Source organism: Tribolium castaneum, chromosome 4, assembly GCF_031307605.1.
Source record: "Tribolium castaneum strain GA2 chromosome 4, icTriCast1.1, whole genome shotgun sequence".
Lineage (NCBI taxonomy): Eukaryota > Metazoa > Arthropoda > Insecta > Coleoptera > Tenebrionidae > Tribolium > Tribolium castaneum.
In genome coordinates, this window is record NC_087397.1 from 20,577,429 (window position 1) to 20,711,467 (window position 134,039).

General features: G+C 33.4%; 4 protein-coding genes, 7 long non-coding RNA genes, 2 other non-coding genes and 1 pseudogene across 17 annotated transcripts in view; 6 read left to right on the top strand and 8 right to left on the bottom strand.

The window, feature by feature from the left end:
* The window catches only part of LOC107398203 (uncharacterized), a 6,751-nt gene extending 4,567 nt beyond the window's left edge, over positions 1–2,184 (top strand). Inside the window, exon 3 of the long non-coding RNA XR_001575126.2 lies at positions 1–2,184. This exon is cut by the window's left edge and continues 393 nt beyond it. This is a non-coding gene — a long non-coding RNA (uncharacterized LOC107398203).
* A 1,641-nt stretch (positions 2,185–3,825) lies between these two features.
* Positions 3,826–33,782, bottom strand: LOC659348 (DNA-dependent protein kinase catalytic subunit). Its single transcript, XM_008201721.3, has 16 exons — positions 33,312–33,782; positions 33,088–33,253; positions 32,686–33,030; positions 32,341–32,631; positions 26,938–27,146; positions 25,235–26,888; positions 20,361–20,563; positions 18,343–20,243; positions 14,179–17,502; positions 10,148–11,633; positions 9,900–10,099; positions 9,581–9,849; positions 7,138–7,391; positions 6,892–7,092; positions 6,597–6,838; positions 3,826–4,609 (listed from the first exon to the last, which is right to left on the bottom strand). Exons 2-16 carry the CDS (start codon positions 33,233–33,235, stop codon positions 3,892–3,894), a joined length of 11,445 nt encoding a protein of 3,814 aa, XP_008199943.2. The 5' UTR covers positions 33,236–33,253; positions 33,312–33,782; the 3' UTR covers positions 3,826–3,891.
* LOC107398211 (uncharacterized) lies at positions 33,756–99,013 on the top strand. 4 transcript variants are annotated; one of them, XR_010333880.1, is made up of 7 exons: positions 33,756–33,876; positions 33,935–34,800; positions 96,588–97,202; positions 97,251–97,318; positions 97,376–97,929; positions 97,982–98,779; positions 98,833–99,013. It is a non-coding gene; the product is annotated as an uncharacterized LOC107398211 (long non-coding RNA). The 4 variants fall into 4 exon arrangements; XR_010333881.1 differs by having other exon boundaries at positions 96,588–97,515; positions 97,579–97,929; XR_010333879.1 differs by having other exon boundaries at positions 97,251–97,929.
* Positions 63,129–65,790, bottom strand: LOC135265929 (myb/SANT-like DNA-binding domain-containing protein 3). 2 transcript variants are annotated; one of them, XM_064356323.1, is made up of 5 exons: positions 65,505–65,790; positions 65,072–65,258; positions 64,945–65,019; positions 64,757–64,892; positions 63,129–64,626 (listed from the first exon to the last, which is right to left on the bottom strand). In XM_064356323.1, the coding sequence occupies exons 1-5, from the start codon at positions 65,585–65,587 to the stop codon at positions 64,412–64,414; spliced, it is 696 nt and encodes a 231-aa protein (XP_064212393.1). In that variant the 5' UTR covers positions 65,588–65,790; the 3' UTR covers positions 63,129–64,411. The 2 variants fall into 2 exon arrangements, with proteins under 2 accessions (XP_064212393.1, XP_064212394.1); XM_064356324.1 differs by having other exon boundaries at positions 63,129–64,176; positions 65,505–65,781.
* On the top strand, positions 65,864–89,970 carry LOC135265878 (putative nuclease HARBI1; annotated as a pseudogene).
* Positions 74,951–78,156, bottom strand: LOC103314802 (uncharacterized). The gene is made up of 3 exons (XR_001575134.2): positions 75,853–78,156; positions 75,150–75,426; positions 74,951–75,095 (listed from the first exon to the last, which is right to left on the bottom strand). It is a non-coding gene; the product is annotated as an uncharacterized LOC103314802 (long non-coding RNA).
* Positions 99,014–99,077: 64 nt separating the features above from the next.
* LOC135265972 (uncharacterized) lies at positions 99,078–100,835 on the top strand. The gene is made up of 2 exons (XR_010333883.1): positions 99,078–99,228; positions 99,301–100,835. It is a non-coding gene; the product is annotated as an uncharacterized LOC135265972 (long non-coding RNA).
* A 431-nt stretch (positions 100,836–101,266) lies between these two features.
* On the bottom strand, positions 101,267–102,211 carry LOC107398985 (uncharacterized protein K02A2.6-like). Its single transcript, XM_015984593.1, has one exon. It carries the CDS (start codon positions 102,209–102,211, stop codon positions 101,267–101,269), a length of 945 nt encoding a protein of 314 aa, XP_015840079.1.
* A 5,017-nt stretch (positions 102,212–107,228) lies between these two features.
* On the bottom strand, positions 107,229–107,866 carry LOC135265971 (uncharacterized). Its single transcript, XR_010333882.1, has 2 exons — positions 107,562–107,866; positions 107,229–107,491 (listed from the first exon to the last, which is right to left on the bottom strand). It is a non-coding gene; the product is annotated as an uncharacterized LOC135265971 (long non-coding RNA).
* LOC107398986 (uncharacterized) lies at positions 107,866–108,415 on the bottom strand. The gene is made up of 3 exons (XR_001575689.2): positions 108,191–108,415; positions 107,941–108,086; positions 107,866–107,894 (listed from the first exon to the last, which is right to left on the bottom strand). It is a non-coding gene; the product is annotated as an uncharacterized LOC107398986 (long non-coding RNA).
* Positions 108,416–111,522: 3,107 nt separating this feature from the next.
* On the top strand, positions 111,523–111,609 carry Mir3881 (microRNA mir-3881). The gene has a single exon (NR_038737.1). It is a non-coding gene; the product is annotated as a microRNA mir-3881 (primary transcript).
* An 8,559-nt stretch (positions 111,610–120,168) lies between these two features.
* Positions 120,169–121,286, bottom strand: LOC103314337 (uncharacterized). Its single transcript, XR_010333907.1, has 4 exons — positions 120,967–121,286; positions 120,720–120,916; positions 120,569–120,663; positions 120,169–120,518 (listed from the first exon to the last, which is right to left on the bottom strand). It is a non-coding gene; the product is annotated as an uncharacterized LOC103314337 (transcript).
* A 4,690-nt stretch (positions 121,287–125,976) lies between these two features.
* Positions 125,977–127,836, bottom strand: LOC103314334 (uncharacterized). Its single transcript, XR_511657.3, has 3 exons — positions 127,292–127,836; positions 126,944–127,245; positions 125,977–126,504 (listed from the first exon to the last, which is right to left on the bottom strand). It is a non-coding gene; the product is annotated as an uncharacterized LOC103314334 (long non-coding RNA).
* A 732-nt stretch (positions 127,837–128,568) lies between these two features.
* LOC103314335 (coiled-coil domain-containing protein 113) lies at positions 128,569–129,363 on the top strand. The gene has a single exon (XM_008200115.3). It carries the CDS (start codon positions 128,569–128,571, stop codon positions 129,361–129,363), a length of 795 nt encoding a protein of 264 aa, XP_008198337.1.
* The last annotated feature ends 4,676 nt before the right edge of the window (positions 129,364–134,039 follow it).

A 134,039-nucleotide genomic window follows, 5' to 3' on the forward strand; every position in this document is an offset into this window, starting at 1 on the left:
ATTGATTGTCAAAATCTTGTTAAAGTAGACATAGCTTTATACAACCGGGGCTTTATAATTTTATTATGATGAAAAACAGTACAATAATAAAAAAATCTTATCCATCGCGACCAAAGGTGGGTGTTTTGCATTTGTTTTTATATAAACATATACAATAATTCTCAATAATAATTATTTATGTTCAGTACATAATGTATCATATTTCAAACTTTTTTAATGTAATGACAGTTTTTACCGTACTTGTGCAAGTTTAGCAATTTTCATTGCAATTGTTTTCACTTAAATGCTTGTTAAAAAAATAAACAACTTCGTAACTAGGATATGTATTATGTATCGTAAAATTTCATTTTTTTAATCAATAAGAAAATTAGCATGATATATTCAATCCGAAAACGACTGTATAAGATCCGTTATAGGCGTGTTGGTAAGATATTCGTGTTCAATCCAAGGAGTCTCGGGTACGAATTATTGCGAATCCAACTTTTTTTTATTTCGTAATATTGTTGCAATTTGATAGATTATTATAGCTGATTAAATAGCTCAGTTAGTAAAGAGTTAGATAGGTAATTACAAAGTGTTGAGTTCGATTCCTATCGCCGCCTTTTTTTTTATTGAGAATGCAGTTGTTCTTAAGTCTGAACTGGTGAGATATCGAGTGGCCATAGATATTGAGGACCCACGAAGATTGACGGGCAACTGAGTGCTGCCAAATATTCTCAAAACATTTCTCGGTTTTGGGACTCCTCCATCTATTCATGACTTACAGTAATATCGAACAACAATGACCTGTCCTGTTGATTCGCCATAGGCCCATGAGTCGAAGAAGAATTCAGGATTGATGTTCGTGCGATGCCGCCGATGATTCTCTTCGATAGACACATACTTATAAACGGTATAAGTTGTCGTGAAAGAGGAGATGCTGTAAGAATAGATCGGATTGTAGTCGGAATGAAAACGGGGAATGTTATGCACATATTTTTATTAATCCTGTAAATATTCTGAATCCAAAAATTATTATGAAGGCATAGTCGAATATTGGGGTGTTGAAAACAAATACTTCCATGCCATGACAATGTTTACGTTCACGTCTTTCTTAAAATTACTAACGCTTGATCAACGTTAAACGTTATCGTATACGTGTGATATTTTTTGATAATTAAGACACAAACCGAACATGTTTACTATAACATTCAAGTTTTAATAGCGATCTCTAAGTGAAAATCCATAATGGGGTGTTCAGATATTTTAGTAGACTTCGACCAATTAGGTGTATCTTTTTTATGTGCGTATAATAGTTGAATACAGTTGGGATATGCAAAATGTATTTGGTAATAATTTTTAAGACCTTTGCCATGCGCCAATTGACTTGGTCCAGAAATGAAAAGCTATTTTTGAGGTATCTAAAAACTAGGGAATTTATAAAGGTTTTTCCTGGTTTTTAAAGTAATTTTACTTGGAGTGTCGAGGATTTTAAGTCGCTTTAAGTTGTTTTTCATTGGAATTTTGATGCGCCAATAGGCTTGGTCCAAAAATGAAAAGCTGTTTTGAGGTGTGTGAAATTTAGAGATTTGACAATGGTTTTAAAGCAGTTTTGAAGTAATTTTAATTGATTTTTGCATGCGCCAATTGGCTTGGTCCAGAAATTAATTTTGGGGTGTCTAAAATCAAGGCATTTTGTAAGTTTTTTAGATCTTTTTCGGATGGTTACTTTTGGGAAAACACTAAATTTGTAGGATTATACCCTGTTTTTCGTATGCCCAACTTTTGGTGGCCTACACATATTTGGGAACTTTTGGGGTGGATAAAAATTAATGATTTTTGAGAGGTTTTAGGCCCTATTCGGTTGTTTGCTTTTGGGCAAAAAATGTTCTGGCCCAGAAATAACATTGGATATACTACTTAACATGAAATACTGACTTACTATAACTGTTGAATATTGTTTTAGACTATATTTATAGTTCCTGAAAGTTCAGAAAATGGAAATCGGTAAGTAAATTTATTTATTAGTAATATATACTTTTTTATCTTTACAACTTTTTTGTCCCGTCCGTTGATACAAACATAAAATATTGGTCTTATTTCGTACGTTGTTAAACAAAACCAAGAATTTTTACTATCCACTGTTTAATTTTGATATTGTTCTTTAATAATTAAAACCTGTCTGAATACATTTTTTAGAGCTATTTTCACACACAAGATTTTTTGTCCCATCCGTCATGTGTAAACAAATTGATTATTCTTACAAAAGTTTCAAGACTTCACCTTTTTCTTTAAAAAAGGTTGTTGGAATTTGTGTCCCGTGTACCGTCCGTCATCAGTTTGTATTTCTTTTTCCTGCTCGTATTTCAAATTTTAAAAATGTGACTCTAATTGTAGGTTGCAAACAATTTGACTGATCCTAAGTTCTTATAAAGAAAAATTCACTTTTTATGCTGTTCATAAAAACTGAAAAAATAAAATCTAAAAATGTGTACAGTGTGCCGTCCGTTAAAGTGGAATGGCTGCTCTATCATTATTGTAAAGAATCGATCTATGTTTACAGTAGTGAACAAAAAAATGTGACAAGTCTTGTAGCAGATTTTCGATAAAATTTAGTTGATTAAGCGGATTTTTTGATTTGATGTTTGTCAAAAAAAATCCGAAGTAATCAAAACAATCAGGGTCCATATTAGCAATTTGGTTAAAAATGGCAATACTTTCTAAAGCTGAGGAAAACAAAAACAATAAATAGAAATCATGGGTCTGAACGAAAAAAGCTTTCTAATGAAGCGCATGATAAACTTTTTAAAATATCAATTTCTAATTATGTGGATCGCGATCAGAATCACGCCCGCTTAGAGAACAGCGAAAAAAAAAATTTGTCCACAACTGTAGAGTGAATCTAAATTGCTCTAAGCTACATAAAAAAAATTGATATTTGTTTAACACTATGTTATTGCAACTTGTGTGACAAAAAAACTACCATTTATCAGTTATCAAAGCAAATAATTTTGGAATCAAAATATTTCACTTTCCTCTGTCCACATGAAATTGCAAAACACTTATTGACTATATCAGTATGTTACTGACCGTAGGATTTCATAACGTGATTCCCAACCATCAAAAGGTTATTAATCGGTAGATTACACTAGTGGTTGTGATGTGACTTGGATTAGGTAAAATCGTGGAAGTTAACATTTAAAATTGATTTGTATTAAAAGTACCTGTGTAATTGGTAAAAATCTAGATAACAACTAAGTTTGTGTCTCTATGTTTCAGGTGCTCCCTGAATAAGTCTTATGTTTTTATGATTCAATTATTGTTCGTTACAAAAGACAAATGATGATTTTTATGTAGTGTTTATGATTTTTGTTAAAAATGATAAGAAGCTTTTGAAATGGCTTCAGAATAACTATTATTTGATGTTATTGTCAAAAATGTGTCTTTTTGTATCTATATTCTATTACTTTGAGATTTTAGTTATTTAAAATAAGCCCTAAAAATTGATGTAAAATTATTGTATTTCGGATTTGTTCAGAGAGTTTAATCATTCTATGTAACTTTTCTTATATACTATGTTCAGCGTATCCATATTTGTAAGTTTTATTTTATTTTATTAAATTAAATTAGTTTAGAAATTCAAGGAGTTTTTAGGGCCTGCAAATTCTTTCTCTCCTGAAGTTGCTTGTTCTCACAGATCATGGCTGAGGATCTTACGAACAAATAAATTTAATCGCGCTGTTGACAGGGCAATCCTCGGTAAAGAAACCAAAAATTAGTATAGTTTTAAAAAAACAATGAAAAACTCAAAAACCCGCCACAGTGAATAAAATAAAATATAACCAATTCATTAATAAGTAAACTGTATTAGAAAACATAAAACATTACAGAGTACAAAAATATAACCTTAAGTTAGACCCACGCTGCCCAACCTTCAAACATCCTCCCAAGTAAATTATAATCAGTAGCATGGTCTATAAGACAAATCGCTTGATCTTCCTCTGACAAACCATTGCCTGCCAATCTAGCTCGAACATTAAAATCTGAATTTCCTTCAACCAACGCAATATAAGCCTTCATGTACGCTTGATTTTTCTGATGTCCCGCAAGCAAATCTTCAATCATAATATTGACAGAGTTAGCTCCAGCTAGTTTCTTTCTGGCTTGTTCGATTTTTTGTGCCGGATACCAGTCACAATTAGACGTATCCACACCGGTGCTAAACCTCGAAGCATGCTCTAGCCAATCAAGTGACGGTTCTTTAATGAAAACATTCATTGTGGACAACAAGGAAGCAGAATTCGATCTCAGAGATCTCAAGCAATGCACCATGATTTCCCTAAATAATCCCGTAGCTCCTAAAGGCTCCATTAAGTTGACAATGTGAGGTGTTAGACGGAACGGAACCAGTTCTGGTACGGGCAAAATTTGGGTTGCCGTACCAAAGGCGTGACCAAAATCGATACCCAAAACCTTGCCGCTGTTTAGACATACTAAGGAGTTTGATAAATGGCGATCGCCTACACCTACGATCCAATGGCTGGCACACATGATAGCGTAGCTTTTGATAAAGTTATTTCGCAGTGCAAAGAAACCTTCAGTGTTGCTGCTTAATTTCAAAAATGTAGATCTACAATAAATAGGTTCGTAGAAATAAAGCGCGATTCCAAAATTCATAGTAGACCAGTTAACCACAAATAAGACTCGTCAAATAATTTTTTTCATTCTTTCATTCTTTCTAAAAACGTGTGGCTTAATACTTATTTGAGGGATATAAAAACTTAATAACACAAGATCAGTAAGTCAATTGTTCACATAAAAAAGGTAAAAACGAAAAAATGTTAGACAAGAAAAACTTTATGTAGCTACAGCTAAACAAATTAATTAAAAAAATGGCTGACAAGTACATGATTAAACTCTATATTAAAACATAAAAAAGTGCCTGAACAATGTACTTGTTTCAAAAATAATAAGTAAGAAACGAATTTTTAAAGATTTTGTTAAAATGTTAACTTTTGTTGAGTCTAAAGTACAAATTACACTTCAATTTGACGTTTTAACTAAAACTTGAAACTATTTCAATAGTGCTAAAAAATTTTAAATTCTGTGAAATTCTGAAGAAAAAACAATAAAAACTTCTGATACATATGCAAAACCAAATACAATGAATTTAATTAAGAATTATCAAAGATTACTGACAAAAGCGCTTATCTTTCTGTTTTCCCTATTTTATTAAATATTACTACGGCCGGGTGATATGAAAATGTCATGCCAATAAACCCCAGCATTTGGAATCGGTAGGTATTCCAACCGTAATCATCTGTGGCAATAAACTATTCAGTCGTAAACATGAGGACACAAAATAATTTTAGTTTTCAACTTGAATACAATTGCTTAAAATAAGATTTCATTTGATGTTTTTAGTAAATTTCGAAGTCATTAATTTGACGAAATTCGTAATCGATGCAAATAATAATAAAGCTGATTCCAATTACATTTGTCATTTAATTTAATTAAATGACATTTAATTCGTGTTGAGAATTAAATTAATAAAAAATGAAAATTCATTGTTATTTGTTGATTCTAAGAGTTGACTGGAATACAAATGCTTAAAAGATTTGATGTTTCTAGTAAATTTAACCGTCGAAAGCCTTAGTCTATGAAACCAAGCTGCAGCATTTTTTAAATAAGTAAAATAGATTACGAATAAAAAAAGATATTTCACTTTAAAAGTTAATTTCAGCAACAATGCACACCGTTCACAAGCACTGTGGTTACTCTACCAAAGACCATTTGTTGGAAATTTGAAAATTCGCCATAGGTATTGAAATTTTAGTTATTTCACTGTAATAAATTACGAATAATAGCCTAAGAGTAACATTAAAGTTAATATAATATGAAAATTTAATTTTCGACTTCTGAAACAATAGTTAATAATTTTTTTAATGTTTAAAGTTAAATATCTTTTCAGTAATCAGCAAAAGACATTTATTTGTTAATGTTCTTAGAGAGGTAATTTAAAAGTCGTTTAGATGCAAAAATGAAAAATTGGCTGTTCCATTTAAAAATTTCAACTTACAACAAACCTCTTTTTTTATATTAAAAACAATTTATTTTCAAATTTAGAGCTTAGAGAGAATCTTTACAATTTTTTATTATGAGCTCCCGGATTTATAAGTTATGCGGAAGTAGAGCTTTAGAAAAAAAAAGAGGAAAAAAGACAGTATTAACATTGGATGGATAGAACAAATGGGTTAAAAATTAAAGAGCTTCTAATTAAAAAAAACCTACGTTCACTTCTAGTCCTAACAAAATAAAAAAAAATTGTTTTACATACCTCCAATTTGCGATTTATACTAACTTTTATTCATTTACTTTTCAAACAAAAAATTTTACAATGTTCTAACTAGGTTGGTGTATAGATTACGTTGTCTTTTAGTTATTTAGTGTTATTACCAAGAAACCATGCCATTGCAACAAATTATCCGCAAAAGTTCTGAACTTTTTAACACAAAATCGTCTAATGGACTTATTTCACTGGATAATCACAACAAATTATATAATTGGTTAACGGGTCAACTATCAATTTTCAAACATAAAAATAAATAAGGACATACCTGAAAACATCCCAGCTAATTTTGCTAACCAATGTTTTGAACTTGACTATGGTTTTATCTCGCGAATATTTCATGGCCGCTCTTCCATAAGCATCGAAAGGTGATTGATTCGCGGAAGTATAAATCCATTTTGTGAAGGTTTCAACAACTTTGTCAAAATTCTCATTATTTGAAAATTCATGAAGAGACTTTGTGTTGCCAATCCACTGTATTATACCTAAACTTGTTGTTAATGGTATAACCTAAAACCGGTTTAACTTCACAAAAATTCTAGAATTAAAAATGAATTATGTACCTGGTATGTAAGTATATGAAATTTACGTCCGTTCAAATTTCTATCATGTTGAAAAATATTATTCATCAAGGAAAAAAGCTGTTGAATTCGTTGATCCTGTCGAACGTCTTCGCCAAATTTTACAAGGAATGGATACTCCTTAGTATCATTACCCAAAATTGTTATTTTTATAGGTTTTCGCAAAGAACTCATTATGGAAACCTAAACAAAATGTGAGCTGTGAATCAATGTGTAATAGAGACTTACATTTGGACAAAATCCAGATATTTTAACATGGTGTTGGACAAGTGGTATCCTTTCACCATCGTACTGGCCAGGAATTTCAAGTTCTAAATTATTTTTACTTGCAGAAAAGTTGGCCAACCAAGGACAATATTCTTTAAGAAGACGTGAATTCCTCTGGTTTTCCCTTCGATCCTGCAGTGTATTTCCTAAATTTGTGTTGATTTTTTGAAGTTGTTTAAGGACATTTGGTGTCTCCGAAGGCTTGGTCAACAACCCTTATAAAAATATAAAATTGTTTTTTTAAGCCATAAGTAAACGCTAGTTGCATAATATGCTACCGCCAAAGATTTTTTTACAAGTTCTATAACAAACAAATGTTTAAATACGTAAGTAATCATCGAATTTTTTTTATATTTTTATATGTAATTTTGCGGTAAATTTTTACGTATTTTCTTTTTCACAAAACATTAGAAATTATAAAATTTTAATCCGGCAAATGAAAAAAAATCTAAGAATTATTTTAATCATATGTTGTATTAATTACCTTATTTTAAATTGCAAAATAAAACCTTCAGTTTTGGAGAAAAATAAAAGAGTTTGTCAACCAAAAATGTAAGGAGTGTAAATCTGACACTTTACAAATAAACCGACTTACATGAAAACGAATTGAATACAACATTTATTTTTCGAACTAGACTCAACAAAGCTTAAAAATGCTTTAAATCGGTTAAGAATTATCTGACGTTTCGTATTAAGAAATGATGACAAACAGTTGGCAAAACCTCCTTGCACTGGAGGAAAAGTGTAATTTTTAACAGTGACGAAGAATAGCATTTATTATACGTTAGATAAGTCAGACTATGATAATTCTTTTATAGCTTTTTGAATTGAAACCATAACCAGAGGAACATCAGAAAGTGATTTTATAGCTAAAGAAAACCACAAGTTGAGTGAAGTCGCCCAGAAAAATAGCCCTTTTTATTTGAATTAGATCGGTTCTTAAACTTTTGGCTTTAAGTTCGTTCGTGCCATTTCGCAGCTTTGTGTATCTCAAAAATTAGTACCTAATCACACAAAAATCAGCTTTTGCTATTAAATACATTAAAATTTTCTCTATGCATGTGAATTTTTCAAACATTACGAATTTTATCAGTACCAGGAACTTTCTAAGTATTATGTGACGAATGTATAAATTTAATTAAAATATCATTTGTAATTAAATTTTTGGTTAAAATTTTTATTTTGGTAAGATTAAATTATAATAATGACAAATTCAAATCTTTTTCTCTAACCAAATGTTTTTCTAAAATTGCGTTAGATCATCTTTATTAGGAAGGCCATTATTTGACATTTCTTCGCTAGTTAAAATTAGATAAAAGTATATATTAATTATTGTTAAAATGTAAAATGTTTTAATTGAGACATTTACGATAAAATGTTTTTCATCATTTATGCAATGAGAATGTATTTTCCGAAATCTATTTGGTTTGGAGTAGTTACAGAGAAAAGTTTTGTGTAAGTACATTATCTTTGAGTATATTCTATTCTTCCTAATAGTTTGTTCCATACGTTGGTTTAAGAAACAAGTATTAAGTTACCTGATCTAACATTTTTCTAATTGAATTTATTTTTTACTTATAATAGAAATCTAATGATTCTAATAGCAGCTATTACTGCACAATAAATTAATGTGTAAATAATCATAAAACAAATAAAGTTTGTTAAATATTTTGGAAGAACATGTAGTTAAAATGTTTATAATTTATGTTATAATTTTATACCAAGTAAATATTTGAATTTATAATTAGAGTAGTTTTTAAACTTTAGAAAGTTGCATATAAACATTGATTTTCATAATTTTAATCAAGCTGGAGAGTTAAATTATATAGCGTGTCTCATCTAACATATTCGAGTTTAAAATTTCAGTTATTTGTCAACGGATTGTTATGAAATGGAGCAAAAAAATTACCTCAAGTTAAAAAATGTAATTTTGAAACACATTTCTTTTATTTAAAATTAAGGGCAAAGGGGAACACGTTTTCGTGTAAAATAGTGCGATTAAATGTGAAATGTCACTTGCGTGACACTTTTGTGCGAGTAGATGTGACCAAAATTCAGTGGTAGTGTGCATCTGTTTCGTAGCCATCTATGCTTTTGCATCTGTATCCACGTTTAACAGTTTTTTTTATTTTTTCACGCCAAACAAACGTCATTGGTCTTTCAAGGATGAGTTTTTTGTTACAGTTTTTTTAATATAAGTCTTAAATGATTTAATAATTTAAAAAGACATGTAAAAATTACGTTTTAAAGATTTGAGTTGTTGCATTAATTGGATTTTAATCTTCACCTTCTAAAATATCTGCACTTTAAATTTAATAAAAATCCGATGACAAATATTTGAGATATCAAGCTCGAAAATCTTAGGTGAGACATCCTGAATAATTCTAAAGCAATTGACACTTACTTCCAATATTTTTTAGATCCTTTTCATATTTTGTAATTGACTTAAACATATTTCCTTGTAGTAAATCGCTATCACGTGAGTCAGCTTTTATGAACATTTCTTTCAACACAAAATCGTGGACAATTTTAGCTTGACCTAGTTCACTGGAAGCAATTAGTTTTACAATTTTTCGAACATAGTAGATTAAGATGGCAGCTGGTATTCCAATGAAAGATAAAGCTTTCAAAAATTTATTTGCTCCCTCGTCGGTTAATAAAAGCTCGTCCAGACTGAAATTTAACTTTTAAGAAAAAAATATATATACAAAATGAACATGTACGTCTCAATCAACTCCTTAGCTTCCCGCTGTTCACATTTATAGTTCTCTTTACTTAACCTGTAAGCGTACATTATAGCTTGTGGGTACGTTGTAGCAATTTTCAACACAAGCGGTTTAATAACAGTGACTTTAGACGAATCTATATTAACAAGTATTTGAGGAATCCATTTCAAAAACATCCACACTGGGATTTGTTCAGTCTAAAAAACATATAATTTTTTTAGTTACCAAACCAATAAAATATTTACTTCGGTAAGAAATAGTTGTTGTTCTTCAAGACTAAATTCTTGCTCCATCAAAACACATGGGAAAAGTTGTTTGCCCTCCTTTGAATTAAACTTCATTGCTCTTAAAACAAACAACATGAAGTCTTTGAAATACTTTTTTCCTTGATTCTTTGCAAAATAAGCCAACTGTACGTACGCATCAGCGTACTGTATGTACGCATCAGTACAAACATCGGAAGTGTTGTAATTGTGAAGAAACGATTTTAACTTATTAGCTGCAAAAAATGCAACATCTTTGGAAGAAACACTTTGAGTGACTTCAGTCAAAGTCATCAAATCTGACTGACGATTCTGAAGCAAATCTTCGTTTTGCGAAAGAAGTGAAGAGATATAATCGAGGTGTTTGAAAAAAGTAACGTGGGCTGAAAGTTGAAGAAAACTTTCAGTTTCTTCAAATATGGGGACAAGTGTCTTAATTCCCTGCAATATCACGTTCAATTTTTGTTCCGAGTTATTAAGCATGAGTGATTTAATATAAGCCAGTTTGCTTAAAATTAGCTGCGTTTTGAAGGCATTTCTATTATTCGAGAGATTTAAGTATTTTTTGGTCATGTAAAAATTGTTCTCTCCAATCGCTGCCTCCAAAATATCTTCGTCCAGTTTAAGGCTCATGTCATTTAATTGTGTTAAGGTGTTTGCAAAATCATCATTATCGAACGATTCGATTTTTCTTACCAAAGTACGGAGAAATTGTTTCCGGTATAAAACCCTGTCTTCCTTTAATAAAATCGAAGGTAAGTTCTCAAAGGCCGCTCTGTTCCAGTATTTAACTAAACCATCAATTTCTACCACATTTTCGATGCTAATGTTGTTTAACACGTCCAAAAACTTGTCGATATCAATCATATTTCGCAATTTTAATAATTTCATGTAGCGTAGATTTGCGTAAAATGAATCCAATTGTTGCCAGTCTTCTAAAAAGTTGTTAATGTAAATTTTTAGATAGTGTTCGGCTTCTTGTATGTCATTTTTAAAAATCCACAACATTGTGATTTCTTCGAGATAATGTGTTTCAAGATGCGCCAAGTGACTGGATTCGAGACTACTATTAAGACTTGAGAGAAAATGTTGCGTGGAACTATCGGTAAACAAAATATCTTTCAAGTGTCCACTTATATACCATGGCAAAAGTTTTTCTTGATTAAAACCCTGATCCCATAAATTATTCCAAGTTTCGGTGGGGTTTTGCGAAACGATGGAATCGACAGAGTTTATTAAATCATTCCATGCTCCTAAATGTGCAAAGCACTTGAAATAGGAATCATAATAAAAATCTTTTCGTTCAATAACGTCATCGGTTTCTATCAAACTTTGATAAAGATCTCGAGCATCTTTCCATTGTTTTTGCGATTCGGCAAGAAGAGCATTTTTTACTTCTTGAGGGCATTGTGTTTTTTCGAGGAAAATTGATTTGACAACGTCCCATTCTTCCATTTCTTTATACAGCCTAAATTAATATAAACTGATTAGACGATTAAAAAAATACCGAGTAAACTGGAATGATCGTTTCAGTTGGCACTTTCGTTTTCTGCCGAATGTAATATAACACTACATTTTTTTTAAATATAGCCACAAAAAACCTAACTATTTTGTTATCTGTTTTAAACCGGGTCAGCTCATGTGTTATTATTTTTCAGTCAAGACAAGTCGAAAATTTAACTCAAGTAAAAAAACTTCAAACAAGGTGCTATTGTTACATTTTGTAAGCTAAAATAAAATATCAGACCTTTTTTTAAGAAAACCGAAAAACAACCAAAATACTCTTAAGGCGAAAAATAATATTATTGTTGTAATTTTTTGAGCAAGTTACCAGACGTACAAATTTTGTTAAAATTATAAAACATAGTGACATTTACAACGAAAATGGCACTATTTTAGCCACACACTTTTTGCCAGATCTGGCCGAAAAATCATCAAATTTAATATTTGGTGACCTTTCATAAATGTTAAGCACGTTTTGAAGAAACATTTCCCTAAAACTGTTTGAAAATCTTCAAATTAGCTTGACATTCTAGTCTATTCTACTTCAGTTACCTTGTTTTTTAAACAGATTCACTGACAGTATTTTGGCTGTGTTACCACATTTACCTATTTGGGCCAATTTCGTCAAAAATAAATCAGCCAAAATATCAGAAAACTTTGGTCAAAATGAAGTCATTTTCACATTTTTCAATCCTTTCACCTGTTGTTTAAAGTTTCATCGTGATTTAATGAGATTTTGTTAAAACAAACCGAAAAACTACCCAATTTTCGAAAAGCAAAAAATAACAGAATAAGGTATTTTTTTAGAAATATAACAATAACTAGCAATTGCCCGCGGCTTTGCACGCAAGTTCACAATCATATAACAAAGATATTTGTTTTTGCAACAGAAATGTTAACTCGTTTTTGAGGAAACACAAAATTTTCTCAGCACTTTGTCAGTTAGAAAGCCAATTTTTTGGCGTTGAGATAATTCGCAATTGATGGTATTTTATTAGCAGTTTCATTCGATATTATTAATTTTTAAGCTGCATCAAAGATGAAACAAAAAAGTCGGAAAACATTGCACCAGATACGCTTTTCAAGCCTTTAAGTTGGTTTCTGTATTAAAATTTCATTTTAATTTGCAAGATTTTGATAAAACAAACCGAGGTCAAGAACAACATTATTTTTGTATTTTCAAACTTTTTCGCACATTTTTCAGCCAAAAAACTCAGTTATTTAGCAAATTTTTTCTGAAAAATATGCCAAAACATGAGAAAATTAGTTTATACTTTGACGAGATTTTCATTAAATCGGGCTGAAATTTTGGTCAAAAATACCAAAATTTTGACTCTGTTCGTGCGTTTTAGTAGCTTTGTACGCACTTGATGAAAATTATCGAAAAATTACACAGTTACGCTAAAAATTGAAGTGAATTTGCATTTTTCGATGGTTTAAGCACGTTTTTTCAAAAAATTTCAATGAAAAACCGGCTACAAAATCATCAAATTATATCGAAACACGTGTCATTTTAGACTGTTTCACATAACTGAGTTCATTTTTAAGAAGAAATTAAAATCAAGCTTTAAAAACACAAAAATAAATCGAAATTTTAGATTTTCAGTTGATTTGGGTCGCCCTTGAGCAAAGTGTTTTAAACAATCAACCAAAAACCAGAAAATTACGTCAAGATGAATATTATTTTTACATATTGCAAGCTGCTAAGATCATTTCTGAACTATTTTTTTACGAGATTTCCCTAAAACGAACCGAAAAACCACCAAAAATACCAGAAACACAGCTATTAAGTAAAAATTTCATCAAAAGATAAGCTGGAATATCAAAAATAGAGAAACTGGGATTTTCGAAATTGCATTAAACCGGGCTGAAAGTAGATCCAAAATGACACTATTTTTGTTTTTTTTGTATATTGTGAACTATTTTTGCAAAATTTCACTGAAAACAAACCAAGAATGGACAAAATTGAGCTAAAATATGTGTGTTTTTGGACTGCTAAAACAGAACGCAGTGAAAAATAACTAAATTATACGAAGTGCATAATATTTCAAATTATATAACATGATTTAGTGCATTTTGAACCAAAACATCTCAAAACACGCCTAGAAATTACCAAAAATTAAATAAAAATTTACGGTATGTTGGTGTTTCACTCGATTTAGTTCCCTTCTGAGGACCACGAATAAGCTTAAAAATCACCAAAATCACCAAGATTAGTAAAAACTTTTCTAGAACTCTAATATGTAGTGATTTATTATAAATCCGCTAAAACTCTTTGAGAACACATCAAATAATATCGAATCTGATTAGACTGTCGCATTCGACTTAGTTCACTTTTAACAAGAGTATTTGAACTTGATGGTATTTGGGATGTTTCATTCGATTTGATTAGTTACTGACGGTCAAAACCCAAAAAAAAATTAGTAAGTTAATTGGTGAGCTGTACCACTTAAAATCATCATTCAGTGTTACCAACTCAAACAGCTGTTTCTACATCACACGTTACTTACTCTGCCAATTTTATCCAAAGGTTCGTGTCTTGACTCAATTGGTTCCCACGTGACTTCTTCGCTTCGACTTCTGTCACATCGCAAGATATTAAATATTCCTCCAGAAGCAATGCTCCCAAACCTCTTAAACCACTTGACTGAGAAACGCTCACTATTAATTCTGGTGGAAATACAATGGAACTCTTGCTAAAGATTAGAGCATCAAATAGAGCTCGAAACAGATTTCTACTAAATTCGGAGGAATTGTTAAATATTGTTTGTATTCCAACTGATATTTCTTGAATAAAGTTGGCATCACTTTTCCTTTTTTCCAATATACTCTTCAAGAACTTTTCATACAAAATTTTTGAAATTTCACGATCACGTAAAGCCAGAATTTGTAACGGCTCTAGTACAGCTTGTAAAGTAATTTGAACATCGGGTAAATCCCCTTTTCTATAACTTCTATATATAGTGACTTTATTTTCGCGTTCTTTGGCAAATTCTTTTCTCTTTTCGATTTTCTCGCTTGACTTCTTCACTTGCTGTTGGGCGAAATAACTGTGAACTTTAGCTTTATCTTTAAGGAAGCGTCGCTTGGGGATGCGATATTTGTACGACAAATTGATTGAGTTTGGATCAACGAAACTTTTCTCCTCTTCGGGTTTAATAAATAAACTACTTTCACTCATCGTATATTGTGAAAATTGTTTAGACCTCACAACTTGTGTGGGTGCAAATTCAAGCGAAGTTTGTGTTTGTCTCAGTTTCGAGTCAAAAGTTTGCAGACTCATACTGAAACTTCTCACAGTTTCGGCAAACAAGGGTACAACAGATAAATAGCGGGCACGCCAATTTGTTTCCAAGTAATAGTCTTCAAAGTTACAGTCTTCCAAAGGATGTTCAAAAAGCAACTTGCTATAATCGTCCGCAAATTTCAAACGCTCCAATAAGAAGTAACAACAATTTCCAAGAAAATCATTTTCGGTGCTTTCCTCATAAAAGTTTTTCAGTAAATATAAAAATCGATCAGCGACTGGATGAGGTACTGACGAATTGTTCCGCCAGAAATTATATACTCTTTCTCGAATTTCTGTATCTTCGTCACAAAGTCCTTGAACTAGAACAGGTTTTACTTCGGGTAAAATTCCCGTCTCGCAAATTGCCATCACAACGTCAAACACTTTAGTTCTGCATAAAACGTTCGTGTTTGACACATTTTTACAAACTGATTGAACAATCTCTGGAAATGTTGGAGCAAAACGTAAGACATTCAGACTCTTATGGACAATTTCAAGCGCGAGAAGTTGCACTTCGAGATGGTCATTTTCAATATAAGTCTCCCACCTTTCTGTTTTGAAATCACTAAGTTTGTGCAAATCGTCGCAACGACTTAGTAAAATTCGTAAATAAATTATCTTTAACGGCTTAGGGACTCCATGAATTCGGCTTAAGAGACTGTTCAAGTAACCCTCGTTGACTATTGGCGGGTAATGTAAAACAAGCCCTTCTAAGATATGGGCGTACTTATCAGGCTCATTAATTTTTTTCAACAAAATGTGAACATTCCCACACAGTTTTGGTAAATCATGACTGGTTTCACGTAGGATAAGTCCAAGTGTTTCAGCACAAGGCCTATAAATAGTTTTGTACTTGGCTTTAAGAATTACGTTAAAGATACTTTTACAAAAGTCTTTGCTGTCGCCTTTCCATGGCAGAAGTTTGTTTGCCAAAAATATTGACGAGACATGTATTCCAATTTCCACAGCTTTGCAAGTTGGTTCAACTTTCAATTTCGCATAAATTAGATCGTAAGGGACTTCAATTGACGTTTTCCATGCCTCAACCAAGAGCCGAATTAACTGGAGGTGATACTTGAATATATCTTGTCGGTCGTTTTTAAGATTATTGATCAGAAATGCGACAAGTTTTGATGCAAGTTGGATCTCCGTTTGTGTTTCGAGAGTGACTTCGGTACACCATGTTGCCAAAACTGCGACCACATCGGCAACGAAATAATTCATAACCTCTCCAGCGCTTCGATCAACGATAAACTTGAGAAGTGGTTCCGTGAAATATTTGGAAAAGTGTTTGAAAATGTGAATGGTATTGTCGATAACTTTCACCCAAAATATTTTAACATTAACTGCGGTGTTCTCATCGAGTAGTAATGTTCTAATTGCTTGTAACCAAGCTGGCAATTCGTATTGTTCCTCTTCATCTGGAAATTCGCTAATGCCAGCTCTAAACATATGTTCAATCACACCGCAAACGTTGGCCATACATTCGTGAGTTGAAATATCGGTACAATCCAGTTCGATTTCACTCTGTACAAATAATTCGTTACTTTCCGCATCGTCATCTGACTGTGTTCGCAAAATACTGCTTGTGAAATCGAATTTTGTCACGTCTTCAGCCAACGAACTGTTGAAAACTCGCTGCGTCTCGATATATCTCACAGACTGAGTTTGCTTGTTTTCGTTTCTTTTACGAAGCCTCATCTCGTCTCGTATATTTAGCAAGATCTTTGTCTGTTTGGGAATATTATCAAAATCGGCCTGAAATACGTAAGTTTTCTTCGTATCAATTAAGCTACTCCACAATATGTCTTTATTGTCTTCCTGGCGTACAAATAACTTTGTGTAGAAATTGGCATCTTTCATTGAATTGCATACGATTGAAATCATCGCATTGTACGAATGACACTTATACAAGCGAAACAATTCCTCGTACTCTACCACACAATCAATTGTGTCTTTAATAGCATTCAATGTAAACTTCAACAGTTGAAGCAACAAAGTCTTATTGTTTGGTTTTTGAGGTAGAGCCGCTTGTGTTATTCGACTGATCTCACTATCATCACTTTGTAGCGGACATCTCAAAAATAATACACCCACCAATAAGAAATGTAGAATCTTGTTAGATAAATTTTCGGTGGTGACGGGTTCTTTTAGAACCGTTAGTACTGTTGAAATAGTTTCCGTAAAAAAATCTTCAAATGATGTAACGTTACAGTACTGAAAGACTGAACTCGTATCGATAATCAATTTATACTTTTGGAAATTATCAAGGTCTTCAAGTAGACATAAATCATATAATTTGACTAGTAATAATTTATGTTCTTGCTGATTATTCATGATATTTTCAGTCATATAATGCTTTACGTCCGAGATACTGTTTCCAGTGGACATTTTAGCATAAATCTCCAGAATGAAAACCAGAAGCTCAAAACACCTAATTTTTGGGATTAGAGAGAGGAGTTTATCCAAGATAAATGGCCTCTCTTCTGCAGGAATTGGTGACGTCTCGGAGATTAATTTGGCTTTAAAACAATCCAGAGAGCGTCTACAACAAACGAATAGGATATAAGTAACTATTTCCGTAATTAAAATGTTAGAAAAAGCTTATATTTGAAAAAAATACTTAAAAGTAAAAAGAATGTGCTTTTCTCTAAGTGAAGAAATTTTTGACTGTAGATTAGTTATGGTATTAAAATTTAAAGATTTGTAACCAAAGTAATTGTGCAATGCTATTTATAAACTTCAAAATTTTAACATGGGATCAAAACCGGTAAATAAAAGATTTTTCCATCAAGATTTAAAGTTTTATGCAGAGAGATATCAAGCACACTCTGACTTTTTGGATTTAGTAAAGATTATCAACAAACTGTTACTTTATAAAAAATATTTAAAAAACTTATTAACGTTCTAGTTTTTTTCAAGTTTAGCATCCATCTTAGGGTTAATTATTCTATCAATACACACAGGTTTTTATCTTTGGGTTAAAATCCTTGTAAACTAGAGTAATTGTTTATAAATTATTTATAAACAAAATATACTTGAAATATCACAATATCATGAGACTACAGGTGTTTGAAAAATTTCAGCTAGTTCAGGAACATAAACCCTCTCAAACCCTCTCAAATTTGATTCGCAAAATATAAAGCAGAAGGACATTAAAGAAACTTAAATGAAAACCAGATAAATTAAAACTATACTTTAAGTTTGTGTCAAGAAGAAATTTGGACCATTGCTAAAAATTTTAAACTGAAATTATTCATGTCTGAATTACTAACTGTATAAAAGCTTTTAAACTTGTCGAGAATCTAAGCAAAAGTCAAATGCAGAAATTATGGATTTTGAAAGAAGGAAGAAGTCATATGATCATAAGTAAAGTAACACTAACCTTAGATCTGTATTTTCATCAAGGTTGTCCAAAATGTCACTCAATAAATCAATGGTCTCAATCTTCAATTCAAATTCTTCTCTCCACATCACATTTGTTTCGTAGGTTAATACCCACAGTAACCATTTCTTCAAATTGTCGCATTGAAGCCTGCTCGATTTGATGGTTGGGTTAAAAAGTTTCAGTAACTTATACCCCAACTGAATGTTGGAAAGGCTTTCGTTAAAAAATTCTTCAAAAATATCCCAGTTTGTTAATACGATATTAACAATACCATGTTGAGTTTTAAAATGTTTATTAAGACCAATGCATCTTAAAATGTAGAAAATAAATTCCACAGTTTTGTCGATTTTGTCCTTATATTCCAGACAGTACGTGAAAAAAACATCAAAATTTGTAACAACTTTACGGATGATGGTATCTTCGAATATGGTAAATAGGTAAGTACCAAAACTAATCGGTTGCTTGCAGTTTGTAGTCTGAACTTTGTAATCCTTGTATAAATAATCAACGAAAACCTTAAACTCATTTTGATCTTCAAGGGAATAATTTAAAACGGTAATACAGTAAGAAAGAGTAGTGTCTTGGAGGTCGTCTAAGAAGATGATTTTATCTTCAGCAAATTGGAGAAATTTATTCAACAATGGTGCAACCCTTCCAACAGTAAACTGTTTCAAGGAAAGTGTTTGCAAAATGTAAATTCCTCTCACAATGTGTCTTTGTTTCAACTTAACGTGATCTTTCAAATCAAATTCATCATTAAAATTGTCCGTTACATACTTTGATAGAACATTTCCAACTTGAAGAACTTGGCTTTGAGGCAAACTATTTAAAAATCCTTTCAAAACACTTTCATTATCATCGTCTTGCGGTTGAAAACACTCAAAACCCAAACTTTGACGATTAAATACAAAGTTAACCAACAAATTCCAAAGGTGAGAAGTATAAAATGCAGTTATAGTCTCGCATATCGTAAAAAGTTGTAAAATTTTGATGACGGCTTGAGAACGTTGTTTATCAAAATGTAGTTTTTCGAATGTTGTAAACATCCACATTTTTGGCTCAATTATAGCAAAAGCCTCATCTAAAGTAATCGTTGATACGTTTTCGAGAAAGTAACGAATAGATGTAGTGCAAGTTTCGCTTAAAGTTGATGATAACTTATTTTTGATGATAAAAATAAAACCATCCAAAGCACATAACAATCCTTGCATCCACTTAATCGGAGTAAAATCCTCGTTCTTCATTGGACATTGTAAAGTTGGATGCTGAATTAAATAAGTTTCGTAGATATCTCGCATCCAACTGCCATCAAAATGTGAGTTTATGAAATTTTGCATATTTGTATAACCTTTACATTTGGATGAAATCGAACAAAAGATCTCCATACACTTTGTTCTACAATGATCATTTTTTACACCCGTCTGTTTCAACAACCACACGGCAACATCGGCTAACTTTCCGCCATTGAACTCATTTGGAATTCTTCGTTGCGTATCAAGATTATTAAACAAATCTGATTTTTCCACAAAACCTCTTTCAAGTCGACTCAAGGCATTATTAATTTGTGTGACCAAGTTCTCATCAATTCCGTCATTTTCCAAACTTGAGAAACTTTTCACAAAAATGTGAAGAATCTCTATCCAAAACATACTCAAAAGCGACAATTCTTCTCGAATATCTCTGTATATGCTATTAAAAATCAGAGCGGCACCTAATTTTTTGTTGGAATCAGGATGCATGCTGTAGAATCGCATTTTTTTGACTAAAATTTTTATGTTGATTGGATCTTTCGACAAATTTTTTTCATTTGATTGTTTAATCGTCCATTTGACGAATTCACTTATGCATTTACCGGCAAAATCACGTAATGCCGTGTCGGTTGGATGCGTCATACTTTCCTACAAAAAAATGTCAATTAAATTTTCCACAAAACCACAACATTTTTTCTTTTAATTTTTTTATCTTATTTCACTGTCCTTAAAATCGTTTTATAGCTAATATATAACAAAACTTACCAAAATAGCTTCGATGACTATGGCTTCGTGTCCACTACGTGATTGGAAAGGATGTGTATACCAATGAATTAATTGGAAACACAGTGGTCTAAAGAGTTGTTCAACAACTTGATCCATGTCACATCCTAATCGAAGCAAGGAAACTGAGACATGTTTCAACAATTCATCCAAATCGGATATTCCAGAACCCGACATTTGTTTAGCTAAAAAAGAGTAGATTGTTTCAATTTTAAACCCCAATTCAAGTTATAAGTTTCAAGAACAACTTGAATTCTTCTAGTTTTGAACCAATTTAAATCATTTCTAGTCTTTTATACTCTACAAGGTGTTTTACATAATTTTAGAATACAGGGTACATATAAAATAGCCATAAGCTCTCTGGTAAGTACAAGAAACCTCTAAAAAAAATTATAAAAAACCCATTGACATTTTTAACGAATTTATCAACACAAAACAGTTTGGTAAAATTGGCACCATTGTCAGTACTTGTTTGTTTCCGCCGGACCTTATGCCGTACCTCTATAATAAATTTAATTAACATTTTTTTTACTATATTGCCAGATCAATTTTTTAGTTTTCTGGATATAAAAATCACGATAGAGTGTTATACTCGAAACTAAGGATTTTTGTAAATTGCAGATTCTGAAAGTAGACACAAAATTATGTCTAGTAACATCAATTTTTTTTTAAATCGGACTTTTTTAGTAATAATACAAAATTTGCTCTGTGACGTAAGCAATGTCTCGACTAATGATTTGTCAGTTTTTTGCTGCATCTAATTAACGGTACGACCTACTTTTAGACTGGTAAACGACAAATACAAACGTCAAAACCATGCGTTGCCGATTGTGTGATAATATTTTGCAGGAGTTTGTGTTTTGGTAAAAGGACTGCTCCTGCAGCACATCTGAAGTCGTATGTAAAATAACAGAAGCAAAAATTAAGAAAAAACGTACGTCTTTCAAGCTATCTTTGTTGGCAAGTTTTCTATCACAAGTTCTGTGACTGGCTGATTCAAAAAGGAACATTGCTGACGTCAGGCCAAGAATTTTCACCTTCTCATTTATTTTTCTCAAAAACGGTAGAGCTCTGGTTAAAATAAAAACATATAGGTCGCCTATTTTGTTGTTGGCTATCCATATAAAAATTTTCATTTTTATTATAACACTCCATTGTTTATAAAAATTGGACTATACAGTCTGAATCGTAAGTACCGCACAAATTATCATGAAAACTCTTAATATGAAATCTAAACACAAAAAAATAAACAAAAAAAAATCACCCCTTATAAAATAAAACAAAAACACAAGACATATCTCCTTCTATAAAACTTTCAAAACTTATTCAACTTTTTTATTTTATTTTCTTTTATTTATTTTTTTTGCTTAATTTTTTTCGATTTTTTTATTCTTACTAGAAAGATAAACTTGTGTACTATCTAAAACACTAATCAAAATGTCAGATGTCATTTAAAACAATATTAAAAAATAAATGACATCATAAATGTCACTGAAAAGGTATGAATTTTGTGCGTTACATTTGATTCAGTCTGTACGGAAAATCGAAGCAAAAACATAAAAATTATGTAATAAAAATAAATAATTATAATAATTATTTCCTCCAATGGGTAAGGCATTTTATCGTTATGTGGAAAATTTCATTATCCAAAAATCTAGAAAACACCACTTCAAAATAAAATTCATTTCTAAATTCTTGTAAACGCACGTATAGTACTTCTAAAAATAAGTGAGAACAGAATTAATTGCTTTATGGATATATAGTATGCTCTGCGGTATTTGAACTGCAGTAAATAATAAGTCGAGCACTCGAATTAACCTTAACAATAGAGGCATTTGAGTTGTCGCAAAAATAGTTTTTATAAGTCCGAACCATTCTATCATGGCTACCAACTCCAATATACTTAATGTCAACAGTAATTGGGGTACTCGTATCAAAATTTATGACAGTTCAAATACTGTGGAGGATACAATAATTATCCATGGAAAACCCACAGACGGCTACCGGCGCTTTTACTCCCCAATAAAAGTATCTCCAAATTTAGCCAGCTGGGCTGGTTACCAGGGCCGTATTCACTTTATACAAAGCTTTATGTATGAAAACTAAGCTATTGAATAGCTAATTGTAAATGCTACGGTTGATGAGTTGGTGCAAACTAATTTTTCGCAATGATACACATTTTGTTGATTGTGATTCAGGTAGCAAAGACTTACGGGTTAGTGACCCTTTGCGGGTGGCTAATGCATAGACTGATCCAGAAAAACTGAGCTTGTTGGCAATAGATTTAATAGCATTTTGGCTCGTAATTTGCAACACTGCAACCGAATTCGATTGATTTATCTTGACAATTATTTGACGTTCAACACCACAAGAAAGTTAAATTGATGGTAACTGGGTAACTCCATGGTATTCTTTAAAATTTACATTCAGTGTTGCCGACTCAGTATTTTAATTATCAACTTGCACGCTGTAGAGAACCAATTTGCTTAATCATCCCTCTTTCCAGGTAACAATATTTGGGTTTGCAGATTAGTAATTATTACCTGCCTATTTACTTTCATTTGTTTTCTAAAAATTATAAAAATGGTCCCCACTTTTCTTCCTTAAATGAGACGACAGTTAACTTTGGTTCCTTATTTTGAGTTTGTGATTTCGTGATTTAATTTAACTTAATTTTAACTGTTTAGCTATGTGGAGGTCTTGTAATCTAATAATTTTTAACAAAGGCAACAAGAAAGCCATTTAACTTGATGATAACGAAGATATGATCGTTACTGAAGGTGACAAATATAAAACTATAATTGACAATAGCGCTTCTTCTTCACAAAAGAAGTTTCTTCCTTCAGAGGCTTAACAATTATTCTAAATGTTTACAACACACTGAAAGAGACGAAAGAAGTGACTGAAGAAAAATTAACTCAAACGACGTCTGAGTAGTACACAAAAATGCCATATTCATCTGTCTGGCGATTTATCAAATTTGATATAACAACAAGGAAGACAAGATTCGACAAAGGTTTAACTAGAAAGTTGAAGCCCCAAGAACATGCGGATAAGTAAAAAAAATTATCTATAAAAATAACAATTTGCCTACATTGGAGAAAGTCCGCCACTGCTTGCAGTTTATGGCTAGGAATTCGCGGGTGCGCGTGAAAAAGGTGATAAGTCAGTTTTTAGTAGTAAGCAAAAGGTTTTGAGATTTTTTTGAAAAAGATAACATACTGAAACGTGTACCCCCCCATGGGTACAAAAATAAAAAAGCCGAACTATTTTTGTTGTGATAGAAACGGACAATTTAAACAATTTAAAACAACAATGGAAATTGTTGCTATGAATACAGACTAATTATTAAACACTGACCGGCTCGTTTGCACAAAAGAAAGGAGGAAAGCAGTGAAAATTATAAATAGGAATTTTGCAAAATGTTATATAGAAAAGTTGTTGTATTTGAGGAGTTTTATTACGTGTTAAAACTAACACACGTATTTCTGATACACTCTGTATACATATAGTATTACAAGTAAGTCATATACAAGACCCACACAAAAAATTATTAAAAACCATAGTACCATTTTTAATGAAGAAATAAAATGGCTAAAAATTGAGGTTTTTTTCATTTTATTTTTAAATGACACTAACAATTTTTTTCAAATTTATGTATATTGTTGCTAAGGTCAACGAAAGTCACCATATTTTTTTAAGCAATTTGAACTTACAATTTTTTTAATAGAACAAATTATATCGACTTTTTAACCCGTTTAAACTCGAATACTTAAAATGAGATTACAAACTGACCTGTGAGGTAGTGACTGAATTTAGGAACAACATACAATTGTAAAGAAAACATTTTGTTTATTACTTCTCTTAAAAATCCAATTTCAAATTTTGTGTACACGCGCTTGCATGGACAGCTCCTCTTTGGACGTTCTGAGTATAGTTTAACCTTAAATACAAATATTTACGTTTTCGAATTTTTTTAAACGCTAAAGAGTGGAATCTAATGGTCGTATTAGTAATAGTGGGAAAAGATTACATTAAATAAACTACTTCTTGTTGGATTTTCTTGGAGTGGAAATGAAGTAAAACAAAGTTTAAAAACCCAACACACCAAACGTTTATTTGAAACACAACGCGTTTTAACCGCAAAGTGGTCATCCTCAGGTGAGAATATAACTTCACAAGAAAATATTTTTGCTTACAAGTTAGGAATTTATAAAAACTTTGGGAGCAGTCAACTGAAAAAAGTATTTCTGTAATACTTAGTGTTGCACTGTCACGGAGATTACGTGCATATGCAAAACTTCAGCTCGTTCAAACAACAGGAAATTTGACTCGAAAAATTTGAAACATACAAAGCAAGTTAAATAAAAGTTTAAAAAAAATTAAAGGCTAAAATCGAATAAAAAAACAATGAAATTTGAGGAAAGTCTGAATAAGGGAACAACTGAATGAATACTGAATGTAAGATACTTACTGCAAGAAATTGAAAAGTGAAAATAAAAACGAGAATACAAAACAGAAAAAAAATAGCAAAATTCAAATGCGAACATTGAAAGAGAAAGTAAAAGTTTTTATAAAAAAAATAGTGAGAAAGAAAAAATGAAGAAATGTGAAATAGAAAATAAAGCAAGAGAATATAAAGCACAAAAAACGACAAATATCAATGACTAATCGTTAACTAGTGTAATCTAATAAAGATGAACATCCTGGAAGTATAAAGGTAATAAAATTTAAAATTTTTGGATTTCCACATCAACCTATACTTTATCAAATTCTGCTACAGAAAAAAGACAAGATTTTCACCTATATCACAATAAGTTTTTAAATTGTGAAACCTTAAACAATAATATACTTACTTGTGCCAAGAAAAATCATAACAGTAGCTTGCAGTAATTCACACGCTGTTATTCTGGTCTTCCGATCGGAACTATTCAAGGCAACATTTACAATCCTTGGTAGTAATTTATCCAAATAAACTTGTAGCTTAACATCTTCGTAGGGTAAATCAATTTTTAGATGTTGTTCATTTGCCCAAACCGTCAAATCCGCATTATCTTCTGAAACTGCCAAAGCTTCGCACAACAAACTATTTTGTTGTCCAACAAACTTGATCATTTTTGTTTTAAGCCGGAGAAGTTCCGGTTCAGTATCAAGCAACACTTTGCGCTTCTTCAACGCCTGAGAGCTCTTCCTTCTGTTGTCGTTAATACCAGAACTCATGCTTTCCAAAGATTTACTTTGCAGGTAGGAGTCAAACAGCGGAAGAATCTGTTTTAAAAACGGTTCGAACTCATCAGGATCAATCTCGTTTTGCCAACACTCTAGAGTTTCTAATGTCAAATATGTTAATTTTGTGGAAGTACGACCAACGTGAAAAATGGTACGAAATGACGGAGTACAAGTCGATAACATATCTTTAATTATAACAATTGGGTATTGTAACAGAACTTGAAGACAAGCGATTAGCAAATCGCCGGTGAATTGTTGCGTTTTGTTCAACAAACTTGTGAGAAACTTTCTCAGTGTTAAATAACACATTGTAGCGTCCTCACACGAACTGTTGAAATAATTGATATCTTTACAGATTTTCAAGCAAAATGATAGTAGTTTGTAGAAACCACTGATTAATTGGTGCTTTTCGCATTTTGCTATTAGATAATGTATCAATTTGTAGACACATTTCTTTAATAAATTGGAGTCAATATATTCGAAAATCTTCTCGTAAAGGTCGACCAGATTGAGAAAAATTGCAAAATCGTTAACTGCATTCAGTTTATACGCAGACTGTATGTCTGTAACAGCTTCACTATTGTCATTCAGTGTTACGGACACGTTTAATTTATTGATTAATATCAACAAAGTTCTCATCAACTTATCAATTACCTTGACTAAAATGTATTTGCGTTCTTGCAAAAAAATCCTAAACTTGTCAAATCGACGAACTGGGACGATTTTAAGTAAAGACTTCCACATGTTCAAATAATCTTTTATCGTAACAACTTTTTGTGAGCTTGTTTCTAATAATTCAGCTTCCGTAATATGTTGATGAGAACACGTCCATACTACTCCTTGGAATATTACATTTTCGAGGAAAGTGTTGAATATGTGTTCGCTGTTCAGTGATAGATAATAAAACGTCAATACTAAAGCTTCTGTAACCAGCGGGTGACAATAGTATGGTAATTGTGGAAATATTTTCATAAGAAGAATAGTTCCTTTCTGAAGGCAAAAGAGTTCATTGTTGGTAACTGTTTTAAACTGGAGAAAATTTGCAACAGTTTGTAGATAAAACGGCAGAAATTCCAATACATCAGTCGAAGGATCGAGGTTGAGTATGTAAGTCTGTTCAAAATTTTGGATTATTTGCGCAAACAACTTTTTTATTTCCTCTTGCTCTAGCTGTAACTGATACACCCCAGAAAATGAAGAAAGACCTTGTAAACATAACCTTTTATCGTAATTAAACACTTTACTCTGGGTCATGTTTGCAATAAAATATTCCTTAAAGTACTGAAATTCTAAAATTACGACTTTTCTTAAAATTACAAGTTATACTAACCTCGGTAACATGTTTGTAGTGGCAAGATCCATCATTTAATAAGAAAGTTCCAAGACCTAAGTAGAAAGCTTCAAGGACCAAAATTCCTATTTTTTGGTCTTCGGTACCGGATTCTAACCACTTGAGTAAAGTATCATGCCAATACTTGTGTTTATCCACCATTAAGTTTATAAACAATGAAATATTATTAGCCAGGAAAGTTAAGGCAGCTAAAATATTATATAGTGAATGAATAGTGTATAGAACAATTGAAATATGTTTGTAAAAGAATTTTTCTAAGATGCAAAATCCATACAAAATAAACATGTCTTTATTGATTTATATTTACAAAATGAATCAAAAGATATGGGTGGTGAAACTTAAGAAATGTTATCGGAAATTACATGTTTTTGAGGAATTCCGATCCGACAAAGAAAAATACTTCCTGAGTACTTAAAATTTCTTTTAAAAACTTGAAACCAAATATTTGTTTGGTACACGCTATCTAAAATGGTTACTTTGGGAACTGCTTTGAGTCCGCAAAATATCATTTTAAAGAACAAGTACTTAAAGTCGTCATAGCAACACTTTGCCGACTCCAATAGTTATTTATGTTACAAGGCTGTGAACACTTTTTTTAAATAGTCATTCGAATAAAGAAAGATAGTTCACGGCCATGTGGCATACAAAATTTTGTGTGCAACAGTGAAAAATTATCAAAATTAAAGTTTCGATCGAATCTTAACATTAAATTAAATTTAACGGTGTGCTTTGGTATGGTAACTAGGGCTTGCGTAGTTGCTGTTTATTATTGTCATCTAGGATTGTCCTTGAAAGTGGTGCTGTTTTTCGTACTTTTTAAGGAAAATCAGCAGTGAAAGTGAGCAAATGCTTTAATATTTATTATCACATATTAATAAATAACGTTCGAATCATCTAATGAAAGCTAAATTCATTTTGCGGACTCTAATTAGTTTATTATTTGACAAAATAACACGCAAAGTAAATTAATTAATAGTGCTTCAAAAAATTTTACAATTTTGTTGTTTTAGAAAGCTAGTACCAAAAAAGTTTGTACGCAACACTTCCGCAAGATAGTTTTAGAGGACTCATCTCATTAAGAACTCGGCTCCTTCGTCGCCTTGTTCTTAATCCGATTCGTCCGCTAAAATCTGTTTTGCGGACTTGTAACATAAATAACTATTTCAATTTTTTATTACCATTTAGTTAAGAAAACAATACATCAGATTTTTCAATTTAACAATTTTTTAATTTTACATCTAGAGATTTTTTACTGCTCAGGTTTCTAGTCTTATAGTTTCTTAATGCTTTAGTCACACAATTTTTATAGTGCTCAGTATTTCAGATTTTTGATTTATTATTACATTACACTCTTATTAGTTTCCCCATGTTTCATATTCATTTCCTTAAATTTTAAGTTTTTCGTGGTTTTATTATCTTATGACTCCAGTTTTCCAATTTCTTAACATTCTTGCTTTGGAGTTCTATGGTTTCTTAATTTCTTTCTCTTTCCGACACTTATTTCTATAGAAATTCAATCTCATTATTTCTAAGTTTTTTTATTCAGCTATTCAGTTCTTAAGTGTCTGGACTTTTCAGTGAAAGTGTTTCAATTTATTAGTGTTTCTCTTCCCCGGTTCTATTGTTTTTTCAGTCCTCAGTAGCTTAGTTCTTCAGAATTTCAATCTCACTACGTTTTAGTTTTTTATTGTGTTTCAGCTTTTTAGTTTTTCAGCTTTAAAGTTACTTACTCAAAATATTAGTTTTTATTTTTAATTTTTTACTGTTTTACTTTTCTTTGTAGGGTCTTTTAATTCTGAACATTCACAAGGTCTTACAAAAGCACAGTAATATTTTAGTCAAGAAACTGTGATAAATTACTTACTTTCTCAATTTAAAATTTTAGTAAATAGCAACACAAATTTAGAAACAGTAGGCCTTAGACTTGTTGAAGCAATTAAACTTGTGAAAAAGGTATACTTTTTATAAAAAGTGCTCCAGTAATTGTAGAAAAATTAGTTCGTGACAAATAAACTGTACAAAAAAAACTCTAAAAAAAACCTAATAAAAATAAAAAAGTTAATTGAATGAAAAAATATACACGAATTTAGTACTATTTCTACACATTTTCATTTTCTAACTTGAGATAATTTTTTACAGAAAAACGATATAATGTTAAAACAGTGACAATGTTTAGCATCCACGATTAATTAATGTGCAATCGAGAATATTTTATAGTCTTTTATAAAATGTACATATGTCGTTTTGTTTGCGTTTGTAATGGAATTTATTACAATAAAAATTATGATTTTATTTTTCTTGTTGTGGGTATTAATAAAATAAAGCTTTAAACTTTCCAAAAATCAGTTCTCTAGAAATTACTAATCGATATCGCTTTAGTTGGTCAGAAAAGTTGCATATCAAAATATACAGGGTCGCTAAAAAGTATGGATACAGTTAAATATTTTCCGAACGGTTTAACAGAAAACCTTGAAATTTGGGAAACAGTTAAAAGTGTTTAAATTCTATCATCGGAGAGATTTTTCAAATTTTTATCGTCATTTATTTTAAAAATACAAGGCTAACTTGATTTTTTCAAATGGCACGAAGGGTCAAGTTTAATCATTTTTAAAAGAAATTTTTTTAAAAAAGAAAAAAATAAAAATTAAAAAAAAATCTGGAGTAGTAAAACCAAGTAAAATTTGAAATTACTGTTATTAGCGATATTTGTCACTTGTATATTAGCCAAAAATTAAACTTGGGTGCAATAATTAGTTTAATAATGGTACATCTAGATAAAACTGAACGAAAAAATTCCCATGTTGGTTTATCATGGAGACAGAAAGTCAAAAAGTTAGTAGAAATTATTTGAACGTCTTTTGTAGCATAAAAATCAAGTATTTTGTGTTTAATTTTTTAATTAAGACGTGTTCTTTTTCAGTTAAAAGCGTCATTTTAACAATTATTTTTTACTTTTACTTATTTTTGGTCAGCTTTTAAACAGCAAAGAGCTAACGATATTAGATAAAGATAACATTTCCAAGGCTAACAAAATTTTACCTTATTCAAAATTTTCGATTTTTTTAAGTTTCGATTAAATTAAGGTATGCATGTGATATACCATAGAACTCAGAAAAAAAAAGCTCTTCTCAAAAATATTAAATTATACCCTTATTGCTATTAAAAAAATCAAGTTAGCCTTGTGTCCCAAGAACAAATGCAGAACATCTGAAAAAATACTCTTAAGCACACACCAAATTTCAATCAGTTTTGATAAATAGTTTTTATAATATTTAACTAACTGTACACATACTTTTTAGCGAGCCTGTATTTATTTGTTTAGCCAGCATTTAATTCAAATTTATATTAATATTTTTGAAAGGTGAAAGCATTCGTCTGTCACCACACACAATTTAATGTTTAATTTAATTACTCCTTTGTTTCAATTACAGTTACATTTTTACAATTACATTCTACAAAAGTTCGGAGAGTTTTGATAAACGACATTTCATATTATGACTTGGTTGTGCCTTTTCTAGCAATAATGACAAAATAGTCATCACGAGTGTACTTGTAGTAATTGTGACTAATTACAATAGTATATTTTGTTATTTTGACAGAAATAACTAATAACTAATCACAATTATAATGCCAATTTACAAAAAGGGGACAAAAGTAACATTAGTAACTACCGATCTATTTCTTTAATTAATAACTTTAGCAAATGCTTTGAAACGCTTATTTACAACGTAGTAAGTGTTCATGTTAAAAAATACATATGTAATGAACTAATAATTTTGTGTTTGGCAGATCTACTGTAACAAATCTTTCCTGTTTTTCCCCAGTACCTTGCAGAAACTTTAGATCTTGGAGTGCAATTTGATGTTTTCTCTGCAGACTTTTCAAAGGCCTTTGATAGTGTAAACTTTAATTTACTGCTTTCCAAACATTATTATATTGGTATTTCAGACTCTTTGATAAAAATTTTTCAATCCTATCTTACTATTTTTCCAAATAGTTTTGTATCTGACGTATTTGAAGTTACGTCTGGAGTGCCACAAGGTTCGATACTCGAAGCGCTTCTTTTTGTACTGTTTATTAAAGACATTGTAACTTCTTTTGACATACGTTTTCCTATACGCTAACTATTTATTTTTTTGTAGAATAAGAACTTCTCTTGACTGTAATGTTCGGCGGAAGAATATTCTTAATCTATTAGAATGGTGTTAGAAGAATAAGTTCAATCTTAATATGTCAAAATGTTTTTTAATGCAATTTTCTAACGAATCTGTCATAAAGTCGAATTATTTTATTGATTCTTTACTACTAAAAATGATTATGTCAAAGATCTAAGTGTTACTTTTGATCCGAAGTTAACGTTTTCCAATCACATTGATAGTGCCATATTAAAAGTTTCTAAGATGTTAGGTTTTGTTATAAGAAATGGTTTTGAACTTTCACAAATTAACACTTTGAAATTGCTATATTTTTCTTTTGTTAGATCAGATTTAGAATATGCATCAGTTGTCTCCTATTTACGTTACCTACCGGGAAAAGCTTGAAATTTCTGGCTTATCGAGATGATGGAACTTATCCTTCAGTTGGTTTTCCGCAAGAAATACTATTAAATAAGTTTCAATTATCTAGTCTTAAAATTAGATATAAATCTGCAGCAGTACCGTTTCTTTTTAAAATTATACACAATAAAATTGATTGCCATCAATCAATACTCTAGAAATAAACAATTATTTTACTTGGATGCTAGTCAGACAACTAAAAAAAAATCACATAAATTTAATTGCGTTTTCCACTTTTTGAAGTTTTTTTTGACAATAATGTTATGTAAACATTTAATTTTTTGATATTGTCAATTCGACAATTAAAGGAGTTAGTACCCCTCCATCCCTTCACCACACTTTTCACAAATTGATAACTATATTTTTATAGTTATTAACATGAGTGCACAAACACAAGCTTAAAGTTCGAGGGCTGTCATTATGCAACAAGCGTATGCGAGAACTTTAAGCATTTACGCATAAGTGTTATTAAATTTTTTTAATATTGTAATTTAAAATACGTTGCCAAGGAAAGCGTGTTCTAAAATAGTAAAAACAAGGCTTAACATCTTACCAACAAAAAAAATTAAAACCGCATTTGAACATTTGAAAGAGAAATCTTAGGTTTTTGATTTGGCATTTCTAATAGTAGTTATTTTATTCACAAGCCGGAGGCGAGTGTCATAATGGATACGAATATCTTAGTAACCATTCAATGGGACATGTATAACCTTTTTAATCCACGACCGCTCATAATAGAAAAAATAAATAAAAAAATAGCTCATAAAAAATAAACGCGTTATTTTAATTTACCATTTTTTCCTAATTAAAAAAAAATTGGGCTTACCTTTATTTGCGATTTTAACAGTTCCAGAAGGAATTGCTAGTGTTTCAATATACTTATATACTTTATTAACAACAAACACATCTTCCTTAGAGTTCATATCAAAAGGAAAGCTTGCACAGAAACGGTCAAGTCCAGTAAAAAGTCCAGACAACTGTTTGTTTGATAAACTTAGTTTAATCATTTGTGTCTCCAATCCATTAAGAAAGACAATTCTCAGACTTTCATTATTTGGCACCAAATACTGGAAATGTTTAGCGAAGGTTCCCAATGCTATAAATGTCTTCTCTTCGACTACAATTAAATAAATTAATTAGAAATGTATTTATGTTTTCATGTTTAATTTACCTGAATCAGTTTTTGTTATAGAAATACTTTTCAATAGGTTATTGTAAACTTCTAAATAAATTTCAGAATTGTCAAGAAATATTTCTTTTTCAAGTATGACAATGACGACTTCCAGTGATTTAACTTTTTCATCGGAACTTACCAGTAATGATTTAATCACTTTGAAGCATGTTTCAAAAATTACAGAAACATATTTTTTAAGTTTGAAGGGAAAATTATTGATCAAAGCATAAATAATTTCAAAAAATTTTACAACAGATGTCTTGAATGGTTTCTTGTTGATAATTTTCTTCACAAAAGTGTGAAGCCCAGATGATGTACTGAAGAAATAATGCAGACTTTGATCTAAATACGGCAGTTTAAACAGTCATTTAACTCATCCCACATACTTTCAATTCTCACCAAGATAAGTCGAGTTTATTTGTTCATGTGTAAGGGCATCACTAAAGTTGGTTAATAATTGATTACACTGTTTACTTGCTACATCTTCTGCTTCTTCATCCAAGTATTTGTACAGTAATTTTAGAAAATCGCGCGGACTTAAATCCATGATTTAGGTGTTCATAACCTACAAATAAAAACAAAAGCAGACGTACTAATCACTACTGAGTAATAGTAACACAAACATTTAAGGATAATACCCAAAAAAAATAACAATCAAAGTTTCACCAAACAACATAACCTCAAAATACACAAAACTGTAACTGTCAAAACATAAATTGGCGGGTGCAGGTTGCGTTTTTCGACCATATATAGGATAGACACGCCATACAGCGAGTTTATAGGCAGGTTGTTCAAAGCCACCACGTAAGGGCGAGAGGACTGAGAGGCAAGAGCCTACTCTTGTTCATTGCATACTCCTTGTTCATTGGCAGCTCGTAGTCAAGGGGCAGACAATTGAGAAAACATTACAAGTTTCAGAAATATTTTATGTATTCAAGTTTAAAAAAAATGGTTTAGTTAAAATACTTATAATTTTACCTTATGACATGCCGTCAGATTTATAATATTCAAATATATTCAGTATCAAAGCGGAAATTTAGAATTCGTTACGAAGCCACTGGTGTGTTTCCATATTTAGGTTAACACGTGTAGTTTCTTACTTACGGATGACAATACCGATAAATAAGCCCTTGTGGATACCTTCTCCTGTATGTTACGACGCAAGAACCAAATTTCACTCATTCACAGGTAACGTTAAGCCCAAAATTCACAATTTTTCCCTTAATTAATCACAATCGTGAAGCAGGAACTTTGACGAATATTAACAAAACACTTGAAAATATTTTGAATGGACCAATCAGAGAAGGGGTACCTAAGGGTTAAACTCGCGTACCATTTCTCACTTCCTTGCACATGTTGGCTTCACAACAAATCTCAGCTTGCCCAGTCTATCCGATATATAGTCGAAGGCTGCATCAACTGTCACCAACCCAAAAAAAAAATTAAATTAATTATCACCAGGAGGATACCATTGATGGAAATTCTGCCAGATTAATTCGTATTTTCACCAAACTTGATTTAAGTTGTTCCAATAGTGTACAAGGTTTATGTTTTATTAATAAATTGGGGGTCATAGGGTAAGAGTTAGGAAAAATGTAATAACTAACGGGTATCAGGTGTTATTTGTCGTTATGTTGGCTGTGAATTTGAAATTTTCTATTACTGCCAATTTTGACTATTTAGTTAAACAAATATGCACTAAACACGTTGTACTAAACACGTTGTTTGAGTTCTAATTTTGTTATGATTTTATAAAAATCTTCCTTAAGCCAGGCAACCAACAATACGCTTAGAATTTATTCAGTGCCGTCGAAGGTGCCGTCCTTTTTTCTGTTGGTCACACTGATAACTAGCTTGTTATTGGTTGCCGGTCACGTGGTTACTGGTTAATATGTTTATTTGTTGAACTTGTAACTAAGTTTTGTTTATCGTTGTTCTGAGCTGGAAATCTCGGTAAAAAAGTGTTGATGTAATTTATGCCTTTTTGTTTGAACATTTCGGTGCAAATACAATCCCAAAATGTGATAGTGTTGGTTCAGTGCTTGCCGGACCGATTTTTGGTTATGATTTGGATGCTTGGAAGTAACGTTTGCCGGTTGATTGGTGTTTGGGGTAAGTACTTGAAACTGTTTTATTTTCGATTATACTTGGATTTGTTATAAAGCGTGAAAGTATCATACGGCGGTTCCAAAAACACCAAACACGTGTTTCGACCTCAAGATTGAACCTTTTGCTCCTGTGAGATGATCGTTTTGTGGGTAGTGAAGACGGTATCGAACAAAAAATATATATCGACATATCGATGCACCTTCTACGGATAATATCGATATATCGATACTGCCGTGCTAAGCAAGAACGTCGTAACTAATTTTTTTGTCAAATTTGAGATAACACAAAATCTGAGATCAATAGTGCAATAACTTTGATTCTAAATAACTTTAATAGATATTATCCAGAAATTAATAAGACGAAATACGTAAATAAAATTGACGTATGTGGGGTTTGTGCAATATTACTTAGCAAGAAAGTCGTAACTATAAAATGTATATGAAACCCACTCATTAATGAATTAAAAATTGTATATTTTCTAAAATTAATCAAAAAAATAGGTACCACCAAGTTTGGTAGATTACCAAGTCGAATTACAATTAAAAAAACAAAAAAAAGTGTATGACTTTGACCATGCATCCCGAACTGATATAGCCAAATCGAACCCTCACTGAAATAGGTTTTACTGATGATGCGGATAGATGGCCTTAGTGTTTTACGGGAAAAAGAAATCCTATTGGCGGATTTAAAATTTCAGATTATTGAAGAAAAACGTGGTACCGATGCGCGGCTGACAAGTAAAAATTTCACAAACGTCAGCAAAATTTGAGTTTATTTTTTATTCGGAAATAAAATTAACTAGACGCTCTCTGGTGATGACTTTTGAACAATGACGAAAACAGTAAAGAAATTTTCGTAATGCCACATTTAACTGACATATGACTGACATTTAATGAATTGTTCAACAATTTTGCGTGTATAGTGTTAATTACTTACAATAGAAAGAATTACTTTAAAAGTACGTGGTGGTAAATACTAGCGTTCACTTTGGTTCTGTGGTTTTTCGTGGTATAAAGTGTTTATTGTTGGAACTTGAAAGTGGATAAAAAGTGAAAAATATTTAAATTTTGATTACAAAGTGTTATCAAACAGTTGTCTAATTAAAGATTATAAGTAATGGATCACAGTGAACACAAAGTTTGGCTCAAGAAACCAATAAATTAGTGAATAAGTGTTATGAATTTTAGGTTAGAATTTTCCACTGAAAAAATCATGAAATGCTGCGGTAAATCTACAAAACTACAATAAAGATTAACAACTGCTGATACATTTAAACGTAAATTATGCCAAAAGGTAGGTTTTTCAATGTCTTTGTAATAATTTTCCAATAAAGAAAGTGAACCAAACAGTCATTCGTTATTCGTGTTTTCCTCGTCATCTCTCATTTGTCAACATAAGTTTCTTGCATCAAAGATGCAATAATCATTCCGCATAGGCAATGTAATAATTGTGAAGCCCCAAAATTCGTACAACGCTCGAAATATCCGAATAAACATTTTCCCGCCATTTATGGTTACTGTTTTCGACCTAGCTCAGTGGCGCTCCCAACGGTAATTTTACTTCCGAATAATATCACGTTAATTTTTCAAAGTTTTATTAAGATAGTGGTTCAAGGTGTCGTGTTTGGGTTAGACTATTGCCTACTATCGGTTAGGAACAACATGATCTCCAAAAATATAACGTAGTAATGAGCTCCAGAAGGTTTTCGTAGATAGGTGCGTTTTTCCCAAAAGTGAGTTTTTTGAGACCAAACCGCAAGTGAGTCACACTGCGAGGAGACTCCCATAGACAGAAGTTGCAAACATAAGGTGCCAGTTTGGCTGATTGCAAGTATGTCTTTATCATCGATTCGGTGACGACTATTAGTTTTGTAAACCTAATGGATTTAATAAATATCTTTAATATTAAATGTGATCGTGTCATGTTGGGTAAAATTCTTCCATCTGTGCTGTCTGTGCATCCACCTTTTCAAATACAATTACAAAATTTTCATAATAATTGTATTTGATAAGGTTTTGACATCATTTTGACGTGAGCAAAAATTTAAAAAATACAAAGGATGATGTATGATATATGGTGTCACAACTCCCTTTAATTCCCCATATAAAAATGTCAACTGAACGCAATGCTAGCAACTGGCAAGGTCGGGAACTTTTTTCAACATTGTTCAGCAGATGGAGCTGTTCTACAAATTTTTGACTAATTTTCAAACTTACGTCATATTGACACAACATATTAAATTCTGTGGTCTAAGGCTGTTTACGGTGTTTACGACTATCTACGAACCTGTGCCAGGAATTATATTAGTTAATGAATCACAAGTATGATCTTTAAAGTGGAATTGATTTATTTGCAGTAAAATGGTTTCAACACAATAATCTCTTGAGTAGAGACATCAGCTGTCATAAAAATAAATAAATTTATATCGGAGGCCCGAAAACGACTGTGAACACATTATAAGGTGATTGATGTCTGTACAAACGGTAGTTGCACTTGAGTTTTCGAAAGTGTTATAATACAGCAACGCTTATCACCATAGTCAAAATGTTTTTGAACTATGTACTACTTGTAGGTGTGTAGAAAAAGCTTCAATCCATCGAGTGTAACCATCTTTGCAAGCAAGCTCATTTGCATATAGGAATCAGCCTTGTTTCAATTTTAACTGAAATGAGATAATACATTCAGTAAAATAAAGAAGTATTGTAGAAATTTAAAACTAACCAGACTTTCAAGTGAACTTTTTATGTGATGACAAATATGGGTAATTAGTGAAATTAACACAATTTGGCCATTTTTGCAAAGTGTTTAGATTTGCTTTCGCTGGATCGTTTTTTGGCTTCTTTTTTACACGTTAAATTTAGTCTCAGAACAATGAACTTATGAACAATCTCGTTCATTAGAGTTTCTGCATGTACCGAACATCCAAGTTTATTTCTGAACTGATAATTTTTTAGAATCTCGGTAATTTTGTAAAGAGTATTTTGCCGTAATTCGTTTATAAAGATGTCACTAAGTAAAATTTCGAAGTCTTGAAGAAAATAATATAAATACTCTGCCGGAAATGTTAAATAGCCTCTGCTTTTTTCTTTTATAAGTGAATTAAAATTTTCGACCCCTTTTCCAATAATGAATTGCTTACATTCGTCACATTCGATTTTTTTATATTGTTTTGCCAAATAACCACAAACATAAGCAAAGGCTTCGTTATTATCATTAAAAGTTTCAACATGCGGCATTGATTCGTTATCATCTGATAGATAATTAAATGTTAAGTTGAATTTTGTTTTCTTGTCGGGTCCTAATACAGCATTTTCATTATCATTTTATTAACAATTTTCTTTATCAAAAACTAAAGTTTATTAAAATCTCACTAACATTCAATCATTGAACAACATTATTAATATGAATCGCTCTTTTACGAAGATCGAGAGCAAGTGCCCGAGGCCACCTCGTATCCCTCCCAGCAGCAGTTCCCTCTCCTCCGTTCCGCGTCCCTTGTCCAGATCTTTAGGGTCTCTGACGTCACCGATCCACGTGTCAATGAGATCACCACGTTGGAATATGGAAAAATGTTAACATTCGGCCTTTCCTGATTTCTTGAGTGGCCTCACTCAGTCACCCCAAAGTTCTGAAGAGCTGAAACTCAACAAGCGTCTAAACAAAACGAATTGATAACATTAGTTATACAAATTTTCATGCATTTTCATAATTCAGGAGAAGCTCTGGTTCAACTGCCTCAGGGTTTCCTTCCTGCAAATTTTGTGAACTTGGCCAAGTTACAAATAGAATTAATTATCAAAACATGTAATGTATATGTTAAATATACAAAGGAAATAATATATATGCCTAATGCAAATTTTTAACCTAAATAGAGTATTCGATTGGCGCATCTTAAGTCTACATAAATCTACTTAAATCTAATGTCACCCAGCACATGTACCGACAGCGACCCAGGGTACACTACTCCCTGACCAAGAGACCGCCCACAAGAGAGTCTTACCCTTTACTCTCTCTAACAGGACGCATGCAATTTCCTCTTGTCTTAACCTAACTAAGGACGCAATACAGGCCACCCCACAAGAGGATCTCACCACCCTCTACACCGTCACAGGCCAGGGGCGCCGTACGACCGTCCTGCCTACTCACAGTAGATCCATGGCCGCATATTATCAACCCCGGCCACTCCACTGTACCGCAACCGAGAACGACAGCTTCCCGGAATATCGGCAACTTCATATCGATCATTACCCAGGACTTTCGTAATCCGAAATGGTCCCCTCCACTTTGGGAGTAATTTGTGACTAACCCCAGTTGCCGGGGTACTTGTGATTTTGATGAGCACCAAATCTCCCTCACTGTATAAATGTACTGGCTTTCTTTTTGAATCAAACCGCTGCTTTTGTTCTGCCTGGTAATGATCGTTATGCCTTTCCATCCGAGCCCGAACCTCGGTTACGTCAACCACCTCCCTGTCATCAGGTTCCAGCATGCCCTGCGAAATCACGCGATAACCCATTAGTGCCTCGCTAGGTGCAACACCAATAGCTTGATTGATTGTCCCATTTAGCCCCAACTGAATATTTGAAATATTTTCGTCCCATGTCTTATCATTTTCGTAGGCGCCCATTGTGCTTAAAGAGTTTAAAATAGTTCGATTATAACGCTCAACTTGTCCGTTCGCCCGAGGGATTGCTACCGCATTCAAATGATGTTTCGTACCGATTTCAACGCAAAATGTTTGGAATTCCTTACTTGTAAATGATTTTCCTCTGTCACTAATTAGACGCTGTGGTACCCCAAAAACTTTAATCATGTCTTTTAAACATTTTACAGAAAATTTTGTTTTCGTATTTCGTACCGGATAGATTAAAATAAATTTCGTGAATGCATCGATCATAACTAAAATATGTGTGTTTCCACTTTTGGATTTGATGAAAGGGCCTAAGTGATCTATATGTACAGTGTGGAATGGTTTAGGTATTTTTTTTTATGGGATGTAACAACCCTTCAGATTTTCCACCGGGTAATTTGAAATACAAACAATTTAGACAATTTCTCACGTATTTTTTTTACAAAGCGTCTCATGCCTTTAAACCAATATTTACTGGAAAGTAAATCAAAAGTTTTGTCAAATCTGAAATGACCAGACTCGTCATGACAAAGTCGAAGAAGTTGATATCGCACCACTCGTGGTACCATTACTCGCAAACCAAATTTACTAACTTTATATACAAGACCATTTTTTAATGAATAATTATAAAAAATATCTTTATTCTGTGTCCTATTATGTCCCTGCAATTTTTTTTTTATTTCCTTAATATTTTTATCAGACTCTTGTACTGCCAATAACCAGTCATTTTCTGCTACCTTTGTCATTAAAACAAATTTTTCGTTTCTCAGTGGTTGTCGACTTAACGCATCTACGTGACGCATCCTATCATTTTTACGATGAATTATTGTATATTGGTATTCGTTTAATGCTAATACCCACCGGCCAATTCGCGCATTAACTTCACTTTTATTAAATGTGTTCTTAACTGCAGCACAGTCTGTGACAATAGTAAAGGGCCGACCCAATAAATATTGACGGAATCTCTTGACAGCAGCGACTATAGCTAATGTTTCTAATTCGAATGAATGATACTTTTGTTCAGCCTGAGCCGTCTGCCTACTAAAATACGCAACAACTTTTTCTTTACCCTCATGTAGCTGTACCAAAATACCAGCTAAACCCCACCGACTAGCATCGGTGTATAAAATAATATCCTTTCCTGGGTCATATAATGTCAATATCGGTGCACACATCAAAGCTACCTTTAATTTATTAAAGGCCTCTTCCTGAGAACTACCCCACTCCCATTCAGCATCTTTTAATAAGAGACAACTCAGGGGTCTAGATTTTTTTGCATAATCTGAAATGAATTTACGAAAATATCCAGTCAACCCTAAATATTGTTGGACTTCATGGACGTTGGTTGGTTTGGGAAATTCCTCAACTGCTTCTATTTTTCGCTTACTTGGTTTTATTGTTGATTCTGTAATTTCGTAACCTAAATATTCAATCTGTTTTTTCAGAAAGTAACATTTTTTTAAATTTAATGTTAAACCATTATCTTGTAAAACTTTTAAAACGATTCGCAAAAGATGCAATGATTCACTTATTGTTGGAGCGGGTATCAGTATATCATCTAGGTATATCAAAACTTTTGAAAAACGCAATTGTCCAAGTGCCGTGTTAATCATGCGTTGGAATACGGCAGGTGCGTTAGTCAACCCAAAAGGAACTCGCGTAAATTCATAGTGACCATCTTGGGTTATAAAGGCAGTGTAATGAATTGAGTCTTCTGAAACAGGGATATGATAATACCCAGAAAATAAATCTAGGCTTGTAAAAAATTTTCCTCCCGCTAAACGTCTTAATTGTTCCTCAATTAGAGGTAGTGGATACTTATCCTGCACGGTAATTTTATTTAAGGCCCTGTAATCGACCACCAACCGCAACTGCCCGTTTTTCTTCTTTACAAGAAGTACCGGACTGGCATACGGTGACTGCGATTCTCGTACAATGCCATTAGCAAGTAATTCATCAACTATTTCTCTTATTTTAATGCGTTCAAACTCGGAAAATTGGCGCGGTCGATGACAGACAGGTTTTTCCGTAGTCAACTGGATTTTCATTTCTACTGAAGACGCTTTTCCTATTTCTGAATAATTTTGTGCCGTGCAAAATTCGAATTCATTTATTAACTCTACAAGTGAATTTACAATTTCTGGGTCAATTTTCAGATATGAGACATCATATAATTCTGTAAAGTTCTGCCCAATCAGTACTTCAACACCCATGACACATTTTTCGACTACATACAGCTCAATATTTTTTTTACCCCGTCAACTTGAATTTCAACTCGCGTAAAGAATTCAGGTTTTATACTCCCAGTTAATGTTGTTAATAAAATACCGTCCTTTATCTTAAGTTGATTAAGCGCAAAAGAATTAGCTGCCGCACGTGTAATTAAAGAACATTCACTTCCAAAATCGACGAAACATTTGATTTCAACTCCGTTTAGGAAAATGTTTTTTATAAATTTGTTTTCATTATCATCTTGACCTATAAAATTTACATGTTTCGGTTCAATTGCCAACAACTTTTTTGTATTTTTCTGCTGTTTGGAAGGGCAATCTTTTTTTAGGTGACCCCAATTCCAACAGTGATAACACTGTATACTCGATTTAGCTTGTTTTGGGCCAAAATTTGCCGTTGAGCCCGTATTTGCCGCTCGGCTTGGTCCTGGTGTACTTATTGCACTAGTTTTATTACCCTTTTGTTCGTCGCAACATTTTTAAATGTGTAGCCAAAACAGAAGGATCGCTTATTCCGGCTGTTTCAATCGTAAATTTGACCTGCTCGTCAGGAATACTACTAATAATAAGATTAACTTTATCGTGTGACGTGATACCCAATTTGAGTTTGTTTATCAAAGCCAGCTTTTTAAAAGCATACTCGTACAAACTCTGACCATTTCTGGGTACACACGTCATCATATTTTCAAGTTCTTTGTGTAAATTCCGTTTAGGAAGAAAGTTTTGAATTAACATTTCTTTCCATTGCAACCACGCAAAAATTCGAGAGGGTAAGCCTCGATACCAATCGGCCGCAGGACCGCGCAATTTATTTAGGGCTAAATGGATTGTCGTCTTTTCGTCCCACTGATAAATTTCTGCATATTCATCGACTGAGTCCAACCAATCACTTACATTGTCGGTTATCGGGTTGAATTCAGCGATTAAATTGGACGTAACACTTACCAGATGGTGGCTCTCGGTTACCGTTTTACCTTGCGCTTGTACCAACTGCCCCATCCCTTTTAAAAGCGCTTCACTTAACGCCGAGACGTCGCTCCTTTCCGAACGTCGCCGCCGCTGGCGTCGTGAGGTGCGCTCCCGTGAACTATGACGTCCTAAACTCCGGCCCTTAGATTTTTGCTTATGCCGATGCCGCCGTTCCACATCCCTACTTGAGGACCGATCTCTTGTTTTAGAGTGACGACGATGATACTCATAATCATCATCGCTTCCAGAAGAGTGACGATTTTCTTTTCGAAGTCTTTTTGACATCTTAACACTAAATCTTAACTAATTTTTAAACTGGGTCTTTATATTGCGTACTATCCCACTTCTGATATTAACAATTTTCTTTATCAAAAACTAAAGTTTATTAAAATCTCACTAACATTCAATCATTGAACAACATTATTAATATGAATCGCTCTTTTACGAAGATCGAGAGCAAGTGCCCGAGGCCACCTCGTATCCCTCCCAGCAGCAGTTCCCTCTCCTCCGTTCCGCGTCCCTTGTCCAGATCTTTAGGGTCTCTGACGTCACCGATCCACGTGTCAATGAGATCACCACGTTGGAATATGGAAAAATGTTAACAATTTACACTTATTAAAGTTTTTAACATTTCCCCTCCTGATATGTTACTGCCCCGAGGAGGTTTTACAAGTGAATATAGGGACATTAAACGAAAAATTTGGCCGATTTATAAAGATTCTGCATGATTATTGCATCCTCCAGCTGCGCGCATCATTCCAAAGAAGTGCTAAAATTTTGTTTTTTTATACTCTGTTCAAATGAATAAAAGCGGTATTACTTCAAGAGCATCTTGATTAAGTCTCGTTGTCATTAAGTATTTAAATCCCCAAGCATGTAAATATTTTAATAAATTTAAGGTCGCCGAAATTGTAGCTCTCATGCCATCAAATGTAGATTTAGATATAAAATTTTGTTTGGGTGAACACTGCTCCCATAGATCTAAATAAATCAAAAATCCTTCCAAATCCTAAAAATAATAAGCTCATTAAACCTAGTTAACATGTGTGTATACCTACGTATTCATTAAAAATACAAACTATTAAAAAGTGTGATATGTATTATTCTTTAACTGTGTTTATTTATTTGTACTTACCTTGTAATCTTCTGAATCATATTTCAGAGCTTTACTGGGTAAAGAAGAGTTCATAATATCTATAATTTTATTTACACGTTTACAGAATTTTGAAGTTGGTTCCGAATCAAAAAAACCTGGTACTTCATTGGCGTAAGATCTTAAAGCTAGAGCTACGCTATTGCTAAAAAGCTAAAATAAATGGTAAACGGAAATATATCACAAGCGGTACGAATTTTACTTGGAAAGCTAATTTTGCGGGCATGTTTTCATAATTTTTTGGTCAAATGTGTTTATACGATAGTTTAAATCCAATTTTAAATTCATATTTTAATTCATGTTTATATTAAATATCAAAATGAAAATGTTTCACAATTCCTTCAGGAGTCTTAAAAAAGAGCAATGCAATGCATTATGGAAAGATAAACATGTAATATTCTTACTATAAACTCCTTTTTTGATATTAATAAATTGCGTAAACATTTGATCAAATGCGGCCAGTCTGAAGCAAATCTAAGCAATCGTCCTTTGTCAACTGGGTAAATACACCACGGACGCAATGGGTCCTCTATTCCAAATTCTTTCCACATAGACCGATTCCATGCAGCCCCATCGCTTGTTACCGCGTCAATGTAGAGCCCGGCTTTTTCGCAATGGAGAATACATTCAAGCACTAATTTCGCTTGAACAGCACCCGTAACATTTCCCTTTGACAAAAAACATTCTAGTGCTTGAATAGATTTTCCGGCAAAAGGTTGAAACATCAGTACTAGGGCATGATCTCCCAAACTGTCTCTGTCTTTTTCGGGAGTGTGTTCCCCTAAATTCACAAAGCCCAATAACTCCATTTTTGTCTTGTCAAAATGCTTTGATGGAGAAATTTTACATTCATCCAACAAAAGACATCCGTGTTTTTCCCACTCTTTCATAAATTTAGTTTTTTCTTTTAAAACATCAAATAATTTTGTTTTAAAACCAAAATTGCCGTCAATTTTTTTATATAATTTAATAATGTGTTATGGCAAGGTAATGGCATAAGTTTTTCTCTTCTCATATGCTCATATAATTTGGGGCTTTTAAATCTCATTAGAAGACAAGTATATACCCAATTTAGTGTGTATCGTACCCCATGCTTATTTTTTTGGGAAGTTTCTAAACAGGTTGAAACTAATTATTTTTGTTGTTCTGGTAGATTTTCAATAAAGTGTTCTAATTTATAAGTATTTACTTCTTGCTATCTTTTTGTGGCCACCAAATCTCTCAATTTTGATTTTTGTTTCTTAATATAGAAAAATTTATTTTTATATGCACTTGTCTTCAACTTCTTTGCATGATATTTTTTAACAGCAACTTTGTTTATCAACTCTTGTAGTAACTCAGGACTTGTAATCACTTTATGTTTTGGATAAAAAAAATTAATGTTATTTATATAAACTCGTGGACGTAGGGCTCTATCTATGGTTATGGACTTTTCAGGATGTAATGAGTTGTGGCATTTAACAAGTAATTTAGAATATATTATATACTTTTCGTTTTTGTGAACCGCCCATTCAGGTGGCAAAAGCATAATTATTTTGTTGGTCAAAATGCCTTCAAAAAGGGATGAAATATTCATATTTTTGGTGATTAAATTATTAAGTAATTTGGAATTTGTACCACGAATATTTCTGAAATTGATTGAAATTGAAGAAAGATTTATAATTTAAATTTCTTTTTAGATGGCACTTACGAATTACTATCTGTTATCACTTGAATGTTAGACAAATGCAGGAGGATTGGAAAATCTGAAATTCGCAAAAGAAATGTTGATGAAATTGCATGGATTGTATGTGGCACTTACTGATTATTCTCTGTTGTGTTTTTAACATGTTCACCATGGTGTTCATCACCATCACGGACGACTGGTGTATAACTTTGAAACTCTAATTCAACACTTTAAGGAGATATAAAAGGTTTTAAAATGTAATAAAGATTTATTGAAAATATATAAGCTTCCAAGTAAATGTATTGATTAAATGATGAGCTTAATTACAATATTTTTTTAAGAATGATCAATAATTTTATTTGGAATTCTAATACTTTTGACTTACGAATAAAATTTTTGTTTATTAAGCATAATCCTCCCTGCTTGTCGTATTAAATAATTTTCATCAAAGTGTTGATGACAAATATGTCCTACTGTAGGGATTTCTCGTTTTAAAATATATTCCCACTTTTTTAAGTCTTCATTGCTCTACAAAGGACATAACATTTCAAAATAATAAACACCTTCTAATTTATACTCTCGGGATAGGGAAGAATGTTGAGTTTTTGCTTTCTCCTTTTGAAGATAAACATATGCAGCATGTTTTAGACATTTTGCAAACCTTTAATAAACTTTACTCTGCTGCAACTTCTGACTATGACTTCTACACAACTTCACTTACAAATGATAGCAGACAACTCTATACATAATTATATTTTAATAGCAATTACTATAAATATGAAATCTGTTTTAATAACTTACTTCAAAAGGCCAGGGTTGTTTTATTTTTATATTTATTCGTAGTAATTTCGTATAAAATAAGAAATCATAGTAATTAATAAAGTTATTAATATTTTTATTCAAAACTACAGGAAGAAATTAATTACAATTGGGTGTAAGTCTCTTACGTATGTAAGTGTGTGAACATGTCTTTGGGAGCCACTTCTTGCGAAAATTTTACATACACAAGTGTATTAAAATTACACTGAAAACACAAATCATCACAAAATATCAGTTTGATGTGCCCGTCACTCAATTAATGACCGATAATAGTATCACTATCTTCCCTTTTTCAGTAAATTGAATCTTATCTGCCAAAATGCTACTGTCACTGAAATCAAATTTGAAGCATTTTTGAAATTCAAAATTGTGATCGGTAATAAGGATACCTTTACATCAAATTCAAAAAGCGCTATCTAATGGCCAATGTATGAAATGGTTCCCGACCTCGTCAGTTCGTTCCAGTTTAAAACAAATAAAGGGAGTTGGAGCACCATACCTTCTAACACCACCATACAAAGTAATCGGGATTATTTTAAATTCGCGCAATTTTTAGTACGTGATGATGCGGCTAGGTGGCTCCAACTAGGAATTCATTGCCAACCTTTATGTTCCGCTTCTATAAAAGTGTTATTCTAGGACTTTGACGATTTTGTCAATTCGGTTGGAAGGACGGGTACAAGAACTAAAATTAAACAAATGAAAATTGAAAACTTTTTCAAATGGCAAGACTACAGTTCACAGTACAAATTGACCAAAATTATTAATCGACCTTACCTAAGCGACATGGTTAACGTTACGTTTGAACGAAGAAAAAAAAACATGAAATATAAATGCAGTTTTGATAGTGACTTTATAGAGTTAAATTTCATAACATCAAAGTACGAGAAGATGAAAATATTCAAAAAACCCACTCAAAAACACACAACAAATGGCATAGATACAGAAAGAAAACAGGAACTCTTAAAAAAATTTAAAAATATTCTACCAGAAAACCGATTGATTTTTTGGCAAAATTTGCTTTTATTTCAAAAGTATCGTACGCTAGGTGTAATTTCTTGGGTACATTTTTTTATAAATTTCCTGTTGTTACGTATTATTTCATTTGTTTAAAGCCGTTAATAAATATTTTTGTAGTTACGACTTTTTTACTTAGTTACTTTTACTTAATAAAAAAAATAAATAAAAACTAAACGTCGTATGTGGAATAACAGCGATTTGGCAAAATAATGGATACAATTGCATACATATTTCCTTTTTACAAATAAATTGTTAGGTTGACTTCAATATTCCATGTTACTAGCATTTAAAATAACAGTGCACTCTGAAAATGTAGAAAACAAGACATAACTCAAGATTCATATAAAATCAGTTACGACGTTCTTGCTTAGCACGGCAGGATACATGTTTATGTAAGAAAAATTTTCATTACAGATATATTAAACTTTTATTCAACTTTGAATACAATCAAAAATAGTGTCAAAAAATAAACTTTATAATTAAACAAAAAGTAAAAAAATAAAACTCTATAAAACAAAAATCAAATAAAAAAATCAAAATCTACAATTTTTTTAAATTGTAGTTTAAAAATAATAACATATTGGCCGTCGTAGGCTTTAAGCGATTGCGTTTGGCGGAAATTAACTCCCCAGACTTTGAGAAAAGTCTTTTACTAGGTACTGAAGTTCCCGGTATAATTAAGTACTTAAGGCTATTTCGTCCAATGGTTTCAGACTACTTTTGGTCCAAAACTTAATTGGGTCTTCAGACCTTTCTAAACAGCTTTGTTCAAAGCATTGCCTTGTCTGAATCACAGCTTTGGTAGTTGGAGTTTCCGTGATACTTGTCATAACTTGTCATTCAAAAAAGTATTTCGACTTGTGAAGTGAAGGTGAACGGTTCGCTTTTGGGCGCTCCGTATCTGTCGTTTTGCAACTCGGTGAGTCTGTTCCGATTTTGGCATACTTTGCTTATGTATCTCAGCCGGCGCTTATCTTCTCGTTGATATTGTTTGCAGCGCGAGATATCAGTTTTCTTTGGAAGGCTGGTTATCGAGCCCCCTTTTTGCGCTCGCCGGTTGGCGGGTGCAGCTAATACATGCCTTATTTCTCTATTTCTTTTCTTATTATCTTTTAACTCCCAATGGAGACTTCTGAGTCTTTGTTCCCAAGTAAGGACCAAGCTATTGTGCTAGGTGCCGTTAAAGATTTAAAATTGGTTGATTACGTCGCGGCTATAGGTGATATAGTTGCTCCTAAGAATGTTAGTTTTGCTTCCAGAATGTCTAATGATCGGATTTGCATATACTTGAGTAATAAATCGTTCGTCGATCAAATAATTTCTGAGCACCCTGCAATTAAAGTTAAAGAGAACGTGGTAAATGTAAGGCGTTTAATTAACCCAGCAAGACGTATTATCCTATCCAATGTGTGCCCGTCTATTCCGCACCCCATTGTTGAAGAAATGGTTAAAAGAATAGGATTTACCTTAGTCTCTAAAATGTCATTTCTCAAAGCGGCTTTGAGCCATGAAGAATACAAACATGTTTTAAGTTTCCGCAGACAGGTTTACGTTCAACCAGAAGATTCCTTTGATCTCCCCTCCTCTCTTGTTCTGAAATACGAGGACACCAACTATCGCATTTTCCTAAATTTTGACGACGTCTGCTTTAAATGTAGACAACTTGGGCATTTTGCCCAAGATTGCCCTAATGTCTCGCACACCGACGTTGGATCTAAGCGACCGCCCACAGACGATATTTCCCCTATACCAGATTGCGTGAGATCCTCTGATTCCCATGCAGAAGATGATGACGACCTTGATACACCACATCCTAAGAAAAAAAAATCCTGTGATTCAACAGAAAGTCTGACGCCTACACCGGAATTGTTGCAGCCAGTCAGGGAATTAGTTGAAAATGCCCAGTACCCGCTAAGTTTCAGCGAGCTGATAGAACTAATGGAAAAGGTTGTTGGTGAGAACGATATACTTAACTTGGTTTCGAAGTACACTGACGACATCGAAGGATTGCTGGCGATGCTGTTTGATATTTTTCCCTTGGTTGAACATCGAAGCATGCAGAATAGAATTAAGAGAACGCGCAAAAGAATTAAAAAAGCTTATGAGATTTTACCGCGTGACCGAGTGCCCGCCCCATACACTGGTTTGGAGACGGAGTAAGTCCGTAAACTCTGGTAAACATCTTCAACACCGTAAAATCAACCAAACTATCACATCATCTTGTTAGACCTATAATGTATACAAACATCGCTTCACTAACAGCCAAATTTGACGAATTGTCAGTGCTAGTTAAATCCACCCATCCCGCTCTCTTTCTTATTTCGGAAACGTGGTTGACTCCTACTTTGAGCGATTCTATCGTAGCTCTCAGCGGCTACGGCCTTTATCGTAAGGACAGGTTACACAAAAGAGGAGGGGGAGTGTGTGTTTATGTTGCCGATGATATCGCTGAAAGTTTTGTAATCACTCCTCTGCAGTATGATCTAGGTGCAATTGACGCGATTTTTCTCAAAATTACTAATAGCAATTGTACTTTAGTTCTTATATGTATATATAGACCGCCTAACTGTGATATGACCGATGACTTGAAGCTATATGATGCCTTAGTTAAGGTCTCAGACCAGTATGATTCTCTCATATTTGGTGATTTTAACATGCCAGATATAGTATGGAGCCGAGTTTCTCCTCAGGCTACCAAGCCATCCTCCCAGCTCTTTTTGGATATCCTTTCTGATTCTCGGGTTTCTCAAATAATATCGGAACCTACGCGCTTTCGGGTCAATCAATCACCTTCGGTGCTTGACCTTATACTGACTACTGACGAATCACTCGTCAGTGGTTTGGAATATCTCAGTCCTCTTGGAAAATCCGACCATACCGTACTGAAGGTTGATCTTCAGCTGTGTTTTGTTGCAGTTGGCCGGGTCAACCGTCAAACTAAACTGTCTACCAACTTCGACGAGTTGAATGAGAAACTCAGTAAGATTAATTGGAATGCAGTGCTTTTGAATCTGTCCACTGAATGCATGTGGGAAAGTTTCAAAGATACGGTATACTCCTTAGTAAAGAGCTGTTCACGTAAAATTGTGAAGAAACAATCCTCGTCGAAGCCTTGGATAAACAGTAAAATATTGAGGCAAATAAATAAAAAGAGAGCGCTTTGGAGAGCTTATAGGCGCACCGGAAGTATAGTAGACTATCAAAATCATAGGGCTTTTTCAAACAATTTGACGAAGATCATTAGAGATGCTAGGGCACGTTACGAGAGAAATATTATTAACTCTGCCGATTCCAAAAGACTATTTAAATACATCCGTACCAAACTCAATGGTCCTGTAACCATACCAAAACTTAGAGACGCGTCGGGAGACATTTGTGAGAACGACATTACAAATGCCAACATGTTTGCCGATAAGTTTTGCGAAGTCTTTACTGATGAACCTTCTATCTCAATTCCTTGCCCTCTTACTGCACCCAATGAATCGTGTATCGATAATATATTTATTACGGAAGCCAAGCTACGCGACAAATTAAATAAACTTAAGGTAACTAAATCTCCTGGGCCTGATGGTTTAAGTCCTCTGATAATTAAAAAATGTTCTTCGTCACTAACCAAGCCACTTTGTTCTATAATGAACCATTCTTTAGCGTCTGGTGAATTGCCAAATGATTGGAAGACCGCCATTGTTAAACCAATCTTTAAAAGGGGTGACAAATTTGACCCGCTTAATTATCGTCCCATTAGTCTCACTTCGGTCATTGTTAAAATACTTGAATCGCTCATTTTTGATAAGTTAATAGATTTTTTAGTCACCACTAATAGGATTCCAGAAGAACAGCATGGATTTGTTCCGGGTCGTTCAATTGTGTCAAATCTTCTTTGTTGTTTGGAGGATTGGACCAATATTATTGATGCTAATAAAGCAGCAGATATCATCTATTTAGATTTTTCTAAAGCTTTCGATCGGGTTCCGAGACGTAGGCTTTTGTACAAATTAAAACATAATGGAATCAATGGATCACTGCTTAATTGGATTGAGTCGTTTCTGAGTAACAGAACTTTCAAAGTGTGTGTTAACAACAGTCTTAGCACTTCCAGGCAGGTGATGAGCGGAGTGCCGCAAGGCTCTGTATTAGGTCCTCTTCTCTTTGTTTTGTATACTGCTGACATAGGATATAATTTAGCATCAACCGTTATGATGTATGCGGATGATTTAAAGTTATACGGTTGCAGTAGCAATAACTCCGTGCTATCTGATGACCTTTCTAAAATATATGAATGGTCCAAGATCTGGTTGATTCCACTTAATCTTAGTAAATGTACTGTGCTCCACTTGGGCAAAAATAACCCCAAGGTTTCTTATACCATCAATAATGTCTCTCTCTCAAATAGCGATTCTTGTATTGACCTAGGTGTCACAATTTCTTCTACCCTTTCATGGACGGAGCATATTAACCGAATTGTGAAGAGGGCAAATCAGGTTTTCTATTTAATTAGTAAATCATTTGTGTTTGCCGATTTATCGTCATCTTCCAAGCTTTACAAGACTTATATACGTCCTATTTTAGAGTTTGGCAACGCCGTGTGGTCTCCTGTGCTACAACGTGACATAAGACTTCTGGAAAAGGTCCAGAGAAAGGTGACTAGGCAGCCTTTTCGCAGTTCTTATTGTCCGTCATATGAGGAAAGACTCACATTGATGCGCCTACCAACCCTGGCCCATAGACGCGTAAGAGGCGACCTCCTGACAACTTTCCAAGCTATTACTTTCAAAAAATCCCCTATACATCGATTATTTAGAATCAATTCTAGTTGTACTAGAGGGCACCAGTATAAATTGCAAAAGCCTAATTTTAAAACAAGTGTCAGGCAGAATTTTATAACTAATAGGATTTTTAATTCCTGGAACGCCCTCCCCTCCAGTGTTGTCACAAGCCCTTCTTCCATGGTCTTCAAAATTCGCTACGACGCTTATTATGCCTCATAACACTAGTATTTTCGTGCACCGAAGTTCTCGTTAGGGAAAAAGTAAGACGTTTGAATTTGTTTTCTTAGTTATAACCCCTTAATTGGCGCGGGCACAACAGGTTTCGACCTCTGCCCGATCGCAGAGCCATAATAATAATAATAATAATAATAATAATAATCGTCAGTCTTTTTCTCAGTCTTCTTCGTTATGGTGGACAATTGGTCAATACTGTCAATAGATGGATTTTCATTGTCTTTGATGTCTTTTAATATTTTAATTTTAAGTTCTTAAATACAGGCTTGTCCATTAAGAGAATTATCTTTATTTTTGAAAGCTAGAGTCTTGAACCTCGGATCGAGTAAACACGCCAATTTGGGAATTGTTTTTGCCTCAAAACACGCAAGTCTCTTATCTAATTGATTCCGTATTTGAGCCAGAAATTTCTTGCTAATTTCTGAACCTGAATCTGTAAGATTTCTTTCAACTTCATTTAACTTTGTATACATTCCCGTGACAATTGGTACCACCAAAGAGCTTGTAACATAATCCCCAGATATGATTTCCGGTGCATGGAAAAATATTTCCAACGTTTTTATTAGTTCTTTTAAATTCAATTTTTCTTCAAGTGATAACGGGGTGTAATCAGATTTAATGTTCAATATGGCAACAGTCAAGCTATCCCCAATTTGTAGAATTCGTTGAATCATCAAGTACGTACTATTCCATTGTGTAGCAACGTCCTGAAACATAAATGTAATACGTTTGGTATAGCTACAATCGATTATACAATCTTACTTGCATTAGTTTTAGTTCAGATTCGTTTCTCCTTTATTGTTCATCCCTTAGAAAATCGGAGGCTTTTGTGCTTTTCTTAAAAAACCCAACAATGTCTCGACATTTTTGTAATGTTTCTTTTAATTCTGGAGTATTGGCAATTGCTTCGGTAACGACTAAATTAATTGAATTTGCAAAACATGGTAAATGTTCAATCTTTAATATTTTAGCAGTGGCTTTCATGTTTGCAGCATTGTCTGTTACTATTGCTGCTATTTTCTCATTCCACTCGTTTATAATACTCTATAAAATAAAAATAAATTTATTGATTGACTACTTGATGGATGTCTTACCTGTATGCAGGTACTTAGATTTTCTGCTGTGTGGCTTCCTATACAATTTCTTGTTTCCAAAACGGTGCTTAGAAGCTTTTCCTTTTACAAAAAATGAACTGTTAGTGTTAGATAGGATTGAGTTGAGTACGAAGAAGTCCATAAGTCTGTCGTCAAACTCACATATTTTACACCTTTCAGAATCTGTTTAAGTTTAATTTTTACTTCATTATATCGCCGTGGTAATAACACTTCTTTCACTTACACCTTCCAGAATCTGTTTAAGTTTAATTTTTACTTCATTATATCGCTGTGGTAATAACACTTCTTTCACTTGTGTTTTCGATGGTAACTTATAGTGAGGATCAAGTTTATTAATTAACTGTTGGAAGCCAACATCACCAACTATGGACAATGGTTGCATATCTAAAGTAATCATATCTATCACCAAGTTATCAATTTCTTTCTTTTTTTGAGTCGAAGTTTTATAAAAGTAAGAATCCAAAACCAATACTTTTTGTTTTCTCTCATGACTAGCACTTTCTGATTCTTGAAAATCACCCGATGATGACATTGCAGACATTGATGATAGACTAACGGTATCAGCCGTTGAAAGAGTTCCTTTCTCATTCTCAATATTATGAACCTTTTTTATATGATTCCACAAATTCGACGTATTTCCGCTTGTTTGGTATGTTTTTTTACAATAGAGACACGTGGCTTCGTTTGTCAGTATATCTTTCTCGAAATAACCCCACACCTCGCTTTTTGATTTACTCGCCATAATGGCTCCTACAACAACATAGAAATAACAGTATTGATTTATGATTGGTGTGGATGCTAATGGATATTTATTTTTACTTACCGCCTAACCGATATTTCTCAACAACAATGTCAAAACTATCTGTTGTCAGTGTTGTCAAAACGGGCTTGAGATAAGTTAGGGACTTAAGCTTTTAACTGACTAAACCGTTAATGTCAAACTGTCAAAGAAACGACGATAAAAACTTGACAAAAAAATAAAATTAAAACCATAAATGTAATTAGTTAATTACTGATAAAATTCTAGTTTTTAAGTCGCTTAACCATTATTTTGCAAATAAAAAAACAAAAACATTGATACTTTATTGAAAATCCGATACATCGATACTAGACATCGAAAACAAGAATATCGATGTATCGATATTTACATCGATACTTGTGTCATCACTATTTGTGGGTCTTTCATAATCTTAATAACACGTTGACTGCGTAGGCTGAAATTTTCCAGTCTGGTGCATTATCGGTCTCTAAAAACCGAGACCACACTGTTTCAGTGTGCAGTGTATGTCGGGACCCAGTTCAAAGTTCCATTTAAGATGCTTCAGACCTGGTGGTAGGTATGATGTACATAAAAATATAGATCGTGTTGAGACCTCTGGTTTTAAAAAATGCAATAAAAATATTTCTTGTAAAAAATCTTTTATTTTATAACAAATGAACATATTTATTATAAAATACAGGGTGACTCAGGGGTGCGTAATCGGTCTATAACTGTTTTATTATTTAAAATATTGCGATTATGTTTTTATTATCCGATAGATCGACTTAAAGTTCATAAACTAAAAATGATTTTATTGTACACAGGGTGTTGTATACAGGGTGGTGAATCAAAGTTAATTTTTTTTAAATGAAACACCCTATATATTTTTGCATAATTGGATTCTACGCAAAAAAATAAGATAACTTTATTTAAACTATTATGGGTCTATCTCTTTTCGTTTCGGAATTATTCAACTTTTCGTTATGAAAAAGACCAATTTTTGAAAAATCGCTGCAAAGTCGCCTGTGAATATTTTTCGGCAAATTTGCAACCAGTCTGAGTATTGAGTTGTTTACAGGGTCCCAGGAGCCTAAGCTGCCCACTAGTATTGCTCCGTTGATGGTTGGGATCCCGTCTGCCTCTAGAGATTCGGCTATTGTTCTATATTTCTCAACTTCTTCGGTCCTTTTTTCCTGAAATGCTTGTTCCCCGTTCTCAAAGGGGATTGCCACATCGATTATGTGTGCAATTCCTTTGGTGTTGTCTTTGATTAGAAGGTCGGTGCGCATACCGGAATTTTCCGAATACTTTGTTAACGGCAATTTCGAGGTTGTTACGATGTTCCAAGGCTTTGACGATTCTGTTTTGTACTGCGTTATGTCGGTGTTGCCATGCCGCCGAGTGTAGTGTGCAGTGGTTTAGTACGGGAGGCAGGGTTACGCGTTCGTATCCGCATCTCCTACACCTCCTATCCCCGCCCGGTTGCCATCTTTTAGTAGCGTTAAGGCTCTAGACCAGGGTTGCCCAACCTTTTTTTGTCCGTGGGCCGGATTCATCATGACATACGATTTCGCGGGCCGGATTCTTTATAATTGCATATCTTAGTAACACCTTTGAAAAAAATTCAACATTTTCAATGAATTCACGAATATGTTTGTGCTGATTCATTTTTTTTAAATATTTATAAATTTTATGAAAATGTTGCGTTTTTTAATTTATTTTTAGAATTAAATGAAATCATAAAAGGTTAAAATTTCAAAAGAACAAAATCTGTACTCACGATTTATTAATGTGAAGTCTGATGTTGTTTTTCAGAAACTAATTTTTTAATATTTGGTTCAAGTTGAGTGACGTTCATCCTTAATATGGAATGAAGGTGATCATCTGAAAGTCGAGACGCTGGTTTGGCTCTTTTTAAAGTTGAAAATGTTTGTTCACAAATGTACGTGCTTGCAAACGCCGTTGTCATTTTCATTCCAAGGTTTCTCAAATTCGGATAAGAATCTAACGCTGCATAAAAATCTGGTAAGGACTTCTCGCGAAAAAGATCCTGTAATGGTGTTTGGCATTGCAATTCAATTAATTCTAATTGTAAATCACCTGGCGCCGTAGAAACATCCACTGTAAAAGGATTTTCAAACAAGCGTATTTCATTTTTAATCCGGTGAAAATCTGCAAATCTATCTTCGAAACTTTTGCTGAGTAATTGCAGCATCTTGGTAATTTTTTCACTTGGAAAATGATCATTTTTCCTTTCTTTACGTAAAGCAGTGCAAGTCGGAAAGTGCGTCAACTGTCCTTTTTCCGTTTGCTGTATGAAAAGCTTTAATTTTGTTTGAAACGCACATAAATCAGCATATACATGGGAAATAAGTTTGTCTTTGCATTGCAATTTGAGATTAAGTTCATTTACATACGCAGTTAAATCACAGAGTATAGCTAAATCCCACAGCCACACAGGGTTACTTAGTTCGTGGAGCTGAGTTGATTTTTCAATAAAGAATATATCAATTTCATGTCTCAAATCAAAAAATCGCTGTAGTACCCTACCGCGGCTCAGCCAGCGGATTTCGCTATGATAAACCACATCACCATATTCGGCTTCAATTTGTAAAAGAAATTCTTTGAATATTCTGTGATTCGTAGAATATGATCTTATTAAATTTACGGATTTAGTAACTACCTTCATAACATGATCTAAATTTAAAATTTTTCCACAAAGATTTTGTTGGTGAATGATACAATGTATATCCAACGGCGGTGATCCATTTGATTCCAGCACTTTTTTCCTTAATCTGGCTACTAGCCCATTGTGCCGACCAACCATAGATGGAGCGCCATCTGTGGTTATGGCCGTTAATTTATTCCAGTCAAGGTTAAGATCATCAAAAATTTCGGATACTTCCTTAAATAAATCTTCACCCGTAGTAGTTGTTTTAATACTTTTCATTGCAGCAAGTTCCTCCGTAACTTCAAAACTATTATTTATTCCACGGATGAATACAAGCAATTGCGCAATATCAGTCACGTCCGTAGATTCATCTGTAGCAATGGAAAACATTTTGAACTGACTTGCTTTTGATTTTAATTGTACCATAAGATCACTTCCTAAATCTTCTATTCTTCGTGTCATTGTCATACGTGATAAACTCACAGATTCGAATGCACTTTTTTTTTCCGGGCACACTTCTTCCACTACCGCCATTAAGCACCTTTTAACAAATTCCCCATCTGAAAATGGATGAACTTCTTTGCCTATTATGTGACCTACTCGATAGCTAGCTCGCACAATCGACTCATTAATATTTTTCGCGTTGTTAAATAGTTTGGTTAATCCGCCAATTTCACTTTGTAAATTTGTAATTTTATTTTCGCGGCACACACCGACGTATTTGTTATATGTCTGCTTATGTTTGGAATCGTAATGTCGTTTGATGTTATGTTCTTTAAATACAGATAAACTTTCCTTGCAAATAAGGCATAAGCATTTTTCCCCTTGCGCCACAAAAAAGTACATGTTTGTCCATTTCTCTTGAAAAACGCGGCACTCACTATCCACTTTACGTTTTTTCGTCGACATTATTTGGGGTAAAAATATTAATGTGAGCATCTCCTATGAAATAATTACCACAAGTAACTCCATGATTATAACTAACTTCACTCTGTAGTCACCTCGACTATCGGCCACTCGCGGCAGCACTAGTCGACATCGGCATGACACACACACACCGTGTCATGCCGATGTCATGTACAAATACAAATTATTCAATCAAAATACATATAACAATATCAGAAATATTGTAGTTAATAAAATTCACAGAAAATACTTTAATAAATTTAAAAAATACGCGGTATTTGGTCAATAATTTACGAATATCCGACTAGGAGCTCGCGGGCCGGATTGAGCTTCTTCGCGGGCCGGATCCGGCCCGCGGGCCGTAGGTTGGGCACCGCTGCTCTAGACCCTCTGGGAGCTGGCGCATACGTTTTACGTGTAAACTGTTTTCACTGTTTTTAGCCGCAAATTTAGACTTGAAGAGTTTCTTGACATTTGCAGTGTTTCTTTATAAGTAAATGTAGGTCGAAGATTCATTTTTGATTGAAAGAAATGCCTAGATATTTTTTTATTAAATAAAATGTCTGTTAATGAAGTTGATACGAATTTGAGATTGAGAATTTAAAAAAAACATTTTATAGGAAATTTAAAAATACAGACCTGAGATATTTTAGATTTTTGTTAACTGTTCTTAATTGTTAGATATAAAGCAAAAATTAAATTGTAAGTAGGCAACTTTTAATGCATCCTTCTTCGAATGCCTAGCTAGCTGGAAGAAGATTTATGACGGGTTTAGGACGCACCGCAGGAGGTAACCACCATTGGGGTGACCTACAAGATAATAATTTTATTGCATTTGTTCAAGACAGAGAAATGTATCGGCACAAATAGGAATTTTCTCTAATAGTGGTATAAAATTAAAGCACATGGTTTCGGAATTAATTTTTTTAACAAAATAATTAGGTACCTATAGATTTGCATTACGTTTTTTTGTAGACACTGCTATCAACGTATCTTATGAGATTTTGAAATACGAGTAATCACGCTCGCTATTTTTTTGAATACTTTTAACAATAAAATTATTCCTGTTTTAAAAAAAATATAAAAAAAGATGATTAAAACTTTGGTTGTACTTAGCTTCGTTCTGCACAGGTTTTGTGATAGAACTACTGAGCTCCCTCACCACGACAAGGTGTCAACCCACTGAGGAAGTTTTTTTTTACTTTTATTGTTCAAATTAAAAATTATAATTATTATTAAAATGCTTATCATCATATTATGTATTTATGTAAAAATCTCTAAAACTAAACTTGAAATATTATTTACAAATCCTTTTTTATTATGCTGCGTAATGGTAAATTGCGACTATGTCTTGAATCAATTATTTCTGGTAACATGGCATTCATATAAAAATTTTCAAGACAATCTATCATTCTTCCGTTCCAATATTTACTATCGTCTTTCTCAATAATACAATATTTTAAATCTGTAGAGGTGTACACTATAAAATAACAAGTTTGGCGATTAGTAATGTGGAGCTGACCTTGTACTTGATACATGTACTTATCTTTTTCTTTTAAAACTACTTTACTATCATCTTGAGAATCTATTTCTAAGTATTTAATCAATTTTTGTTCTATGGCAGTTTTAATATTTGTGTTTCTTGCGCTAAATGGACATTTAATTTCAACAATAGCATTTGAACCCACTAACTTATCTGGTGTTGCACCTAAAAATTTTTTTTCTTTATCAACAAAAAAGCCGCATGAATCTACCTTTATACCTGTGATCTGTTCAAACTTCTCCTTTACTTTCTCTTCATTATCAATTCCCCACTGTAGTGGTTCGGGTAATTTTTTAAATTTAGATAATCCCACACGATACAAGATATCTTTTACAGCATTCGCTGTATTGGTCGTACATTTCATATTAATAATTCTTCCGAAATTACTAGCCGTTAATCTATTATTTCTTTCTTTATCCCACTGCTCATTATTACGTTGACCAATTGTTAACAAAGTTTTTACAAAACTATGCTAGTATTTTATTATTCTTTAGTATCAAATTTTTTTAACAAAATAAAAAACGTATTTTTCACTGTATGTTGCTTGAATCTCTGAAATAAGAGAAACTATCGTGGGCGATAGTGGAATTCAGTTTGTTTACATTATTTGCATTTTATGAGAAGGGACAAGACACCCCGAGGCGAAGGTCGGATGCCTAACCGATGATTGACAGCTGTCACTGAAAACAGGTCTAAAAAAAGTATGCAACTTGTAGTACACCAATTCTCAACAATCGCTTCGGTACCCTGAAGCCTTAAGAGGTACCAGTCCCAGCCTGGCACGGTGAATGAAGCGCCAGTCGGCAAACCTGGTGGCGAATCCTGATCTCAAAAAATGGTTGCTGGCTGTGTCGGCGGTGGAACATCTAATGACCTTGCCCTGATCCGGTTTGGCCCAGAGTTTATCTAGGTAAAAGGATCGAACCTGGTCGTTCAGGGCTTTACCAACGTTTGTCCGATCAAACTGCCGACCATTTACTGACACAGCAACTTGGCCATCAGCTGGGGTCCACGATATGTTCACTCTGTTGCGCAGCCTTCTGGTTGCGTTTCTTGCCCGCGTCCACAGTGAGGCTATGTCGCCCCCATCCCGACCGAACTCGCCCTCCAACGAGATATTCACAACTGTCCTCGTTACTAGGAGTTCTACCAATTCTTCGTTTGATTGTGGCCTCCATTTGGGTAACGGCGATGGCATTTACTTGAGTGTCTGTTGCCGTGAGCATTCTTACTGCCTGGATGATGGAGTCGGCGACAGGTAACAGGCCAGCTCCACCCTTACTACACGGTAGATATACGAGCTCCGGACTGGCCCGTTCTGGTAGGAAAAGCCATTTCTTGGCGTAGGCTTTGATTCTACTGTCTAGCCTGTTAGTCTTTTTCTTTTGAATCGTCGTCCCTCTTAGCAAGAAGCCTAGTTTTGGGGATACAAACGTATTCACTGCATCAATTTTCTGCCAAGGAGCTAGAAGCGATTGGTCGATGTTCTCGACCTCCTTCGTCATTCGTTCGATGGTGGCCTCTGGGGTAGTGTCAACATGGTACCCCGTGGGGATGCCTAGGTGTTGGTAGGCTTCTCCTTCGTGTAGGGGGCAGATCTCTTCATTTTGGATCTTAAGTTTGGTCATGTGGCGGGTGTTTCGCTTTGTGCAGTCGAGGTCGAGTATTGCGCATTTGCTAGCATTGAATCGTACCTGCATGTCGTTAGCCACCGTGGAGATGGCATTCAGCATTCTTTGAAGGTCTTTGTGATTGGACGCTATTATTATTATTATTATTATTATTATTATTATTATTATTATTATTATTTATTTTTATTATTATTATCATTAGTAAGTGCCGATTGTACAGAATAATGTACATTAATTTTCTTACACGAATTATAAACCTAATACGTAAAGAGCAATGTTGTTTTCAACATACAATGCTAATATTAGCATAGAAGAGACATTCAACATTATATCGGATACTAAGCTAGATAATTACGCTAAAATTCATTATTCCTTACCTGTATCAAACCACCACATTCACGTTCGCAACACGCGCCAATTTGCAACCACAGAATCAAAGGTTATATGTCATAAACATAAAACTAAAACAGCTGTACAGCGCATGGCTATTCAATACGGACACTATACTGTACAAGAGTTCTAAAGTCGCATTTGCTTGGCCTTGTGAAGGTAAAATACGTACAAATTTTATGTACAGTATAATGTACAAACCGCACCAAATGTTGTAAAATGTTGCCATTAACCCAGGACTGAGGAGGTTAAGACGGCATTTGGTTTACGGTTTTCTTTCGTCAACGCACGATTCAATTTATTTTCAGTAACATATCGGTCTTCAGAGAGAAGATAATTTTACATAAAATAAATTAGTGTAAAATTGCAATGTATTTGAAACAAAACCAATAATTGAATTGTTCATTGCAGAAAGGGACTAAGTAACATTTTTGAGCATTTTGTGGTACACGTTTTTCTTTTTGATCTGTTTTTACAGGATTTGAAAAAGACAAAAAATATGCTATGATAATATGTATTGGCACTTAGACATTGAGTTTACAATAAAAAGTGTCACTATACTTCGCATGGCTAAGAGATGAAGTGATCACTCGGCGTTCACGTGATAGAAAGTTTGAAAGTTTTGCTAAATTTTAGCGACCCATATGCAAGTTAACCCACATACTCAGAGTCCTAGCGACAACTGTGACGTCATATGTATGTTGCTGCGAAGTGCTATGTGCAAAAATCCCTAACAGTAATTTTATATACAGGTTATTCATATATATGAGACAATAAATAAACCTCAAAATGGATTTATAAAATGATGTCAATTGAGATTATAACTCGTGTCCTATCGAAACTAATAAGAATTTTACAGCTCTGGGAAGTAGGGGTATGGAAAGACGGTTTTGTACCATAACTTTAGAACCATTTGACTAAATATTACGAAACTTGGTAGACTTACTAAAGAGAATATTCCTTTTATTCTGGTAAGTATGAAAACCAGATACATCCACCCAGTTTCCGGGTCACATTTTTTGTGTTTTTCTAATTTTTTGCCCTTTTAACACTACTTTTTTATTGCTTAAATCGAGAGAGTAATCAATTGCGAATAAAAAGGTATAACCTTTTACACCACTAAGATGCACCAATTAATAGATATTTTAATTTAAACAGAGGCTTGCATTTGACCAAAATAAAAAAAGTATAAATTTTGGGCGGACGATATCCGTAGCAACGAAAGTGCATCTGCACTCAAGGCGCTGTCAAGTCCTGTCAGGCACTTGTCAATTTTAACTTTGAACAATTTGGGGCTTTAAATTGAAAATATTTAACTAAAGGGTTTAGTTCAGTCTCTTAACCTAACCCAATAAATTTAAACTATTCTGGTACCATTTTTGATTGATTAATTCATCGAAAATTCACAAAAAAGTCATTAGTCGTTACCTGATTATTTGTTCTATTCGGTACGTTTATTACACCAAATTCCGAATAAAGACATTTAGGCCGGGTTTATAGAAAGCGAATTAAATATTTAATTTCAAATTAAAAAGTTAATGTCGATTAACTTAATTTCGTGACGTCACTAATCGCGATTAAATCGATTTAATTCGAATTAAACTAATACGTTGTTAAATTCCATTTAATCGCAATTAAATCTAGAAATCGGTTTACAAAAGCTCAATTAACAGTTAATTGCGATTAAATTATACATTAATATGAAATTAAGTTAATGAAGGTAGCTACTTCAATTAAATTTTAATATCTGTCATGTTTGATTCCAAAAAACTTTGAGATAGCTTATATTTAAATAAAATAAACGGGAAATAAAGGTAAATAATACACATTTTTTAATTATTTTATTATTATTCAAAAAATTACAATTAGATGTCTGATGTATCACTTACGACTACATCATCGTCTGATGATTCTTCTGAGGATGAAGTAAGAATGGAAAGAATACCTAGAAGATACCGAGGGATAAGAGATAGGAGAAATCCTTATGAAATTTTCGACGAAGAAGAATTTAAAATGAGATTTAGATTCTCGAAGGCAACTATCTTATGGCTTCATGAGTTGATCGGTCATGATTTAGAACCTACAACTAGAAGACGCAAATCGATATCTGCAATAAATAAGATTTTAATTACAATGAGGTATTTGGCAACAGGTTCCTTTCAACAATTAGTGGGTGACACTGTTGCTGTACATAAGTCAACAGTCTGTGTTGTTATAAAAAGTGTTATCCAAAAAATCGCTCAACTTAAACTATAATTTATAAAAATGCCAAACAGAGAAGAACTACATAATGTTCAGTTAAAATTTTATCGTAAAAGAAGAATGCCAAGAGTAATAGGTGCAATAGACTGTTCTCACATAAGAATTGAATCACCAGGTGGCCCCAACGCTGAAATTTTTCGTAATCGGAAGGGATTTTTTTCAATTAATGTACAGGCAGTATGCGATGCAGACCTGCAAATAAGAAATATTGTCGCGAGGTGGCCAGGAAGTGTCCACGATAGTACAATATTTAACGATTCATCCCTCTGTGCACATCTAGAAAGAGGTGAATATGAAAATGGTTTTCTACTTGGAGATAGTGGATATGCTTGCCGTCCCTTTCTTTTAACTCCAGTACTGAATCCAAGAACAGCTGCGGAAGAAGCTTATAATTTGTCACACAGAACGACTAGAAATGCTATTGAACGGTGTTTTGGAGTTTTGAAACGTCGTTTTTCTTGTCTGTCATTGGGACTGCGGACTAAAATGAACACTACATTAGCAACTATTGTGGCTTGTGCTGTGTTACATAACATTGCCATTTTCACAAATGATAATGAACCGCCAAGAGATCCAGATGTTGAAGTACCTCAAGAACTTGAAATTGAACCTGTTCATAGAAATAATAATATTAATGAAAATACTGCCGCTCGTACAGCCCTTATAAGAACACATTTTCATTGAAAAAAAAAAACAAATAAAATTTCAATATTTATTAATCATTTCGGCTAATTTTTTCCAACTCTTTTTCTTTAATTTTTAATTCTAATTCGTACATCTTTTTTTTAAATTCAATTTCCATGTTTGCTAATTTTATGCGCTTTAAATATAGTGTTCTTTTCAAATCAACTGTTTTTTTTGTTTGATTTATTTTTAGAAGGGGTGTATTTTTTTCGTGGTGGCTGGTGGGTAGGGATTTCTTCACAAACGGTTTCGGATGGGGGAACACATTCATCTTCAAGGTAAATGGGGAGATCAGAAATATTTACATTAGAGTATCCTTCAACAGGTTCCAGGACAGGAGGGGATATTTCCTGATCTTGAGTTAATAGTACTATATCTAAAAATTTGATAAATTATTTGAAAGTTAACGATTCTTGTTTGAGATCAAATGTGTGTATTCGTGTATTATTATTATTATTAATTTTATTATTATTATTATTATTACTATTAAAGCATGGTTTATTTACCTTTATGGTAAATATTGTCATCATCAAATAGATTTGGTAAGGGCCTTGCCTGTGGCTCGACCATTGCTAAGACTCTAGCCCCCACGTCAGTTAATTGGCTCTCGAACGTTCCACCCCCAGTTTTCGAAATGTTTTTCTTAAATGGATAAGAAAATTAGTTTTTCTGAAATTTAATTATTATAACTAACCTTATCTTCATTTTTTTTTCGTTTAAGCTCTGCTATATTTCCCAGTTCATTCGTCTCATCTAAGTATCTTTTTTTCTAAAAATGTAAACAGTTATAGTCACTCACATAAATAATATTATTTATTTACATTTTCTTTAGCAATATTTTTTTTAGCTGTCCGGCGTAAATTGGACCAAAGCACTTTCATCTGCTTTCCTGTTCGTGGTGCTGTTGATGATGCTGAATTAAATTCTTCAGCCACCTTTTCCCATGCGTCTTTTCTCTCCTTTTGGGAAACACCGTCGGTTTCTTTATTTTCTATTTTGTTTTGATATCTAAAGGAAAGGCAGAGGTGGATGTAGGATAACGTAAAAGAAGGAATATAATGTCATATTTGAAAAAAAAGGTTGAATTAAAGTGCAGTGCAAAAATCATGTGGAAAAAAATTAGGTGCATGTTTGAAACCTAAACATACGATTTAAAAAAAAGTTAGAATTGTGTTTTGCACCAAATTCCAGACTCAGGAGACGTACAAACCTAACCTACAATAATCGTTAATTTATGCCAAAGTAGCTACATACCTGTTTATAATATCTAGAGCAATTTCCTTTTCCCTTTCGGTAAAGTTCTTTGTTCTTTCTCGGTGCACTTTTGCCTCCGTCATTTTAAATTTTAAATGTAATTTGCACAAGCGCACACACAGACCACACGGGAGAGAAATTATAAAAACACTCGTGAAAATAGCCACTGAACTTAATCAGTTGTGCCAACCCCGTCAAATGTCAATTTAATTCGAATTAGTTAATCACAATTAAAATTTGATTAAAAACGCATATGTAAACCGTGATCAATTTGATGGCGATGTTAAGTTAATTTTGACATTAACTTAATTCAGAATCAAAAAATGTTCTATAAACCTGACCTAAGTCGTCTTACTTAAATTACCATTACGCCCCAAAATATTGGACTAGGGGCGGGTTTATAGAAAGTGAATTAAATATTTAATTTCACATTAAAAAGTTAATGTCGATTAACTTAATTTCGTCACGTCACTAATCGCGATTAAATCGATTTAATTCGAATTAAACTAATACGTTGTTAAATGCCATGTAATCGCAATTAAATATAGAAATCGGTTTACGAAAGCTCAATTAACAGTTAATTGCGATTAAATTATACATTAATATGGAATTAAGTTTATGAAGGTAGCTACTTCAATTAAATTTTAATATTTATTATGTTTGATTCCAAAAAACTTTGAGACAGCTTATATTTAAATAAAATAAAGGTAAATAGTACACATTTTTTTAATTATTTTATTATTAGTCAAAAAATTACAATTATATGTCTGATGTATCTGTATCACTTACGAATCATCGTTTGATGATTCTTCTGAGGATGAAGTAAGAATGGAAAGAATACCTAGAAGATACCGAGGGATACGAGATATGAAATTTTCGACGAAGAAGAATTTAAAATGAGATTTAGATTTTCGAAGGCAACTATCTTATGGCTTCATGAGTTGATCGGTCATGATTTAGAACCTACAACTAGAAGACGCAAATCGATATCTGCAAAAAATAAGATTTTAATTACAATGAGGTATTTGGCAACAGGTTCCTTTCAACAATTAGTGGGTGACACTATTGCTGTACATAAGTCAACAGTCTGTGTTGTTATAAAAAGTGTTATCCAAAAAATCGCTCAACTTAAACTATAATTTATAAAAATGCCAAACAGAGAAAATCTACATAATGTTCAGTTAAAATTTTATCGTAAAAGAAGAATGCCAAGAGTAATAGGTGTAATAGACTGTTCCCACATAAGAATTGAATCACCAGGTGGCCCCAATGCTGAAATTTTTCGCAATCGGAAGGGATTTTTTTTCAATTAATGTACAGGCAGTATGCGATGCAGACCTGCAAATAAGAAATATTGTCGCGAGGTGGCCAGGAAGTATCCACGATAGTAGAATATTTAATGATTCATCCCTCTGTGCACATCTAGAAAGAGGTGAATATGAAAATGGTTTTCTACTCTTGGAGATAGTGGATATGTTTGCTGTCCCTTTCTTTTAACTCCAGTACTGAATCCAAGAACAGCTGCGGAAGAAGTTTATATTTGTCACACAGAACGACTAGAAATGAGATCCAGATGCTGAAGTACCTCAAGAACTTGAAATTGAACCTGTTCAAAGAAATAACTATATTAATGAAAATACTGCCGTTCGTGTAGCCATTATAAGAACACATTTTTGTTGAAAGAAAAAACAAATAAAATTTCAATAATTATTAATCATTCCGGCTAATTTTTTCCAACTCTTTTTCTTTAATTTTTAATTCCAATTCGTACATCTTTTTTTTAAATTCAACTTCCATGTTTGCTAATTTTATACGCTTTAAATATAGTGTTCTTTTCAAATCAACTGCTTTTTTTTGTTTAATTTATTTCTAGAGGGGGTGTATTTTTTTCGTGGTGGCTGGTGGGTAGGGATTTCTTCACAAACGGTTTCGGTTGGGAGGGGAACACATTCTTCAAGTTAAATGGGAAGATCAGAAATATACATAGAAGGTCCTTCAACAGTTTCCAGGACAGGAGGGGATATTTCCTGATCTTGAGTTAATAGTACTATATCTAAAAATTTGATAAATTATTTGAAAGTTAACGATTCTTGTTTGAGATCAAATGTGTGTATTCGTGTATTATTATTATTATTATTATTATTATTATTATTATTATTATTATTATTATTATTATTATTATTATTATTATTATTATTATTATTATTATTATTATTATTATTACTATTATTATTATTATTACTATTATTATTATTATTACTATTATTATTATTACTATTATTATTATTACTATTATTATTATTATTATTATTATTATTATTATTATTATTATTATTATTATTATTATTATTATTATTATTATTATTACTATTACTATTAAAGCATGGTTTATTTACCTTTATGGTAAATATTGTCATCATCAAAAATATTTGGTAAGGGCCTTTCCTGTTGCTCGACCATTGGTAAGACTCTAGCCCCTATGTCCGTTAATTGGCTGTCAACGTTCCACCCCCAGTTTTCGAAATGTTTTTCTTAAATGGATAAGAAAATTAGTTTTTCTGAAATTTAATTATTATAACTAACCTTATCTTAATTTTTTTTTCGTTCAAGCTCTGCTATATTTTCCAGTTCATTTGTATCACCCAAATACTTTTTTTTTAAATGTAAAGTTATAGTCACTCAGGTAAATAATATTATTTATTTACATTTTCTTTAGCAATATTTTTTTAGCTTTCCGGTGTAAATTGGACCAAAGCACTTTCATCTGCTTTCCTATTCGTGGTGCTGTTAACGATGCTGAATTAAACTCTTCAGCCACCTTTTCACAAGCGTCTTTTCTCTCCTTTTGGGAAACACCGTCGGTTTCTTTGTTTCTATTTTGTTCTGATATCTAATGGAAAGGCAGAGGTGGATGTAGGATAACGTAAAAAAAGGAATATAATGTCATATTTGAAAAAAAATTATTTGAATAACGCCCTGGAACGTTTCCACCAGAGGTTGTTGTCCGAACGTATACCTTATTATTTTTGCATCGCTACAATCAAAATTGGCTAATATTTGATCCAAATCTTGGATGCAGTTTGAATCCTGCACATGTTGAAAATAGTTGAGAATAAAATTTTTTTTTAAAAGCATAGTGAAATTGTATTGGGGTTGGATTTTTATTATTTCCCCCCTTTTGCTTAATACTCCCAAACATATTTTCAAAGACAATCTTGATTTAGCCGCCTTGCAAATTAAATTTTTGTTGTTGGCTCTAAATGCTGTCACAGAAGCAAAATCCCATTATTGTGGTGACCCAACTTTTCAAAAATCTTACAGCCTGTGTCCTATCTTTATTGTTACTATCAATAATTTTTTAATTTTCAAATAACTGTTTCATTTCTTTTAAAAAATTAATTTGTATATTACTTCCAACAAATGGTCTATTAAAACTTTTAGAAGACAAATTTATAAGAATTTAAAATATCAAACAATTGATCAATTTTTCTAATAAAATCTGCCGTGGCCATCGCATTTTGGGGCAAATATCCTATAGAAATTAACATTTCTAGTGAACTTGTAACTGTTGCACTAAATAGCTGGGCTGCCAACGAAACTTTTATTTTCTCAAAGTTTGTCGGGTTCAAATGTGCATTTGTTAATTTTGGAACCATCTTAAAAGACAGTCCCTTACCTTTATTATACAATAATTTAAATTAAAAAAAAATTGACCCTTGGTCTGTGACCACAGCTTTAACAATCAACCCAATTGATTTTGATTTTAAAATAATTGTAAATAAAATAATTTTTAAGTATCCAACTTCACAAGAGTTATTAACAAAAAAATATGCTATGGGTTGCTTCCAGTGCTTATGGATGCCCCTAGCCACAATGGCTAAAGCGTTATTGGCTGGGATATATTCTTTGCTGCCATTATTGTGATGAAAGCCAATGATTTTATCTATTCCTCTATTATAAAATAAACTAGTTTTAATCGACATTTCGTCGGCACACAAAATGCACTCTCTCGCTGCTTCCTCTAATTTTGCTATTTTAAGTGATATTACCATTAAATATAAAATCATTTATGCCTTGGGAAATATCCCACTTTGAGGTCATTCTACATAACGTACTTTTATAGGAAAAATTGAATATATTTTTTTCAAAAAAGAATACACCGCTGGACCGACAAAATAGAGCAAATTGTTTAAAAGCGTCCGTGTACCTTAAGCCATGCAGTGATCTTGAAGCCAGGTCCAATTACACGGCAATAAAATTTGCAACGCTTTCGGAGCAATGCGTTTTGCAGAATGCAATTACATCCTCCTTTGTTAGTTTTCTTTTCTGTTTATGGTGAGAGCGAACTTCTCCTTTGAGTTTTCGTTTGCGGGGTGTTGAAGAACTTAAGCTCAAAGGTGTCTGAGTTGACACTGACACCGAAATGTTACACCTAGAAAACAAATTAAAATTAAAATTCGAAGTGATTTATAATAATATATTAGCTGATTCAGAATTATAAACACGCCAACTATAAAACGCATTTTCTTACAAAATTACCTAATGTAATTTATACTTTCAATTAATACATTAATAACTATTTTTCAATTTTATCAATCTTATTTAAAAAATAATTCGGTAAAATGCGACGTTGGCGTTTTTATAGTTTTGAAACAGCTAATATGATAATAAATCAATAATAATTTAATTTTTAAACAAATAATTAGACCAATAAATTTGAAAATTACGATTGCCCAAATAAAATAAAATTTAACAAGAACTTCTGCACAGTAACCATAGATTATAGATATTGGCTCATAGATTATAGATATTTATAGTGGCTGTAGATTGGCGACTCTGCCGTCCCCACCACAATTGAATCTACAATTTGTAGATTCTAGTTAGTGGTCACGTCACGTAAGCGCTAGTTGTATCGTTTAGAGGGAAATTCAAACCCATCCGATATTGGACCAAAAACAATGATAAATTTGATGAACAAAAACACCGTTTCACAGTCGACACACCAACTTTTATTTTTACACGACGCGTTTCAACTTGAGGATTTCCACATTGTGATCATCCTCAGTTTGAAAAGGGTCATTTTATTAATAATAAAAGTTGTAGTATCAACTGTAAAACAGTGCCTTTGCTCATCAATAGTATATATTTGACAATTGGTAAAAAAATAATACATATGTAATACGTAATATAAATTTATTTCAAAAAAGTTATTAAAAAACAAATGTAATAACTTACACTAAGTAAAAATGAGACCTTAATTTTTCGATTTTAATTTCTCAATTGCTAATTTCCTACTTTGAAATTTTTTTTTTAATTTTTACACAGCTGCCTTAATGGCATCTCCTGCTACTAAAAGCCGACGCTTTTCTTTTCCTTGGAGAATTCTATTTACTAAGTTTATCGAATGGTAGATAAAAAACAAGCACATTTTGTCAAAAAATCAATTCTCCAAGTTGTGGTCCTGGCATGATAAATTGGTTATCACATGATGTCGCAGCAACCCAATTAAAGTTTTTTTAACATTGTTTTTGGTGCACACTTTTGGGATATAATGAGTTGACCGGCTTGTTTAAATAATTCTAAGAAATTACTTCCTGGTCGTAAAAGTGCGTTGGGTCGGTAATCTCTGAAATGTAAAACAGGATCAGTGTTTACCGACCCCAACAACAACTGTTCCCGACAGGAAGAACACACACCTATAGTTTTTAACAAGCTTTTTGCAACATAGCTTGCCACATAGTTTTCGACACAACTTTTTGTGGCGTGAAATGAAAAATGGGGGTCCGCCTCAATATTGATTTCAAGAGGTTGGACTACCTCGTCGTCCCCTTCAACAATGCAGTGCTGCCAACCCAATGAGAATTAACATCGGTATTTAGTTAAGTCAAATTTCGGTACATGTCACAAAATTTCGGTACATTTTTTTACTTCTTCAATAAAACATCACAATTAAAAATCAACGTTTATTTAAAATTTAAGAAAAAAAAAACAATATTAATAAGTATAAATATAAAATATAAGTATAAATTATATAAACAATGATTATGTTTTGTAAATTGTATCCTTTTGCATTTTTGAAATTACATGCCCATCAATTTCAAAATTGTAACAATTTTTATCTTATTTTTTTAAGAATTCTTTGGTATGTAATAGTCCATTTACTGTTTCGGCGAAAAATGCGTTCCACATTGGCAGAAGAATGTGGGAGGCACAAAATGTATAAAGCAAAGTCAGCTAAAGCGGCAAATAATTGTGTGCCATCACCTGATTTTAATTTTTTTATTTCTATTCAAAACAATTCGATGGCATTAGAAAACGTATTAACTTCTGATAAATTACGCAACGTTCTCCACTGCGTGTCTATTTCTTGCATTTTGTCTTGGATTAATTCTGGAAATAAGGACATTACATTAGCGATAGAACTTATGGTTCCTTGTTTTACTTCCACAGGATCTAGAAAATTTAGTAATTTTATTTGATTGTTTTGTAGTGGAAAACGCATTATAATTTGAGAGCAAGCTTCAATATAAAATTCCAAACACCTTAATCTAAAAAAATGCAATCGATCCGCAGAAATGTTGCTTTCAACAATGGTTTGCTGAACGTTGGCACCAAAATAGCAATCCTCAATACTTAAATAATTTCTGGGATCTTGAAAATCAATATTTTCTATTGGTGTATTTAATATGTAGGCCCTTTTTAAAAAACAATCATATATAGAACGCAAACCAATGCAAACAGTTCTGTACAAAACATGCAATTTTGGTGATTCCAATTGCATTTCTTTGTTGAGGTTATTAAAAATTGGCAGTACAAAATCTAAAAATTGCAGAAATAGCTTCGTTACAATATAGTTTAGTTTGGTCAAAATATTTTCGAAGGCTAAAACATTTTTTTTCGCCACTGCGTCTGTAAAATACAATTTTAACGCATTGTATTGTTCTAATATACGACTTACTGCTGCATGCACTGATAACCATCGGGTTTGAGATGGGTGTACGATTTTATGAACTTTCAGATTACAAAATTGCTGAAATTCTTTTAGCTCACTTTGCCTTTTCGGACTTGAACCGAAATAATTATAAATATCTCGAGTGAGATCTTCCACAAAACGAGGTAGTTTTTGACATGCATATGAAGTGCATAAATGAAATGAATGGCATATGCATTTCATGACATAAAGCGAAGGCACATCATTTTTTAATAGCACTATTAAAGAATGATTCGCTCCCATCATTACATTAGCCCCGTCAGCCGAAAATCTGATAAGATTATCTTTATAGGGAATACCACAACTGTTAAATCTTTGTATAAGTTCATTATACTATGTGTTTGCATCAGCAGAACCCAATTTTAATAAACAAAAAAAATTATCTTTTATAATATTTTTGTTATTGGCGTAGCGGACCACAACGCATAGATGTTTATCATTAGTTATATCTGTTGATTCATCCACAATCACCGAAAATTTCTTGCTTTTTAGATTATTGCACACTGATTCAAAATTTTCATTCCGATGACGTTTGTGGCAATTCCCCTGGCTTTGGTTTTCCCACAGGCCATTCCTTTTGCAATGGCTGAATCGCCGCAAATATTCGTGATCAATTGCGTTAGATGGTCAGCAATGGTGAACGGTAAATTGTGTTTTGCCAAGAAAGCGACGATTCGTATCTCGCCTGCGAAAATCAAAAATACATTGTTGACTTTTTTTATTTCCGCAATACTTGTTCTAGCAGGAATTTCAAATGTTAATTGGCACAAGTAAATTAAAATAATGTTTTCCTACCTTTTTTAATATCGTTTTCTAATTTTCGTTTCTCTTGATAAGCTGTAGTATGCACAAGAGATGCTATTGATGGCGTTTGCTTTATAGTTTTCACTTTTTTTTTTCTGGTGAGCTTTTGATGTGCCATGTTTTAACAGCGAATCTTTTCCACTTTTTACAATGACGTCCTTACTGCAACATTTGCACAAAGCAAACTCGGATCCTTTTCGGCTTTCAGCTAGCCATCCTTTAAACTCCGGCAACTATTTCCAATCTTTTTTATAATTTTGTGAGTACTTTCGTTTTTTACTAGGCCCAGCACTTGTGCCTTCTCCTGCACTATCACTAGCACTGCTACTCATTAAAAAAAAAGGAATTGTACAAAAATTAATTAATGTTGGGTCTGCCTAATTTACCGACTGACCGACCAGCCGACTGACCGACCGTTGTTTCAAAACGAACTTTTCCAAACTCAGAAGAGAATGAAATGAAATGAGATTGGTATTAGTAATATTGAAACAAAAATTCGCTTTCGTTATCTCATTGCTATGTTTATATCCCAAAGTTGCATTTTGTCACGTTTCGGGGAATAACAAAATAATTTAATAAAGATGGTAAAACAGAGTTTTAGCAGATTTGCGTTCTATGCTAGGTCGTCTACTGTCCACTAGGGGACACTATAAAAAAATTAACAATACTTACCAGTCAGAATAATAATACCAATAATAATAATAAAGTATTTTTTGTAGGTAACTGATTACAAAAACTTGTTTTTAATTTTTACTAGATGTTGAAAAAATCGGTAGATTGGACTTGAATTCTGTAGATCGTTGAACGTATTCCAATTTCGGAAGAACTACCGAAATTTCGGTAGGGTTGGCAGCACTGCAACAAAGTGGCGTAGTGAATCTAGTGCCTCTTCTGTGTCATCCTCGCAATTCGTCCCCGGAGAATGGACGGACAGAAATTATCATTATATTATATTATTAATAAATTATTACTCACACCTTAATCAAAGCAAGCAGACGATGAACGGCGGATTTAACGAAATAAAAGGGGTTTTGAACAACTGAAACACAATTTCAACACCTATTTTTACCAACACAATGCTCAACGAACAACGTTAGGTTAGGCAATTCATGTGTTTTCTTTTTTTGAATTACAGAACCGTTGGGGACACATGCGCAAATACAACGATTAAGACCGTGACTGAGACAGTAATATATTTTATCTTTCTTGATTGTTTGTCAGCGCTTCGGTGATGTTACCACTAACTAATATCCCTACTCCCGGCTTTTTTTGAAGAGTGAACAGCCCCTGCATAGCACCGATCAAAGAACATAAAAACAAAGTGACAGCGCCGTGTTATTTTGAGGAAACAAATTAATGATGATAGCGTTATGTGCGGTCGGGTAAGGAACTAAATCCACTGTATTGGAAATTAAAAAACCACGGGCAATTTGAACATTTACGCATTTTATACAGGAACCCTTATTAGTTTGCATTATTGGTTGTATACAAAAATTGAATAATGTACTCGAAGTTTGTATATAAAACCTGTAAAATTAGTATTACTAAACACAGGACCAACAAATTTACACCATTTAAAAAAACCAGTTTTATTACGTAATAGTACCACAAAATACTAAAATACAACATATTGTATAATTTTTTTCATGCACAACTTAATTTTAACAGGCGTCGAAACTACTTTACTTTTACGTTTTATAAAGCACTTCCAGTCTCACATTCGATTCAAACTGCGCTTTATGAAGGTCCAGATGTGGTAGACGAGGGTAGTTGCCAAAAAGTTGATGCCTCCCGTTCTAAAACCGAAAATAATAATTACTACAATTATAAAAACAAGTAATAAAACGTACCTTGTGTTTATTCGCAATAAGAAGACATACCCTCACCTAGTTTAGCCTGTGGATCAACACAGTTTACCGGAGTGTGACCGCTATCTTAACAGATAACTTCTTGGAGTCATAGGTGAGAGTTGGAAATATGTAGAAAAAGCTATCTATCTATTGCTATCTATCGCTAGCTATCTATTGAAGCCGTTTTAAAATATGAAACGTGATCATCCAATAGAAGTTCTGGTACTTTTCCAATATTTCCCGTACACCCCAAATAATGGTAAACTAAAACTTGATTCTGAAAAAAAAAATAAAATAAAAAACAATTTTAAAAAGATAACAAAAAACCTTTTCTAAAAAATGAATTCGAATACAAATTCAAATAAAAACAAAAGTTATAAAAAACAAAAAACCTTTTCTCAACAAAACAAACAAAAACAATATTCTAATAAAATAAAATATATAAATACTACAACTACAAAATTAAATTAACTTGTGAACTTCTGGATCTTTGAAACATGTTTTTTCAAAGCGCGAGTCGCAGCATGTGCACTATGACTGGAACAAGTGAAAAAATTTTGAGTGTCTTTCGACATACAATAACTGATCTTCCAAAGAATTTTTGTTTGCACATGTTTTCAAAAATAAACACAGAAGTTCATTAGTTCCGTTAACAAAGTTAATAAAGCTCTCAGATGCATAAACAAGACGTTTATATACATACCATCATCACGGAACATTACAGTTGTGTCTGCAGGAGTCACATCTGGGGAATGAAGAGAGTCGGGGACTGCCATTTTCTTGACAATATAACCTGATACATAGGCCAATCCCTGGATGTCCCCCACGTTTACATTGGTAAAAAGTTTTGGTGTTCAAGCGACTCATCCTCAAACACTACATCCGTAGCGGAAACAGAGTCATCTTGAACACCTTCTTTTAAAAGAGCCGTCAAATTGTCAAGTAAAGAATCCCCATCATCTTTACAGTTGTTTTGAGAGTTGCATGGCATAACTAGATTGTTAAGAACACACGTCTTCAAAGCAGATATAAACTGAAAACACGTGGGGTTGGTATTTGCAATGCCATGCTGTCGAACACAGCAGAACAAATTTTCAACCGTATCTTGATTTAAAGCACGATCAACGCTAAATGCCAAATTGCAATTATGGAATGAATTTTCACTTTCATCGATTAATGAAATGAAATTGGTTAGTAACATTCTTACCAGTTGCTTTATTTATTACTTTCCAATTATTAATTTTTGCGAAAAGGTCCGTCCAAAAATTAATATGTGGGGAATCTTCTCTAATTGCACATCTCAAAGATTTGCTCTCGCGTTTTGAATACTTTGTGTTGCCATTACAAGAATCAAAAAGTTGATCAATTAAATGGATAAATTCCGCATTTGTTTCCGCATGCATTTGGTGGTAATTGATTATGTGAGACATACGTTTCTAACTCACAGACAACACTGTAACTCAACTGACGCGCAGCAACAGAAACTTTCATTTTAGTGTAAGAATTTTTGAAATTAAAATCTTCTCGAGATAATTTATGCAACGATCTAAATTTCTTTTTCTGATCTGATTCAAAAACCATTAAGATGTGCTCAAAATGTGCTCTCTTGCCTGGCGCGAATTCAATAAAATTTTCAATTAGTGCGTTCCTAGTGTTCTTCAATAAATGTACTGGATCAAAAATGCAATTAATTTTGGAACCGTCGATTTCAAAATGATAACCTGAAGGAGTGTCATTTACCGAAGAACACAACTGAGTCATAGCTGATCTATTGGTAGCACCTTCGTCAGAGACTGTAGATTGTTGTTGAACAATCAGTCCTAATGATTTTAATTTTTCTACGGCTTTAACAATAATTTGCTTCAACGCAACTGCCGAAATTGTGGACGCGGTAAAATAATACGCGATGGGCTGCTTCCATCTTTTGCGAATACCTCTTCCCATTAAAGCAAGGCCATGATCCGCATATTTCAGGGAGCGACCCAAATGACCCAAATCTTCAAATCCGATAATGACTTGTCTACTTTTGTCATAGTGCTCAGCTTTATCTCGTCAAATAATAGTGTGCAATGACGATCTAAAGAATCCATGTCCTTTACTTGACACTGTAGACTGTTCAACAAATTGTTATTAAAGCCAGGATTAAAATCTTCGACCATATATCGTTTAGACCAGGCAAATTGAGATTTGTTGTGAAGGCAACATGTGCCGGTGGGGCAAGCGGAAATAACGGATGGTACACGAATTTGACCCTTAGGTACCCCTTCTCTGATTGGTTCATTCAAAATATTTCCAATTGTTTCGATTATGTCATCCGTAAGTAGTAAAATACACGTGTTAACCTAAATTTAAATCATTATAGCGGTCTACATAATATGGACTTAATTTTATTAATAAAAGTACTTAGTGGCATATTAAATATATCAACATGTTTGTGTAACAAATTATAATTTGAGCACATTAACATTACGAAAGAATACATATGTTGTCTTGATTTCGATAAAGGATTTTTGAAGCATACAGAAATTTTGCTATTGACACGTTGGACATTACAACACAAACATGAGAGCAAGAAAGAACAGTTAATAACATTATTAACAAGCTTATACAAAAACACTTGACCATGAAAAATTCTACGAAGACTAAGAGGTTCTAATTCAAATTCATCTAAGAGCTGATTATAAGGGTAATGCCTTGGGGGCCAACGACCATGTTTAATCTTATAAAGATATTTACAAAATTGTTTCTGAACGTTTTCAATCATTTCACTATATATCTTATAAGATGAACACCAGATAACACTGTTATACCCAAGATGACTCCTCACAAATGCATAGTAGAGTTTTTTGATACATGAAATATTCTTAAATGTGTCTGTATTACGTAAAATAAAACCCAATATCTTAAACGCTGTCGTACAGATATTATTCATATGCTCATAAAATTGCAATCTTGTGTCAAATATAACCCCCAAGTCCTTACAATGAAGACATCTTTGTAAATTAGTCTCTAATATTGTATAATTATATGTTATTGTGACATTTTTCCTCGTAAAGGACATTACCTTGCATTTATCTATATTAATCGTCAACTTATTTTCCATGCACCAAGAGGTTAACAAATTTAAATCATTTTGTAAATTTTTACAGTCATCAACACTGTTAATGACTCTTGCCAATTTAATGTCATCAGCAAACATATAAAAATTGGAATTTTATAAGTATTTTACATTATCTAAATACAATAAAAATAGTGTTGGGCCCAGGTTAGAACCTTGAACCACTCCGCTATCAGCTACATAAGCCTCTGACTGAAATCCATTGAGTTCTACAACCTGTCGCCTTAATTATTGATGAAAATAATTGTATTAGTTTATCATTAAAACCATATTCGCTTAACTTATGTAACAAAAGGTTATGATTTACCTTATCAAACGTTTTAGACAGATCAGTGTAGATGACATCTACCTGAGATCGACAGTCCAGAGCAGAGGAAACAAAATGACTTCCCAAATTAGTATTTGTGGATCTGCCCGGCATATAGCCGAGATGATTTTCACTTATCGTATTTCCAATATGACTGTATATCTAAGAACATAAAATACTTTCAAATAACTTTGCAAAGTTGCATAGTAGACCTATAGGACGACAGTTAGTTACTTGGCACTTACTGCCAGACTTTAAGATGGGACAAATTTTAGATAATTTCCACTAATAGGGGAAATGGCTTGTATGTAAAATCAAGTTGTAGATATGAGAAAGCGGTGTTAGAAACACAGAAATGCAGTCCTTTACTAGGAAAGCTGGAATACCATCAACTCCCATTGTAAGGTTGGGTGTTAATTTGTTAACGATTTACTAATATCCTATTCTGATATGACAAAATTATGTAAGGTTTGCATATTAGAAATATCACAGCTTGTAGGAATAATCTGAGTATCATAGTCTTTCTTATCATAATTTGTACGAACAATAGAAGTATCACAGTTTTTTTTATCACAAAATGAATGAGTCACCGAGTCTATCACATAATTCGATTTAAAATAGTCTGCAAAGGCATTGGCGATATCACAAGAAGATTCTAGACTAGTGGTATTGTAAATCATATTTCTAGGTATTCTAGGAGATCTTTTTTTGGAATTAATAAAGTTCCATAGTTCTTTTGGATATCTGCTGACAGAGTGTTCAACAGTATTAATATAATAATCATAATCCTTCTTTAGATTAATTTTAATTTCACGTCTAAGCACGTTTATCTTTTCTGTTTTCACGCCATTGCAATTCTTTTTACAAGCTTTAAGCAAACTGCTTTTCTCTTGAATCATTTTTATTAAACACCGTGAATACTAGAAAGGATACTTGTGCGATGTCTTATCGTTACCTCCGTAGGGGGACATGCTTATTAACAGACTCATATATTTTACTATATAAAAGTTCAACAGCTGATTCCATATTAGAACTGTTAACAACATCATCCCAATTTAATTGTGATAAATCACTATACAATCCTATTAAGTCTGCAGCCTTAAAATTATATTTATTTTTACTGTTACTGTTGCTCTTTGGACAAGTTCTGTCTTTACGATACCATTCTATAGAACAATCTAGTGCCGGATGGTGACCGTCCTCTCTAACTAACGGATAGTGATTAGCGATTACTGATTGAATAACAAAATTGCAAAGCCAAAAGGGATTCACCAACTAGGAAGTGGCCAGGAGTTATGAAGAGAATATCATTTGGTTCAGATGACAATGGAATTAATGGTCGAGAGTTCAACACGGACTCAATTTGACAAAAAAGAGTATTAAGTTCATCGAAAGTAAATGAAACGTTTTTTGTAATTCGATACAAATGTTTTTTGGCTGATTTAACAACCGATTCCCATAAACCTCCAAAATGGGGTGCCCTGGCTGGACTGAATTTCCATGATATGGAATTTTGACTTAAGAAATCAGACACTCTGTCGTTATGAGCATTTCTTGAGAAAAGTTTATATGCTTCGCGAAGATAGTTAGAAGCTCCTACGTAATTTGTTCCATTATCCGAATGAATCTCCTTACAATAACCTCGGCGAGCAAGGAATCGTTTTAGACAAGATATAAATGCGTCGGTACTTAATGAGCTCACTATTTCTAGATGCACTGCCTTCGTGCTAAAGCATACAAAAATGCACAAGTAGGCCTTTGTTATTTTTGCTCCGCGCGTAGTACTTGAACGCAACGAAAAAGGTCCGGCAAAATCTGTACCACAAATCGAAAAAGGTCTAGATGGAACGACTCGAGGTTTGGGAAGGTCTCCCATTAAAGGTTCTGGTGGTTTTGCGTCAAAACGTCGACACACTAAACACGAACGAGTAATTTTGCTCACTGCCCTTTTGCCACTGATTATCCAAAATCTTTGGCGGATGGCATGAAGTGTTGCTTGAGGTCCGGAATGAAGATATTTCCAATGATAATACAAAATCACAATCTTTGTAAACTGATTATCTTTAGGAAGAATATAAGGAAATTTTGAGTTAAAAGAAATGTCGCTATGCTTGATTCTTCCTCCTACTCTTAATAATTCGTTTTTATCGAGAAATGGGTTCAATGATTTTATTTTGCTGTTAGAAGATACAGACTTGTTTCGTTTTATGCGTTGAATCTCGTCATGAAATGCTTTATCTTGAACGCATTTTATAATTAACTCAAGAGCATAATTAAGAACTTCTACAGAAAGAGGGCCTGTTTGTCTATTTTGTGGGTTTACACAATTAAATTTAAACCGAAGACAAAATGCAACGATTTACTGAAGTTTAATTAAACTGAAATACTTGTTTATGAGTTCAACAATCACATTATCAGATATGTTGGTAACAAGAGACATAGTACTTTTCTTCATTTCCGGTAGTTCTCCAGAAAATGATTTTAAAGATTTAGGCCAAAATGATTGATCAGAAGACTACCAACTTGGACCATGCCACCAATTGTTTGCGTTGGCAAGATTCTATGCTGTGGTGTCTCTACTGAGAAGATCGGCAGGGTTGTGCTTTGACTGTATATGATGCCATTCTGAAGTATTACTGTTTGATAATATGTCTGCTACTCTGTGAGCTACAAATGTTTTTAACTGACTTGGGTGTTTCTTCAACCAAGCCAAGACTATGGAACTGTCACACCAATAATATGTTTTGTTAATGTTTACATCCAATGCTTGTTTTACGTGAGAAAAGAGTCTAGTGGATAACTGAGCAGCCATTAACTCCAAACGAGGGATAGTGACAAATTTTAGTGGAGCAACGCGTCTCTTAAAGCATAATAGATGCACACTGATCTGACCACTACTGTTAATAGAACGCAAATACAAACAAGTTCCATAACCAATTTCACTTGCATCTGAAAAGATGTGTACTTCAATCTGAATGGGATCATAACAAATGGTTTGCCTAGGAATGGTAATATTTTGAATCATTGAAAAAAAAGAATGAAAGCCACACTGAATAAAGTTCAGAACGAATGGACTCATCCCAAGAAAGATTACGTTGCCAAAGACGTTGAAGGATAATTTTTGATTTTACGACAACTGGGCCGACTAATCCCAAGGGATCAAATATAGAGCTGATTGTAGATAAAATTGTTCGCTTTGAAACGATATTCTTGTTGTTTTCTTTTAGTTTAAAAGGAAACTGAAATAAATCATCTTTTGAATTCCAATCAAGGCCAGGAGTTTTATGAAAAGGACTTTTATTATTAAAATGCGTCAATGTACTACCTGTATCAACGTCGTTCAGAAGTTCAGGATGATTAGAAGACCATTTTCTGAGTGGAAAACAATACTCTGAGAGTAATTGATTAACTTGAGTGACAACTTGTCTTGATTGAGTCTGAGTGGGACAACTAGCAATGAAGTCATCTACATAAAACGATTTTCCAATAAACTTAGAAGCTTCGGGAAAGGTTTCAGAATGATTTAAAGCAATTTGTTGAATGCACTTAGTTGCCAGATAAGGAGCAGAAGATTTACCGTATTGAGTTGATAAGTCTGAAGATCATCATTTTCATCGAATCGCCAGAGAATGTTTTGATAAATGCGATCTTCTTCCTGTACAAGCACTTGCCTATACATTTTTTCACAGTCACTTGTGAAAGCGAATGGATGCAGACGAAATTGTATTAGAATAGAAAATAAGTCGAACTGAATCACTGGTCCAACCATTAAGGCATCGTTTAACGACAAACCCGAAGTAGTTTTACAACTGGCGTCAAAACAACACAAATTTTTGATGTAGTATGATCTGGACGTAACACCGTATGATGTGGAATGAAATAAGCCTTTTTTAATGTATCAGGAGTGTAAGTTACTGGAGACATATGACCCATGTCCAGATATTCCTGAATAAATGTACTGTATTGTTTATGAAGCAAAGGATTAGAACGAAGACGTTTTTCAAGAGCCACATATCGATGATGTGAAATAGCATATGATTCACCGAGTTCATTGATGTTTTTCTTAACTGGGAGTTTGACGACAAATCGACCGTGGTTATTCCTAAAGGTTGTGTTTTTAAAGAAGGTTTCACATTCCATCTCTTCGTTTGACAGAATCGGGGTTTTAGGAATTTCTTCTATTTCCCAAAAAGCTTTGAGTTGTTTTTGAATGTCATTATCGAAGTCAGATGTTTTTGTAAAGTGGCATGATTGATATTTGTTAAGAAATTGACCGTTGACTGGTCCTGATATTATCCAACCAAATCGAGTTTTTTGTAAAATAGGTTGACGTTCTCCTAATGATATTTGACCAATGCAGAGTAGAGACCTAAACATTTCAACACCAACCAAAGCATCTATTGTATCTGAGTCACAAAATGTTGGATCAGCCAACCGAATGTTGTCTGGCAGCTTGAAATCATTAATATTAAGTGATGGCTGACCGAGATTGTTTGTGATTTTTGGTAGTACCACACAAGGAATTGTACACTTATATGAATTGATTTTCGAATGTAATGTTACGGTTACAGTACCTAGAGAATTTGATTGAGAATTGTTAATACCAAGTAGGTTTAACTGTAAGACCAAGGTCACTTACTATATTTTGGCGAATAAGATTTGATTGGGACCCCGAATCTAGTAATATTCGAATTTCTTTTTTGTTACCTTGTTTATCAAAAACATCAACTATTGCGGTTGGTAAAAGTGCATGTTTTGACGAGGCATAGGCGCAGCTTAAATTGGTAGTTTGTTTCGATTCGGCTAAGTCTGGTTGTTTAACAACTGATTCTTCAGTGTTGGGTATCGTTACATGTAAAAGAGTTTTATGTTGCTGACCGCATATGCGACACTTTGATGACTTGCATTCGTGAGTTTTATGATTAAATCTCAAATAATTTTTACATAGACGAAGTTTTGAAGCTTCTTTTATACGATCTGAGGGTGAAAGTCCGTTGAATTTAGAGCATCGGCATATACTATGACTTCCCTTACAAAAATAACATTCTACATGTTGATGTGCAACATGTACAAGCTTGGATTTTTCGGTATTCGTTGAATGACTGGATTGGCGTTTTGTGTTTATTGACAGAGACTCTAACAGATGACATTTTTCAGTTAAAAATTTAATTAAATCGTTAATTGTCGGAAAATGACTCATTTCAGATTTCATTTTTTCCCAGTCACGTCTTGTAGCCGGATCGAGTTTGGTTTTTATTAGATAAATTAGTATAGAATTCCACTGATGAATAGGTTCATCCAGTGCTTGCAGAGCCCTTAAATTCATTTGCACAGTATTTAACAATGACTGTAACATGACGTGTGACTCTTTAGAGATCATATCAATTTCAAATATTTGCTTTATATGGTTTTCAATAATTCTAGGGGTATTTTCAAATCTCTCTTTTCATAAATCCCATGCTACAAAATAATTTGCCGAGTTTAAAGGTAACGCTAGAAGCACAGAAGATGCTTCACCAGTAAGTGACGCTTTTAGGTACTGCAATCTTTCAATTTCTGAAATGTCATTTCGATTGTGTACCAATGAATAAAACATGTCTCCAAAATTTAGCCATTCACTTGTTTTACCCGAAAATGTTGGTAAGGTGAGAGTTGGTAATTTTACTTGAATACTGTTAGTTTTTACTGTTTATACTGTTTATTTTTGTATTTGTTTCGTGAATTAGGTCTAGAACCATTTGGCGATTCAACTAGATTAGCTTTGAACCATTTGGCGATTCAATTAGGTTAGTTTTTGAACCATTTGGCGATTCAATTAGATGAGTTTCTGAACCATTTGGCGATTCAATTACATTAGATTTTGAACCATTTGGCGATTCAGTTAGATTAGATTTTGAACCATTTGGCGATTCCATTAGATTAGTTTTTGAACCATTTGGCGATTCAATTAGATTAGATTTTGAACCATTTGGCGATTCACTGGAAGTAATAGACAACAACTTCATCGAAGTCATTGCAAGGGACTTTGACTCACAGAAGTCACATAGAATCGACATAATTTCGAAATAAGCATTTTCGAACTTTTCTCTACATGCACAATGTACTTCAGGAGTGGTTTCATCATCGAGAACCTCTATTTGTGATTGAATTGTATCGAATTCGTCCAACCACGGCTCCATTTTATTTTTACGAATTTCGCATTCAACTTTTTGACGGTTAGTAATTTCCGAATGACTAACGCTGTCCAACAACTTGAGACAAAAGGTTTTAAATCGAATTAGATTACTTTTTAAAACCGTACGCCGTTTAATTAGGTTATCTAAGTCCGTCATGTTGATTGAGGATTGAGGAAGGAAATGAAATACCTGGATACAATGGCTCGACCCGTGGCTTGACTGACTGATGCGATTGATGGCTGGTCCCTGGTGTTTGGGCGATGGTGACGACCCACGACGATGCTTACTTGGACTGAGTTGGTTATTGCTTGTACCAATCGGTTCGAAGGACCAAAAATTATTAGCGATTACTGATTGAATAACAAAATTGGAAGGCTTGCAAAATGAAACGCACTTTTCTTTGTTCTTGAGTATGGCGTCTATTCGTCTCTCGCGCAGGTGCGCCACATTGCATTTAATCGGGCGGGAAATATAATCAAAGTCTGTTCAGATAGTAATTTCTAAAAACATGTACATCTATGTTAGATGATGATATAACTAAATCTAGCAGACGTTCATTAACATTGACTATATTGTTATGTTGATGAAATCTTTTGAAATCTAAAAAATGTATACGGTTTTTACTAGTTATAGAAGTTTTACATTGACTATTGTTTAATAAGTATATATGAAATTCAGGAATATTAAAATCACCAGCAATAAAGCAATCAAAGTTAGCAGTTAATTCATCTAGATAATCAAACAACATTGTATAATTCTGAACACTTAATGATGGTGAAACATGTAAGCAAACCAGTAACAAACGTTTATTACCACAAGATAATTTGAGGGCAACTATATCAACCTCTTCAACAACTAAGGTCCTCGGGACTTCAACAGCACTTAAAGTTGGATTTGTAGCGATTAATACAGCTCCTCCACGAGTAGCACGATCACATCTGAATATATCATAATCAACATCAAAAAGTTCAGATGAATAAACTCCTTGATGTAACCAGGTTTCAGTTACCATTATAATGTCAAAATCATTTATGGCAGCGTTAGATGACAATTCCTTAATTTTTGTGTTAACACCTCTCACATTCTAATAATAAACACCGATTTCATTCGCGTCAGAGACGCAGTTGTTATTAAATTGTTCACTTATGTCACTTGCGGGATTTGATCGTTTTTTCGAAAATTTTGATCATCTTCAATAGGAGTTTTGCGTCGCGGTTGATAAAACTTTCTAACAACGGATCTGACGGGCCAAAATTCAGGATTTAAAAGTTCATTAAAAGAAGAATGCGTATTCACCCTTTGTTGTTAATGCTTCACAAGACACACTGGTGTAGGATAATTCTTCTGTTATATAGTTTTCTATATCCTGCGTAGTAGTGTCAGGAGCGCACCGTCCCAGATAAAGCTACAGTTTTCTTTCAACAGCCTGTATCGAAGTAGATGTTTTTTTACCCAACACTTCATTACATAACTTAAAGTTATTCCGTTTATTCCGAGGACGTTCCCAACCACCAGAATTAATTTCACTGCTTTTTGAGTGAATATCATGGAAGGTAATACCATTATCAGTTGTTTTGTTGATCACACTTATAACGTTATCAGATTTAAACTACCACCAGGAGCATTGGAAACTGATTCTTCACATAAAGCCGGCGGTGAAATTTCATTGAACTTTTTAGACTTAACTGAAGTTGAAGCATTTTTGACAGAGTCGTAATCTTTGCATAAGAAGGTTTATCGGTCAAACATCTAATAAGATCGATGTTGCTTGTTCTCAAAACTTCTAGTTCATGCTTGCAAGAGGCTAATTTCGTTTTTGAGATCAGCTGTTTTACGATAAACAATGTCTTTCACGATATCAGCGAATTCGATATTAAGTCTTTCTAGGCATTTTGGATGAAAAACACGATCACATTTAACACATTTAGGTCCTTTAACCGCTTTTATTTTACAATGTAAACACGGAAGATTAGACGACATGTTAACACATCGAGAGACGTACGATACGATTGAAAAACCAAAACTGTTTTGGAGGTTTCAAGTATCCTAAAATATTTAAAAAAAGACTGGGAGAAGTTTGATTTACGGAAAAAAAGCGTTTACTACGGGCAAATTCAAATGTGTTTAGGTTTAGGGCTTAGGACTTCCCACCTGCGATCTCTGCATTTATAGCAGTTTTGACTGCAGCATGTACATAATCAAAGTGAATTTTGATTTTAAGTTTTGCAATGAGTTGTTACCAAAATTACTAAACATATTTTTCAGACAAATGTTACATGTTTTGTGTGAACAAAAGAAATAAAATGCGTTCAACAAAAAGAATATAATTTATTTAAGAATACATATTACAATTTATGTCGTTCTTTCATTAATAAATTTGTCGGGTGCTAAAATAGGGGTTGATAAATTTGTAAGTGCTACAAGTACTGTCATGATGGAATGCAAAAATGGAAGCAAAGACCAAGGAATGACATTTCTGCAACAGCGAAAATTTTTTAACCTTTGGATTCTACGTTCAATGTGAACTCTGGCCCTAGCTATCTGCCAGATAGTATCAATCAATTCATCTTCAACTTGTTCCATATCCGTAGCATCACCCAATCTTGTACTACTGCTGCTGCTGCCACATTTTGACTGCCAGTATTTTTTTTCCTGGGTGATGCTACGGATATGGATAAACAGTATAAACATTAAAATGTGCAAAACACTTCACTTTTAATTATAAACAATTGCGCAGTACGTACAACACTGGTATACTGTTTACGGTAATTACCTTACCCGTAGCCAGGAAAGGTTAGTTTTTATATTTATTTTGAATTAAATGTAGTAGATATGTGGTGGTGGTTTTATAGTAGCTTTTCAAAATGTCCCGTAAAAGTGAAGTCTGGAATTGTTTTATCAAGCACGAAAACGTTGTACCCAAGATGACGAACAATTAAAATTTTCCTTACTCATAAGACGAGCAAAGTCATTGGCTTTTTGTTGCAGTATCGGACCACTTATTGGCACGTTGTTTGCCATCTGGTGTTTGAATCATGTTAATAAAGCATCTTCTATAACTTTATGTTCACTTGTCCTCGCTCATTTAAGTTTTAAAGAGTTGTTTTCGAAAAGAACTTTTATTTTATCTCTATTCTTCCAAATCGTTGATATCGTAGAGTGCGACACTCCACATTCCTTTGCAATTTCACTATTCGACTCGCCATTTTCTAATCTCCATATGACATGAGATTTTTCTTCAATAGAAAACACTTTCCACTTTTGAGACATGATAACGCATAAATGCACGGTCTAATCAAAACCAACACTTATAAATCAAACTGTCACTCACGCAGTCATTTAGCGCACTAAACAATTTGTGTAAATATGCAAGGTCAAATAACCGGGAAGAGGTTCGGATGAGGTGGGAGAAAGTGCGTGGGTAATGGGCAGTATGAATAAAAAGAAGCATAACCTTATACTTGCAAAAAACGAAGCAAATGCTTTTACAAATATGAATAAAATAACAAGCAAAACCTTTTACTTATGAGGTAAAAGCAAATGCTTCAAAAAGGTAAAGGTTTTGCTTTTTTGTTATGAATAAAAAAAGGTTTTACTTTTTTTTAAGCAAATACCTCAAAATAAATGCATCTAGTTGTTAGTAGACTTATGTCGTTTACAGTTTATGTATGCTCAGTTTCTTGACATGAATTTGGTAAAAACCTATGGCAGACGTTGTAAATTTGAGAAAACAGAAACACTACAAACCTCACCAATCACCGCAAATATGTGATTTTAAAAGTTTATTTCGATTTGAAAAACCCAACTTAGAATAGCTAGCACAATTTTTTTTGGGAGACTCAAACGAAACGCGAGGTGGTGCGCTGTCTTCTGTCCAGAAAATGAAGATTTGTTTGCGGTCCTGGCTGATCCAGGATTTAAAAAAGGAATCGGTGAAGAGCTTGGCGTAGAACAGTCAACAGTTTCCCGCACCGTCAAATATGTTGTTCAAAAAATAATTGAACAAACCGCTAATTGGATCCAGTTTCCCGCCTCAAACGTTTGTCTTGCTCAAGCAAAAGAATTGGGGCAAAACAAATATCGGTTTCCCACTGCAATTGGGGTTATTGATTGCACCCACGTTGAAATCGAAAAGCCTAAACATCACGGGGATGAGTATATAAATAGATAAGGCAAACCCACAATAAATGTACAAGCAACATGTGATGCAAGAGAAATGTTTACAAGTGTTGAAGTTAGTTGGCCTGGATCTGTCCACGACAGCAGGATTTGAAAGAACTCCGAAATTCGACAAATTATGATGAGGTCCACCAACACTGTACTTATGGGTGTTGATGGATATGGAATAGAACCATGGCTCATGACTCCATTTCGCAATCCAAATGATAATACAAAAAAGAGATACAACAAGATTTTAAAAAAGAAAGAGTTATAATTGAAAGATGTTTTGGTCAAGTTAAACGACGACTTCTAATTTTAAAATATGTTTGCCGCATTAAGCTTGAAAACATTTCAAATATAATCATAGCATGTTTTGTTTTACACAACATTGCTAAAATGTTAGGTGATGCTGATTTTGAAGAAGACGAAGAACTTGAGGAAGTGAATGAAGACCCGCCCGAATTACGCAATTTTGAGGATGAAAACATTCGTATACGTGGTCAAGAAGTTCGGCAAAATTTAGCTGAGTTAATTTATAATAAGGATTATTGAAACATATTTAGTTCTACTTTGTAAAAATGAAATAAAAACAATTCTTCAAAAAACCGTATTTATTGAAAAGTAGATACCTGCATACTTAAAAATGTTTCATTCTCAACAAAAAAATTTTTTTAACTCTTAAATTATCTAATAGTCCCTTTTCCATTTATATTTTTGGACCATCTTTGCAACAGTCTCGTCTTTTTTCTTCTTCATTGAAAGTATTTGCGACTTTGATAGAACTTCTGGGTGTGCGTTTAACTCTTCAGCTTTAAATTGTAGCTCGCTGACAGAACCTCGTGACTCTTCTTCAGCATCGCTCACATCACTATTCTTATCACTACTTGATGACATTTTTGCAAAACGTGAAAAAACTTGGCAAAACACAAATTACTTTTCGTTTTCCAAAATTCTAGGTTATAAGGTATGTTTTCAATAAACGTCAATTAAAAAACTACCTACTTGATTATTGCGAATTTGTGTATCTTTTACTTATTTAAGTGAAGCATTTGCTTACAAGGAAAAGGTAATCGTTATTCATACTAAAAAAAGGAAATGCTTTTACTTTTACCTTTTACTAGGAGCATTTGCTTATACTTCTACCTTTTGCTTTAAAGCATTTACTTTGTTTTCATTCATACGGCCCAATAATACGCCTAAATAGTCCTTGTCGATAAGAGTTAAAATCGTCCGTATTGTTTTGTTTTGCTGGGACAAGAAGCGGTTGGTCGTTATAGTGGTTTGACTGTCAAGAAGGTCCCAGGTGTTGTTGATATAATTTTTATTGTCGCCATCGTCTGTTTCTTTATGTTTTTTTAACCAAGCGTACATCTTCTTGCAAATGTTTCCAGCAATATATATTTTTGCACTGAGGCAACTCTTGTGCAAGCGCACAATTAATTGCTGCCTCGCAGTCAGTCAATATCGGGACATATTTTTTTCATTGTAGAAAAAAATGCTGAGTGGGTAGACAGCGTCTTCTTATCGTGAAGTAAATAAGCCAGTGGAAAAACAGGAGATTTATTTTCTTGTGTCGAAAAATAAGAATCGACACATAAAAATCCCCCAAGTTAAAGATCGTGAGCTAACTTTGGCATAAATTTTGTTCAGTTACTACATAAAATAGCACAAATCTCTGGCAATAACTGTAATGTTCCAACAAAACCACCCAATTCCCCGGATGATAAGTACAGGCCAATTACATCGTCATTTGATAAAAGTCTCCTAATTCTTTCATTTTGGATGGTATTTGAAACTTGTTTTCTATTCTAGGTTGTTAAACTGAATACAATCCGGAAGGAACGTCATAGGTATCTAATTGTTTTCGATATACGGCTTGGGGTTCTTCTTTGATTAATTCTTTTTGCTTCCCAATGACTGACTTTGCAGTCATTTTATGAGCCCTTTTGTCGATCATTCTATTTTCATGCGGTAAGACCTCTTCTTTTTTTTAATGCCAACGTAATGCACCACTGTTTTTTAGTCATATTTTTTGTTAAAGTTATACAAAATGTAGGCACACCGTTTAAAGTTTTGCCCATCATATGACGTATAGTAATGGCACGTAATAGCGGTTTACCTTTTAGCAAATGCTTAATTCCTTCGTCTTTCCACCGCCACTGATCAGATTTCCAATCCTCTATATTGTCGTTTAGAATATAAAAGATGTCGCCCCCTTTAGGATTCAAAGGATATTTTTGAGATTGGTCATCGCTGGTTTCAAGAAGCAATTTTCTATATCCTTTTGCTGTTAAAAAATCTGGTGAATAAGTAATTTTACTTTTATCCTTGTTTACAGATGTTTCATCCATAATTAAATAACTACTACAAGAAGATAGCTACGGTGATGATAGTGTTATTGCAGCGCGACTTATTGCTTACCTATATGTTTTTATATTTCTTAACGAATCAAATAACAAATAATTTATATTAAATAGGCCTACCCATTCCCTTAGGTTAATTCATGTGGAGGTAGAAATTCGTACACCCATATAATACGTTAAAAATTAATCCAATAAATTTAATTCAAAAAGAAAATTTTACTTACTGTTTAATAAATTATTTAAGCAATTTTAGATAACTAGAAAACATATTTTATAATTTATATTTATAAAGAATCATGTAGATATAATTAGTTTTTGTAATTTATATCATCAATCATTCAGCATCCGCATCTGTGATATACCATATAAACCGCAGTTCATTACTCGGAAACTACTAAAGAAATTGCAAAGAAAAATATTTTTTGTACCCGACATTACTGATTACAGCTAGAAATAACTAATTTATTCCAAATCATAAATTTTATGATTTTTCAACTATGATCCTAAATAAAAACAAAAATATCGTTTTGCTAGTAGGTAAAAAAGTGGTCGGTAGATCTGCTACTATGCTAGTCGGTTGATAAATCGATTTGCTAATAGGTAAAAAAGTGGTCGGTAGATCTGCTACTACACCAGTCGGTTAATAAGTTGAATTGTTAATAGCTAAAAAAGTGGTGAGTAGATATACTACTACGCTAGTCGGTTGGTAAAATGAATTGCTAATAGGTAAAAAAGTGGTCAGTAGATCTGCTTCTATGCCAGTTGGTTAATAAGTTGAATTGTTATAGGTAAAAAAGTGGTCGGTAGATCTGCTACTATGCCATTCGGTTAATAAGTTGAATTGTTAATAGGTAAAAAAGTGGTCGGTAGATCTGCTACTACGCCAGTCGGTTGATAAAATGAATTGCTAATAGGTAAAAAAGAGGCCAGTATATCTGCTTCTATGCCAGTCGGTTGATAAATTCATTTGCTAATAGGGAAAAAAAGTGGTCGGTAGATCTGCTACTACAACAGTCGGTTAATAAGTTGAATTGTTAATAGGTAAAAACGTCGTCGGTAGATCTACTACCACGCCAGTCGGTTGATAAAATGATTTGCTAATAGGTAAAAAAGTGGTCAGTAGATCTGCGTCTATGCCAGTGGGTTGATAAATCGATTTGCTAATAGGTAAAAAAGTGGTCGGTAGATCTGCTACTATGCCAGTCGGTTAATAAGTTGAAATGTTAATAGGAAAAAAAGTGGTTGGTAGATCTGCTACTACGCCAGTCGGTTGATAAAATGAATTGCTAATAGGTAAAAAAAGTGGTCAGTAGATCTGCTACTATGCCAGTCGTTTGATAAATCGATTTACTAATAGGGAAAAAAGTGGTCGGTAGATCTGCTACTACGTCAGTTGGTTGATAATGTAATAGATAAAAAATTGGTCAGTAAGTCTGTTGGTCCGTTAGATTAAGAAAATGTCAATTAGGTTGATAAATCGAATTTGTAATTGCTACATACAGGGTGCTCAAAAACTGACGCACCAACTCAGGAAAAATGTTGAAAAAATTCCTAAAGTCATATTTTAAAAAATCTGGAGCTATAAACTTATTATGTTAACTTCTTTGGTTTTCATTATTTTTTTATGTTTTTATGTTTCATACCAGGTAATCGTTCCGTAACAAAACGATGAATAATTATTTTTAAATTTACTATCAGATTATAGCAGTTTTTTTAATTTAAAAAAATTAAAATTCATCAAAAAAATCACAATGTGTAGATGTGCCAACACTGGGAATTATTTCCTAGGAAACCGTTTCAAAAATAATTTATTTTTATTGTTGCTCAAATTCTATTGCGATTATGATTGTTAGACAACGTTGCCACATATCATTTACCTAAAATCCGTTATTTATCAATAACTTTAATACAAAGAATTTTTTTACTGTTTTTACCTTTATATGTAACCAGTTCTCTACCACACACCATTGAGTTGGTGCGCCAGTTTTTGAGCACGCTGTATATTAGTCGATAGACCTCTAGGCCTGTCTATAACGATTAACCATCCGTCATGCGCGGGTCGGTCGGTCGGTCTGCTGATCGATCGGTCGGTAAATTAGGCAGACCCGAGGGTTAGAGGTTTATCTCCAAACTCCATTTTTAATTATTTTTTTTTCGAACTTGTGTACAGCAGGGTGATTTGAAAATGTCATGCCAATAAACCCCGGTTGAGGGATCGGTAGGTACTCAGACCGCAACCATCTGTGGCAATAAATCATTTTGTCGTGAATTTCGAAACACGAAATAATTTTACTTTGCAACTGCTTAAAATATGGTTTGACTTTATAATGATTTTAGTAATTGAAGTCACCGCTATTTTTAATTCCAATTTCAATTGCCATTTAATTCGCATTGTAAAACAAAATTAATTTTGAATTTTAAATTTGATTGCCTCCAAAGGCATATTTGAGAATAGTGCAAATAAATGATAAATTAATTAATTACAATCAAACATCTGATTAACTGATCACGTTATATGGAAGAACCCCATGAGGAAACTGTAATTTTGGTCGTACTACCCCTCGTTAGATGTCGCTCCCAGTACTACACTTGTACTATTTTAACATTTTCGTATCATGCAATATTTTCTTACAATAATTTAGTTACATAAAATAGGATTAAATTTTACATTAAAATGTTTAGAAAAATTTGCCGTGTCTTTTTAAACTACCGGTTCTGTGATCTGATTTTAATTTAACAAGATATCATTAATTACTCTGCAATTTGATCTTGACCAGAACTTGACCAGCCAGCGTCGTTTTTGGCTTTTCTAATCTATTTAACAGGCCAATTAATTTATGGATGTTTCTTTTAAGACAATTTGTTAATAACTACTAAACATGCCATGAATTTCTATGTTTCATTCGCTGACTGAAGAACACTGCATAAAGTCTCTATGTTGCTAGAAAATGTTACGATAATTCCATTTTAAATAAAATGAAATTACTTTTTCTCTCTCTCGAATTATTTTCTGATCATTATTTTAATTTAAAATGAATTTACTCCTTTCTAACCATAACTAGTTATTTGTTAAACAAAAGCATTGAATTTCTTTATAGTTTTATCACGAAATTTCGGATATTTGAATAAACCTAAATTTATTATTTTGTGACAAAAACATTGAATTATTTGAGCGCCTGGAGCGTCAGGCCATCGCCAACTTCCTTATCTTTGCACATCCACTTGTTAAACACATGGCTTCGTGGGAACGATAATTTCTAAACATTTTAATGCTAACAAGAATGTAAATAATTTGAATTAAATTTGTTGAAATTAAACGGCGTTGTAGGGAAGCTCAAATTTTAAAATGACTCCGAATAATTTGCGCTGATTAATCGATTAAATTATAAATACCGCGACCATCACAGTACAAATAGAAAAACAGTTTTATTTGTTGAGCTCTATTACCTGCTAAAATTAACACTTTTTTTATATACACCCTGTATATCCCAATTGTTTTTAAAAATAATGTCATAACACAAGTTTTTGTTTTTAAAAACATTTCTTGCTGTGTCCTCATTTTCCAACCCATGCCTCATCTCTTTGGTGGTAACATTTTTAGGGTGGATTTTTTAAAAATTTTACTCTCCAATAGGGCTTTTTAAATGTATAAATTAAATAATATGTAGATTTAAAAAAAATTTGTTTATTTTTTTAACATCCACTCTTTTGATCCTTGTTTAGTTCTCAAGGCATCTAATGCATACTGGTTTGTCAGTGGTTCTATTATTTCTTTGTAACAATTAGGTAAAAAGAGGTCTACTTCCATGTCTGCTTCTCTGCATTATCCAAAACTACCCTAAAATAAATAAAACAAAGTTTAAAAATTCCGACACACCAAACCTTTATTTAAAAACACTACGCGTTTCAACCACAAAGTGGTCATCCTCAGGTGAGAATATAAACTAAACTAATTCTTACAATGTTCTGCCTTATATACTAATTTTGCCGACTTTCACTTTTCCTACCTCCGACTAATGAGTAGAGGGGAGAAAAAGGGATGGGGCCGTTGTCTGAATTCATAAGCCTATTTCTATTCTTAAAAACTTCAAGACTTTCGAAAGCGTCAAGAAATTTACAATTATTAACTACTCTAAGAATTTTTAAGTTAGTGCTATCAATTCTATGATCTTTTTCAAAAATATGCTGAGCAACACTTGATTTTTCAAATCTGTTGAATTTTAAATGTGCTAAATGTTCTTTAAATCTAATGTTTATTGATCGACGTGACTGCGCAATATATTTTTGTTCACAATCTTTACAATTAATTTCATAAATCCCCGATTTTTCCAAAAATCCATTTTATTTTTTGGACTTCCAAAAAAACTCTTGAGACTTGTGCCTAAGTTGTAAACAACTTGCAAGTTAAGATTTTTTAAAATTCCACTCAAACTTCTTGTGACTGAGGGAGTATAAGGTAAAGTTATAAAATTTGTCTTCTCGGGTGTGTTTGTAAACCACTTCACCTGAGGATGACCACTTTGTGGTTGAAACGCGTAGTGTTTTTAAATAAAGGTTTGGTGTGTCGGGATTTTTAAACTTTGTTTTATTTATTTTCCACGCTAAGGAAATCCAACAAGAAGTACCCTAAAATATTCAGTAAATCTAAGAGGCTGGGGTGTGTACTGTTTTTCAATTTTGGGTTTATGCAATTTTTTCTAGGAGCACTCTATGTATGTACAAGAGTCTTCTATTGGGTTACTAAAATAAAAACAGCAGCAGCGGAACTTTTAAAGTTAAAAGGTAATGTAGCATTATTTAAAATTGCAGTAGGCAGATAGGCCTTTTTTCTGAAATAACTAGCAAACGCATGAACTGCCTACTTTGTACGTCTGAGGATTTTTGGAAGTTCAAAACCGCATCCAATTTTCGTTGACCTGGTCGCATGTCTTCGATACTAATCTCTTGGCCCAAATAATCAATTTTCGCTTGAAGATAACTGCATTTTGCCAATTTCAATTTCACACCTGCGTCAATAATTAATTCCAACACCTTTCCAATTAGCTCTTATCCCGTCGCTACGTCTACTGAACGTGTCAGAATAATTATCCTATTGTAAAAATTGTCATGGAAATTTAAAAGTAATTATAAAGCAGTTTGGTTGACGCTGGTATCCTGACCCAATTTAAAGCATTTTGCTGATCGTGCTGACCGCGAGGAAGTGTTTGCCTGGGTCGGTGGACGATTGCGACAACCGTTCTAGAAAAGAAGAAATAACGTTTGTAGAAACAAATTTTTCTGAAATTAGGAAATCGTCTACTTATGACAAATTAGTTGGTTGCAGGTCGCTGTTAATCCGAATTTGCTGATTTCTTTATGGCAAGATTACAAAGTCTTCCGAACTTGGCTGGAGTTGTTTCATAAGGTTCGTCTTTAAAGAATAAGGTCTTATTGGTACTTAAGGGTAGCATTAGAATTGATCAAAAATGGAGGAATGTGGAGGTGAGGATGGTATTTTGTAATGCATAACAATATGCGAAACCAATAATTGTTTTAGTTGGTTTTTCAAAATACTTTTGTACAACTGAATTTCCTTTCCTCCCTTATGTAAGTAAATCAAGTGCTATTTTTATTCAACAGTTGCAGCTGGAAGAATTTTGCTAAAATATTTATTTGGAAATCATTTTATACGTTTTAAACACGAACTTGTCGTACATTTTTTTAAAAACGGTAATGGTACACTCTTGGTGTTTTCTGATTAATAATAATAATAATATAGTTAATTTATGCTAACAATACAAAGTATTTTGCATAGGTCAAGAAAAGTGTAGGTACATCGTAGGTCATAAAAACATAAAAACTCTTCAATCGTCTAAAAGGGCTTGGTTATTAAATAAGTTTCAATTTTTTTGAGAAAAACATTGGAAGGTGTGCTTTTAACTCTCGCTGGTAAGGCGTTGTAAAATTTGATACCATAGTAATTTACACCATGCCTAGATCTGAGTAATCGCAATTTATCCAGAAAGATGCTATCATTTTTGGTGTTATAACTGTGTTTCGAATTGGTAAATTTATAAGATGAAAAATGTGTAAAAATGTATTCTAGGCATTTATATATGTAGAGGCCTGAAGTGTAAGGATATTTAGGGATTGAAAATGATATCTACAGGAATCGCGGAATCCAATACCAACAACTACTCTGATTGCTCTGCGTTGCAAACGAAATAGTCTATTAGTTGAAGCACAGTGCTCAATACTCAAGGTGAGAATGAACTAGTCCGAAGTAAGTGGTTCTTATCATTTCAGGTGCTATGTGGTTTGATAGATTACGGAAGAGATAGATATTTTTACATAACTTATTTGCTAGACTATCAATGTGCTTGTGCCATCTTAAAGGAAAAACAATATATTGTGATGACTCGATTTTTCAAACTTTCAATTTCAAATCTCGCGGGAAATGTCAACACGAATGTGAAGTGAGTGTAAGTGGAATGTGCGCAGAAGAATCGCAAACTCCAATTAGGCGCGCGCACGTGACGTCACTAACCAAGCTTGGAGGAAAAACATTGGAACACGTGTTAACTATGCTACTGTGTTGTACGGAGTTATACGCTGTGGTTATACGTGTTTTGTTCTAAAGTTTGAAGTATTATGGAGTTATCTGAATACGCACAAGGTTTAGAAACAATTGTTAGAAATCGATACATCGATAAGATTAATGTTATTAGGGTAGATCCATATTTAATTCATCCCCAAACTTGTTCTCAAGATGTGGAGAATTTTCCCAAAATAGAATTCCCTGACATCGTTATGTACTTAGTGGATACAAAAAGTGCTTATACTATGCAACAATTAAAAGGATACAAGGGATTGGATGCATATAAATATGCTACTTGTGGCTGGGTTAAACAGGTGGCTGTGAAGGTCTTTGGGTCTTATGTCGTAGTCTTGGGAAAGATAAATCTGATCATTATTGTATATCGGTTATTTAAGCATTATTTGAATCTAGGTACTTCATTCCTAACGATTAAATGAACCTATGTTGCAACCATGTATTATTGCTGAAAAAGAGGGCAATATATGCTCTGCCCATTACACGTGCATCGCAGGTTTGGGGGAGGTATGTACTCACGTTGGGGCCCTTCTTTTTACTGTGGAATTAAACGTCCGGGATTTGGAAGAGACTACAGTAACAGGAAAGAAGGCCTATTGGATGCCTCCTTCAGGAAAACCTGCTCAACCACAGAGTCTCAAATATAGATTTTTCGGTACCAAAAAAAAGATTGCCCCGGGACGAACCACTCACTGTTCGTGATAAAGGTCAAGAAAACATTCCATCATTATCCCGAACAGAGAGACAAGATCTTTTAAATTTATTTGCGTCCACTTCGCAAGGATCCGCAGCGCATTTAATTACTAATCCCAAAGTAAAAAAGAAGAGAGGGACCAAAAAAAGAATCATTGGATTACAACTTTATTCAGTGAAGATCACATTCATAAAAGCTTAAGTGAGCTGCAGGAATTAGGTAAGTTTAAATGGACTTTGTAATACATTACATTGAGTATTTACGTGTTTCAGGTGCCTCTTTGGATTTTTCTATACCAGTTGCTGATTGTAAGGAGATTCACAATACGACTAAAGAACAAGCGAAGTGTAAAGATTGGTTTTACTATAGAGCTGGAAGGATTACAGCGTCCAAATTCAAAAGTTGTTGCCGAACAAATATCGCGAATCCCTCTTTATCTTTACTCAAGTCTGTGTGTTATCCAATGACATACAGTTTTAAAACAAGAGCAGTGGATTATGGATGCACCCACGAAAGACGTGCAATTCAAGATTTTATAAATGAAATGTCAAAAACCCATGAAAACGTTTGTTACGAAAAAATGGGATTTTTTATAAGCCCTAAGTGGCCGTGTTTTGGAGCATCGCCAGATGGTATTATTGAACTGTTGTGGGATTTCATTATTAGAAGTAAAGTGCCCATACTGTGCTAAAGATAATGGTGTTTTAGAAAAATTAGAACAAAAAAGTTTTTTTTTACAGTTAAACGGTAATGAGTTGCATCTTCAAGACGATCACAGCTACTACTACCAAATTCAGATGCAGTTAGCTTTGACACAGGAACAGAAATGTTACTTGGTAGTATGGAGCCCCAAAAATATGATTTATACCTGTGTATATTTTAATGATAACTTCTGGACTCAAGAAAGTGCTAAAGCACAACAGTTTTTTTACAAGTGTGTATTACCTGAAGTCTTAGGTAAATATTTTACAAGAAGTAGGACTGAAGAGGAAGTCTCAACCCAAGTCTCAACAGCTGCAGAAACCGACTGGGATGTTTCAACTTCTGAAAATGTATCTTTGTTTGAAGAGGCTATAACTGAACCTTCAACAAGTAAAGCGACTTCCATTGATGCAGTTTTATATCGCATATGCCAAGAAGAAGATGACCAAAAAACGCCTATGATAGCATGCGAATCAGGTGTATGCTCAATTGAGTGGTACCACTTAGCTTGTGTTGGACTAGAGAGTGTACCAGATGGAGTGTGGATTTGTGACAGGTGTAAAAAATAAATTTTGTTATATTTTTAGTGTTTTATTCAACAAAAATTTAAAAAAATATCCAGATAAAAATGAACAAAAAAACAACAAATAAAAATTAATAAAGAAAATTCTAATCAAGGGGTACTATTGGAGGACACATATTAATAAAAGCAGAACACACAACAACTATCATATCTATTAAAGAACCTTGCTCACCCTCTTTTTTAAGTATAAATATAGGAAATGTACCATTGAAAATTTTGTACTTGCCTTTGAGTAAACCAATAACTCTTTCTACGTGTACACGTACGCTTGCTAGTTTCCGAGTTTTTTCAATATTTATTGGAGCAAGTTGTTTTTTCCCCCTTCCAAATGCTGGCATTTCTACTTGGGCGCAATAAAGATTTACATCATCCTGAATTTTATCAAATCCTTTATTAGCGAGTACTAAGTCTCCAGGAATAAGTTTGTCCAAAAAATCCGAATCGTCAGTAACAAACTTATCACTAGCACGTCCTCCATATGCATTTGAAATAAAAATTATGCAGCCTTGTGGCGCAACACCAATCAAAAACTTGATTGTGTGGTGGTGCTTGTACTGCGACCAGGTTTTTGCTGCAGTATCAGGACTTTATGACTGCTCAATAAATACTTCAAACGCATCAATAATTACAGTGATTTTTAGACCAAATATATTTTTAAATGATGTGGGCATATTTAAGTGTAGTTCGTCCCTTGATGGCCAATAAATGAAACTTTTAAGTTGGCAATATAAAATGTTTATAGTTCTTTCAAACGTTCTTGACGCCGTTGTTCTGTGACATTGAAAAAGTTTTCCTAAAAAGGTGAACTGTAAATTGAAACGGAGTTTCATTAACGTTAGTAAGAGCTGGTGAAATTTTGACAAAGTTGCAGTGCCTGGTAAATAGGGCTCAATAGTATTCAAAACGCCTTTTAAATATGTATATTCAGGGAACCCCGTGTAATATAGAACTTCTTCATCATTATGAATAAAATATTCTTCTTCCATCTTATATTTTTTTAGTTCTGTTCTTAATTTATAAATTTCATCATTGGCATTACGTAGTGCAAGCTCCAACTGTTCATAGGAAGGTTTAACATGCTCGATGTTTTCAATTTCTGCTACTACAGTTGGAGAACTAGTTGTAGCGGCAGCTTCCTCTTTCTATGTTATGTATGTAAGGGGGTTTATGCGTAGTAGTACAGCATAACACATAACACATGAATTTATTAAATCAAATGATTACATTCTCAAAACACATATCGTAATTAACATGTCACTCCACTAGTTTTTCCTCGTATTATGCAACCAACATAACACTCTTCCCCTCGTAGGAGTTTATTTACAAATTGAGACGGTCCACTGGCTTCCTGATACGGGTAGATCGTCTTAATGTCAAGGTTCCTGATTCGTTGACGATAACCGGCTGTTCCGGTTCAGGAACTAAAACTGGTGTTGATGTTCTTCCGTTTCAACGGTGGGAAGTTCTTGGTTCGGTTCTTTATTGTCAATTTCCGAATCCACGGGAATTCCTTGAAAGGGAATTGGTCCATTGTAAGGTAACAATTGATCGACGTGTCTCCGTTGAATACGTCCATCCACACACACCTCGTAATTCAAATTCCCGTTCCTCGTCACAATCGTCCCGTATTTCCATTTTTGGTTTTTGTCTCCGTAATGTCTGCATAAAACCGTATCGTTCTCTTCGAACGACCTATCTTTCTTGTCCCCTGGCAATTTAGCTTCTTGCATCTCCGGCGATAACTCCAGCTTGACTAAATCAATTCTTGTACGAATGTTTCTTTTAAATATGAGTTCTGCCGGACTAACCCCTGTAGTTATGTTTGGTGTCTTCCGGTTTTGCATCAAAAATCTTGATAATTTAAGGTGAAGATTTCCCCTTTCCCACTGCATAGAACGTAAGCTTTTCTTTACAGTTTGGACGTATCTCTCTGCTTGTCCGTTAGTGGCTGGATGATATGGTGCAATCAGTTTATGCTTGATTCCGTTCATTTTAAGAAAGTCTTCGAATTCTTTTGATATGAAGTTACTGCCATTGTCTGACACTACAGTGTATGGTAATCCAAAACGAGCAAATGTTTCACGAAGAATGTTAATTGTCGTATTTGCGGTCATATTCGACGTTGGAAATACCTCAATCCATTTGGTGTAAGAATCAACGATAATAAAAAAATACGTATTCAGAAATGGTCCCGCGTAGTCGATATGTATCCTCTGCCATGGAACTATGGCGTAATCCCATGGATGATAATTTGTCTTCGGTGGGTTGTTTCGAAATCGGCTGCAGCTCAAACATTCTTTTGCTATTCTTTCAATATCGAGATCAATCAACGGCCACCACACGTGACTGCGTGCTAGGGCTTTCATCTTAACAATTCCTATGTGAGCTGCATGTATTTCTTCCAGTATATACTTGCGTAATGACTTTGGAATTGCCACACGAATACCTTTAAACAGACATCCGTCTTGAATCGAAAACTCAGATTGCGAATAATTCTTCGGAAGTGGTTTCCCTGTCTGTAATGCTAGAAATATGTTCCGAATTTCTGGACATTTTAATGATTCTTTTTTTATCTGCTTCCTTGTAATGGGTAAGAATTCTAACTGACTTATTTGAAATATTGCTGCATCATCCCTTTTATCCGTCGTACTTGGTAAAGATGATCTTGAAAAATAATCGACATTACTGTGTTCTTCAGTTTTCCTAAATTTAATGTCGTAGTCAAATCCTGATAGATATGTAGCATAGTGTATTAATCTCGTTGCCGATGTAGACGGAAGGTCCTTATGTGGGTGTAAAATTGACGTTAAGGGTTTATTATCGGTTACCAATGTAAATTTCCTTCCGTAACAATAGTGAAAAAATTTTCTTATGCCCCAATAAATTGCTAAAGCCTCTCGATCAATTTGACTGTAATTTTTCTCCGATTTGTTCAATGATCTTGATGCGAAAGCAATTGGTCTTTCGGCTCCATCACTAGTTCGATGTGATAAAACTGCACCTAATCCGGTTGGAGATGCGTCCGTCGCTAGGATTAACGGAAGGTCTTCATTAAAGGGTATCAGTATTTTCGTACTTGTAATATCATTTTTAATTTCTTGAAATGCCCTTTCACATTCCTTACTCCAAGTGAAAGGAACGTTTTTCTTTAGAAGTTGATATAGTGGATGTAATTTGGACGAAAGGTTCGGGAGAAATTTTTGGTAGTAATTGACCAATCCAAGAAAAGTTCGTAACTCTGACAGCTTTTCGGGTCTTTTACTATTAACAACAGCTTCTACTTTCTCCTTTGTTGTATGTAATCCATTCTTATCGATTTTGTGACCCAAAAATGAAATATTTGTTTTAAAGAATTGACATTTATCCTTGTTTACATGTAAATCGAAATCTCGTAGTCGTTGTAATACACATCGCAGCCTAACTAAAAGCTCGTCGGGTGTCTTCCCTTGTACCGCAATGTCATCGAAGAAACACACCACTCCTTCCAGGTCTTGTAACATCTGGTCCATAAAACGTTGCCACGCATTTGGAGCCGTTTTTACCCCAAACATTAAACGTTTTACTTTGTACACTCCTTTGTGTGTACTGATAGCTTGCATGATTGCTTGCATGATTTGATTTTTGCTCCTGGACATAGCGATTTGAATTTCTTTTCAGAGATTGTAGAGACTGCTGCTCCTGTATCAAGTTCCATTTTGCATTTCGAATTATTTAATTTGATCGGCAACAATATTTTCTGTGCGCTTACTGAATTTATTGTAACAATATTGTACAAATTTGTAAATTCGCCTTCTTCCTCTTCAATTTTCGTAACTTGTTTCTGATTTTGAGACTTGGCTTTAAAACACACCGCTTGCAAATGACCCAGTTTGCCACAATGTTTGCATGTGAGCTTTTTTGCTGAACACGAATCAGCCTTATGGTTTGTTTTTCCACAACGGAAACATTTTCCCCACATCTCTTGTAATTTTTCCGGTTTCTTCTTCCGCTGTTCGTTTGTACGTAAACTTTTGTCTTTCCTGACCGCATTTACCTCCAATTCTGACCGTTGCATTTGCATTGATTCTTTTTTCGCAGTTTCTACTGATTGGGCAATTTGCACTATATCTTCGAATGTAACAGTTGATTTTTGTTGTAACAGTCGTTCTCTTATTTCTGTATCACGAATTCCTCTTATGAACTGCGTGCGTAAATGGGTATTAATAGTAGACGTATTGCAATGGCTGCACTTGAATTCGCAATTTTTAGTCATTTTCCGCAACTCCGCGACGTAATTCGCAATAGTTTCCCCTTCATGTTGAACTCGTAAGGAAAACTTGTGTTGTTCTGAAATCACACTAGCTTGAGGCGCTAAGTGTTCTTTTAATGCTTTTATCAGATCTCTGTAAGTTTTTGTATTCGGTAAATCCGGGGCTGTTAATTTTGTAACGGTTTGGTAAATTTTCGGACTTAAACAGCTTATCAAAATTTGTACGCACATTTTGTCCCTCTCGTCAGTGGAGTCATCCATTTTCTTTAACTTTAAATGATTGTCCAGTCGTTGTAAGTAACAGTCAAACGTTTCGTAATTTTCGTCGTAAGGGTGTAAATTTTCTTTTACAGAAGCCGTATTTTGAGTTTGATTAAGTAACTGTCTTTGTGTGTCGTGAATTCGATTTAAAATTTCTGTCATTGCCGTTAGCACTGGTTGTAATTCCGCCATTTTTATTTAATGTAAATTATGAATGTAAATTATCTCCGTAAGCCGTAGTCGTAACAATTTGTAGAAGGAATTAGACAGGACAAGGAGGCGCTTAGAGGGCTATCAAAGCTAAAGGACAGGAGACCCCTGATCGGAAGGTGTTTCCAAAGTAGGGTGGACGGTAAAACAATTTGTACGTAATGCTGGTACAGATTCTAGTGTAAATACCTTGAATTTTCCTGTAACACGTGGAAACCCTAACCTCACTTTTTTTTTCCTTGACTCTCCCGACTTTGTTCTTTTCCGACTCGTCGCCACTTGTTATGTATGTAAGGGGGTTTATGCGTAGTAGTACAGCATAACACATAACACATGAATTTATTAAATCAAATGATTACATTTTCAAAACACATATCGTAATTAACATGTCACTCCACTAGTTTTTCCTCGTATTATGCAACCAACATAACATTCTACAAATCAAGATGGCACAGCTAAAATGTGTTTAGAAAAAAAAGAAGAAATCTGCGAATTCTAAAAGGAAAAAAAATCCAGATTTCTGGAATACCTACTAAACTACAAAAAAAGCAAAATAAAGCAAAAATAAAAATTAATTCTTCTCGGTTGCCACAAAGCAAAAAAAAAGAAATACCTGTACTTCTCTAGCTTTACAACGCTGATACCTTTCTAATTTTTTTTTGCCAGTAACGTTGTAACCCATGTTTTTCGAAGGAACCCAGTCAGGATGAGTGGTATCCAGGGTTGTGACGTAGATATTGAAACGTCGTTCTACAGTATAACGACGCGTAGTTTTTGCACATTTTCTACGTCATCAATCCAAATAAATTACCGAAAAATTACACTATTTTTTACGTCAAAATTTGGTAGCATTTATTTGTTCTCAAGAAGAGAAAAATGAATCAAAAATGTTCTATTACTAAATACATATCATTATTAATTAAGTAAGTTCTTTTACCATCAGAAATTGTAGTCAGTAAACAGTAAAACAAGACAATTTTCTATTATTTTCTTTATTTGGCAAAACAGATTAGTAATAAACAAAAAATAAAATCTATTCTCAAAAAAAAAATAAATAAAGTCTATTCTCAAAAAAACAAAATAAAGTCTATTCTCAAAAAACAAAATAAAAGAATTAATCTCGAGGAAAAAAACACAACCAATGTTTCTTTTTTAACTGACTTCGTTACTTTCCCGCATCTTCAGGGAGTAATAACAATGCATTATTTTTCTCGAATGATCAGCATCCAAACGATTTCTCAAATCATTGTGAATAAATGCCCAATTACTAAACACACGCTCCAAGGAAGCTGAGCTGGCTGGTATATTGATAAGTTTTAAAGCTACACTAGCCAACTCTGGGTGCTTTCTCTCGGCCAATCCCCAAAAAACTTTTGGGCAACAAATGTTTTTACGTTCTAAGGTTTCAAAAATATCTTCCGAAGAACAAAATTGGTGAAAACTCATTAAACCTTCTGCACTTAAAGTAGCTACCAAATAGTCATGGACCATATCAACCTGGGTTTGATTCAAAGACCTTCCTCTATAAAGAGGATGAAGAAAATTTGATGTTAAAGAGTAAATATTTAGCGCCATGTCTCTTCTTCTTTTCAAAACATCTTCAAACTCCGCAGGCAGTTGTAAATGAGTCCATTTCTCACAAGCATCGGCAATAGTGCAGCTGCTAGACTGACACTCATTAATTAATTTGCAAACCGGGTTAGATACTTCAATTGTTGTTTTAACTTCATCGATGAACTCATCGTCAAATAGTAACTGAATTATTTCTTGTTTAAGTTTTATAGTTTCTTCTGCCGCAAGTTTTTTCATAAATTTTAAATTTTTGATCAAGCAAGAAAATGAGTCTCTATAGGTACACCACCGAGTATCGACAGCTAATTTTATCTTTGATCCTCCCTGACTTTGCAGCTCCTTTTCGAGATTAGGATGTTTAAATTCTTTTAAGATAGTGATTACTTTGGAACATAATTCTTTGGAAATTAAGTCTTTGGCAAGAAGATTTCCTGTGTGACTATTGCAAGTAGTATGCATTAAATCACTCGTCAATTTTCCCATTTTCAACATGTTTGCTGCATTATCGCTAACGACAGCATAAATTTCAGTCTTAAACTTTGTCTTCGCTAGTTCAACAGATAGATTACACAATTCACTTAGCTTTTCTCCCGTCTCTGGTGTTGTTGTTACATCATATGCTTCCAGAAAAATACACTTATCGCTTCTTGTTGACTTCAAAATTGTTACCACTTGTTTTGTGTTATTTGCTGAATTTTTCCACCCATCGATCATCATAACAGAGAATTTACCTATTGAGTTTTGATCGTCTTCATTTATTTCATCATATAATGAATTTAGAATGGTCCCTGACACTGTCTTGCGGCAGGGAGGCTGATATGCAGGTCTAAGCACTCTCAAAAAGTCTTTGAAATGAATTGAGTCTACTACATGAAATGGAATGTTACAACCTACAATAAATTTGCCAAGTGCTTTGTTAATCTCGATTTTCTGATTGTTGCTAACATGGTCTAAAAAATTTTTAATTGTATCCTTTGGCTTGCTGTTGCTTTTTTTAGATATTGACTTGTTAATTATTTTGTGTATGCTTTCTTTTGAAGTTGATGGAATTGGGGATAGCATTCGGGGTGAAGGTGAAGCTGCTATTGATATTGAAGTCAAATTTGAACTCTCAGTATTGCAAATGTTTTCATCATAGTTTAAATCTGATGTAGGTAATGTTAATGTTGATGCCGCACTTACACGATCATTAAATTGTTCATTGCTACAACTTGGTGAATCTTCCACTGAAACTTCATTTGACTCTTCTTCATCGTTATCGTCAGCCTTACTTTCTATTTCTACCAATATGATTTCATCCTCTTCACCCACTTCGGCCACTTCTTTGGATGTATTTTCTTCCTTGCAGACATTTCTGCATTGCAATAAACAATAATTCAGTACTAGTTCTTTATTTATTTAATGTAATACAAACGCATACATACCTATGCGACATCAGTCGTTGTTTCGAAGTATTTTTTAATATTTTATCACACACAAGACAACGTGCTGCAACTTTTCCATTCAGTTTTAATATATCAAACTTTCCAATCGTCCAAAAACTGTGAAAATTTCTTCCCGGCATTTTGGAAGACGTAAGAGCCGGCGTAACGTACCGCAAAATTTGAGGTTAGAATTGTTAAAAAGAGGTTATTCTATATCTACGATTAACTACAATTAATTACGTCAAAAACTACACGTAATGTATAAAATGTAATTAATATTAATTACACGTAATTTCCCAACCCTGGTGGTATCCTTCAAAGCTGCTGGTTTTCCTAAAAAAGAATGTGACAATTCAAAATATAAATGCTAATTTAATACCAGAGTGGAAATGACGTGAACAAATACGTCCATATTTAATTTTCGTATCCGTTAGATCTTCTCTTCTTAAAGCTTTGATCCACATTTCTCTACGTCGTTGTGACAAGGCGCAGAGCTTTTTCCCTGGCGTAAATATAGAAGGTATCCTACAAATGTAATAAGTACATACTAACGTTAATACTTAATAATAATAATTAATACACAAAACACAGAAATAGTAAATCACCAAAACACTGACCAAAATATTTACCTGAAAAAACGTATATTAACATCTCTGGAAGCGACACTTCCACAATTTACCACCATACAAAAGTTAGGCATAGTTTTTACGAGTTTGGTCACAAAATTCAGCTCACAAACAACAAATTAACAGTTTTTTTATACACTATCACCGAACAACAACTGCAGTTTACGTTGTGAGGTTAGAATTGTTTTTCCTCCAGGCTTGGTCGAACTGTCAAACGTGCTCGCGCCCAATTGGCTGAGACAGAACGACAGGAAGACGACAATGGCTGCAAGACACTGGCGGTCGTTCTTAGTTAGTTAGTGTTTAAAATTAAGCTTTGTAAAGTTATTTCACTTGTAAAATCCACCCTAACTGTAAAATAACGATCCTCAAATAGTAGACGAATCTACATCACATAAAGGTACTGTAGAAAGCTAGGATTAAGTAACTATATTCAGGACTTCGTGGACGATCACGCTTTTTCCTGTTTTCAATTGAGATGTAATTCGTTAGTCCAAGCAAATCATTGTTGTGAGTTAGTAGAATTACAAAGTAATTAATTGAGCATTTGTTTGAATGGAATTTGCTTAGAAATTGTTACCGTTAGCTCATGTTTAGAATAAATTGTAACTGTAACTTGATGGGGGTTGTTCAGTCTGGGAGGCGCCCTGTATTAGGGTTGATTGAAAAGTAGAAGTTGGGCTTTTGGTACATGTCGAACTTGTCGAAGTGTTTTATGGTTATTTTGTGATCTTTGGAGATGACGGGTCAGTGAGAGGATCAATTTGTATTGTAATTGTTTTTATGAAAAGATTTATCATTGTTTGTGGATACGGTTTAGGGAGGTTTCATCCGGTCCCTTCTGCAGTTGACTTACATCCATTTCATTTAACATTTTTATTGTTTCATTTATTTTTCATCAGCGGTAGTAATGTCATGGCGCGTGCTACTTGCTTATTGTTTTTTATTTCTCGTCGGCTTGTAGTTACGCCAATTATACGAGCTACTTGCACATTATTGTTTTTGTTGTTTTGTTGTTGTTCAAACTAACAATGTTCCTTTTTTTTTCTACAAAATTCCCATTTTTCTAGCACGGTTGTCGCACTCATCCACCAACCTAGGCAAACACTTTCGCGCGGTCAGCACGATCAGCAAAATGCCTTAAACTGGGTCAGGATGCCAGCGACAACCAAACTACTTCATAATTATTTAATTTTTCATTACAAAGTTCACATTAGAATAACCATTGTTTTATATTTACTATTTTAGTTTGTAGTTTCAATTTGTATATAACAAAATTGTTTTTATAATAAACGAGTTTTTTTATATCGAGTGCATTTGCGACTTGAGATTTTTTTTTACTCCGCCTACACCCTACTTCGCCGAACAGTTGTTCAATTGGTTTGTGTTCAATTGGCCACTTGTTTCTTGTTTGTTTGTTTCATTTAATTGAATTGAAATTGAATCATTTTTATTTCATTTTGATTTTTGAACATTATCATCAACTGCAGGAATTAAACAATGTTTTCCTTCCCACAGGTGTTTTATTGTACTCTCTCAAGTCAAATCTCCACACAAGCGTATTACAATGATCCAGTTCCCCCTTTTTTTTGAAAAACAACGTAGGTTACTCCATTTTGATGACGATTACGACCATCGGTCATTTTGTATTTTTTTATTTGGATTTTTGTGTCTAGACAAGGCAAACGAAAAGGAGGTGGGGGCCCTTTGTATCATCACAATATAATCCTAAGAATTTAGTGAAGTCACAGTAGGTGACGTCCTGTTCAATGTTTTTCAGGGTGAAAATCATTTTGATAGTTTTATCCTGGTTTAAGTGTAGCTTATTCGAAATCAACCAACTTTGGGTTTTCTCGTACAGTACTGACATACGCGACTTAAGACTGAGTAAACAGGTGTCAGACAGATTTATATTAGTGTCATCTGCAAAGAGTGTTGAACTAACTTCATGGATAAATTTTCGCAGATCATTAATGTACAAAAGAAATAGAAGTGGCCCTAAAATGGACCCTTGTGGGACACCATGTTCTACTCTAATTTCAACAGAAAATTTACCATTAATGCTAATTTTTTGAAAGCGATTGCTTAAATAAGACTGAATTAGACCAATGCTACAGGAACCAAAATTATAGCAAGCTAGTTTTCTAATTAAGAGGAAGGTGAGAAACAGTATCGAAAGCCTTGCTAAGATGAAGAAATAGTGCTTTATAATATTTTTTTCTTCAATACAATTAACAACATTGCCTATGAATTCATGAACCGCTAGTGCAGCAGGAGAACGTTTATGAAATCCAAGCTGATTTAGAGAGAGAATTTCATTTTTATCCAAATAATCAACAATTTGATTTAATAGTAGTCTTTCAATTATTTTGTAAAAAATGGGCAACAAAGATAATGTTCATGTCATTAGGGTCACCTTTTTTTAAATATTTTAAATCATTAATACAGCAATTAATCAGATTCGTCAAGGGTATATTTATTAATTTTTTTATTGATTTAATTATTTTAACATCCCGTTCATAAACATCCTTACTGTTCGAGTTTGTTAAACTATTGATACATTCTCTAACTTTATTAAAAGAGACATTCGAAATGAGAACTGCTTGGTGTTTTTGTTAATGTTTATAGGCATTATCGTAACGGGATCTTTAGAAATCGAGGGAATAGAACTTGGTAATTTTTGTGGGACAAATGCGAATGTGTCGTCTCCTGTGCTACAACGTGACATAAGACTTCTGGAAAAGGTCCAGAGAAAGGTGACTAGGCAGCCTTTTTGCAGTTCTTATTGTCCGTCGTATGAGGAAAGACATTGATGCGCTTACCAACCTTGGTCTATAGACGCGTAAGAGGTGACCTCCTGAAAACCTTCCAAGCAATTACTTCCAAAAAATCCTCCTCTACATCGATTATTTAGAATCAATTCTAGTTGTACTAGAGGGCACCTTATAAATTGCAAAAGCCTAATTTTAAAACAAGTGTCAGACAGAATTTTATAACTAATAGGATAGGATTTTTAAACAACTTAATAATGGCTTCTATTGGGTATTACTTTCAACCTCTTTGCTTCAACCTTTAAAAACATCTTCCAATTCCCTAGGGGCTAATCACCCCTATTTTAAAATTTTACATAGTTTATCCGTAAAAAATTGTTGATATGTTTTTGGCTTGGGGGTGGTTTGATTTTGAAATTGCATTCTTTAAGAATTTTTGTTGCTACGGTTTTTGATGGAAAGGTATGGCGTACCCCTGTGCTTATAATAGGATAATCTCCCCGTCTTCAGTTGCTGTTTGCTCCGCGATTGATTGTGTCTGCCTGGGCTCTAGGAGTATTGGCGACGCAGACTCTTCGAGTTTAAATTATGTTGAGTCTTTCCGATAGCGATCTTTGCTTTAGGGATCTTTAATTTCTCGGATGTCTTTTCGAGGGCGCGAGTCGTTTTCATACGCTCACTAAGGTTATCACCGAAAAGCCATCCGTTAACTTGTGTTGCCGTCAATGTTAATTTATTAATGCCTGCTGAGGCCAAGATTTTACGAGATTGGGACTCGGCAAAGTGAACGGAAGCCAGGAGTTTCCCCGCGTCACCCAGTAACTCGATTAGCTGTGAGGTGGTCTCTCCTTCGTTTTGAAAACAGAAAGTGAGGGCAGTACCAACCGCCCCCATTGCGGTGCTAATTTGAGCTTGCACATGGGCAAGTCTCTCTTACGAGTATGGCCTTTGACGTCTTCTAGGGCCTTCTTAAGTTGTTTGCAAATGGCAACCAAGTCAGGGCCCTCCGACGAGTCTGACGAGCTCGAAGACGGGCTGCGTTTCCGTTTCTTATTCCCCATTTTCAGAAAAAGATGTGCATAAAATAAAATAAAGCGAAATTCTGTTGCGTTAAATCTATTGCCCTTATTAACACTTGTATATGTTCGGCCAAAATCTTTTAGAGTAAATTTTCCAAGTTCAATATGGGCTCGTAATATTTTGTTTACTTCTGCGGCACGCAGTTTATGGGGTGGTTTTCCGATAATAACACCATATTCTTTACTGAATAGAAATCGTTTTACTACATCCAATAAAATTGCTTGCATATAAGCTATTGGTATATTTTTAATCATATCAAACTGAGGTAAATTTAGAAGAATTGTTTCGTCTGAACCTATATGATGATCAGAATGTGTTCTTAAACGGAAATCAGCATGTTTTTTTAGTGTTTGTTAAACTTGGGAAACAGATGCTACCATTACCGCAGTCTTCTTCCTGTGTGTACTTTGAACATGCAAAATAACCCGTATGTCCTTTTATTTTTAACACAAATGATTTGGTTGGTAAATCCATGGAAAAAAACTTAATTACAATTTTATGTGTAAAACCACAAAAATCAAATCCAGTAGTAATCAGTACTTTCGCTTTATTTGCAAAATCATTTAAAAAACTATTGGAATCCTCTTTGGCTTTTGATAACCGTGATAGAGTCTAAGCAACATTACTTTTCCATGAAATTCCTTTAATGATTTTATAGAACCCAAAATTGGTCAAAATTGAGACCCAGAATTTTTAGACAATCTTTGACCATCCACATTGACACCTAATTCTAAAGTTAAGCTTCATAGGTTCATATTCATTTTTAATAAACATGTTTTTTACTGCTTCAATGCCAAAATAATAAAAAGTACCTCCATCCATACTACAAATAAGAGATTTTTTGGGAGTGTGCAGCAAAGTTCGAGGATTTTTAGGCAGAAAATGCCAATATCTCTCTTCTCTTAAAACTGTTAATAAATTTTGTAATTTAAATAACTCTATTCGACACTTAACGGTCCATTCAGATAATTTTAACGCAATATTTCCTTCCTGCAATTCACGTATGTGTTGATTTATGGCCTCAATATTTTCATTTAAACAAGAATTTTGCTCGGACATTACTTAATTTTTGAGGTTGTCTATTGGAATTAATAATATTGCATTCGTCAACTTTTGTATTACTAAATAGTCTTAAGGAAGCATTTACGCACTCATTTAATAATCTTCATGCTTGGCGTACCTTACTTTTTTGCATTGCAATGATTTTAAAAATTTATATTTCTTTAGAAATCTTTTAATACCTGAGATAGTTATACAATTCTCTCAGCTTTGAATAGTGACCACAAAGTAGCAGATAGTTGAAAGTTGACAAATATTCGTGGTGGTGATTTATAAATCACACTGTGGGAGGTGGTGAATAGCGAAGTCCAGAGCAGATCAAACAATTTATTAACAACGAAAAATAAAAATAAGGATTACAGAGAAATTGCAATTATTCGCTCCGTCGCGTCGACCGTTGAAGCGGACTCGGAGCAGACCATAGAATAAGAGATAGATAGAACTGAATATTTCCTTGTTGGTGGCGGTTGAGAGATTGCAGCGCCATCATTAGGTGGTCCCGAGCATAATGGGGGGAAATTTAAATGGCTCCAACCTCTACTTAGTCATGAAATAATATAATTTTTCGTAATCTTTGCAAATGTTTGCAACAACAGCTTTTAGTAACAAAATACTAAAAACTGTCATTGCAGACATGTGCAAAGAAAACGCAAATGCAGCATAAATAAAAAATTGCAATATTTTAAAAATTTATTGGTGATTTTTTAACATACATCTATACTGTTTCAAATTAAACATAATGTTTGTTGACTAAGGGTGGATTTTACAATCGTCAGATAAACCCCGGATAAGTTATTTGTGGTATAATTACTACAGTTGCAATTGTTACAATGTATTTTTCAAAATTTATTCTCAGAATAAAGTTATCCGACGATTGTAAAAGCAGTCCTAAATTAAATAACTATAAATACACAGGTAAATACAGACTGATCCAGAAATACTGAGTCTGTTGGCAACACTGGACTTAAATTTTTAAGGATACCAATGGAGTACTCTTCCAGTTAACAACAATTTAACATTCTTGTAGGGTTGTACGTCAAATAATTGTCAAGAGAAATCGAATTCGGTTACAGTGTTGCAAATTACGAGCACAAATACTTTCAAATGTGTTGCCAACAGACTCAGTATTTATGGATCAGTCTGTAGTAAACTTGCTGTTTCAAAACCAAAAAACAAACACTAGCACACTTACATTATTTGGAGTGAAATAGGTCACAAATTAGAACTGTGTTTCCGTGTGATTCTCTGAAAGTTAGTACGGCTTAAGTTAAAGAAAAACAGGGAGAAACAAATTATACAGTAACGTTTAACATTTTTCTTAGCTGTTTAAAGCCAATTTCTGGTAACATATTGAACGGAGAAATAAATCTGAACAGCAATTAAAACATAGCAACACCAATCACATAAGCATTACCTTATCAACTAATAGAGGTAAAATTTAACTGAATTTTAATGGTACCAGAAACTGGACCTAAATAAAATAAAATAAAATAGGAACGGTTCTATAACATATGAATATAATATTCAGTGTATGCCTGAATAAATAAACATATAAAAAACAATGACTCTTCTTAACTTAACAAAAAATTAATGAATGAATAAATATATAAATAAATAAATAACAATAAATATCCGAAATTTTCCCCATAAGAACGAAAGAAGTTTATACAAAATCAACCCAACAGTTTTTTGGAGTATGAAAAGACTGAAAGTGGAAGAAAAACTTGTTTACATACAAGCAATATTTGAGCTAATAATGAGGATTGTGCATTGACCAATAATTAAAGGCTACTACTAACATCCAAAGATAAATTGAAAGCCAGTCTAAAAAATTAAGCCGCATACGCAAAAGGTTGTTTTATACCATCCCAAAGATGGTTGTGTGAGCTCTTTTAATGTAAATGTTCTTAGGGTCCGTAAGCTAAGCTAAATTGACAAAATTGAGCAGTTAAATTTTATTCGGTTGTCATTTTTTACATTTTTATTATAGGATTACAAACATTCCTTTACTTCATCCAAAAAAGCTAGACTCATTTTGCCCATTCTTATTTACTGTTATAGCTCAATTGACTGACACATCCTTCATAAAGTGATGAGGAAGTAAAAGTTGTAAAATCGGTATATCTTTTGGGAAACTTTAACTGGTCTGTTTAAGAATCACGCATACAGTGTGTATCCGAAATACATGTGTTAATTTTACCACGTGATAAAACTCATCAAAAACAACAACTTTTCTACAACTTTTCTATATAACATTTTGCAAAATTCTTATTTATAATTTTCACTATTTTTCTCCTTTCTTTTGTGCAAACGAGAGCCGGTCAGTGTTTAATAATTAGTTTGTAATTTTCATTGTTGTTTTAAATTGTTTAAATTGTCCGTTTCTGTCATAACGAAAATTGTTTGGCTCGAGTACACGTTTCAGTATGTTATCTTTTTCCAAATTTTAAGCAAATTTGCAAATTTTTTATTGAAAAATTACAAATCATAAAGATGTTATATTTTTTGAGTTCTGTTACCGTTACCTGTTAAAATTAAGACACGTATTTCTGATACACCCTGTATAACAACCTTAAAGCATCATTAGTTAGGATAATTTTAGTTAAACTTCAAAATATAATAGCGCATAAAGTCAAGGTGTATTAAAATGATTTTCATTTAGTCGCTTATGAATTTTTCTTGTAAAATCAGAAATGCCATTTTATAGAACTAATAACAAGCATTCAGACATAGAATGAATTTATTAAATATCCAATTCGGAAATAAGCTTCGATAATAAAAGTGTTTTTTTTTTGTAGTGTAAGATTTTAGTTGCATTTTAACGAAAGTTTTAAATGCATTATTCGCTTTGATATTTATACTAGGACATGCTTTTTATAAAAGTGAACTGATAATACTTATACTAAGCCACATAAAATAGAATGTAATGATTTTCTAATTTTGAAGTTTAACTTAAAACAATTCCCAACAAATCTCTCATTAAATGCAACAACAACATAAGTGAAAAAAAAGTTTTACACTCAGGCACTTTTCACCTCTTTGTAATTTATCTAAGATTCTAAAAAAAATCGTATGTGATTTTATTGTATAGAAGAACGATTTGACCAATCTTTAAAATGATTACTTGTAAGGTGTATTTTTTCACTTTCGCTTAGTTAACTATAGTCTAATGTCAACGATCTTTGGTCCATAGGTGTATTTTCAGGTAGTGCATCGAAGTGCCTAATTAAATTTTTGAGAAAATGTGTCGTTGATTTTTAATTTCTGTTTTGATATTGGGGTAGCTTTTTTCCCATGAATTTTGGTAAAATTGTAAATCACTTCCACAAAAGGTCTCCATCAGGGTGGTGGTTTTCAAAAATTTATTTTTTGGTCAAATGTTTTTTTTTTCTTTTTTATTGGGCAAATGAATCAATCGAAAAAAAAATTTATTTTCCCTAGCGAGATTGGATATCAGTGCAGTGGAATATATTTATTTCATATTTCTTTTCTCTCTTCTAAGAGGTGTAAAGTGCCTGAGTGTAAAACTTGGTGATTCAAAAGTTTTGGACCATCTCTTAATGCCTGGTAAAAGGCATTAAACGTAGTTAATATTCCTGTTACAAAAAATTATTGTAGTTTTTATTCACGAGACGTAGTTCTTCAGAGTTTTATGTTAAAAAAAATCACGAATTGGTGTAGTTTTCCTTAAACTAAAAATCAAGTTGCTTGGAAAAGAATCTGATTTCATTTTTATGCTAAATTGAACGTCTCTTATCAGTTATCACCATTCGAGACTTGGTCCTAAACTTTTAAATCATCCTTATTGCTGTTGTATTTAATGAGCGATGTACTTTCACTGGTTCCTAAGAGTACTTTACACATATTTTATTCACGATATTTGGAGATTAAGACCGTCTATTGCGACTCCTGTAACGTGAATATAACACATGCATTTCCTTTTGCAATGGATCTTGATTATCGATCTCAGAGTCATTCGTTTTACCCAAAACAATCAAACTCAACTTTTTGAGATATGTGAAAATATGAAATTTTACAAATTTCTCAAAAAGTTGAGTTTTAATTGCTTCAGAATGTGAACAACAATCGAAATCAAAATCCAAAGACTGTCTTAGGTGGCTGACTATCCTTGCTACAATTTGATTGTGATAGAGCACTGACGGTACAAGTACCTTTAGCTGACTATAAATGTGAAGTAACACCAGAATTACATTCAAATTTATATACTTCAGCCTTCTGTGCTCTTCGCTATCATATTCTAGCATTTCCACCAGCCGGTGGTGACGGTGACCTGGATTGCCAGTATGTTGTAGATTACGTTGGCAGATGTCACATTCATATTCCTCCAAAGAGAGTTTATGAACAACAAGAAATCCACCAATATAACCCACAGCATATCTGTCAAGATCATCACTATCATCATGTACTGGTGGTGGTGGATGCCACTGATCCCCACTACCATCGCGATCAACTGGCTCTGGAGGCTCAGAAAGAAAGTCTCTAATTGTGACCAGCAGGCCGTCATTGTCTCCTTCACAATTAGAGCCACGAGAATGAAGATGAAAAATTTCTTATTAACAAGGACTTATAAAAAGGAACAAATGCCTTGCAAGTGGGATTCGTATAACGAACTCCATACTGTCTTATTTGATGAAAAAAGTTCTCCAGCGGATCTTGATTAAACGCCCTTGCTGCAAAGTGCGTGAAACCAAGCTTTTGCAAAGAATTTTTAATCAAACAAAACCCTTCAAGAGTTCGCTGCCATCCCATCAAACACTTTGGACGTGGACGATCCTCAGCGTTTTTTGGGAGGAATTCCATATTGCTAAACATTTGTTTCCCTTCTAACCACATCCTGTAATGAGAACTGTTTGAGGTTACCATTCTTCGCAGTCTTGTTTTTTCAGACTTTCCTCCAAAGCCACCGTTGACACTGTCAAAGATCTGGTCCATCTTCAACAAAAGTTGAAGTTGCGGTGTACTGAGCATCCGGTGGTAACCTCCCGCTTTCTGGACTGGCAAACTCATTCATCACTGCCGCTACTCGCTGACTCATTACCTGTGCCGCTATTGAAACTTTCATTTTTGGAATTTTGAATTTGTCCACGTTTAGCCGAAATCTTTGGCAACAGGCGGAAAACCCTGTTCTTTTCCCTATCAATGTCAACCACCCGTTTAATATGATCCCACTTTGCAACAACTCGTTGATGTTGCCCCCCTGCTCCATGGGTAGAAAACTGCCAATCACGTTCTAAATGACCATTCCGGAATGCCTTCAGAAGATGAGGTGGGTCAAACAATGGAATCACATCATGATATTGATTATCACGAAGTGGAATCCGAATCACATTGTCTGGCACCACATCATCTTCTGAAGTTTGCAATCTTTTAGAATAGTTTAATAGATCGTTAATTGCCTTAACGTTATTGCTACCCATATCACAGACGGAGGCGATATGTTAAACCCCACAGCAGTAGCTTGTAGAAACTAACAATGCTACTGGCTTTCATTGCGGATTTAGAAAAGGCAAAAGCTACAGGTTGCTTCCACCGTTTGAAAACACCTCGCAACATAAAGACAGCAACATGGTCAGCAACCGCTCCAGACCTTTTCATACCGTCATCCTGAAATCCTATGACTCTGTCCTCATGCGGTAAATAGTCCAAGTGAGGTTGTATTTGTATCTCATCAAAGATGAGAGTACAAATACGATCCCTCTTATTTCGGCCTATTTTCCGACTGAGAACACTGAACAAATGATTTGAAATACCCGGTCGAATAGAAACTTGCCTTCAGTGTGCGTTCTGACGGCAGTATAAACATCTTAGAAAGAAGTCTATACGTTCGAGGACTGCTCTTGTAAATGGCAACGGCATCAGCCTTTTCCTCAAACGTAAAACTTCTTCCTTGTGGTTTATACTTATGCCATCACTTGGGTGATGGCATTACCACCATACGCATATTTATTTTATTTTATACTTATAATTTCTCAACTGACTTTCAAAAAATCTTTGTTGTACCGGAGTAAGCTCTTCAATTAAATGGCGCATATGCTCATCCTTAGCCAAAACCATTGCTGCTTTCAAGTTATTCTTCGATTTTTCCAGCCTTTTCACTTTCGCGTTCAACTGTTGGGCAAATTTATATAATCTTCTTTCGTCTTCACCAAATGTGTGGGGTTTCTTGCTTATCCCCAGTCTCGATAATATTGCTAAAAAAACATTTTACACAAATAATAACCAACAGCTGGTATAAACTTACGATGACGATTTCCCTTTTTACTTGTAGCAGGACCAGCAGGAGAAGGAATTCGCCGTTCAAGACGGGGAGGAGACACTTCTAATTGAGCATTTGGTTGCTCTGATGTGTCTACAAGCAATTAATTAAGTAGTTCACAAAACAAAAAAACTTAATGCCGGCACAATGCTGCCCTGCCCAAAAAAAAATTAAAAGGTATTCTTTCATAAAATAAAAAAAATCAGTAAAACACAACATTATACTTACAATATTCATGAAACGCTGTACAAATCTAGAAGCAGTAGGTACTAAATTTCTAAATAGTTTTGCATAAAGAGAAGATTTAACATAAACACCATTTCTTAAAAAACCTGGTTTTTTCCTCAAACCTGGTTTTTATTTCAAAACATTCACTAGCACAAAATTACGATCCAGAAGCAGATAATAATAGAAAAAAGAATAACAAACTAAGGACCGGTTTACAGAATATTTTAATTGCAATCAAATTTTAGTTCGAGATTAACTTAATATTTGTCAATGCATTTTAATTGGTGACTTAACGTCGAATTAGATTAATTCGGAATTAAATCTTAATTTCGCTTTCTGTAAACCGACCCTTGTAAATAAAGATAAAACATCACCTTTACGACTTACAGAGTGCACTAAGAACATTATAATAATACTGAGAAGTGCTACTGACTGCATGCTTACTACTTTTCAACTTTTACTCTTAATACCTCCGTCACCCATCAAAAAACGAACACCTTCCCCTGCTTCACCCACTGCTGCAATATTTTGGTCCGGTTCCGGATATAATGACATTTTAACCCCTGTCAAATGAAAAAATATTAAAAATAGTTATATATAGAACATAATAAAATTTTATTTTATCGAAAAGCGGATCGAAAATGTTAAATCACGAGGAGCGGAGTCCCTACGTGAATTGATTCAGCGTGCCGATAATAAAATTTTATTTTTCTTCAACGAAAATCTCACGTTTTGCAGGTACATCTCCTTTCATAGGTGTCTCTCTCTTCCTGGGTGTCACTCCCACTGCTTCTAGCCAAAAAACTAGCCAAAAACTCTTTTGTGGGAGTAACAAACTTGGGTTGAAGTGACACCTCGGATGGAGATGACTGCCCCAACTCCAACGGTCTTGGACTTGGTGTACTGTCCCGACGACCTGATAAAAATAAGTACTGAACAATTTTAATTGAAGTAATTGTCTTCCACCTGTTGGTAAGTTGAGGGAAGGAACAGCAAAACGGGTTAAACGTCTGGTCCCGGACAGGAAATCGTCATCTATAAAATGTTTATAACAAACACGCCTGTAAAAAATATATTAAAATTCCAAGATATAAAGCAAATCAAAAATATGTATTACGCAATTCTGTTGAGACGATAGTCCGACAATTCAGGCCACTTTGGATTATTGACGGCCTGCCTCCATCTCAAACAGATGTCCAACCCTCTCTTAGGGTTGGGAAACCTGAACATGGGTGCATGCTTGTTGGTACACCCTGGTACCGAACAAACATGCCCCGAGGTCCTAGCACAGGCCCTAGGTCCTTGTTCCATTTTCTACAATCCAGTCCAATTTTGTAAAACGTTAATTTCTTATATTGGCTTACCTTTGACGATTAAAACTACAGAATAACAAACCAACGAAACGATGATAAAAACTCGTTGTTTCTATGCTGGTTATTATTAAACGGTCACAGAATTAAACGGTTTAAATTGACTTTTGTTTAAAATTATTTGAAAAACGTGCTGTCGGTATTACAGGCTACGACACCAAAATGCCGGGCAAAGAATACAGCAGTGTAATTTGTGCTGCCTACTAATTACTACTAATGCGCTCCCTTGCGGTAGCTGAGAGCTTTATTTTTAATCGACCAATAATGTGGCTTAACTTTCATAGCCCTGGAGCAGACTGAGGTAGTTGGCGCGCAGGGTAGTTCCGTCCGATGACACGAAGTACCAATTTTGGTCTAAATTCAATTTCGGCGCCACTGCCCACAGTACTCCCTTCCCAGTGGCAACCTTAATCTTGGAAACGAACTGTTTTTTTGGTCGTTCTGGTCCTGGTGGTTTTACATGTTGTCGCGTGTGTTTGGGTTGGAACCAAACAGGGATTTTCTGCAACTGTTTCCGAGGATGCTGTCGAATCCGCAGAAGTGAAGGCTGGTCGCAATATTTCGATGCTAATTTTTTGCTCGCGTCCATTCACATCGGCATCGTACATTTTGTCACTGCGACGAATGACTCGGAAGGGACCATCGTATGGTTGTTAAAGTGCTTTCGTGGCGACTGCTCGTTTGATGAAAACATGTGAGCATGTCTTTAACTCCAGTGGGATAAACGGCAGCGTTGTCAGATGGCTTAATAATTGTGTACCAACCTAAAGAAACAAAATGTACCAGTTTCCTTTTAAATGTACCAATTTTTTTTCGATATAAAATTTTATGAAAAAAGTGAAAAAGGCAAAAAATAAGTTTACAAACATTTTTTGTTAATAAGTTTATTAAATTAAAATAACAAGAAATAAACCCTATAATAATATAAAACAAAAAATACTAACACAAAATATATTCTCTTAAAACTATATAAATACTGAAAATTTCTTTTAATGTCTTTGTTCTCCATATGTTACGTTTTTCTCTAACAATGCTTTTTGTGGTTCCCAGTTAAAACATTTCTTTGTACCTTCCATCAGTTCAGTACTTAATATAATTGAGTTGCATGTTTCAACACTTAAACGATTTCTGGAATCACTCTTAATAAGATTTAATTTAGAAAAGATACGCTCGGCGGCGGCTGATGAATGAGGTAGACACATTATGGCTTTCACAAGTTTAGTCATGTTAGGAAACATTGGCATATTAAAAACAAGTTAAAAACTTTTATCCAAAATTCATTAAAATCAGAATTTGTATACTGTTTTAAACAGGCAATGTCTGGTAAAAGTCTCCACTCGTTGTTTAATTCTTCCAAATTAGTTATGATGTTGTTGCCAAAATATAAATTACTTTTCACTATAGAAGGAATTTCGCCACTCATTGCAACTTTAGGTTCGAAAGTTGAAAGAAACATTAGAAACTTGTCTTCAAAATTAAAACGTTTCCTTATTTGAGTAGCGAGTTCAATATAAAAAGATAATATATTAGTCCTAAACTTTTGAACTTGTGTCGCGTCAATATTATTTTGTTGAATAAATAGATCTACATTTGCACCCATATAAAGATTATCTAGCTCCACAAAATAATCAGGATTAGCAAGTGCAATTTTTGGTAACTCAGTCTTATCAATAACAGACTTTTTGATATAATTTCTTAAAACAGTTTTGTAAAGAGCAGTAAATTTGTTGTACAAAAAATGAAATTGAGTACCTTCACTTTGAAACTGCAAATTCATTTGGTTAACAATTTCTAAAATGTAAGAGAAAAAGAGAAGATACATCTTATATACAGGGTTTCTTAAACCTTCTAACAATTTAGTTTGGCAGTCTAAAGCATTTCTCAAACTTTCAAACAAAAAATTCGTAAGTAAGTTGCAGATAATCCCACAATAAAATTATTCTGTCTACTACTGCCTAAAAATAAGAAAAAATTGTTTATAGATAAATATGACACAATGGTATTGTCTTTTTTACCTGTAAGGACAGCCATTTAGTTTGGCATGGTCGAAGCACTTTAAATGGTTTTAAATCCAAAAATTTTTGAAATTCTTCTAACTGATCAATACGTTTAGGACTATTAGAAAAATGGTTATATAAATATATAAATTTCTTACAAATTCTTCTAGGTCTTTTGGTATTTTTGAACAAGCAGCAGATGCTGCTAGATGCAATGAATGACACGTGCAACCCAGTACAAAGATGTTTGGGTTGAGTTCCCGAAATCTAGCTTGAATGCCGGAAATATGGCCCATCATTACGCTAGCACTATCTGCTGCAAATCTGAGCATGTCTTTTAAATCGATCTTATTATCTTTCAATAATTTAATAATAATATTAAACAGAGATTCTGCATTTGATTCTTCAACTTTCACTAATCCAAAAAACCTATCTCTTGGCAAATCATTAAAGCAATATCTTATTACAATAGCCAAAGACTTCTTGACAGACACATCAGTCGTTTCATCAATGATCAGGGAGAAAGTATTTCCAGATTCTTGAAGTTGCTTTTGTAAGCGTTACAGACTTTCTAACGCCATGCATTCATTAATTATGGCAGTGGCTTTTGTTCTACTGCATTAAATGTCTTTTGCAATAGCAGAATCAGGACACACTGATCGCAGAAGACTTGGTATATGTTCCATTATGTAAAAAGGAAGATTATGTTCATGCAAGAACATAACTAATTTTAATTCGCTGTTGTAAACTTTTTTTAAATGTTTTTTTTCAGCATCATTTGTAGAAAAACTTTTAATACTAGGCGTTAACTTAGCAGCTTAAATTTTCTTTTTGTGTTTTTGACAATTTTCATGTCTTTTTATATGAGAGGCACTCCCAGCAACTAACGTGGTGCACACTTCACAAAATGATTTTCGGTTTTTGCAAGAGAACAAAGGGTAGTCTTCCACTAATTTTTCATTAAATTATGTGCAAAATTTATTTATTTTTTTTACTCTCAGTACCGGACTTTTTTTTCTCCGTTTCCGTATAATAACCTGCTTCTGAGGCACTTCCGTTGGAAGACACCTCAGGCTCAAATTCGGACTCAGTTTCATCTTGCCTAAATTATTAATGAAATTCGAAAACATTTACTAAATTATATTTACCTCTTTTCCATTGTTAAGAGCTAACAAGCACAATCAGAAAGAAAAACACTGTTAAGCGGGAAAATTTAAAATAAAGCAGTTTAGAAACCTAAATAATGATGAATTCAATGTATGTTTTTAAATTATTAGTGCGTTTAGTTTAGGGAAGAAAAACTTCGGATGATTTTAAGGTATATAACACATTTATTTATAAAAGAAATAAAATTCTGTAAATGAACTCAAAACACTGTAAAAACGAACACAAATCTATTTACAATAGATACAATATTTTTGAAGGTTTTTCTTCTGCAAAAACTTGAAACTCAATTAACTCTTGACTCCTCTTCGAGCTATGAGCAAAAAAAGTGTAGACATTTGTAACAAATTGTTCCACCATGTGAGGCAATTTTTTACATGCTGCTGAAGCACAAAGGTGGAGAGAGTGACAACTGCAGCCTTGGACTATTATGTTTGTGCAAATTTTTTGAAATTTAGTTTTGACCCCATTGAAGTTGCCCATCATCACACTTGCATTATCGGCCCCTAAGCCAATAACATTTTCATGTTATATATAACCATATGGTATATGGTTCAGGTCAAGAACGTTCTTCACTGCATTGAAGAGACCAGCAGCTGATGCGTCCTCTACTTCAATGAAGTCTACAAACATATCTACGGCCTCATGAACAGTTGCGTCAAACAGACTTCCTATTATAACTAAACTTTTCTTAGTCCCAATGTCCGTCGTCTCGTCCATTATTATAGAAAATTTATTAGTCCTTAACTTGTTAAGTATTATTTCTTTAGAGAAAGGACCCAGTTTTCTCATAAGGATGTTCGTCCCTTTTTGTCTCTTCAACTTGAGACTTTTAATTACTTCGTGATCAACTGAAACTTCTTTTAGAAGATTGACCAAGTTGTCGATAAGATTAAAAGATAAATTGTTCTCGCAAATAAATGCTATAATTTTCTGTTCTATCTTTATCGTCGTTTCTTCAAATGTAGGTTTATTGCTCTTTAAAACTTTATCCGCCGCAGGAGTGTGCATGGCTGCATTATATTTTTTAATGTGCTGAACTCACCGTGCATGTCTTTTGATATGGAAAGACCCTCCTTTAAAGTTAATGTTGCAAGGAACACAAATAATTTCGTTATTTCTTTCTGCCACAAAATCAAATTCTTGATTCCAAGCGGCCCTAAAATTTTGGGTATATTTCTTTTATTTTAATTTTGGGCGGATTATTTGATTCATCTGATGACAACTCGGAACTTGACGAAACTCTAACTCTTGTGGCACTTCCGGTACTTGAAGTGCTTGCTTCTGTGGAAGAGGAGGTAGTTGTAATAGTGGTGGTAGTTGTAGTATCTGTACCCCTAATTAGCCAGCTGCAAAATGTTAAATGGAAATAATCTAAGGAAGTTCAATAAATATAAAAAACTTACCAATCCATTGTGTGTACCTTGTTCAGGCTTTAAGGGTTATTTTAATGCACACGCAGCAATGCGCAGCACCCAACACACAACTCAGTCGCAGTTCACATCACGTTCGCATGGGTAATGACAAAACTGACAAAAGACAATTTTGACAATAGACATCACCATGTGACATGACGTGATTTTATTCATTTTGATATTTGACCTTTTTATATTGAACAGATTCAGATTTAACACATGAGTAAAAATTGTTTTGCTTTTAGTTAAGAAAAATGTACCTACACTGCTAGTAAAGTAAATTGTACTAAATTTGTCATTGAGGTACTGATGTACTAAACTTTTTGCCGTTGTACTAGACTTAGTACAATTGTACCAACTTTAGCAACACTGACTTAGGTACATGAATGTTCATAACAAGCAAGCTCGCAATTTTATCATAGGTTATGTCATAGAATAAGAGATAGATAGAATTGACTCTTTCCTTGTTGGTGGCGGTTGAGAGACTGCAGCGCCATCAGTAGGTGGTCGCGAGCGTAATGGCGGTAAATTTAAATGACTCCGACCATTACTTATTCATAAAATATTATAATTTTTCGTAATCTTTGCAAATATTTGCAACAACAGTTTTTAGTAACGAATTACTAAAAACTGTCATTGCAAATATGTGCAAAGAGTACGAAAAATGTTTCATAATAAAAAATTGTAATGTTGTAAAAATTTATTAATAACAGTTTTTATTTGACTTAGGTACGTTCATCTTAAAATTATTGTTCTATAATGCAAATTTACACACAGGTTATTATTTTTCACATCTGATGGCTACTTGCCGGTTTTAGCTCTTGCAAAGCGGTCTTTAGTCATTCGACGCTGTTTGGTTTAATTGAAACACCGACAAGAAAGCCTCGACTTATTGGAGGATTGTTATGTTGTTATAACTGACTGAGGCTTACTGTTGTACGGTTAAGAAATACGATCTGAAAAAAAGAAAAAAAATTATCTACTTAAATTTTCCTATTATTTTCCGAGAAAATTTACTGCAATTACAAAGTTTTAAATAAAACACGAGCAAAGAATATTAGTTTTAAGGCCTTAAGGAAAACAAAATTGAGTCGAAAATTAAGCTATGATGTCAGGATGGTGCCTTTTTCAACCTTTCAACCGTTTTGACACTCTTCCAGTCAGAAGAACAACTGTTTTGCCAAATTCCTTAAGAAATGCTCCAAATTACTTCAATAATGAAGTAATTCTATCAGTTTCGATTGTTTTAAAGTGTTTTTTTAGGTCATTCAGAAACGCAATTTCGTGAATTTCTTTCAAAAATACTCAGAAAATTGTCTCGAGTCCAAAAATTGCTCAAAAAATTGGCTCTAAGGTCTCAATACTACTGTTACTCGCTAAATTATAAGTGATTACATGTGTCGTTGCATCTGGTGGAACATTTATTTTTCAAATGTTGAATCTGTCCACACGTTGAGCAAGAGGTGGAAAATCCAGTTCTCTTAGCAAAATTAATCACCCATTTTGCAACAAATTGCTGCTGTTGTCCTCCGGCACCTTGGATAGCCAACTGGCAATCTAAACTACATTATCCAGGGTTCTTGACGGCCTGTATCTACTGATGGGATGTGGGAAACGAAATATGGGCCTTTTATTGTAGGTACATCCTTGTACCGAACAAACAACAGTGTTAAAGTCCCATGCCCACGTTCAACTTTCTAGAGTCATGTTTTGTTATACGTTAATTTACTTCTATTGGTTTACCTCTCACGAATTCAAAGAGTACTTTATTAGTTGTAAAAACTAAAACCAAAGTAAATGCACTGCTGTAAGCATTTTGTTGAATAACAAGGTAAAAAAACCACAAACAAAACCGTTAAAAATGGCGTTCGACTATTTGATAGTTTTGTTTGACATTTGTGCTGTCGGTATTACAGACTTTGACATCAGAGCCCACAGCCAAAGCCTGTCTAGGTAACACAGTAACACAACAGTGCAATTTGTGCTGCCTATTAATTTCTACCGATGCACTCCCTTGCGGTGGCTGAGAGCTTTATTTTTAATCGACCAATAAGGTCGCTTTACTTTCATAGCCCTGGTGCGATAGGTTACTCTTCCTCGCATTTTTCTTCATTACCGGCGGAGTCATTCCTGAACGGAGCCCTCTAGCGACACAGCGATTAATTTGAATAATTGCTGGTTACATAATTATATTATTCTTGTATCTTATTATAATCTTGTCCGAATTTGTTTGGACGAAACCGTATTCATTTTTGTGCTGAAGTGGCCCAATACCAAATTTTCCATTTCACATAATTCTTTTATAAAATTTTTAAATAAAATGTATCTTCTTCATCTATTTTTGACATACCTAGTTCTAAATATATGCTAATCCTTTATTGTTGCTATAACAGGGTAAAATCGGATATAATCCTCATTTATTAATAAATACCTACAGTTTTTACATTAATTTTTTTAAATCGTTATCTACTAAATGAGTTTGTGTAGCATGCATTCTACCTTAAAAAACAGGACAGAATCCTTGAAATATCTGTTTTTTAAATATACCTTTAAAATTAGAACAAAATCTTTGAAAAATGTTTATTTTTAAATATACCTTAAAATCACAAAATGTTCTGAAGTGCCTTACTTGTAGTTTTTATAATTCAATAGTAATTTAAAATCTTTGGAATTTATTTCAATTTTTGGTATAGCATTTTCGTCTTCTTGTGGGTTTTATTTTTTACATTCCGAATTTTCTTGTTTATTCATTATTTTTTCGCTTTTTTGTTTACCCTTGAAAATGGGGGTGTTTTCATGATTTTTTTCTGCTTTTCTGTTTACCCTTTAAAATCGCGGTGTTTTACCTTAAAAACTGCTATGTGCTGAAGGGGGTTTGCACTTTTGAGTTACCTTGAAAATCAGGGTGTTTTACCTTAAAAAGTGCTGTGTGCTGAAGGGGCCTTTATAGTAGTCACTTTGAGTCCGATCTTTACTCTGATAAAGAAGCACCGAAAATAATCCTCGCCCAAAAACTGGACATGATCATGAAATGTATGGAAGAGTTTGAAAAACACCTCGAAACGGCTAGGAATCAGTCAAAGAAAGCGAAACGTACGCTGCTCTCAAACCTCGAAGAGATGGAAATTAGGAACGAGGAAATCCAAGAATCGCGGGAACATTTCGCAGAATTGAGAAACAACGGTGTCACGCTTGAAAAATTCGTCCGGTTTTTCGAGGAATGGTTGAAGAAATCTCGCCTAACTGGGGATAAAATCAGACTGAGACACAGTTCACTTAAGGTGCAATACCACAAAGCTGCGACTCTTCTCGCTAATAAGAAACTAATAGGGGAACACGTGCAGGAGGTTGATTTTGATCAACTCCGAGTCGAGAATCGGCATTTGACTGAGCATATTGAGAGCAAAAACTGTCTTCTAATCGAAATGAAGAAAATGACAGCCAGTGGTAATTTAAAACTGACTCAGTTGAAGAAATTCCTACAGGAGAAAATGGCCAAGAAGGAAGCGCTGCTTCAAAGTATTAAAACGTTTGAAGATGATATTATGCGGTCGGATGAGCAGTTAGAGAAGCTTTATAAAGAGTTGGATCAAGCCAAGAAAAAGTACGACCAGTGCAAAGAACGATCTGAAAATTATTTGGCGCCCGATGTTTTGGAGTGTATTCGAAAGAAGGCAGATGTTGATAATGCGAAAAAAGAGTTAAAAGTTTGGGAAAGGCGAAAGATGCTGAAGGAACTAGTTCTGAGTATTGCAATAACTGAAATGAAGAGGATTTTCAGGTGTACAAATACACACCCGTCTTGGTTCAAATAGGCTTTAACTGTGCATTATGTTAGTTTTTTTAATTTGTGTTTTAAATAAATGATACAGTAAAAATTTACTTTTTTATTAGAGTTAGCGAAAATTAAGAAAATTGAGGAGAATCGGAATAAAAAACTCTACAAAATGACATCTCGCAAAAAAATTAATTTTTAAACGCCGATTACGGCCAAACTAAAAGAGCTAAGAAAAAACGCTTATTTTCATCGTAGAGAGCACATGAAAATCTATAAGATAGGATCGGTTTTATTTGATTTTGAGACAAGTGATAACTTTTTTTATTTTTTATTATTTCCTTAATTACGTCTAAACTATTTGAAAAAGTGGAAATATTTTTATCCTTCCCTATGCAAAATGATCTGGGGAATCGATTGGCATCGAGAAAATTGCCAAATTCCCAATAGTTTTTTAGTTATGAATTTTTTAAAATTTGAACAATTTTTGCTTTTATTTCAAATAAAGAAACTCCAAAGTTGTAAAGAAAAAAGAATAGATTGTAATATAAGATTCGATTTAACAGAAGGACCTAATAATACTATTAAATTAAGAGAAAATCAGATTGATGAAATTAAAAAGTGTAAAAAAGAGAAGAAAAAATATTGTGATATCAAATTTTCTCCAACACAGATAGGTGATTTTTACCTTAGATCTTAGATAAGAGATTAAAAATATCAGAAAGAATTGAAGAATATAAGTTGATTTATAAATTTTATAGACAGTTATTGCATTTATATAAGGCTGATAAAATAAATGAAAAAGAAATAAATTTACGTGAAGAGGAATTTGTCAGTAATTTTAATTATTTTCCCCAGGAGAAATACCTAGAAAAAGTCCACTTAAACGGAAATTAAATAATTTTGATATTTACTCTAATAAATGAAATATAATATTCTTTTCTTATTTCTCACTACTGTAAAAAGTTCAAATGATATTAATATTATAAGCTCAGCGATGCCTTACGATGAATCGAAGATTCAGAGTTATCTAGAACAACTTGGGTATTTAAAGAGTAATGAATCCTTATCAACAGAAACGTCTTTGACTAGTGCTTCGCATACCAATGAAGCATTAATAAGGTTTCAAGAATTTTATAATTTACCAACTGATGGAACATTAAATCAAGAAACACTTGCTTTTATCAGTAAACCAAGATGTGGCGTTAAAGATAATCCAACAGCTTATAGAATTCATTATCAAAAATGGAATAAAACAAATATCTTAAATGGTATTTTTCGTTAGCTACAAACGAGATGAAAAAATTAGCACAAAAAGCCTTTGATCAATGGGAATCTGTTTCAAATTTGAAGTTTAATTACAATAGTGGTAAACCGGACATACTTGTTTCATTTTCTAATACGCTGTTTCAACATAATCATAATTCACGGTGCCTAAAATTAATATGTTCTAGCAGTTTTGACGGAAAAGGTAATGTCTTAGCACATGGCTTCTTTCCAAATAATGATGAATGTGTAGGAATTCATTTTGATAAATCAGAAAGCTGGTATTTTGGAGAACTTGACAATACTCCTGACGGAGAAATTAATTTCTATACAACATTATTACACGAAATTGGACATACTTTAAGTATTGAACATTCTGCCAACGATAAAGCAATTATGTATGCTTATTATAAGGGAGATGGTGATAAATTAACGCAAGACGATATTTGGGCAATTCAATATTTATATGGACGACCTGAACGATTAAAATATGAATTAATACCAACAATAAAAACAGTTAAACCTACTGTAAGCAAAGTCGGAGTAAAAGATACTGTTGGTAATTCGTCTTCGACTCATGAGCCTATGGTGAATTTATGTGATTTTAATAAAGAAATTGACACATTTTTAATTGCAAATCGTCATATGTATATTTTTTATAAGAAATATGTTTGGTTAGTCAATTTAAAATATATGACTTATGATAAAGAACCGAAATTAATTAAAGATTATTTATATTTTTTGCAAGATGATTTTAAAGAAGTTTCGCATATTGATTAAAGACCTTCATGTGATGTTTTAATAGTTGTTAAAAATTTATATTATTTAATTGATTTTCCAAGTTTTAATGTTAAAAGTGGATACAATGGTCAACCTATTGAAAATTTAGGAATACCAAATGGAAAAAGAATTGATGCGATATTTAGAACTTATTCTGGAAAAACATATATATTTTATGATAAAGTTTTATATATTGAGTTTGATGAGTGTTTGTTTAGATCAAATAAAAACGGCCTTATCTCAGAATTATTTGCTGAAATACCTCCAAATATAAACAGAGCATTCAGATATAGAAATTTATATTTCTTTAAAGATAAAATGTTTTACGAATTTGATGACATTTCGAATACATTAGTTAAATCTGATAAATTTGACTTGATAGTTTTTGGATTTAAATGTGGTCTTATCGATCAAATAATAAAACTAATTAATCGTTTGTGATCATTTTCATATAATTGTTTTCTAATAAATTATGGATATAATTAACAGTAATCATGAAAACTCTGACTCAAGTGACTCAGATGACTACGGTTATTTTACTGATGTAGAAAACAAAATGACAAAACTTGACACAATGACAGAAGCTGATATTGCTGATTGGTTTTTCTTTTCTACTAATAAAAATTTATCTGAAGGTTTTATTAGAGAGTTTCAAAATGTACTCAAATGGGCTGATATATCAATATATCAAAAACTATCTGAAGACTTTATAAGAGAATTTCATTATAAAGTCGATTGGAGATATATATTGAGATATCAAAAACTATCTGAAGACTTTATAAGAGAATTTCAAGATAAAGTCGATGGGACATATATATCGAAATATCAAAAATTATCTGGAGACTTTATAAGAGAATTTCAAGATAAAGTCGTTTGGATGTGCATATCGAAATATCAAAAATTATCTGAAGAATTTATTAGGGATTTTAAAAACAAACTTAATTTATTCATTGTATTATGCTATCAAAAATTATCACAAAAATTTATACAAGAATTAGAGAAGGATATGTGAGAATATATAAAGAGGAACTTGAAAAATGCACCAAAGTAAAACCTTTTGCTACCCCATATCTTCGACCTGAGACTAATGGTCCATACGGTATTTATGCGCATGGATGGGAAACCTTATCAATTGAAAGAATTTATAAATATGGAGATGTTTTTACTCTTGTAATGGGATCATAAATAATTAATTTTTTATAATCCTAATTTAGTAATAAATAACGTTTTTCTTTTAAATTCTTTGAAAAAATGTTAATATTAAAATATTCTTTAAAATCGCGGGTGTTTTCACGATTTTTTCTGCTTTTCTGTTTACCCTTGAAAATCAGGGCGTTTTCACGATTTTTTTTGTTTTTCTGTTTACCACTGAAAATCGGGGTGTTTTTCCTTAAAAAGTAGCTGTGCGCTGAAGGGCCCCACTGTTTTTTATTTACCCTTGAAAACTGGGGTGTTTTACCTTAAAAAGTGCTGTGCGTTGAAGGGGCCCTTGTAGTAGTTAAATATGCGTATGGTGGTAATGCCATCACCCAAGTGCCAGAGTTTTCAGGTATCGATACTTTAGAGATATCGATACTAACCAAAGTATCGTTGGTATCGATGTATCGAAGTTATCGGAGGTATCGAAAGTATTGGAGATATCGAAGATATCGGAGGTATCGAAAGTATCGAAGGTATCGTGGTATCGAGGTATCGACAATATTGTGGTGTCGACAGTGTTATGGTGTCAGCTGTGGTATCAATGAATCGAAAAACTGTGGTACTAAATTATTGAGATGTAAGTCTATTTTTTAACGTAATTAATTTAGAAAATAGTGTCTCAGCTCTGATAGTGATAACTGATGGAAATAACGAAGAAAATATCCACCTACATGAACAGCACGAACGATTAATGTAGAATATAGGGTTGAAGTAAATCAAACTACCTTTCTATAAAATATTAACATTTATTATCCAATATGAAAAATAACTATGTAAATATAAGAAATAATAAAAAATAAGGTAACTAAAATTATAAGGTACAATATAATTCCGTGGTTTCGGGGAAAACGGGGATAAGTGTAAATGTACATTTTTCGGGAGCATTGCTTTAAGTACAAGCTGGTGCTGTAAATGGATATGCTACAATAGAAATGGTAATTATTTTTTGTCAAATATAAAACTTAGTAGTCATTTAGGTGTAAATTGTATCACATTTTCACCTAACAGTCGTCTAAAAATAAAAGAAGTTGTCCCATTTGCACAAAGTAAAAATGTACTTATTCCCTTTTTTCTCGAAACCACGGAATTATATTATAATTTATAATGTAGAATGTATGAATATAACAAGAACAATAGCAGTTTGATTTGGGGTTTCTTATTTTAATTTTTTGGTACGATTTTTTTGTTCATTGATAAGAAAATTAATTAATTGTTCAGCATGTTCTGCCGTGAGAGAAGCGCGAGTGTCCGTTACGACATTACCACCGCAACTAAATACTCGTTCAAAAGCCATGCTTGTGCCTTGTCCTATTAAAAACTTTTTGACAAATTCTTTTAAAATTGGAAACACTTTTTGATGTAATTTCCACCACAAAAGTGAATCGTCGGTAAATTGTATACTTTCGATTGCCTCATATTTTTTAAATTCGAGGATTAATTTTTCTTCTTTTGTTTGAGCGGAATTGTCAA

Excerpts from the sequence above, each read along its gene's own strand:
- LOC659348 (XM_008201721.3), bottom strand. The coding sequence starts at position 33,235 with ATGGATTTAAGTCCGCGCGATTTTCTAAAATTACTGTACAAATACTTG. Across the intron at positions 33,031-33,087 it reads AATAAACTCGACTTATCTTG|ATCAAAGTCTGCATTATTTC; the intron begins GTGAGAATTGAA and ends TGCCGTATTTAG. Across the intron at positions 4,610-6,596 it reads ATTAGCTGGGATGTTTTCAG|ATCTACATTTTTGAAATTAA; the intron begins GTATGTCCTTAT and ends TATTTATTGTAG.
- LOC135265929 (XM_064356323.1), bottom strand. The coding sequence starts at position 65,587 with ATGACGGAGGCAAAAGTGCACCGAGAAAGAACAAAGAACTTTACCGAA. Across the intron at positions 65,259-65,504 it reads GCTCTAGATATTATAAACAG|ATATCAAAACAAAATAGAAA; the intron begins GTATGTAGCTAC and ends CCTTTCCTTTAG. Across the intron at positions 65,020-65,071 it reads AAAATATTGCTAAAGAAAAT|AAAAAAAGATACTTAGATGA; the intron begins GTAAATAAATAA and ends TTACATTTTTAG.
- LOC107398985 (XM_015984593.1), bottom strand. The coding sequence starts at position 102,211 with ATGAAAGCCCTAGCACGCAGTCACGTGTGGTGGCCGTTGATTGATCTC.
- LOC103314335 (XM_008200115.3), top strand. The coding sequence starts at position 128,569 with ATGATCATGAAATGTATGGAAGAGTTTGAAAAACACCTCGAAACGGCT.